The 100,945-nt window shown below is 47.1% G+C and overlaps 4 protein-coding genes and 1 long non-coding RNA gene across 41 annotated transcripts; 3 read left to right on the plus strand and 2 right to left on the minus strand.

Moving 5' to 3' along the window:
• Window positions 1-327: 327 nt before the first annotated feature.
• Window positions 328-3,493, plus strand: LOC1281600 (myosin light chain alkali). Of its 2 annotated transcripts, XM_321541.6 has the most exons (6): window positions 839-986; window positions 1,447-1,477; window positions 1,575-1,883; window positions 1,977-2,063; window positions 2,399-2,536; window positions 3,039-3,105. In XM_321541.6, exons 1-5 carry the CDS (start codon window positions 984-986, stop codon window positions 2,449-2,451), a joined length of 483 nt encoding a protein of 160 aa, XP_321541.5. In that variant the 5' UTR covers window positions 839-983; the 3' UTR covers window positions 2,452-2,536; window positions 3,039-3,105. The 2 variants fall into 2 exon arrangements, with proteins under 2 accessions (XP_003435881.2, XP_321541.5); XM_003435833.2 differs by lacking the exon at window positions 2,399-2,536 and having other exon boundaries at window positions 328-986; window positions 3,039-3,493.
• Window positions 3,494-10,296: 6,803 nt separating this feature from the next.
• On the plus strand, window positions 10,297-27,542 carry LOC1281599 (basic proline-rich protein). 6 transcript variants are annotated; one of them, XR_009765340.1, is made up of 10 exons: window positions 10,301-10,385; window positions 14,721-14,950; window positions 15,147-16,728; window positions 16,885-16,928; window positions 18,487-18,661; window positions 18,790-18,995; window positions 19,053-19,238; window positions 19,319-19,474; window positions 20,113-20,367; window positions 21,361-22,969. XR_009765340.1 is itself a non-coding variant. In XM_061648582.1 (9 exons), exons 2-9 carry the CDS (start codon window positions 14,825-14,827, stop codon window positions 23,987-23,989), a joined length of 2,748 nt encoding a protein of 915 aa, XP_061504566.1. In that variant the 5' UTR covers window positions 10,297-10,385; window positions 14,721-14,824; the 3' UTR covers window positions 23,990-27,542. The 6 variants fall into 6 exon arrangements, 5 of the variants coding, with proteins under 5 accessions (XP_061504566.1, XP_061504570.1, XP_061504568.1 ...); XM_061648582.1 differs by lacking the exons at window positions 20,113-20,367; window positions 21,361-22,969 and adding an exon at window positions 23,717-27,542 and having other exon boundaries at window positions 10,297-10,385; XM_061648586.1 differs by lacking the exon at window positions 20,113-20,367.
• On the minus strand, window positions 21,183-23,841 carry LOC133391901 (uncharacterized). The gene is made up of 2 exons (XR_009765341.1): window positions 23,704-23,841; window positions 21,183-23,545 (listed from the first exon to the last, which is right to left on the minus strand). It is a non-coding gene; the product is annotated as an uncharacterized LOC133391901 (long non-coding RNA).
• On the minus strand, window positions 27,295-29,559 carry LOC1281597 (ras-related C3 botulinum toxin substrate 1). Of its 2 annotated transcripts, XM_551238.5 has the most exons (5): window positions 29,484-29,559; window positions 29,051-29,404; window positions 28,545-28,660; window positions 28,144-28,376; window positions 27,295-28,059 (listed from the first exon to the last, which is right to left on the minus strand). In XM_551238.5, exons 3-5 carry the CDS (start codon window positions 28,658-28,660, stop codon window positions 27,821-27,823), a joined length of 588 nt encoding a protein of 195 aa, XP_551238.2. In that variant the 5' UTR covers window positions 29,051-29,404; window positions 29,484-29,559; the 3' UTR covers window positions 27,295-27,820. The 2 variants fall into 2 exon arrangements, with proteins under 2 accessions (XP_551238.2, XP_061504572.1); XM_061648588.1 differs by lacking the exon at window positions 29,484-29,559 and having other exon boundaries at window positions 27,295-28,376; window positions 29,051-29,317.
• A 6,000-nt stretch (window positions 29,560-35,559) lies between these two features.
• Window positions 35,560-100,488, plus strand: LOC1281595 (forkhead box protein O). Of its 30 annotated transcripts, none has more exons than XM_061641089.1 (11): window positions 35,560-35,818; window positions 41,914-42,643; window positions 51,762-51,988; window positions 80,211-80,433; window positions 80,543-80,627; window positions 81,265-81,522; window positions 82,083-82,260; window positions 83,426-83,609; window positions 83,709-83,815; window positions 83,914-84,252; window positions 98,800-100,488. In XM_061641089.1, the coding sequence occupies exons 2-10, from the start codon at window positions 42,373-42,375 to the stop codon at window positions 84,133-84,135; spliced, it is 1,755 nt and encodes a 584-aa protein (XP_061497073.1). In that variant the 5' UTR covers window positions 35,560-35,818; window positions 41,914-42,372; the 3' UTR covers window positions 84,136-84,252; window positions 98,800-100,488. The 30 variants fall into 30 exon arrangements, with proteins under 30 accessions (XP_061497073.1, XP_061497072.1, XP_061497074.1 ...); XM_061641088.1 differs by having other exon boundaries at window positions 35,560-35,814; window positions 41,902-42,643; XM_061641090.1 differs by having other exon boundaries at window positions 35,560-35,814.
• The last annotated feature ends 457 nt before the right edge of the window (window positions 100,489-100,945 follow it).

The following is a 100,945-nucleotide window of genomic DNA, read 5'->3' on the forward strand; positions in this document are numbered from 1 at the left end:
TGTCCCCTTGCTCTCCTCCCTCGTCCCATTGCAACGCTGTGTTGTGTTTTTGGTCATAGACTCTCGTAAAAATAGTCGCTGGTCGGCGATCGGCTTAGATCCAGAACACTCCGTCAATGGGGAGAGGGGGCAAAGCGGGAGTGGGAGCGGCGGGTCTGTTCTTCCCTGCCGATAAATACTAGCCCCGTGTGTGTGGGTTTGCCATGGTGCGGCCAGTGCGGCACAGTTTGCCTTCGGGATTAAAAATAGACCAGCGAGCGCGCGGTGGCACCAAACGCCCAAGCCGGCAAACGAGATGCTTAGAGAGGAGATGCAAACGCGATCGACGAATCCGTTTCTGGGCAAATGCGGGGCCTTTCGCCGGCCGTCTGCGGGAATGAGGAAGTGAGACAGACAACTGCAAAGAGCAGTTGGGAGCATGGGAGCAGGAAAAGATAGGAACGATTACGCACACCTTTGGTTCGCTAAATAGCCCGAAACTCTGTTACGAAAGCGAGAGAAAACATCAACTCCCGCCCCAGATCAACACAGCGCACAAGAAAAACAAGTCCCACAAACCTAGACGACGACGGCGGTTCAAAAAGGGGAGGGGGACGACGGAGACTAGCCCGAAAATGTCCGTTGGAAACGCCACCCCATCACATCGTGTCTAATGGCTTGACCAACACACTGTGCGAACAGTGCCAAGGAACCTCCCCCCCCCCATACCTTCCCCTCCCGCGTGGACGGGACAGAGATGGGAGAGAACGGTGTGCGCGCACACCAACGGCGCGCGTGCAGGGCGCATGTCCGACGGTTGGGCGCACCCGACAGGGAAGCGCAGCGGACCGACCGATCGGGTTCGGGGTCGGGCCACCGTCTACCCAACCTGCGAATGCTAAATATATTTCGTGAATGTGATCACTTCAGTGCTCTGTGAACAGTGGTTTGGAAAAGTACGCAGTTGAGTCCGAGTCGGTCCGCGAGCTACACAAGATCACAAAATGGTGAGTTTGGCGCAAAGGCATCCAAAAGGGAGTTGATGTCTTGCTACAGCGCAGCATCCAAAGTATTGGTTGGAGAATACAATCTCAACATCTACGCAACGTCTGATTGTTTGTTCCATTGGAAGACTTACTGTTCGATTTGAATCAGTGCTGACTGACTGATAAGTGTGATACCGAAAGACGCGAAAGTACGAAATACGCTGCTGTGTGGTTTTAGAAGTTTAGAAGCGAAGAAACGGAATGAAGTTCCCGTTTGGTGTGACCTTATATGGCAGTCGCTAGCTGACTCAAGCCCCTCCCGCCCCAGCAATAGGCATGCGCACGCAGAAAATGAAGTTGCTAACGTTGGTTTCTATCTTTCTTTTCCCCCCTGTCTTTGGGGGACACTTTTTTCCATTCCCGGCCGCGGTATCCCGGTATTCTCTAAACATCTGGCTGAATATCCGTTCCCCACTGTCAGGCCAACGATCTGAAGGATGTTGAAATTGAGAGTGAGTAGTGTAGCTAGTAGCTAGAGTGTATACAGTGGTGGTGGTTTTTGGATGGTTTTTGTTTTTACTAACGCGGTGTTAAACGCACCTCTTGCAGAGGCGCAGTTCGTCTTCTCCGTCTACGATTGGGAAGGTTCCGGCCAGATGGATGCCATGGATCTTGGCAACGCTCTTCGCGCCCTGAACCTGAACCCAACCATCGAGCTGATCGGCAAGATGGGCGGCACCCAGAAGCGCGGTGAGAAGAAGATCAAGTTCGAGGAATTCCTGCCAATCTTCTCGCAGGTCAAGAAGGAGAAGGAACAGGGCTGCTACGAGGACTTCCTGGAGTGTCTGAAGCTGTACGACAAGAATGAGGATGGCACCATGCTGCTCGCAGAACTGACCCACAGCTTAACGGCTCTCGGTAAGTGGACGGGGGAGGACTGCTAATGACGTTCGCCCAGGAAGTCAAACGTTAACCGACCCTGTATTTGCATCCCTGTCTCCTCCGCCGCAGGTGAGCGACTGGATGATGTGGAGCTGGACAACGTCATGAAGGACTGCATGGACCCGGAGGATGATGACGGCAACATCCCATACGCACGTAAGTATCGCCACCAAAATCTTCCCATATATATACTTCAGACTGTCAGTCAATCAGCGTTTGTCAATGCCCGTTGAAGACCAGTATTCTTGGGATCTAGGGGGAAAGCCTGGGAATCTGTGCTAATTACGACCATCTATATCTATTTACATGTACATGTATCCGACACACTGGAACAAAACTGTTTGTAACCTTGTCACCACGTATCTCGTATTCCCCCCATCCTGTTGTGTTATACCACGAACCTAAATGTGACACACACACCTTCCATGTTGTATGTAAAACCACGAATGTATGTAACGAATCGGACGGAACTTCGGATCGGCGCCCAACAGCGTTCCTCAAGAAGATGATGGACAACATGGTCGTCATTGACCACGTCAAGTAAATTCGTCGCTAACTCAATTGTGTACTTTTCAAAAGTCTCCACTTAATATGTCATCATACAAGCAAACACACACAAAAGAGTATTCGTAAGTATATGTTTTAAAATACTTTGTTTCGCTTATGCGCTTGCTCCTCGTCGGCTGTATGAGGAATTCATCTCCACCATCTTCAAAAACCGCACACCAAACTCTCCTGTGCTAATTTTGTGATACGCTAAGAAAACTTCCACCCTTCATCTTTCATCCCACTTGTTCTTCCCATTACCGAGCCTGCTCCCCCCTCCCCTTCTCAACCCAATTACTCGCACTGCTCGCCCAGATTGCGTGGGTGCGGAGCAGTAGGCAGCAGCGGTTGCCAAAAATGGGGCGACCAAAACTCGCGCAATCCTGCCTGTCTTACGCAATCGCTTATGCGGCGCGCCCGTGCGCCGTCGCAAAATAACGCATCATGCGCACGGGGCGTTCGTGCTTGCGCGAAGGAAAAACGCTCAGCCTATCGCCCTATTTGCCCTCTCTCTTTCTCTCTCGTTTACACAAATAACACATTTCTTCTTCTTCTTTTCCTCTCTCCCATCTTTGCTATTTTCAGCATTTCTTCAGAGATTGTGTGACCACAAGCCTTAAGCGAGCTATTTATATAATACAAAATATCAAAAGAGAGAACAACACCATCCTCACTATCGGAAACAAGACAGACAGCAACGATGGAAACAACCTGGCGAACTTGACAACACCAGCAACACATCTGCGAACAACACCAGCAAAACACTGAGTTTTTCCAGTTGAAGTCAGCAGCAACAGCAGCAGCAAAGTGAACACACATACAAATGCAAAAACAAACAAACAAAAAAAAAAAGAAAAACAAACCAAGAATAAGAAGCAAACACAAACGCTGAACAACAAACAAAGTGCAGCAGCAATATTTGTGCAAAACAGCAAAGCAAAACGATTTCACCGTGTTTACCAACAAGATCGGGAACATGCGGAAACGGTTATTACTATTTTTCTGTTAAGATTTAAATAAATTTCTACATAAAGAGGTCATCGTGCCGGTTGCGCCGTGCGTTTGTTGGTTTGGGGAAAAGGGGGGAGGGTGCAACATCAACATGTCCGAACACTTGGGGATTAGAATTTTGGGAAGGAATTTCGTGTCAAAAATGGTTCATTTTAGTTCTCTCTATTTCTAAGATGATGCTTAGTCACATAAGTAGTTGAGAAAACTTCGAGTTTAAAGAATATCCATATTTCTACTATTATATTATGGTCGCACGTAGAATATTTGCATTTCAATTACTTCCCTGCAACTATATTGCTCCAAAACGATGGCTTAGACTACCAGGAACAATTGGGATTTATTTTTATGTTCAATTGACTGTGTTTTAAATTGAAAAGGGCAATTTAATAACTTCTGTTCAAAATTGGGCAAAATGAAAAAAGAACAATGAATAAGCTTAGAAGGCAAAAACCCCCCAGAATGAATAAAAAGTAAAAGAAACGGTTAGAAAACAAAGAATTTTGCACGAGAGTGTGCAAAGTTTAAGCAAAAGCAGCATTTTCCCCGAAGCTTCCCACGAAATAGTGCTTTTTTGCGACGCCAGCGCCATCTGTCGCTGGGTGCGCGAGAAGTAACGCCAAAAGGGCGTTACATGTTTTGAAATTGGTTTGAATGTTGCTGCACAAATGCTTCGATTTAGTGAACGTGGTACTTATTCTTTATTAGTAATAATAATTTTATCAAGAATTCCATTGTTGGACACGTCTATTTTTATCATAAATATATTTTGACTCATTTGAACATTTCTCATTTCAATTGTTAATTGAGAACAAGTTCAGTACAAAAAAGCAACGTTATTTTTGATAAAGTATTTCTGATCACGTTACAGAATCCAATAATCAAGCTGATTTTTGTTGTTGTTTTGAGCAATTGTTCACACAAAACGTGCCATCTAAAGCGTACACTTTGTAAACAAATGCATCTCCCAGACACACAAGCAAAAGGCGATAATGAGTTCAATGATTATCGCTTCCTCATTTGTGACTTGTCTATCAACGAATGCGTGAGAAGCGTTACCGCCATAGTGAGCATACAGGCAGAGTGAAACAACACTTCCTTGTTGTTGCTCATCTCATCTCATGCCACCCTGCACCGAGAGGACGAGACCATAGGAGACGGATCCCCCACAACAACGCGCGTGCGCACCTGGTCCGCGGGCATCCGTCCAACACGGTCCCCACGCTCACGCTGCTCTGTCCTCTGTGCTCATCAACGTTTTATCATTCGCTCTTGGCGGTGTTATCGGACAAGCCCTAAACGCTTTCCATAATTCCACGCTCTCTCTCGCTCTCTTAAACCCTTACGCGAACGGTAGTGTGTCCCCAAGCGGTTCGCTTCACACAAAGCATTTCAACTCCAGCAGCCAGACGAGACATCCGACCGCAAGATACAGACGGTTAGCGTACGGCAAGGTAAAACCCGCATAAAAGGTGGAAATTCAAACAGTGTGCAGTACTGCTGTCCGTTGTCCGTTTGAAATTGTGGTCCATCCGCCCCCGAAACACACGTGTGTTCCCCCGAGGGTCGACGGGTCGGGGCGTCAAAAACAACCCAACCGTGCACACAGAAACAACAACGAAGCGCGCGCGCGAGATTGAGTAAGGGGGGGTTGGAGAGACACCTTGCGGATGCTGTGTATCACTTGGCTGCCATTTACGTTTTGCATTTCGAATCTTCACGGCACGGTTTGTCTGTGCTCCCGTGTGTCCTCGGTAGCATCGGTTCGAGTCATCGCGACACTTTGGAGTGAAGTGTTGTTAAAGTGAGGTGAAGTTCAGACAAAAAAGCGACTTGTGTGTGGTTGTGTGTGGGGAGGGTTGAAATATTAACGCGCCATCAACGGAGCAGGGGCTGCGGATGACGATTGCGTCCCATTGCAGAGTGCGCGTATGGTAGGGGGATAAAAAATTAAATAAAAAAATACATACCCACACACACACACACACACTCGCTCATATCGCGCCCTAGTGTGACAGTGCCCTAGTGGTCACAGCGCCAATACGCCAAAGCGGCCAATTTAAAAATAGTTCCCGACGACACAATCGACACCGACATTCAAAGCCAAACAACGGCACAAGTGAGGGTTGGCTGTCGGTAAATGTGAAACGTGCAAAAGCAACGCCACAAAAAGGCACAATACACCAGCAGGCCAGCAAAAAATAAAGTGCCAGGATACAGAGACAAAGTGTCGGTGTGTGTGTGTGACGGTGTGTTTGTGAGGAAAAAGTAGTGTTGACTGGCGGTTCTAGAGTGTTCTATCGTGTCCCCGCGCGCGCTCTTTCTCTCTGTATAAGATAGAAAGCAAAACAACAACAACCAAAAGGAACCGGACGGACCAGCCACCGAGAGACACACACAACACCGTGCGTCTCCATCGTGCGGTAAAACGGGATAGGAGGGAACACATACACAACGTCCGCTTCCGTCCACTGTACAGCATCTCGCAATAGAGAGAGAGAGAGAGAATAAGAGTAAACAAGGAAAGAGAGCCAATAAAAGGAAGTACACACTCGACTGGGAGAAAGGTCTCCAAGCACCATGGCGACGGCAAGTGAGAATAAACCAGCAGCAGCTGCAGCAGCGCCTCTACCGGATGCTGCGAGCTTCCAGCGCCATAATACAGGTAAGGAACTGAGGTTGATGTTATGAAACAGCTTAAAACTCAATTGAGAGTTCATTATTGTAGAAATATTGCGCAAATGATGGATGCATAGGGCTATTTCAGAATCTTCTGGACACAAAGAATGATATACTAAGATACTAAGTGAAGTAGTGCATCTGTCAAAACGTGACAGATGCACTAAATAAACAATCGACAGACAGCCGTTTACGTGAGATGTTACAATACTCGATTCTTAACAATACTCGGGAACATGTACTGATACTCATTTGTATACACACTGTCACCGCTGTCACGTCTCATTTGCATTAGTGACTTCGTAGAACAAAACCCCCCTCGTTAGCTTGCAAAACATCTCCGACCAGTTCTCTCGTGCCGGCCGGCTCGCGCATTACTTGTAGCGATTGATTAAATGTGCTGATTATGCCGGATTTTGACAAGCACCGCACTCACCGTGGAGGGTGCCGAGCACGACCATAAACTGGTATCACTGATGATCATTGCGCCCATGCCGCTTGATAAGCGCAAGCGAATTGAACCGCCCACGATGTGGTCGCTAGTTTTTTGTTTTGCCATACCCGCTACCCGAACAGGGGTTTCCAGCTGTGTTTCTTGCAAACTTTTACGATAGAAAGCAGCGCCGTGTTTTGTTCCAGTTTCTACGGGGCAAACCGTTCCGTCGAACTGGAAATGCTTTGGCACAGCGTAGCACGCGACTTGGTGAATGAACTTCCTTGTTAATGACACTAAACCCGTAGTTTATCGCCGAAAACAACGGTTGCTCCACGGTTGCTAGGCTACGTGGGGGCCCCCGGTTTCCGATCCATGCTATACATGCACTCTAATGACCGCGAGAAGCTCCCCGTTTTATGTCTGCCCCGGGGAAGTTTAGGTGAATCCGAAATTCAAGCCTCCCAACCTTCTCCCCCCTTCTGCTTCTGCTATTGATTTCGCCCAAGCGTTCTCTAGCGATGTATCCAACGTGGGTTTGGAGGGGGGGTGGGGGGGTCTTAAAACAGTGCCCAAGTTTCCCGTCTGCCATGGCTCCACCATTACCACGCCATGCGTTGTGCCTAAGGGATTAACGTAGTGCGTGTAAGGGCAGGTGCAAAAGAGAGAATCCAACCCGTTCCTCGGTTTTCCTCGATGACTATCGGATCGTGGCGTGCCGTGTGTGTGTGTCTATGGGGACTAGGTTTTGCCAGCATTTGCCAAAGCGACAGCAACAACAGGCTAGCGGGTCGGGGGAGCTGGAAACCGGACATGGTTTACGCTCTGCCAGAAAACCTCGGCACGCGTAGATTGTTTCTCGGCACGGTGGACTAGTTGTCCCGTGCTGTCAGTAAGTGTCGTGCGTCGTCCGTGTCCGCCACGAAACGAGCCTGGTTGCAACCAAAAGGGGGTCCTAAAAAAGTGCGACCGTTTTGTGGCCGATTTGTTTTTACTTCGTCAAACGCGTACATTAAGGTATCTTTTCACCAGGGAGAAGACAGCTTTAGAAAAGGGTCACTTTTGCGCACCGTTTGTGCACCAACAAGTGGTTAATTTAATTAGAATACTACAGCCCCGTCCCCGAATGTTGGATAATGTCCGTACTAGCCCCGGGCTAATGTCGTGATGTAATTGCTGTTTAAGTATTTGCCTTTCGAAGGGCTTCGTCGAATCGTCAAAGTACCCAGGCTGCATGCAAGGCATTATGTTATGGCCTTTCCCCCCCCCGCAGTCTGTGCAGTGATTTCGGTTATCGATTTCGGCTCCTTCAACTCCTTTTGCTATCATTTGTTGCCGGTGCTGCTTCTGTGCTTTCTGCTGCTGCTGTGTTCTAAGTGAAAGTGGCAGACATGTTGAGGAATGTACCCTGTTATCGGTGTTGCACGCTGGAGAGGATGGCTTATTACAGAAATAGCCGCGTTCGACATCGATTTATTTCGCGTGCCGCGCGTCAACGTCTTCCGCGTGGTGGCCACTACCACCAACCCCTTCCCATCTAGCCGGCCCCTGTGCAACGGGTACAAGATAAGGCGTGGTCACGATCGTTAGTAGCGATAGAGCTTCACTCATTAGTTTAATCGATTTCGAAAGCACGAGCGCAATATTAGCGGTCGAAGAAGAGCGGTAGGGAAGGGGTTGTGGGAGAAAGCAGCCTATTTTTGTCTTCCGGATTTTCCTCGCAAAGTCTTTAATGGGTTATGAAGGGGCATTGCATTGTGAAAGCTTAAAAAAATGCTGCCAAGCGTTGAGAACAATGAACTAATACGAGCTTCTGTTTTGCTTTTTTTCCTTTCAGGTATGATCCAACATAAATGCTACCGTGAATAATAACAGAGAAAGAGGATGTTCAACAAACTCAAATCGATTGCTTAACATATTCGCATAGTCATTTAACGAATTACAACATTTCAGAGAACTTTGTACATATCCTATATATCTAATATATTCACCAACGTGTAATGTAGCAACTACTTCTCCCTTCGAGCTCGTCAGTCATTACAAAACTAGTTCCAAAAGACGCAGAATTCGGGATGGGCATTCAAATCTTCCATCACCATCAAGCTCCGAACGTGGGTGCTGCAAATTATGGAAGCTTCCACCTCGTTCCGGAACGGGTAAATGTTGGTTGCGTGACACCCAAACCGAGCGGCCCAAAGGCGCAGCAGTCATCGTCCTATCTGTCCCGCATGAAGCCGCACACACCCGGTTCCCATAGGGAGTCAAAACACATAAAAAAGGCTAACCGTGATTCTCTCACGCCAAAAAGCAATGTGCACGTATGCGCCTTCCAATTATGTTGCTAGCAGGATATAATCGATGAGTGGCATAATCACCCAGTCACGACAGGTGGAATTCCGAGGGACGCAACTGTTATACACACCACTCTGTCTGTGATGCCTTTGCGCCACTTTTGACACAGTTTTGCGCGGTACTTTCGGGGGCCTTCGTTTGTGATGATGAGCGTAAAGTTTTCTAATGGACGTGTCGAAGCACAAGCTAGTAATGTCAAAATGGGAGTATATAATAACCGTTTTGATGAATTTGGCGATAGCGATGTATTTTTGAACTACTGCCGGAATTCTAAAAGGATGGGCCTGGAACATTGAGTTGTTTTTGATGATAGATGATAGAAATACAGCGCAAGAGAGGGTGAGGAGGAAGTTAAATCGAAACAGAGAGATAGAAAGGGAGAGAGAGAGAGAGAGAGAGAGAAAGAGAGAGAAAGGAAGTAGAAAATACTCCATCATGCATCCATTGTTGAACTCTTGGGGAATCGGATTTGATCTCACGACGTGCGATCTAGCACGCCCATGCGCTACTGATCACACCATCGAATCTGCCAACGTTACGTTAGCTTAATATCTACTAGGTGTTTAAACGGCCATCATCAGAAAGCGTTAATTGATACCTAATTAAGAAGATCACAATGTGCTATATAATTGGACATAACGTCAAAAAAGATAATTGAACCAAACGTATAGATTTATCGCCCATTAAAGCAACGTCGAGGGGAATGGCAGCCATGAACTTAATGAGGGTTAATTCCTAAATAGCTCAAGAAGTTAAAGTTTGCCGTCGTGTGTTTGGGGAAGATAATTAAGACATCTAATCTAATTATCGTCGAACCTCTTTGACCTACTTTACTTTTCAAACAGAACCATTCCATTCTAATATGCCGAATTGTTATTCGGTTTGGTAAAAAAAGCACATGTTTTCATTGCACAACATATTAACAGTGTAAACTTAATTCATGATCACCCTGTGGCAACATCGCGTACCCCAAAGCTCCATCTCTCCCTGTGGCCCCAGGAAAACCATTCTTAGCCCTACTTTCTTTCGTATGCGAGTCCGCGCCCTTTAGCATACCCGAACACCCAGAACCGCTCGTGTCCGGTACCGAGTTTGTTTTGATTTTTTGATTCTTTAGCCCTCCCCTCTCAAACCAGAACTCGCCACCCAAAGGCTTTGGGCCCTAACCGCGGTGAACGGTGCGTCCTCTGGTGCGCCGACGCCACACGAAGAAGCAACCGTCTCCTTAGCATTTTGACAAAACAAGCCCTTGCGGGTTTTCTTGACGGTAGGTTTACTGCTTCCTATTCTTCCGGCCCCTATTCCACGGCCGGGTCCTAACGGTCGCCTCGGACCGACCGACCCACGGTGAAGGCAGCTCAGTCTTTGAAGTTTGGTGACGCCGGGAGGACCTTTCCCGGGAAAGCACAAATCTCCCGGAGGCACTTTCGCCGTTCTCCTTGGGAGTGCTAGGTAGGCAGGTAGGGCATTGTTTGGCGGGGCACATTGACCCACGAGTACCGAATCAGTGGGTCGATTCGAAGCAAGCAGTTTTTGAGTTTTTGATTTTTGCTACTCCGTAGAAGTAAATTTTTCACCTTTTTGCTGTTTTGTTTTTGAATCTTTTCAATTCGCACGCCCAGCACAATCCCCGCTCAATCGACCGCAAGGGACTGTAGTGGAATGTGTGCGAAGGGTTAGTGTAACATAACACCCGTACCTTTTGGCTCATTTTCACCAACACACACAACGAGATTGTCCCACTTATTACGGCGCTTCGGTAGTTTATACCTGGTAAATGGTAAAAATGTATAAAAACTTGCAATTCCCTGTACAAAAAAATCCCCCTAAAATGGAGCAAAAGTACATTGTAATGTGACCTAAAGATTGAAGCATCAACATAGGTTTATCCTTACTCATAAGTACAAACTATTTAGCGACCGCTAAACGCACCCTGTGTCGGCATTTTTGTGGGCCCGCCATTCCGCGACAAACTTCCTCAAGCAAGGAAAAACCATCGCTGACGTGCGCGAACTTCATCGAAGTGTGTCGATTTAATTAAGTGATAGGTCACCGTCGCATTCCCTTCCCACGCTGGGCGCTTTCTGAGGTAGCGTGGAAGGTGCTAAAACAATTCACAAATACTTTAAAGTAGGTGGTAAAAGTAGTACACGCTATAGTGGTAGTGTTAAATAGGTAGGTGATGAAACGTTGCGCGATTGAAGTGCGAAACAAGACAAAGCTTCCGACAGTGGTGTGTGACCGTCGTGTGAGTGTGTTTGAAAAGCAGTCCGTTGAAGAGCCGGAATAGAGCCAGCGTTGGCTGTGTTTGTGATGGTGAAAACTGATGAAGAGGACTGGCGTGATTTACTCGAGTGACCTTCTTGCGTGCGTGCTTTAATCCATACCTCAATCACCCGCGTACGTACGGGGGACACATTGTGGGACGGAAGCGAAATTGTGCCATATGCCTGTGGAGACCACCTGAGACGCAGCTGAACGTGTCCAGCAAAGTGTAACTAGTATAACAATGCTACCAGTGGTGTTGGGGTGGTAACGAACAGGAAAGAAGGAAGAGAACAAATCAACCCATAACCATAAATGTCGATTCCCCATCATCATTGATTAGAGTGAGGTAAAGAATCCAGGATCGAGCGTTAGTACAGCAGCACCATTTTCGGTATGTTTCCTAATAAGACGCGTTACAGTTTAACGTTACTCTACTAATCGGTAGATCAAAGCGGTTGCGGTACACTAAGAATCCTCCCACAGAAATAAAGAAAAAGCATTTAAAATGTGCGAAAAAGCTTCAGACGACCGTAACACTTTATTCCTCGTTTTGGAGGCCATGTTTGACCACCCAAGGGACCCAAGGGGTGTGATACGCCCGCTCGACACGCTATGCCATTTGTAAACAGGCCAGGCGCTCGCGAAGCTCTAATTATGAGCTGTGAAAAATGCAAAGTTTCACCTTCGAATTGGCGAGCGGGAAATTAAACTTCAGACCTCAGAATTCAGAGCCCCCCCCCCCCCCTCCCCAAAAAGCCCTCACAAGAGAGAAGGATAGTGGCGTGACATTAGCAAAAAAAAAAACAAGAAAAAAAGAAAAGAGCATGATAAAACAAATAAATAAAACCAACCAAACCAAGACAGGAGACCCCACCAGCAGTAAACTTCCCTTCGACACACACACTTTCCCAAAAGCTCCTCCGTTTCATGTTCAATCACATCACCGCTCCTCCGTAAGGATGTGCATGTGAACTGACCCGCTTTCCGCGTGTAACTGTTTGCCCCCCCCTGCCCTCCTCCCTCGCACTCCCACGGGTGCCATATAACATGACGTTCGGGGTCTCACCGTGTTTTGGGCCGAGTTTGGGAATCAGCCGATGGTGTGCCCTCCTCCTATCCAGTGTGTGTGTATGTTGTGTGCGATTACATTTGCGAAACCAACAAAACCACCTTCGTGTGCTTCTTCCTCGTATTTACTTTAGGCTTTTCTGGAGTCACAGGAACAGGCCCTAGTACGGCAAACACACACACACACACATACACACGCACGGGTGGGGGTGGCGTGTCACCGGGTACTATTTGGGTACGAAAAAGTGTCCCGCACACCGGTGAAGGCCGTGTGGTTCGGAGCGAGAAATCGAAAGCCGGCGAGCATTTATTATCTCGCATAGAAATATGACTTCCACTTTGCATAAATTTTATGTATATTCAATTGATCAAACATACACCCGCTGCCTGCTGCTGGTGGTGGTGGTGGTCGTGGGATTGCCAACCGCAAACCTTTGCAGAGCAGAGCTTGGAACGAGCCCGCATCCATGCGCAAGCAGACGTTTGTCTTGCGATGTGTAGCTGTGTCCTTCGAAGAAGGGCTTGGGAGGGCTTATCTCTGCCGCCTTCCCAGGGTCGAAAATCCATCCATATTCTATATCGCGAATTGAGTACAATGATCGAGGAGGGGACGCAACAAAAAAAAGAAACGGACCAACTTTCTGGGGGTACGAGCTGTAGCTTTTGCAAAAGATTGCATGCTACCCCATATAAGCAACAGCAACACAAACAAACCCGTCAACAAAATCGACCCTCCTTCTTGGTTATTTCTATCATCCAATGTTCGAACTAGGCGACCCGATTCAACTCTGCGCTCTCTCTCTGCAGCGGGTGGACATGAGATGATATATATGTTTGCGGGTGTGCAGAGTGCGCGGCGTGCCAGAGAGCCTTGAATTGTTGGAAATGCAAAGGACCCAACGCCCAACCCAGGACCTCCCAAAAAAAAAAAAACGACCGTATCACGTTACGGTCTCCTCTGCCGCATCTATCGGGTGGCGTGACGCGTGACGACCGTCGTAAGAACTAATGATCCAAATGTCAATACGGTGACTGGAGAACCTTGTTGTCTCCTGCGGTACCTCCCGTTTCTGCGGTCTTATCGATACATATTTCAACACCGGGAAGCGCTATCTGCCGTTGGCGGGTCACCGTCACACACACACTGTGGTTGAATATTTTACCCGTGTGTGGTGATTGATATTTCCATTATTTGTCGATTAGGATCGCGAGCGTGCGATACGATGCGCCAAAGAGCGTATTAGGTGGGGCGTCGCAATCTATGTTACTGCAAATAGAGGCATTATTAACGGGGGCCATTGTACAAGGAAGAATTTCTTATGCTCATTCGTGGTAGTAGTTGGCGAAGGCTGGTAAGAGGTTGCCATGATAGAGATGGTAAATTAGTTTTAATTTTGTATAAAGAATTCAATTTAGATAATGAACAATTAGAAATGATGTATATCGTAAGATATACAAATATGATGAGATTAACCTAAAAAGCATCACAAAAGAAGAAATCATCAAACAAGCATATTGTTTTCAGTTCTTAGGCTTCACTTTTAAATTGTAAGTCGGTTATAGAAGTACATCAATAACTGAAATTACAGTTATTCTGACATTGTTGCTACTACGTATGAAATTCAACACAAACTATGTAAAATTACATTTTGATTAGTTTGATCAACTATTTAATCTTTGTATGTTATTATTAGTTTTTATTTATAACACTCGTTTACAGCTTTAGTATATGAGTTACAGCCACTATAATAGGTGTAAATGACATAAAGTATTATAAAAATAATCGTAAGCAGTGCTTAAAACGTAGCTAAACATTTAATTTGTATATAATTGGTACCAAATTAAACAAAACTTCCCAACGGCACTTCAAAAGCAGTATAAACAGTTGGCAATGTATAACACAAAACTGTTATACACTCAACGTAGTAGTAATGTGGGATAGTTCCTTCTGTCGAAGTCGTTTTACAACTGTAAAAAAAAGTCGCTGGACAGCTGGATAGGGACAACGGATTTGGACCTCCTGCCCTTTTTGCCCTCTTGTATCTGCATTGTACATAAGCAGCTAGGAAAATGCTTGCCACCACACCTTACCAATACAAACTGGAATGGATGGATACCACGATGGGCGGCAAACACGTGCAAACGACACGCCAGCAAAGCGACAAACCGACGCTGACCGCCATCCCATCCCATCCCCATTTCCAACCTTTTGCCGGGGCCAATCTGTCCAATGCAGCGGACATCAGGGCTTCCCCCATCAGGATGCATGACGATGGCAAATGCGTGATGCGTATCCTCCGCGTATCTGGTGGCCACTGTACAGAACGAACGATATAGGTGTGTGTACCGTGTGCGTGTAAAAAGCAACTAGGAATAGGAATGTTTCCAAAACAATAGAGAAAACGAACCCACACACACAAAAAAACCACAGCCGGTCCCCAATTTCTGTGTCCTTTCAGTCCGCAAAGCGATCCGATTGGAGTCGCTGAGACTCGTGTGGTCGTGTCGTTGAGCCGTTTGAGTGACTCTCGCGAGTGACGCGCTCTGCTCTGCGTCGGTAAAGATGGACGTGCGTACGGTAAGCTTCGTGTCGGGTGGAGTTGAGCAGGCGATGGAGTTAAGCACGCTGCAGCATCAGCAGCAGCAGCCGTCTAAGCAGGCTGGTGGTGCGGGTGTGCGTGCCGAACGCGTGAGTTACAGTTACAGTACCTACTACCGTGGGAATTCGCAGGGGAATCATGGCTTTTGTTTTGCACAAGTTTTTGTACAATACATTATCTACTTTTTTCAATGCTACTGCGTGACGATGTGTAGTAGCGCAGACTACACGAATGTCAGAAGTAATCGTCTTTCACCCACTATTTGTCTTATGTCTTACGCCTCAGAGTATCTCCGGTACCGAAAGCACAAAGCCAGTACCGACAGTACTCGGTGGACCGAACCTCTTTGCACCTTCCGCCGTTAGCTCACAGCTTCAGCGTCCACAGCCTACGGTGTTAGCGGCATCACCAGCGCCACAGCCACCACTCGCTCCTGTCTTACCTTCTGTTGTTACTGCGCCTCCGGCCCGTCCATCTCAACCTCCGACGACTCGCTTTGCTCCAGAACCACGTGCCGAGGTTAAGTTTGTGCCTTCGGTGCCGCTCAAGACACCGCCGGTACGTCCTTTGCTGCCACAGCAGCAGCAACATCCGCATCAGCGTGACACTGGTCCGGCCCTGTTTCCGGCCCCAATTGCCCATCGGCCACCACCCATCGCTCACCAACAAGCTCCCTTTGCAATGGATCCAGCACGGCCCAATCCTGGCATGCCGCCGGGGCCACAAATGATGCGTCCACCCGGTAACGTTGGACCGCCCAGAACGGGAACACCGACACAGCCACAGCCACCGCGCCCGGGCGGTATGTATCCTCAGCCTCCAGGCGTACCGATGCCTATGCGGCCACAAATGCCACCCGGACCAGTGCCCGGGATGCAGCCTGGAATGCAGCCCCGACCACCGTCCGCACAGGGCATGCAGCGACCGCCCATGATGGGGCAGCCACCGCCCATCCGTCCGCCCAACCCAATGGGTGGACCGAGACCTCAAATTTCGCCCCAAAACTCAAACCTTGGCGGTGGCATGCCGCCGGGAATGGTAGGACCGCCTCGTCCCCCCATGCCAATGCAGGGTGGAGCACCTGGTGGTCCTCCGCAGGGCATGCGACCCAACTTCTACAACCGTCCGATGGGTGACCCTCAGACAAGCAGACCGCCCTCAGGTAACGACAACATGGGCGGAGGTCCTCCACCATCATCCGCCACTCCATCGGTGGATGATGATGAAGATGTGGTCATTGGACGACTCCCAGCAGACAACTCGTCCGCCCTCAACAGTCCCAATCCGGCGAGAGCTCCGCCGCGCAACTTCACCATGCCCGGACCGGGTCCGGGCATAGGCGAGAGGGAAAAATCCAACCCCTCCAGACCACCGTCCGTGGCCGGCAGCTACGGTAAGCCGAACGACCACGAGCTGGACAGTTCCGGTGGGCGACCACCACTGCACGCGCTGAAGGACTTTATCAACAAAGAACCGCCTCGTCCAGGGCAGTCGCCCACCCAATCACCTTCCCCTGGCAGCCAGCAGTCGCTGTCACCGGCAAACACGGACGAAAACTTTAGCTACCGGCCAGGAGCGAAACCAAACTCTGGCCAACAACAACAACAACAGCAGCAGCAGCAACAGCAATACAAACTGCAACCTCCACCTGGAGGTCGACCGAACGCACCGAACCCATCATCGGCCGTTAGCCCCGGTGGAGGACGTGCCGAGGGTGATAAAGTTACCTTCCAGATTCCAAACGGCGGTGGTGGTGGTGGTGGTGGCGGTGGTAGAGAGGGATCACAGGAGTGGAACTCGCGATCCAGACCTCCACAGCAGCACAGCATGCTCCGGACTGGACCGAAATCGCTAGCGCCCGATCACAGTAAGCCAGAACGCAACATTCTTAATCGATTTCCTTTTTGCAGAAACATCCTCTTTCTCTAAAGAACGAAACACAGCTGTCCAAGGTTCGTTTCACTAATCTCACTGTTTTTTTCTGGTTAATCTTTTCATCGTACGGCTCTCACTCGCGCTCCAGAAGGTGACAACGATAGCGGCGTTGACGAGTACACTCAGGAAAAGGTAAGTTTGGCACAAAAATGCAGCGCAATAACAACAACACACCCGACACGCAAATGGGTAAGGTAAAACTAAACAACGCTGTCAAGCAAGCAATGGTTACTTTGTTGGAGCGTGTGTACGTTTCACACACTGGAGTAAAGTTTTCCCAGCAAAGTCCGTTGCCACGGAAAGAATGAAGAAATCAGGCTTGCAATTGCTTGCCTTCTATCGCAGAGGTAATTTCCCGGTCCTGCGGATTGTGATTCTACACCATTTCCGGTGCTATCATGCCGGCGGAAGGGAACATTAACTTTGTTAAAGAATTCTTGTACAAACAATGCGCAACTCGTGCTCGAGTTAGAATAGGGATGGGAATAGGAAGAACTGTCACGTAGACCCAGCTAAGTGCAATTAGTGTGTCAGAACTAGCATACAAGAGATTGTATTGTATTAGTTCCTCTTGATACAGGAACTTCTCTGGACATAGCTCCAATTTATTTCTAATATCACTTCACGATAATACATGTTCCATCCATTTTGAAAACTAACGATCACCCATGATCATGTAGAGTTTGAACAACTTCTTGAATTTCACCATCCATCCGTTCAAGATGAAGAACTTCGCCTTGAACTAATTTCCCCTGCTCCCCACGGGGTAGATCTCCCGTCTGGAGCACCCTGTTTATAGGTCGTCGTCGTCGAGGGCACGACATAGACCTTTCCGTTCGATCATTCTACGATCATTCATGCTCCCCCCAGACCGAACGGGGTGTGCCCCAAAGATTATGATGTTAAATATTACCAAAAAAACACTGCAGAGTTGCAGAAATAACTGAAGATTTCCCCCCTTTACCAAACGGCGTTCTGTGCTCATTTGGTACTGTGTATCGCTAATAACGATCACAACCAACCAATAGTTACGCACCAATAGTCAGTCCGCCGGTCCATCAGAACCGAGTCGGGTGCGTTTTCTTATGTTCACGTCTTTGCACCAAGAGGTAAAAGAAGTCGTCCCGTTCCAGCTCGAACCGATCGTTTGCAGCGTTGGTGCGCCGGTTCTGTTGTTGTTTGTTGAACCGTTTAGGAAGTTTGTGGTGCAAAACTGCCGTGCCGTTTGGGCGAAGAGGTGACGACGATCATACCATACAATACAACGTGCGATATCGGATCTTGCCGTGAAGGGGGGGGGGGGGGAGGGGGTGTGATGCCGCAACAGATCGGGGTAGGTTCCATAAATGGGACACACATACGCCGATACGCACTAGCGCTGGCACATGGGGTACCCTTCCGGTGTGGGGGGATAACTGTTTAATGCTTTTTTATCGTCACCGTCATCATTCGTCGTCGTCGTCGTCGTCTTGGGAACGTTTTATTTCCAAGTGCACGAAATTGAAACACGATCGACAATCGATCAAATCAAGCTTTAAAAGGCAGTGGCCGGGTGGCAGCTGTGTTCGGGAGGGCAGAGGGCTGGGAAAGAGCACTGAGAGCGCGAGGCCGAGCAGAACGGGTGGAACCCCAAACACCCCAAACAAGAGTGCCGAGTGGGTCGACTAATCTTTGCGCCACCATTTGACAGGATCGTCCCAATGCGCTAGCATCGCCAGCGTCACCACTGAAGTCGCCGAGCAAGATACCGGGACTAGCCAGAAGGCCGGAAAACATTTCGTCCGAAAGCCGATCGCGGAGCACCTCGAAGCAGCGCGCCAACGCGAAAACACCGGAAACGCCCTCCGACCAGCCGCTAATCAAAAGTAAGCAATGTTGGCAGAGTGTCCCAGAGTGTGTGCTGTGGCTGTGTGTTTTGTGTGCTTCTTTTTGTTAAGGGGTTTTTCCATCAAAAAATTCTAACAAAAACGATCTCAATCTCATGTTTGTGCAGAAGTACCAATGAACAAAATACAGGTCGGTGGGGCACCATCTCCGAATCTGAAGGTCGTGAAGTCAAAGATCGGCTCGCTGGAAAATGCCAGCCACAAGCCGGGCGGTGGCAATGTGAAGATTGAAACGAAGAAGATCGACATCAAGGCGGCCCCACGAATCGAAGCGAAGAATGATGCGTACATACCGAAGGGTGGCGACAAGAAGGTACGTACAGGTTGCGGATAAACATTCCTGGTTTTAGGCATATTTGTTCTTCCACAGATCATCAGCACAAAGCTGCAGTGGAATGCAAAGCCCAAGATTGGGTCGCTGGATAATGCCAGCCACAAACCGGGCGGCGGGGACAAGCGCATCGAGTCGATCAAGACGGACTTTAAGGAGCGGGCAAAACCGAAAATCGGTTCCAAGGATAACATCACGTACAAACCCGGCGGTGGTGACGTGAAGGTAAGGCTTGAGGCTTTGAGAGTAATAGAGACGAACAAGGGAGGTAATAGTAATCTGCACTACTTCTTCCTTAAACCTAGATCGTACACCAGAAGCTAGACATCAAGGCGGAAAGTAAGATCGGCTCACTGGACAACCTCAAACACAAGCCGGGCGGTGGCGATAAGAAGATCTTCGACGACAAGGAGTATCTGAAGAACATTGAGCATCCGATCACGCCCAGTCCTTCCTCGCAGGTAAAGTCAGGCGCTGGGTCGGCGGAAAACTTGCTAGAGTAAAGCACATGCGTCCCAAGATGGGAGAGTGTCGTCGCCTTCACTCTCTCCATCAGTGTGTGTGTGTCTGTTTGTATGGGTGCAGCTTTCCTGGGTCGCGAATTAAAATCGCGGGAAAGTCGTTTCGGTCGTCCGTGGCCGGAGCCTGTGTTCGCTCTCTTCTCCCGCGCATAAAACTATTGCCCACAATGCCTGGTAGTTTGATTTCAGCTCCGCAAATGCGACATTCTTTGCTAAATATATACATATAAATACTGTTGTGTAATTTGTACTCTTCCGGTTCCTAGTTCCTTATGTTCCTTTGTGTTTGTTTTGTTCTTGTTATGTAGCGTAAAAGCATATTTTTTCGTTTAGTTATGTACTCCTTTGTCTTAGTTAGTCTCCTGATCTTCAGGAATTCTGAAACTCTATAGTTAGCTCTGTAGTTAGGCAAATACGATTGGCACATCTTGCGTCCTTATGCTGCTATTAAGCATTAAGCTCCTTCTCCTCTTTAAATCTGCTCTTAATGTTAATGTGTTTCAACCATTCTTTTCTCCACTTTCTACTCCACGCGATCGCACGCCCGATCACTCCTTCCACCGTCCTCTATCCTGTAGGAGTATCTGTACAAATTCTATTAGTATTAAACCTCCCCTGAAACCGTCTGACCAAACCGCAGCAGCAGCAGCAGCAGCAGCAGCACCTTCATCATCCCAGCCTTCCACCAAACTCTGCATGGCCGTGACGCGCGTACGCTGCCAGCTTTGCTACTCCCAAAACGGGCTCCTCGATCTTCGTTTCTCTTCCGCTAGATCTAGTTCGTGCTCTTCCAGTGTTTGTTGTGTTGTCTAGCAACAGTGTTCTTGCTCGCCGTAAGTTATCTGTTTACAACTCCGTGTTGATCACGCGTGTTTAGTTTGGCGGTTTCTGTGTGCGTGCGTGTGGTTTTCGAGTGAAGTAGTAACGACGTTTGTGATGATCATTCACCTTGAGACCATTGGACATGATGTAGAATAATGGCATTCGGTCCTATCCCTTCGTAGCGTCCTCTCTAACAATCGAACGCCGTACTTACTACCGCTAACCTGTGAGATTGGAGTCGTTAGTCGCAGTACCTCTCCATCCATCGCCATCTGTCAACGATCAAGCGGATCCTATTCCAGGCATTCCTCCGTATCTCTCCCTCTCTAGCTCCGGCCACTCATTCTGTAGTTGTTTTATTTTGCGCATGTTACGAAACTGTCCACTAATGCGCGGTCGTCAAACCGTGAATGTGTTTCTGGATCAATTTCACAGCTCGATGGAACGGAAGAATGCAGCTACAGTAGCAACGCCGCCGATGCCGAGCTGGAGTAGAGAGCTTTGCTAAATCATAATACTGGCTTATATCTACACACAATCACATACTCACACACACACACTGCTCTTGATCTGCTTGCTGTAGCTCGATGTGCACGCCGCCCGCCACTGTCCAACGCCACCGGTAGTGAATTCTACCCCCGCAGAGAAAGAGTGTCGTTTGGGCAGAGCAGTCGATCGCTATTGCTGCACACATAGTACTCTGCACCATCGTACAACATCGATTTGTTCGTTTCATTTCGAATTGTAGGTGGCTCTGCTCAACCGTTGTTCTAGAAGAGGAAAAGAATGTTGTTTGCGCGTTTCTTTATATGTTTGTGTGATGTGATGTTTGTTTGTGTGGTTGTTTGTTTTCGCGTTCTAAAATTAAAATTTACCCCAAATTTGTATATTTTCTCCCTTTATTTTCGATTGGATTTCTTGTTCTATTTCCTTTTGTTGTTTGTACTTTATAGTTTAATTTTGTTTTCTTTGTTTCTTTCTTTACTTCTTTTCTTTTTTTACAGCCAACCACTCCTGTACCTTTCTAAATTGGAATCGCGTTTTGTATGCTTCGTTTCATTGCTATCCAATTATCGTTAATGTCTGTGTTACGCGTGTTTAAAGTGTTACGTTTTACACGGAAGTTAGTGTGCAAAATTGAAAAATGAAAAAAAGAACCTTTTGCAGGATTTTTGTTATCAAATTCTGTTTCCGTTGTTTGTTAGCTAGTTCATTGGCAAGTTGGTAGCGGGGAAAGTAAAAGTGTGTTATTTAAGTTATATTGTTGTAACACAGTGCGTTTTACACATTCGTTTCAATACATTTCTAGCACATTGCGTAGCAGTAACACAGCAAACAAAACAAAAAACCCCAAAAAAAGCATACAAAAGAGTTAAGAAACATTCGTAATGTCTCCAAATGTAAAACGGAGAAATGATAGTAGCCAAGCACAGTAGAACATGAAGGTAAAAACAGACCCGATGTATACCAAAACAGAAGAAACAAACAAACACACCCAGTAGTATTAACAGTAACAGTTGACCATAGAACCAGAAGAAGAATACCATAAACCAGAACAATCAATGTGATCGTTGTTGTTCGAACACCGCAAAATGCGTCTGAAGAAGTGATCGTTCTTCGTTTGCTTATCTTTACAATATTATCCACAATTATTCATCTTATAATATTAGCACAGCGCATATGTAAAGCATATTAGTGTAAAGTTTGTACAATGTAATCCTTTTTTTTAAAAACACTTTAAATTCCTTTCACACAAGTTTGCACACAAACACAAAAATGGCAGCTTTCCATTGCAAAACGCACGGTACGAAACGAAAGGATAGCTAAAAATGGAATGCTTGTAGCTTATTTTGGAACATTACACAAATTAACGGACACGAAACACGAATAGCTACACAAGTCCCAAATATTTTTTGGGGAAAAAAGGTTCCATTTTGCGTCCCTTTTCGATTCGCCAGTTCGTTTGCGTCAGTTTAGTCACACGTTCAAAGGCTGTTTTGCGCTTATACGGGGAAAAAAGAAACGCAAATAATTATTAAATTGTCACGCTTATTATCTTCCAACTGCGGTATAATTCCCTGCAACGATTTGCAACATTATTGTTGATTTCAGTTCAAACATACGTAAGTGCGGAGACCAAAACAAAACAAAAAACGCCAAAACTATCCGGTGCAACTATGGCGTCGTCCTTGCGCTATCTATCCGCGAGATGTAAGAAGATGTTCCGTGTCGTTTAGAAGGCGTTTGATAATGATGGCAAATAACGTGCGTACAAGAAGAAAGAGAAGACACAGAAGATACATTAACTTGACTACTAAAACATTGATTGATGATTGACGTAAAGAAAAAAACGGAATGGAAGTTGTGAACGTTGTGTGAGCAAGCAGAACGAAATACCGTTTTACTAAAAGCGAACCTAAAACTCTATAAAAGTTTACCTGAATGAATATGATACAACAGAAGAAGAAAAAAAAACGATATATTACTATAACACGATACATAGAGGAAAACAAAAAAAAACAAATCCAAAAAAGGAAAAGGAAATGGAATCAAAATGGCTAAATCGATTGGGTATAATAAACGGTATCGATCGGAAACAATTACTAATCAAAACACTCCTTTTTTGATGCCTCGTTCTAACGTCTTTTGGGGGTCTCTTGGTTTTGTTTTGGAGTGCGCGTGTTTTGTTCCCCCTCAAAAGTTCTAAATTTACCGAAATATCAAGCGTCCCTCACACCTTCTTTTCGAGCGTCGTCGTTCCCCATATCCTCAAGTGCACACACCACTAGCAGTAAACAGCAGTAAGCCGTAGCCGTGTAGTAGTGAGTTGCTAGTTGTTCTGATAACTAATTCCGAGTTGACCGTCTCGCACACCTCGCCCCCGCCCGCCTGCGCCCCCTCTCCACTCCAAATCCACTCCAATCGTGGAACCGCGCAGTAAAGGCACCCAGCAGTCGGGGGCAGCAGTCGATGCAAGAGCCTCCGGCGCTTCCACGTAGAGCGCTCCCATCTGTTGTGCATGTGCTGTATTGCGACAAGAATCCGTGCTGATCTTCCCCGCCGTAAGTGTAGCCGTATTGCGTAAGTAGTTCATTCGTATCACGCACCACACACACCACGCCATTTAGTGCCATTACTTGATGCTTGGTTTTGTAATAAGTGCAGCGTAATAAACAGTCGTTTGGTCACCTAAAATGATACGAACAAAAGCACATTTTAATAGTGAGAGGGTACATTTGATCCATTTCATACATTTAGCAACACACAAGAGTGTGTGTTAGCCACTCTCGCAAAACCCCCAGGTATACTTACTAACGGAATCGTGTTTCCTTTCCCCCCCAACTTACCGCACGTGTCCAGTTTAAGCGTTCCTCGTCGATGCGCCGCATGACGGCCAGCGTGTCGGGGGCGGACCTGTGTCGCAGCATCGACTACGAGCCGGTGCGGGTGCCACCGCTCGCTACCGCTTCCCTCACCGCTTCCCTCTCCATCCCCGCGGAGTGTATCGTGCTGTCCGTGGCGGATGAGCCGAGCCCGGAGCGCAAGGTGCAGAAGCTGGAACCGACCGAAGCACCGTGCTACATACGCAAGGATGGCCGCGCTGTACACCCGAAACCGTTCCGAACGTACTAGGAACGGACTCGAGAAACGATGCACAAGGATATGTTTTGCCGGTGCCGGTGCGATGATGCATCGTGGGGATCGTCGTATGGACAACATCGACAACAAAAGCTTCAAAAGATGAGTGTAGAAAACGATTGATACCCGAATCTTCCACGCCTACACGATGCGAACCACATTTGCATTAATAGTCACGGTTGTAGACTATCTTTTTAGAGTGGAGCCTTTTAAGTAAAGGTAGTAAACGATCTAAACCCGTTACGCTAGTGCTTTTATATGTTTGTAGTTTAAAGCATTAATTCAAAAAACAAGCAAGGCTCTAGTAATTAAAGTCGCCACTAAAGTCTTAGACCGTTCCGTAAAGCCAGTGCGACGCCGCGCGAAATGAAACCGATTTCGACCCAACAACTGAACATCTTTTCCCGGTGGTGAGAAAATTTGAAATCAGAAACCGGACCAGAATAAGCAAACGCAAAAGAAAAAAGGGATGCTAAATCGTTAATCGCCCCAAATGGAGGACGGACATTACTGTGCCACTGTTTTCGGTAGCTGAAAATAGGGCGACAAGTAATCGAGACAACGACAACACCGTGATGTGTAGAGTAACGCTGCGTAACGCCTTAACTAAGCTTAAACCGAAGCGCGACACGCGTGTGTCCTTTTAAAACGGAACCGGCTCGCGGATACAAAACAAAACAATGCGGATGATAACCTAACACTAACTCTAACCAACACTCTAATTAGTCCCACCCATTAGTGCAAAAGTGTTTTCCTTTTCCAATGCCTGCCTAGATTGGGAATTCTTTCACACATTTTGCTGCAAACGAACGACGCCACGACGACGTTGCAATGTAAAGAAAACGACTTTTGCAAACGGAAACTAGAACACGAGGATTAGTTTTTGTTTTATTCTGTATAGCAAGATGCAAGATGTTAGTACGTTTTTGTTTGTTCTTGTGTGTGTTTTTTCTTTGTTTGTTTGTGTTGCTCCTCTTACTACGGCGCACGCACGCCGCGATGTGTGTGTGTGTGTGTGTGGTTTGTTCTATGTTTCTTAAGAAGTCCCTCTTAAGCCCTTTTTTCTATATGTCGACGCGTTGGCATTTAATTAGAATTCTTGGTTTCTTTTGTTTTCTTTTCTATCTCTCTCTCTATAATCAAAAAGCAAAATAAATATCAAAATACAAAAAAATAATTGTATAATCGAAATATGCGCCTCTTTCTCTTCTTCTTCTCTAATGCTCTCACACTTTCACTGTCCCCCCCCCCCCCACACACACACCCACACACTTCTGTCGTTTTGTCTCGCATTCTCTCTCTCCTCTTTCGAAAAGCCTGATCTTCAAACAAGCAAACGGAAACAGAAAATGGATCCTAATAAATGCTGCCGGTAGGAATTGCTCCGAAGGAGAGATTAACCAAACCGTAACGCCTAAGCCTATCGGTAATTGTAATACAAATGTAAAATGTCATGATTGTGCATCTTTTGTTTATAGTATATGTATAAAAAACTTATTCAAAGGATAACTCATTATGGCAGCCCTTAACAATCTCCGGCCCCGGCACACGCTGAACGTGGTGTTGGTCGCGTGGCCTGGCGAACTGTCAGCAAACGGACTAGGATATGATGGTGATTTGCTCTCTATCTTCTCTCACGCTGTATGATCTACTACTTCATGCAAATAATTGACGCCTATCGTTTAAACGCAATCGCCCACAAATTCTGGCAGTTTTTTGTAGTTTGTTTTTCCCTACACACAGAGCCTTCTTCTTCCCGCTTCGACTAGAAACTATGAATTGGGTTCATCTAATCGAGACATGTTTATGTGACTGAAGCTACGATCCGTTCCATTATTGGCTCAAAGGTGATCGCTCGATTGATCTCATATTTCAAAAAAACGCAAAAACTCCAGCACAAAGAGATAAAACCACAAATTATCAGACTCCGCATTGCACTTAAACTCTAAACCGATTAAAATAGTAATTAAAAAAAACACTTTGGCTCGCTTCTTCCCCCTCCCTTCAACACATACTTTTGACTGCTTTTTCCGTTTTGTTCCATATTTTACGCGGAAAGGCGGATTTTACGCGACGCGTGCCCGCAACACGGCACGCACGCACGCAGACACACAAAACAAAAGCATTTTGCAACTATTTTTATCAGGCAGCATTAGTAGCTTTTTGTAGTTTGTAAAAAATATGTATATAGATAGATTCATTGCATATCATCGATGCGCGGATGTGGAATGAGATTTACTCATGAGATGCTCATGCCCGCCCTCCTACTCCTCTTCTACCGGCATTCGCTCTTTCTCTTCCGTGGCGCAAAGCTACGAAAGAAATAGGTAAATAAAAAAAAAGAGAACAATCTCTCACTCACCCCACGGTGGGCCAAGACGTGTGCAGCAAAGGGCGGTTTAAGCATTTTTTTAGAGCGAAAGAACACAAACGCATCTTGCATCTTGCCGACACGCCAGTTCCTTCTATCCCCGTGGCATAGAAAAAAAAGCGCTTCCTAGTGCGCAACGAGGAGCCAAACGGCACACGTGTATACGTTTAATATTGCAAATTATCTCCCGATCTCCGGATCCTGGTTGGAATATTTTTTGTGTTCGCGCTGCTTCGAAGGAAGGGACTATCGAAGGAAAAACAAAACGAAGCGTTTCCCTCGATAAACGGGTAAATGTGTAAATGTGTAAAAAAAAAAGAAAACTGCTCAACAACAACGGATCGATCGATGTCGGTCAGGCGATCCTACTACACACCTCACCTACACCTACATGCTGCGCGCCGTCCTGCCTATTCCCTAAATAGCATTTTCAGTGTGTGTGTGTGTTCCAGCAGGGCATTGTTTTGATTTTGTCAATCTCCTCTCCTCTCATTCGGTTCTCTGTTAGGTTTTTCTTTTTTGGAAAATGAAATACTTTACGTGAGGTATTTTCGGCTGGTTGGTTCCCGGAGTTGGGAATGGGGGTTTGAGGCGGGACGTTGCTACTAATACGTCACTTTACGTCTGATGCATTCGGTATAAGCTTCCCCTTTGCGTTGCTTCGCTATCACTCAAACTCCTAATCACTCCCGCCCTGCTCCTGCTCCTGCTTCCTTGCTTCATTGCTTCATTGTGTGCGATTGCTTATCGCGCAGAGAGTTCTGCCGTGTTTTGTTTGTTGCTACGTTTTGTTCTATGTTTTGTCCCACACACACAGGGACATACGCGATCGTTTTTTTTGTTTTAATAACGTGTGTCTTCACTGTTCAGCCCTTCGCCCTTCTTCGTAGGTTTGCTCTTTCGTTGATTTCTTGCTTGATTGCGTTCGTTTCTGTTTTTTTTTTACACGGCGGCTTTATCGCGACACCGCCGTTTATCGCTGAAAATGGCACACGCACACCACGACGGGACGTTTCTGCCCGGACCAGGGCAGTGAGGGGAAGCGAGTCAGCGCTATGTTCACGGTTTTTGCTGCATTTTGGTGTTTGATTCCTTAGCCGTTTTACGATTTTCAACATTCACTCGCCCGCTACCTTCCTTCCAACATGCTTTTGTTGTCCCCGGTCCTGCTGTGTTTACCACACTCCCTCTCTTTCGATGCAGCCCGCTCGAAATTTGCTTCCAATTGCTTTTCCGTTCCCTGTTTCCCGCTCTTTTTCTCGTGTGTTTGCTCTTCCTTCGCTGCCACCACGGCCCTTTCTAAACTTATGTACAATTATGTTTTCGCTAAATGTATGTTTTGTTCGCTTTTCCTGTTTTTTTTTTCTCTTTGTTGAGTGGTGAGATGGAGTGCTCCACTCCTCCACTCACCCCCATCCGGTGCTCCCACGCGGACACATGCACACAAGCACACACTACATCACAACACATTTTCGTTGGCGTCGTTTCAAAGGCTCCGGTCTGAGGACGGCCCGCACCGCTTCGTCAAACACCTGCTTTAGGCCCCGCTGGGTTAGTGCCGAACATTCCATATACTTTACCGCCCGTATCTTGTTCGCTAGCTTTTGGCCCTGTTCGCGCTTCAGCGCGGAAAGGCCCTGGTCCGCCAGCAAGCTTATCGTTTCCCGATCCTCGCGCAGATCGATTTTGGTTCCTGTCCGTGGGGGTACAAGAAGCAGGAGGCAATGCGCCAAGGTGGTTAGGTCATGGTTTTCTCGTACGATTGAAGTCGACTTACCGACTAAAATGATGGGCGCATCCGGGCAGTGGTGCTTGATCTCGGGATACCATTTGGAGGTAACGTTTTCGAACGACGACGGGCTGGCCACACTGTAGCATATGAGGAACACGTCCGTCTGTGGGTAGGACAGGGGCCTTAGCCGATCGTAGTCTTCCTGCCCGGCCGTATCCCACAGCCCGAGCGACACTTGCACACCGTCCACCACCATCGGGGCGGAGTAGTTGTCGAAGCTGGAAGCCGGAATAAAGAAAGTAAATTAGAGCGCATACAAACAGGCACACACGCACACAATGCCTTTTGGCTTATCGCTTCCTCTCTCTCTCTCCCTCTCAATCTCTCTGTGGTGTGCCAGAGGCAACTACGTCACTGTGGCGACGATGACAAATCGCCTCACTTACACCGTGGGTACGTATTCGCCGGGAAAGCTGTCGGTCGTGTAGCTGATCAACATGCACGTCTTCCCCACCGTGCCGTCGCCGACCACCACACATTTGATAGGTCTTCCGGATGACATCTGGGCGCGGTGATGGAAAAGAAAGGCAGAAAAAAGGACAAAATTAACATCCACACACGATCAACTCTCGTACGCCAAAAACTCATGGCCGGGGCAGGGTCACAGGTGTACTACAACCGGAAGGACGGGTTTTCCGGTAGCAACTGTCACGCATGAATGGGTTTTCCCAATTAGCAGCGGACTGTGCGGGTGTGTGTGTGTGTATGCCGGTGGAAAACGACAACATTAAGGTCGAGACCGATGAAAATGCATCTGCCCGAAGGGCAACACACCAATCCGAGGGACAACGCCTGTCCAGCCAACGCCTGTCCAGTGTGCGTGTTTTGGGCCGCTGCCAGCCAGATTTGTCCCGCTGCCCCCATCATCACCCCAATCCCCCGCGTTGCCTACCTTTTAGCGAAACCTAGGAAAAACAAACTGGAAACACGAAGAAAATAAAAACCGAAACACCTCCAACACAAACGCGCACCGCACACGTACGAAACACAGAACCACCACACACACACTCGAACACGAAAAAACAAGGAAAACACCTCACGGCTCGACTTTGTGCGCTTGGAAGTTTCAGTTCAACTTTTCATTTGCTTTTGCGGCCGCAACACAACAGCATATCTTTCTTCTGTTGGGGAGGGAGAGAGTGCAGAAGAAAAAAAATCACCAAAATCTCCGCTGGACATAATACAGGGCTCGCCGCACGCTGCTGCTAGATGTAGCAATGTCATCCGATCAGGAATTGCTTCTAGCCTGTAAAAAAGTGAAAAATGTTGAGAAAATGAAAGCTTTTTGTCGTTTTATTGAGTATTTTTGCGATTTAAAATCATACAAATGCAGAGCAATAAAATAATTAAAATAATTATGGTTCTCCAATCATCCTTCGAACCCTGTAAAAATCACAATTCTACGAAATGTCAAAATTAATGGACGCCCGGCCCGTACAACATGGCGAGGGTTTTTGATGTTCGAATATCGCTGCATCTCGCTCATTTTTTCTATCCGTCCTTTTCTTGGCCAGAGTGCTCGTTTCGAAGTGAAATTAATAAAAACACCGTTAAAAGTTCAATACCGGCTTTCTCCGATTCTCTCAACGTCAAGATATCCCGCAAATGAAGACAGCTAAAAAACAGATAAACTAAACAAAAAACAGACAGCTAAAAAACAGACAGACAATAAAAAGCCACCACCGAATCAGCTGTTGCGCTAGCGGAACATGTACGAGTAAGCGAGACGGCGAAGCGCAGATGCTACTATGGCACACACATGAAATGTAGGATCCCGTGGGATAAATGAGGGAGGTAGTGAAGTGTATTTATTTTTTGGGCCATATAATTTTGCCCACCAACACAATCACACACCAGCTTTTTGGCGGTCATTTTGAACCCTCAAAACCCCTCACAACGACTTACAAAAAGGCTCACCAGCGAGGGAAAATCACACCGATTTGGAGCGTTGGCGACCTCACAAATACTGGTTTTTGGCCTGCGGGCTGTTGAGGTGAGTTGTATGGTGAAGTACGAGTTGTGTGCAACTTTGTGTGCCACTTTGATTTGGTTTTTGAAAAATTCTCAAGAATTACACTAACCGTCTTATGTGGTCTTATTTTAGATAATGTACCACGTGTTAGTCGTTCAAAATCAGATTTGTTTAAAAGAAACCTTTTAAGATTTATCTCTAAATTTTAAAGCATTCCCCGTTCGGCAAGTACAGTCCATTCATGGATTCCTCCTTCCTCCTTCCTCCTAGCTAGAACATCTGCCAGCATGTTAAATCTTAATTTACCCCCTCCGTCAGCAATTTAGCTAACTACTTAAGCTGATTAAACACACCCGAACGTAGTATTTCGCCGTGCGTAGAGCAAATGTACGAAATATTCGCCTAACGCACCATACCATACAACCACAGAAAATGAAAGATTTATTACTTTTCGGATTTTCCAATATTTTATCCCAGCTCTTCCCGCCACGAGTGTGCTGGATAGTTTCCACTTAGTTCGGCCAGGCACTACCGACTGTGTCGGTAAATCAGGAGGTAAAAGGGGAGACACGATGGAAACTTTCGCGTAAATGTCATCAAAAAATCTTCATCACTACTCGCCACGGCAATTGGAGAAGCCAAAAACTTTTCACTGGATGATTTTGCACCAACTCATCAGTAAGTACAAAGTTTTAGAGTCAGAGCGCTAAAGCAGTTAAAGCGAGCATTGTTAAAGAAAGTCGAGCAACAAGAAATAAGGAAGAGGAGAAACTTCCATAGTTGCGAAAGCTCGAAATGAACGAACGCATTCCTTCCATTATTTTTTGGGGAAAGTTCGCAAGAAGAATCCTCTCCGACATGGACATACGTCTACTCCAGTAGCGGCGCTGTAACGGAAGCGAAACCCAACGGGACGGTGGGTAATTTATGGGAAAATAATTTTTGCGAGCTGTCATCGATGTGCAATACTATCGCAAGGCAGCAAGGGGGAATCGATATTGGGTGCCGGGAATCTCGGGTGTCGTTCTTTTGGGCAATCGAAGAAGGGGGGAGGGTGCCGAGTGTCCAGAACCATGTTTTCTTCCCGGTAGCAGCGGGAGATTGCTTACATTCATTCCGATTTATGCTAGACGTTGCAGTATTCTTTGGAAATAATGTTCCACGAACGTAATAAATTGAGATGGTTAGATGATATTTTTTCGATATAAACAAACTTCTGAAGCATGCTCCGAAGATCCATCAATTGAACTACTAATAATAAAGTTGAACAAATGAATGCAATTAAAAACACGTGCGCTGTACGCAAACGATTACGCCTACCAGCTTATGCACAAGCATTGCTTCCGCACTTCTGGGCTTTTGGAGCAAAACCCATACACTGACCCATTTCCCATAAAGTTGCTTTTCTATTTTCCCTAATCAACAAGGGGCTAAGGGGCTTGATATGAGTAGATAAACCCATCCCATCGCGTGCGAAAACCAATTGCGAACATAACCTCACTCTACAAAGCGATGAAACACGTGGTCGCCGTGCGTAACGCTTCCGCTGCGCGCACACCCGGATAATGGTAGAATTAGTTTCCGTTCGATCAGGATAATCCGGCCCCAACCACCCAAAAGCGATACCAAGGTACTCCAACCCCCCCCCCCCCTCTCGGGGTTTGATGGAACTTTCATGTAGCGTGCGCTTATTATTATGCAATTCCCAGCTTCTCGTGTCCTGCAAAACCCAGCAGCATCTCATCTACGCCAACCAGCCATTGGTCCAATGTGTGTGTGTGTGTTGCGCTTGTTGCTGTTTTTGCGCCAACCGTTTCGATGATGAACCTCACGGACTACTTTTCCCTCCATGCGGCTGAGTGCGTTGAGATCCAAGCAGGCGTGCTCATCAGCATAACTTACTAATACGAGACCCATTTGGCACCCCGGAAACAGATGGGGGGCTGGCTGGTAAGAATTTAGCAAGAAATAAAACCGTTCCAAAGCTGCAGTTTTATTGCTTGACGAGCAGCTACTTGCTGTGCTTTGTGTGTGCTTGGGTGTGTGTGTATAATATTTGCAGGAAAAAGACGACCACTGTAGTCTCGGTGGTGGCCTACGAGACTCTTACAGCCGTGATGCCGCCCTGGCGATGGAAGGAGATGGCCCCAAAACTTCTTGCAGGATGCCGGCCCAAACGGCGAATCCCAAAACGATGCGAGCTTTAACCATTCCGTTCGCGGAGATGCCCGTTCGGTTGTGATAAAAGCATATGGAGCAAAAGCCTGCCTACACAGAACGCCAGTACATAGCCGCGCAGTAGACGTGGAAAGCTGGGGACCGACAAGGACGACTAAGGATAGCGCTTTCCGTTAGGTACATATGCGCAGTGGGCCGTGCGCTACAGCCAGTCTGGCTGTAGCATGTGGCCGCAGCCAATCCGGAGGACGGGATATGCTCCAGCGGAAAGCTCAGCCTTTGGTCCTTGTTGCGCGCGTTATCACTTCGGCTCTTTCTACTGAAAGGTGTGAATGGGGGGAGAGTAGAAAGTTTTTATCAGGACCAACGGTTCGGCACAGTTCCGTTCGGACCGTCGGTCGAAGGATACACGTCAGGGTTGGAGCACTCCCGATTCGCGCTCCCGATCCGAGCACATCGCGATTGCCGACATTGATTTCGGGTTTATTCGGGCGGCGGCCACCTGTTGCATTGAGATGGGAATGGAAGTTTTTCAGGAAGGTTTTTGGGCCATTTCCTGGGGTTTTTGTTTTTGGGGATGCAGAAATTCATAGAAAAAATTCATTCAAAAATAGAACCTCATTCTCTATCTAGCCTCACAATTGCTCTTCCTTTTTACTTAGTATCTTCAACAGCGAAGATGTCCACTTGGAACTCCCCGCGAACAGGCGTGATCAGTTACACTAGACACAACACAGTAGTAACACAAAATGTAGTCAGAACCTGTTCGGAACAGTCAGACACTCGGCTTGAACTTTCAGGGCCACTGACGCCGACCGTTCCGTCCTTCCGTGTTTCGTGTTCCGGCGAAGGCGAAGGGCGATCAACCACCGAAAAAAAAGGGGCCGCATCACCCCATCCCCCTTTTCTGGTAAATATGACAGATTGGTTTTCGAACTTTTGAAGGGCAGACGGGACGGGGGACATCAATTGGATGATCGTACCGCGGACCCTCGGCGACCTAGAATAGGAAGTGATAGAGTGAGAGAGAGCATTACTAGAGGAGAAGGAAGTGGTGGACATTTGAATACAATGCCCTCTAATCCACTAATGGGCCGGCCCTTTCTAATGTATGTGTGTGAATGGGATGGGTGGACTTTATTAACTTGATTGATCCATGAATGTGCCATGAAGGCAGAAGGGTGCGGGGACGGCCGATTTTGTTCGTATTTCGTTAACCATCGTGGTTGCCCTTTTTTTCTCTTTTCTGTTGTTGGGCGAAGGGCCCCCCGGTTGTGTGCGCGCGCGCTCGTACACAGTTGATCGGCGGGAGCGAAGGTCGCGCCGTTTCGATGCGGGTAGCGTTAGTGCCGCGTTTCAGGTGACAAAGACACCTCATTTATGGTGGATTTTTGGGGAGTTACCGAAAATACAGCGTACAAAAAATAAGATCAACAAAAGCAACTAGGAACTAGGGCTCAAACTGTCTACACCCCGCAACCAACTTGGTAGGAACAGGAAGGCCTCCCATCAAAACACAAACACACAAAATGCACCATGAGACGCAACGTTTTTGATTTTGGTCCGGATTCGATACTTTTCGGCAGTTTCGCTGATGAAACTGCAACGTGGTTTAGTAGCTTCGCTGATTCGTAAAAGTTGCACCATTGGCATGTGGCACTGTGCTTCTTCTTTTTCTTTTTTTTGTGCAGAAACTGCTGGCGCCACTAGTCGGTCCGGTTCGGCCGTGTCGGTGCAATTTTTGGGGACGACCACCTGATCATTGCGTAGGGGCCCACCCGAGGCAACGGGATCGATGATACACGAGGCGATCTCTGCAAGGTGGCAGTTTTTGGGGGATGATCATAAGTAATCTTTGACATATAAATGACCAATGAATGTGTGGAATTCTGGAATCTAGACGCTTCAAGGGCATTGGCCACTAGGGGTCGGCCTAGAAGCTAGCTGATAGTCAATCAGGATGGTTTTTGGGGATGATCAAAAGAAATTGTTGGCATACAGATGGATCAACGATTGTCTGGAGTTGGTTGCTCCGTGCAAATGTATCTATAGAACAAGGGATGAGGATCTGCAATGGATCTTTAAGGGAAGATCTTTACCTATTATTCCTATTCCAAAACACTTATCACATCAGATCACGCAAATAAACTACCAAGCCTCCAGGCAGATTAGAGCCTCCTAAAATAGAACCTTTCTTCCTGCAAATTCCGCCCTAATGTCGATAGATTTCAAAAGATTCCAGTGTCCAGATGGGATAGGTCTTGGGCAGATTGATCGAACCAATTCTTCCACCCAGAGGGCGTGAGAAAAAAAACGCACAGATAATGTACGGGGCCATGCTTAAGCACTCTGAGCAGATCCTCCACAAGGTCTTCCACGTCTCTGCCAACGTCCAGAGGAAGAAATATATTGCTGGAGTTGATCTTTCTTTTTTTTTGTTTTGCGCCCCTAAAATTTGCTATCGTTCACTTTCTCTCTTTCTCTCTTTCTCGTTCTCTCTCTCTTTGGTACCTGCTCCATTCGTTAGCGTTCCATTTTGCTCACTTTCTGCGCCTACTGCACCCCAACCATGCCTCACTACCGTTTCCATCATCCATCGCCGGTGACACGTGCATCGGTTGGGAGGCTCCAAAAGTTGCGTAGCTGCACCACGCACGGAGAGAAAGAGCGGCGATTTTTTTTTGTCCACCCCATCCATACACACAGCAACAGCTGAACGATAGAGGGGGGGATGAAGAAGGCGCTGCTCCCCGTAATATTTCGCGTTGCACATGGTTACGCTCTAGGGGTTGGAAACTGCGGGCGGTGGGGGGGTTGAAACTGTGAAGGGTGAGTTTTTGGCGAAGGGGATGAGGAAGAGGGGTGGTGGCGCGCGGGTTCGGCTCTAACTGTTCGGGTTTCGTTCGGAGGCTCCCGCATTTGTACGCGTGCGTGTGTATGTGTGTGTGTTGATTTCAATCCGCACACACACACACATCGGTACACAAGCAGCAGCATTGAAGGGATAGAGCAAAATAGCTTCTTGCTCCCTCGTTGTACTAGGGGGTTGCGCGAACGAGCGAACGAGAGAGCGTGATTTGCGTAACCATCCCATTGCGTGTATTTGTACCGTCCATCCGTCCGTCCGTGTGTGTGTGTGAGTGTGTGGGGACCGGTTGGAAAGCCGAAACCCATCACCCCCCCGGGGGTGGGATTGCAGGGTGGCGATGGTGGTGGTGGAGCGAAACTATTCCGCGGCAGCTGCGAGATTCGAGTCGGGCCATGGTTCTTGCCGAGCGCGCGCTAGTTGCCCGTTTCCATACATCCGGCTCGGATGTTTCATCTGCTGTAGGCTCTGCCGCTCCGGTTTGTCCGTGTGCTGAACCGCGCTTTTGCCGCGGTATCTCGTGCGTTCTTGCTCGCTGCTACGTCGTCGTCGTGTTCTCTGCGTGTTTCCGCGTGTCGCGTTGTGGTGTCGTTGTGTAGCAAGCAGGTTTTGTGGCCGAATCACGGCGGAATCGAAATTAGTGGGTGCGCAATTTTTCGTTGGGAATTCCCCTCACCCCCTAGAAGTAGTGTTTGTGTGTTACGTGCAGTGGTGGTGGGCAGAAATGTAATACGGGTACGGTAGTAGTTTCCAAAACAGTCCGGCTCCCGTCGATCGCGCATCGATCGTAGCACAACATGCTGCTGGTGGTAGCGGCAAAAAGAAACCCAACGAGAGATAACAACATTAGTGATTGATTTCGGAACTTCACTACGGACTTCCTTCCTGACCGTGGCCAACAGTTTTCCGCTGTGTTTTCATTATTTACCCTCTAACTGAGCAAAGAAATTGCCTATTATGCGCCTCTCAGGTGTTCCTTTTCTTCTATCAAAAGCAGCCGACTCCTCCGACATGAGCGTTAGTGTTAGCGGCGGAGGGCGTTTGTTGTTGAACTTTGGGAGTTGAATTCTGTTTGCGCTTTTGCGGCGCAATTCCGATCATCCGATCGCGAGTGAGTGTGATTTGTGTGATCTTTCTAATGCCACGAGTGTGTGCGCGCGTATTTCGTATTGGTTATTGGTTCGATAGCACCCGAAATACACCTCTCATCATATCACGCACGCACGCACGCCTTACAAGAGCGGAGGAGCCGTTTTTTGCCTCTCTCCTTCTTTGTCTATCACTACTGCGTCTCGTCGGTTGATTATGGCGCTCGATAAGGGAGCTGTGCTGTGTGGTACGCGCGCGTGTCGAACCCGCTCCAAGCTCCAAGAAAGCGCACACATCACCACGCGCGCTCGCTCTCCCCCGTCGGCCCCTCCTCGCACACATCCACCGGGCGCGGGCCGGTTCGTTGCTGCTGCTGGCCACCGATCGAACCAGCCTACTTTTGCATCGGAATAAATTATTGCAACAACCCCGGGCTCCCCCCAGCCGCCGGGTGATCTGCTTGCGTTTCCATTTTCCCCTCTGGCCATCCCTCTGGCAAAGGGGGTTTAGGCTGCAAAAAAAACGGGGAGAAAGAGATTTAAAGAAACTTGCAAAAAAAGGCACACACATACAGACATAGATAGGCATACTTATCTCGGATCGCGATGATAGTCCGCGGGGTGGACCGTTTTTTTTTTTTTGTTGCAATTTTTGATCGCTTTTCGCCAAACCTCTCGTGCGATCGTGGAGAGTGGGGAGGTCCCAGCCGCCGGGCTGTCACCGTTTCCCTTCGCTAATTGCTAATTTGTTGGCTCCGCCGTTGGCCTTTCTCCATGGACATTTTTGCAGTAAAAAAAAACCGCTCAGCACACACGCTCACCGCCCAAGTGTCCTTTCGCCCGGCCAACGTGTTATCACATCCGGCGCAGGTTTTCGGGTTGGTTGCTCTCGTCTCGCAGCATAATTACCATACCAGCAACCAGGCACCGGCAAACCAGTTACTTCACTCACAACCACTGTTAAAAGCGCAGTCGGTCCGTTTTTTCTCCCCCTTCATCGTGGATATCCACTGAAGCGATCGATCAATCTCGATCGGTGAAGGAAGGTTGATTGAAATGCTTGGCCATAAATGAAATTGCACACAGCGCACACAGAATCGAAGAGGAAATGTGCACACCCAATCGGAAGAAAGGGCGAAAAAAAGGGAGGAATGGAGAAGGGATGAGAAGATAAGAGAACGATCCGAACGCCATATCCTGCAATTGTAGGGCGTTGCTGTGCGTTGGCCCCACTCTTCTCTTTCCCCTCGGCGGACCGGAACGCGATCTTGATGGTTCGCGAACGATTAAAATTATAAGTTACCGGCTGCAGGAGTGGCGGAGTTGCAGCAAGAAGATCTGCACCACACGGTACTGGCAGGCAGCGTGTGTAACACGTTTTCCTCCCTTGCTCCCTACTCCCGTTGCGGGCTTGTGGGCCACTTTTCCCGTCGGGTAATTCCGTTCGTCTGTTGGAGCTGGGTACTTTTCCACTGGAACGTTCGTTTCTACTTCCTCTCGCTCCGCCTCGCTGCAGTTGAAGCCAAAAGGAGGGCTAAAAGAGAAGAGGGGAGAAAAATGCTTGTAACTGCTACTTTGAAACGCTCCCGATCCTTCGCTGGGTGTGTGTATGTGTGTGTGTGATGGGAAAAGATACCAAACCGGCCACCAAGGCCAGCAGCACTTGACGTGCGACGGGCGGAGAGTTGTGTGGGGGCTGTGTGAAAGATGACGGGCAGGACGCTTTTCCAGCTTCTGGTCTGTTCTGGGGCGAATGTATGAACCAGGAAAAAAACATCTCCTGCCTTTGGCCGGGTCGTCTAGAACGATCGCCTCTAATCGGTGGCTCTTCCAATCCAGATACTAGCCAAACAGGTAGGGGGATGTCGTCCTGCACCCATTATCTCATCTCTCTCCCTCTCGCACACACAGCAGTTAGGAATGTGAAAATTGTGCGTGTGTTAAGGGGGGCGATATTTCTGGACATCCGCGGCATCCGGAGACGGCAGGTGGGTCCGTCCCGTTGATTGAAAAGGCTCGTCGCTCGCGCTTCATGTGGATGATGCTCGGGGGAGAGGGGCCGGACCGGGCTCGTCGGGGTGATAATGGGTCCGGTTCCACGTACACAAACGCAACGACTAAAAAAGAAAAAAAAGAAGGAACAACCGATAGAAGTGGAGAAGGTGAGAAGGAGGAGGGGGGAGATTTGCTTTCTGGAAGGTACGGGAAAGGTTTGCGCCCCCACCGGGAGGGATAATAGCAGAGACGGAAGAAGCACACCAAAAACCGACCCAGAAAGAAGACACACAAACACATACACACACACTCGCACGCGGGGGTCCCGGGTCGTGTAAGCGCGAGCGCGCTCGCACGGGGGCCGATGGAAAAAAACTGAATTGATAATTATCTGAGCGATGGCGGCACAGGCAGTGTATGATCGCGAACAGCAGCCGTGAATGCGTGTGCGCGCGCGTGTGTTTGGTGTCGTCCGTATACGATGCGACGTCACACACGCAGCAAGGCGTCTATTATCGGGCCTGTTATCACAGCAGCCAGCTCTCGAGGTCCTGGTTGTGGGGCGTGTTGTTTTGCACTGGTGTGCGTGTCCGCGATCGCGATCCTTTGGCAACGCTGCCAACCAGGAAAACCGTCACTGCGGCTTGATGCGCATTTAGCACTCTGGCGGGGAGAGCTCCAAAGGGATGCGCCCGAGGTGTGCACGAGGTGGAGCGGTATGCATGGATCAATTTTGCCGCGGTCACACAACGACACGCGGAGCAGTCGCGCACGGTCATATGTGTGCGGATATCTCGGGTGAAAAACAGGAGAGCGCGGAGAGAAAAGACAGAAAAAAACGAGATCGCACGTGTGGACTGAAAACGGCTGTGCTGGATGAGGGGTGGAATGAAGGGCACACTCTTGACGGGGGGGAAAGGGAATGCGGGTGCAAGAGAGTTGGTATGTGTGAAGTGATGTGTGATGAAAATATATATTCTCTTCCCAATATACGCGCGAATTGAGGAAGCACACCGAAAACGCAAAAGTGTATCGCGCAACCGCATGCGTAACGACGCGACAGCGGTAAAGGGGAAGAGGTAGAACGGGCGGGTGGGCGAGCGGTCAGCCGGACCACAAGGGCAAGCGCGAAAGGGACAGCACGGCACGCGAACGGGCAAAACGAGAGGGCGAATGAATGGCGAGGTCAGGCGTGATAGTGCTGTTAAGTTGGCTGCGCGCTGATAAGTGCGCCGATCCTCCCTCTAGCGCGATGGGGCCAAACGCGAGCGATGGTGTGTGCCTTCCTTTGTGGACGTTTTTTGGGCAATAGAAAGACTCTGCGCGCGCGCGTGTGTGTATGGTTAGAAGGAGAAAGAGAGGGATAGCAAACACACACACACACACACACACACACACACACACACACACACACACACACACACACACCTGTGATCGAGCGATGAAACGACTCGCTGAGAGCAGCAGACCGTTTAACCGTTGACGGCGGAAAGGGGGAGACGGCTGCGCGCAAGGTGCGAGGTGCCATTAATTGTCAAATTTTTCAAACGACCTTTCCCACTCTCTCACTCTCTCTCTTGCACTCGCTCTATCTCGTTCGTTCGCACGGTCCGGTATCGGGTCGATGAGGTGATGATCGTGGATCCATTTCTCGTACACATTTCACAGCGCGCACACACACACACACACACAAACGCACCTCACACTGTCCACGTCGCCAACATGCGATAGTGTGTGGAGAGGTTTTTTGGGGATAGTCCCCCCCCCCATTTCTTCCCACTGCCATCTATGATCGTGCCCACAAGTGTGAGTGTGTAAGTGGGCTGCAGAATATTTTATGTGTATCTCTCTCTCTCTCTCTTTCTCTCAGTCTGTTTCTGCGGGGAGACAGATTTGCACGTGCGCGCGTACCTGAGGCTGTGTGCGTGCACGGCTCTGCTCCACGGCACATCGCACGATTCGCAGCGGTAGTTGTGTGTGTGTGTGTGGTGTGGTGTACATGTGCACATTGCGATGCTCCAATATAGACAAGCGCGGGTTGATTGTAGCGGCGGCCGTATCTCTCGCTTCGTCTTCTTCTTCCTACCAGCGCGGAGCGCGTGTGTGATGCAGTGGTGGTAGTGTGTGTGCTGCTGCTTCGACCGCGGTGAGCTAATACGCATTTTATCTACGACGAACCGCGCGGCGTAGTGTTCCGTCGCCATCGCTCCCTTGATAAATCGCGTGGGCTTGCAACTGAACTAGTGTGCGTGCATGTGTATGCGTGTGTTTAGTGAATAGCACAGCAAAGGAGAAAAAAAAACCACACAGCTGAGCGCGCATAGAGACTGCGGACTGGCAAGAAATCAAACCCCAACAACGCGGATGATGCGCGGGGAATGGTTGGTGCTGAATGTTAGTTTCATATTAGCAAACCGGCGATGTGTGTGTGTGTGTGTGCGCGTAATCGCGATCTCCCCATCGCGACTCCTTCCCGTCTGGTCTGGTCAGTCTGGTTTCTAGCGCCGCGTCCTGCACAACCGCACGTCCGCGGTCGACTTATCAACTGAGTGGTAAATGTGTATATTTAGAGCGTTTTTTTCTTCTTCCCGCCGTTCTTGCTCTCAATATACCCCCGTCCCGTGCGGTTGTGTGCACGCGCTTGCAGGAGAGAAGAAATGAGCCGGGCTGCTGTGATAGCGCGTGAAGGTTTTACTGTGTGTGTGTGAGTGTTGGCCTTCCATTTTCGGTCACTAGCTGCTAGTGTAGAGTAGTGTATTAGTACGCACTTTTACTGCGTTATCACCCGTCGCATCTTGCCCGATATGACAACACAGCCGCGGTCTGGTGCGCCGTTCCACCCACATTGATAACACGGTGATAATTGTGTGTGTGTGTGTGTGTGTGTGTGTATTTTTTCTTTCTATCTTTCCTCTATCGCCAACACAGAGAGCGTGTGTGCCATTAATTGACCGAATTGATTAAGGAAGCGAGATTGAACATCGATTTTGTTGTTGTTGGTTGTGTCGATGCGAGCGAAATGGGAAATGGTTGAAGTGTGTGTTTTTTTTTCATTCTTTTTGCTGTGCGTTGTCATCTTAGTATGCTGCGCGGCTGCGTCAGCTGGTGGTGGTGGTTGCTTCACAATCCCGTCGGCGTTCAAGTGACGTAGTTCAAATGTCACCGTGACACCGATTACCGCTCCCGGCGATGTGTGCTAGAAAGCGAAGCGTGTGTGTGTCGTGGGTTGGTCAGTGCTGTTCTCCAGAGCGTCCAGAAGACTCCGAGCTGGGGGACGGTGGTAGTGCTGTTGGTCGATGGTCATTTGTGGACTTCTGTTCGGACATCAATCCGCCGCCATGTTTTGGCTGCAAACTCTGCTGGGTTGTGGTTCGCCCCGTGGCCTCCTTCTTCTCTCTCTCTCGAGTGATAGTAGCGGTGTGTGACGTACATCCCGAACAAGGCCACCGGGCGACCAACTATCAACGCGTTCTACCTCCGGGCCCCTCTTATGGCAGGAACTGTAACTGTCTCCATCGGGGAGAGTCTGTAGTGGGTTTTAGTGATTTGTTGTGTTATTGTTTCTCTTTTTCCATGTGTGCGCTCTGATAGTATTAGTGGCGCTTGAAAACGTCTAGAAAGAGCAATAATAATAATAGTAACAGTAATCATTTCAGTAACTCTTCAGTTCCGCTCCGGTAGCTTAGTGATAGAGGGATAGAGACTAACCTTCAAAGTGCGTGCAAGTGTGTGTGTGTGTATGTGTTGTGTGTGTACCTGTACCTGGAAGTGCGGTGAGTGAGTGTGTGCGAGTGTGTGTACAGTGTAACCACAACACAGTGTAGTGGAATGGTAATGTCCCTGCCGTGCGATGACAGCGCGTGAACAACGAGTTTAAAGTGAACGTTTATTGCGAAACAAAAAGCTGCCGAAAATCATCATTTGCCGTTCCGTTGTTGCCCCACGGGCCTCCGTGAACAGAGAAGAGAACCCCCCAAAGCCTACTCAGTGCATAATTGTTCGCTCAGCCTCCACGAGAGCAGCGCTGCTTAACCGTTTCCAGAACATCCAGAAGGGGTAAAAAGCACACCAAACCGCTTCGGGCCGACAGGGCAGGGCGTGTAGAAAGCACGGGCATGGATCCGTACGGCTGGCCGGCTTCACCGTTGCGTGCTGGCGGTGGCGGCGGTGGTGGTGGAGGAGGTGGAGGTCCCAGCGGCATGTACGACAACATTTCCAACGACGGCATACCGATGGACGCGCTGGCCGAGCTGCAGGACACGGGATTCGAGCCGCAGACGCGGGCCCGCTCCAACACCTGGCCCCTGCCGCGGCCGGAGAACTTTGTCGAACCGGAAACGGAACCGGACAGCAACAAGTGCAGCAATCAGCAGCTGGCCAACACCGGTGAGTAGGAAGGGCGAGGGGGAAGGTGTATTTTAAAAAGTGTCCCATTTTGCTTCTATTTCTTTGTAGGGGTTAATGACCCAGCACGGTCAAAGCCAGATTTTTGTCATCTTGCCATGGGACGCGTTAGTCCGGATAAAAAATTGAGGACTAGAGATGAACTGAACTTGGAACTAGAGGCACTCAAGCTGTCCTAATTATAGGAGTCTTGGTCCTAAGGAAAGCTTTAACAGACAAATTAGAGCGAAAAGAGAGTCTCTAAGACTCTTGGCGACCTTGGTCTGATCATTAGAAAGTCACTAGACGACTCGTCGTATTAAAGTTCTTTTGGTAGAAAGGATAATTCCTTGCATGATAGCCTCCAATTGTGCTCGCTCTCTGGTCGAAGTGGCAGATAATCTGCCTGACAACTCGTTCCCCAAAGAACACTCTGGGACACAATGGCGCTGTGGCTCTACTAAATGCACGTTCTATTATTCGATTCAAGAGGGCATAAATACCGCTAGCTCTACGTCGACGATTCAAGTGGGTAGAAGTGTAACAAGCGTAACGGCTTTAACCACAAAGCCCACCAAGTCTGATCTGGAACGACCTCTCCGAGACGGGGTTTGAGTGGCCGTTGAGTGTGGCCAGCGCTATATGATCCATGTAATTGTAACGATCGTCATTTTTTCAGCTATTCCCGTCTGGGTCATACCCTCTCCTTGTCATGACGTCATGCGTGACACGGCTATCGTTAACGCATAATGATAGCACAATTTGCAAACAGTATTAATGCACAGCATAATGCATTTCGTTGTGACGGTTCTGTGTGCAATTGTGCATATTTTTAGTGTTCCACTGGAGCGCGAACGATCATAATGATTATTTGAAGCAGCATAGAACGAACGGAATGGCAGTGGAAATGATAGCAAGGAAAGCTTGATTACAACAAAGGAGACGTTCTAGGAGACGGATTTTTAGTGTTATTGTGGAATGGATTATTGATAGCAGAAATAACAGTTTAGGCTCCTTAAAATGCCCTTTTTTGCTTCTGAAAGTGTCCAAATCAACCGCCTTCGGTACGGGTTTTGGATCAATTGGCACACACATCTAACAACCGATTCGAAAAGCGCCCAGATTCACGCTGCAAACTGCTTCCCGGCATGCTTAGCGGCAAGACAATTCCATCCACGACAAACAAGCACGCAAAAAAGCACGCAAACACACCAACAAAAACAAACCGCGCAACTCTATATTCCGCCGTGCAAGAAAAGACACGCGGACGACGACGGCGACGAGCCTTCTCTTCGCCCTTTTTCGCTAGCAGTGTGGAGGGCTCCTCCACTCTACCTCCCGTCCCTATGTTGTGTTCTGTGTGTATGTATCTGTGTGTGTGTGTCATTGAAAAAGGTGGCCGCGTTTGGCCCGCGAGTTCCTGCTTCAATGTTTACATTTTTAATTGGCCATACGCGAGCGCCGCGCACGCTCACGCTCCCTGTGTGAGTGTGTGGTGGTGCGCGGCCGCCTGTATTGCACGTTGGCTGTGTGGCCCATTCTTATCTGTCCCTTCTACTCCCCCCCGTGTGTGTGTGTTTGTGGCCTCACGCGCGCACTGTCTCCCGGTATGATCGATTGAGGGGACTTGCGATGTGTGTGCGTCTGTGATGTAGGAAAAGGGACTTGTGGGGGGGGGGGGGGGTCCTATGTAACACCATCATCAACACCCCCCCCCTCCCCCTCCTTTCGGGGTAGGAAATAAAACGCGATAGAAACGCGGCGGACACACAGTAGTCAATGTCGGGCGCGCCGGATCGCTGGAAGAGTTGTCCACAAGAGAAGAGGCGCGGAGGGGGCTGTCTATCGACACTGGACAGAGTGTGCAGGCAACTGGTTCTACGGCGCAAGAATCTGACCTTCGCGGACCGCTGATGATGAGATATGCGCACGTGTGTGTGTGTAGATTCTAGACGCGCCGAATTTTGTGAAGTGATCGTTGCTTCGCCCGTTTGCTTTTTTATGTGTGTGGTGGGGTGGCTGGAGAACACACAATTTTAGCACTGACGAGATGGTTCGCCACCTGGCACCAGTCAACCCTCCCCAAAAAAAAAAGAAAAGAAAAATCCAGTTTTTCTTCCTACTCTCCACGCACGCTTCCCGTCTTCGTCGGAGGGTGCGATCATAACCTCAAACCCCCCTTCTTATTTGAGCAGCAGTGGTGGAGATCGCTTTGATTAGCGCACACACACACACTCGCGTGCGCCTATTACACTAGACAGGTTTACCTTCTCTTGGGGTTTTTTTTTTGGGTGAAGTCGCGCATTTTAACCCGGCTAGACGTTGGCTTACTGTGTCTAGTGCCTATTAATGTGGGAGTGGGGAGGAATTGGGGTTTTTTTTTGGAGGTGAGCCTCACCTGTCTGGCGCTGTCTGGCGTGAAGATCATTGGCAACGGGTGCTGCGTAATCGGTGTTGCGTGGCGGCCGAGTTCTGTTCCTTAAGAACGCTGGCTGGCGGACAGCAAGAAGCGAATTGGAGTTGGATCCAATACAGGAAGAAGAAAACTTGGAATCGCCCTTCCCCGTGCCCCCCCCTCGCAGCCAAAATAAAAAAAGAGCACTCGCCGAGGTGTATTTATAATGAGGAAGTGATTTAATTCTTCGAGCCACTTCTACGGGGAGCTGCGTTTTTTTTATTATTTCTGCTGACTGCTTGATTCATAATTTTCCACTAATTTATAGTGTTAGCGTCATTCTTTCCAGCGCGGGTTTGGGTTGGAATATGTAGGTTGTGTGTGTGTGTGTGCGTATCCTCGATCATCATCAATTGGTGGGCTTTTTTATGGATTTTTCGCCATACAGCCATGTATGTGCCAGACTGAGCAAAAGGCTGTCGCAAGCTAATTCCAATCTTTTCGTAGACGTTCTACTTTCTTCCTGCTGATTTGGAATGCTAATGCTATACCAGCATCGGGCACAGTTGCTTCTTTCTTACTTGTTTCTTACTTCGTGTCTGCTGGGCGAGACGTCTCGAGCCTCGAGTTTGATGGCACCTAGACACAGCCACATTAAAATTCGTCTAGGTTAAAGTTAAAAGACTATTTCGGCTAGGCTAACTAATCAACGCCGCATGCTTAGATGGCTTTTTGTCCGGCGTGTGTGTGTGTGTGTTGTAAATATCAAAATGAAACCTCCGCTGTCTAGCCAGCCATACATCCATCCATCCAAAACCAGCCAAAAGCCCGTAGACCATGACCGCGCATCGGGGTGAGCCTCGGGGTGCACGAGCGCGAATCGAACTTTACCAAAGAACCGGAAAACGGAGCACAGGTGCATGGAGGGGGGGGGGGGTAGGCCGAAAGGGGAGGGAGTCGGTGGCCATTTATCTCACCCAGAAGATTGGCTTTTGGCGAACCGGATTTTGCGCCGGGTGCGGATTGAACCGGTTTCGGGGGTTTCCTTTGCGTTGCGTTTTTTTTTTTTATTAGGAGGATTTGCTTCTCCTTCTTCCTCCTCTCAAATGTTCGCCAATGGTCGGCTGGTGTCTGCGCGGCGACCCATGCGCGAGCGGATTAGGCTTAGGCGAGAGACGATCGAGTGCTTCTCGTGATGGAGCGGTCTTTTTTTTTTTGCTTGCTGCCGCCGGTTACCTTGTGTGCCTCACTGACATGCACGCTCGTGTGTGTGTGTGTTTGCTGGGTCGTTAAAAAAAAGGATGGTGAACTTTACATCAGGTTTTTATGTATTCAGCGATTGAATTAAAATTGATGATCTTAAAAAAAAAAGAAGTTGGCCCGAGAGTCGTTCAAGGTGACGGAGGAAGTCTTGCAAAGCGCCGAACGTCTATCAGAATCGAACTGTAATAATGCGGGAGTAGCTAAAAAAAAAACCCAACAAAACTATCAATGCTTTTAACAGTTTTTGCCGTTGAATTTCATTTAAAGTCATTAATTTTTGACACTTGTAGTAAATATGATAATTTTGCAAGGTATTTGAGCAAACTTTGAGAAGACTTGAATACTTTTACATCACATAAACAGTACAGAAACCGTAAACTTTCAAAATTTATCATTTAGTGATATGTTACAATCTATCAATGAAATTATTGACCGCTTAACTTCAATTAATTAATTTTAGAACACGCAGTTTCAAACATTGCAATCAATTTTGTATATAAAGCGATAGACTTACTGTCAAAAATTGGTGCCTTTGAGACAAAAATTGGTGAGAGCTACAGAAAAAAAAAAATTGGCATCGACTGTATTGTCAAGCTTGATAGACATTTTCGTTTCTTCACAGCTTCTTTGGGTTGAGTTGAGATCATGAACCTAGTCACATTGATTCAAACGCTTTATTTCCAGTCTAAATGGTCATCTAATAGTCACACTCTGTGATACCTTGCGGAACATTGCATTAGGTAAAGCGCCACTAGAAGTAATTGCAGTTGCAGCACTGCAGCCAATGCATCACGTAAGGGGGAAACAGCGTGACAAACAGATAACGTGTGTGTGTGTAGTGTGCTATGGTTTTTTTTCTCTCTCCCCAACCCCCTGCAATCTGCGTCATTTACATACCACATTCCGACGTTAGTTTGATTGGTAGAACTCGTTTTACTGCTCCGTCGGCGTCCCAGCGCTCGCTACTAAACCTGCTGCAAAACCTGCCACCTACCAGCCCTCGTTCTTCTCTCCGACTCGACACCTCGTGCTGCTAACTCTGCTTGCCGTGCATGTGCATGCACTTTGTAGTGGTTGTACTACAACAACACGAGCAGGTAGAGAGTGGAGAGCGTATGAAAATCGATCAACTGACACAGCTAGTTAGAGACGAGCCTCCCCTTGTTGTATGACACAGCACACCAAGTGCACATGCACTTGACCATTTTACACGAACGAGCGTGTGTGTGTGGGAGGGTAATATTGATCTCGCGGGGTCAGTGTAGTGCCCAAGCGCTCCCTCACGGTCCAATACGTTGCCCAAATACGCTAATGATTTAACCTTTCCTTCACAACACCGCCTTTTCCACAAGCGCCACCAGGAAGTGAATGGGAAAAATGTTAAAAATGAAAGTGAAAATCTGACAGTAGAACGGTTTTTTTTTTGTGCGATATTGTCACTGGAAGCGTTGTTGTTAAACACTTTAAATGGGGAGATGAAGAAGCACTCCTCCCGCCGCTGCACGAATGAACCAACCAAAACAAAAACAAGACGCAATTACGCCGAACCGATTGGCCCAGTCTGAGAGAGACAGAGAGAGAGAGAGAGAGCGGGAATGATGCGAAAGGAATCCGATAGGGAAAAGGCGCTTGGTGCTTGGCCATTCACAAACAATAACATGATGCACTACAAAGTATGGAAATACGCGCGTCGCAGCACAGCGCAGCACAGCTACGTAGTAAATGATTGTGCCAATCCCTCGCAGCAGCCTCATTTGTTGTCAAAAGCCGGTCGAAAGTGATGCGTGGTGTCAGAACCGAGCCATTACAGAAGCGGGGGTGCAGGGAGGGTTGTAGGTGGGAAAAATAAAAATAGATAAAATGTTGCTCCCACCACTGCTGCTGACTTCGAAGCTGTGGGAAGGTTTGGTTGGTTGAAACCGGTGGAAAATGATAACGAAATCGGAGGGTGTGTCAGGGTCGTCGGTAGAGACAGTGGTGGTTTTCACCCAGAACGGTATGCGTGTAATGGCAGCTACCGCATCTTCGTTAGTTGTTTGGAAAGCAAATCTTTCCAACCAAACTGCGGGTTTTCTCACCAATTCACCCCTTTTCTGTACGATCGTTTTCCACGTCTGATCGTCAAAACTCTCGCAGCCGTGTCGGGACTTGGTGTCGGGCTATCGTGTCATTAATCGTCCGACAATCGTTTGGCTCTCAAGTGCACAGCCAATTAAAATATTGATTGACCCGACGGACGATTGCCGTTCGTTGCCCGTCCACTTGGCACAGTAGTAGAGGTAGGGGTAGGAAGGAAAATCACACGAAGAAGCAGAAGAAGAAGAAGAAGAAGAAGAAGAATATGGTGCTTCATTCCTTTATTGTAGGGTGGGGTAGGTTTGGTGTAGATCGTAGCAGAGGATCTTGATTGACGTTGGGTGTGTGTAAAAAAAAGTTTGAGAGAAAAGTGTCTTGATGTTTTTTTCTTAATTAACTGAAGAAGAGACTTTTTTTATTTAAACCGGATTTTCATTTCTTGTTCTAGTGTAGTTGATGGTGATTGTGATGGGTTGGTGAAGTTGGTAAAAATCCGGAGACGACTCCGATTCGGCTCCGACAATTTCGGAACCGACTCCGGAAGCTGGGTCCGCCTAGCATTATCCGGAGTCGTTCGGTATCGTCTGGAGCTGTTCGGAGCCGTCCGGAATCATCCGGAGTTATCTGGAGTCATCTTTCCTACCGGAGTCGTTCGGAGTCGAAGACGTCCAGAGTCATCCGAAGTCGTCCAGAGTCACCCGAAGTCGTTCGGAGTTGGCCTTGAACAAAGGCCTAGATACGAAGTACACGCGCAAAGAAGAATACGAAGATCGACTCTGGATGACTCCGGAAGACTCTGAACAATTCCGATTCCAAACGACTTCGGGTAACTCAGGACGACTCCGGACGACTTCGGATGACTCTGAACCACTCCAAATGACTCCGGATGATTCCGGACGGCTCCGATTCGGGGTGGAACTATTGGAAGACTCCAGACGACTCTGAACGACTCTGATTCCAAACGACTTCGGGCGACTCTGAACGACTTTGGATGACTCTGGACTACTTCGGGTGGAAGTATTGGTTCCGATTTTGCAGGAGTCGGATGTGCTCCAGAAGGCACATAACTAGATTGTGATGAGATAGTATTGATGAACAGATTTTTTGAGGAAGAATGATCATGAAGAGTTTTGATTTTTCTGCTAAATTTCCGCAATAAAGCTGCCTAAAAGCAACCAAACTGATTCGCACACCTGCTGCTACAGTACGAAATAAACGCTGAGCGTCGCTATTTTGGCACTGCTACATCGCTCCTACCGCACATTCTAACGATCGCACTCCTGTTCCCCTCCGATCATGCACATGGTGAGGGCGTTATATGTTACGCAAGCAATGATAGACTACTACTACTACTACGACCACCACTATTCGTTGCCAACATCCATCCAAAGCAGAGGCAAACTTAGAACATAGACCAGGAATAGCGTGCCGAAAGGGAGGGTGCTTTCGCGTGGAAGGGAAGAAAGAGGATGGTGCGATAAATATAAACAAAAGCGTTTTCTTTTCCGCCGCTTGTATTGCGCGAGGGTGTAGTAGTAGTTCAGTAGTGTGCTTGGTAGGAACATTGCAAACGAAGGCAAACGACTGCTCCAACCTGTTGTGAACCCATTGCGAAGGAGAACAGCGCACACACAGAGCAAGCGAGCACTATTTTCGGACTTTCTGATCATCAAAGACCAAAAGAGAGTGGCCACGTGGACGGTCTGATCGCATTGGGGAGGGTTTTTATTTTTTGTTGCTTTTGGTACGAAACCATGAGAAGCGTTTAAGATTAGAGCGAGATTTCTTGTATTCCGGCATTTTTTTTCTTCTTTTTCCTAGCACGCTAAAATGTATGCAAAAACCCCCCACCCCGGATGAATGCGGATTTGATTGAACTTTTGCCAACCCATTCCGGTCTCTGCCGGTTTTTTGGGTGGGAGGGCGAAAGATGGGGAGTTATCCGTTTTGCTTTTTTTTTGTTTGATTAGCATCCCATTTCGGGTTATGATCGTGTGTGCTCCGACCGTACCTTACTGGCTGTGTGCGAACTCGACCCCCGTTTCAGCTCCCGTTCACCCGTTCTCGACTGCAGTTGCTCTTAAGCAGGCAAACAAAAAAAGTGGAAGCAAAATGTAAACCGAAAAACTCGAAAAAATTTAATGATCCGCGCGCGCTGTCCGTTTCGTCGCTTTGGGTCGTCGCGGTTGGCAACGTCACGAAACGGACAACTTCTTCACAGGCGCGCGCGCTGTCTGTGTCGCTATATTTAGCGCACCGGTCTGTCCATTCGGGGCAGCAAGAGAGCACAAGACCTTGCCGCGTGAGCGGGCGATAGAGCTGTATTGATTTGATTTTTTTTTAAATACAGCGTACCATGCTTTAAGTTCTAAATTCTTTTAGGCTAGCCGCGCGCAGGTTTGGCGCGGAGCAGGTTTGGAGGTCACCAATAACGCAAAGGCAAGGGAGCAAGAGAGAAGTGTTGCCGTTTTTTTTTCAAATGCCACGTTTGCTCGGTCGACTCCCTCCCGGTTCTAGAGATGTCCATCCGATGGCGAACGGCGAAAGGCCTGCCAGATTGCAAAGCGGCGGTCTCTCATGCGAGAGGTGTACGATTAAGCGAAGAGGAAAAAAGTCACAATCTCCCCCAATCCCAACACCGCTCCAAACTTGTTCCGCTCTGGAGGATCGGGTATTTTTGGAAAGTCTGACAACTTTTACCACCCAAGGCCTATGGCGGGCGGGCGTTCGGACCTGCCAGTTGGTATGCGGGTATTTGGTCGCGCCGTTGACAAGATCCCTCTGCGAACGTTGTGTGCGGGTTAATTTGATCCTTTCAATTGGCGCTCCGTTACAGTGGAGACTTGGGAGGCCTTCCTCGCCTGCCCATAGGTTCAAGGTTGATCGGAGATGGGAAAGAAGGGCTATATTTGGCCTACTCTTTTCGGTTAAATGTAACGGGACGGACGAGCTGCCGTTCTTGATGGTAGGGAGGAACAGATTTTAGTCCTCGGCGCCCAAGATAGCGCGCAACATGTGGTTTTTGGAGCGAAGAGTTCGCTTCTAGCCGTAGCATCTGTTTTGATTTTGGGTTTTGATGCACCTGAGAGGTTTCCTGGCCCCAGTGTCCCATATCACATGAGCCAAACATCAGAAGAAAGTTGATAGGAGGAACAGCTGGTCACTGAGAGGGAGTTCTAGAAGGTTTCAAACCGTTGTGCTGGAATCACACGACTCGCTGACTCGCTGTAATCACTGCCAGACAGCAATAGGCTTTTTGATAGCCCCCCCAAAAATACACCTTCTGCTTATCAAAAACCCCACAATCCAGTCTCCACCTTTAGCGTGACACGTAACCTTCTCCAATGTCCGCGTTCTAATCGACGGCTTTTGGCTTTCCATTTCCAGGCTCCAGCAATACGCAGCTGCAGGCGGCCGCATCATCGTCCTCGGCCAAGAAGAACTCCTCGCGACGCAACGCCTGGGGCAATCTATCGTACGCCGACCTCATCACACAAGCCATCAGCTCGGCCAGCGACAGCCGCCTAACGCTCAGCCAGATCTACGAGTGGATGGTGCAGAACGTGCCGTACTTCAAGGATAAGGGCGACTCGAACAGCAGCGCTGGCTGGAAGGTAGGAGGGCATACATTTTTTGTATGTGTGTGTGTGTGCTTGGTCCGTTCGTGTCTTCCGTGATTTCCGTGTTTGAATATTTGAAAAGGGCTAACCTTGCGCTTGACCCAAGATGGGAAGGTACGATTACTCACGGCGCTGGCCGCCGTGCTCATTAATCTCGAATTCGAACCGTGTCCGAAAAAAAGGGTTGAGCAAACGACCTTGGAGATCATTGAACTGACATTTCTGTTCCAATGCTTAAGAACCTTTAACGTTGTAGATTCATTTCGACATTGGATACTAGTTTATACCCAACAAGATATGTTCGCAGTAGGTTTTGTACCTATCAATATGTTCATATGGATATTCAAAATGTGTTTTGTATTATTTTTCCCAAACCATACATTGAACCTAACCAATCGGGGTTGGAATGCCTCAAATCGCTTCCCCGATCAAATAGATTCCAACACCGGAAGAAGATCAATTGCCCTTTGATAAAATCAATTGTGAAAGTCGCCACGCCGTACTTTCGGGCATCGAGATGCGCCGTTTTTCGATGCGGTTCGGTCACAATTGGCTTGGAATATCGCGACCATTGTGCATCCATTGGGCCGGTATGCCATTCCTCACAATGTCAACGCAGACACGCAGACACAGTGTGAAGCTGCGGCGGAAATAAAATAAGGCTCTCCAAAAATTGTCATCCAGCCGTGCGACGATCCTTCAATTGATATCCGATTCAATGGAATCATCGTGTGATGTTGCGTTCGTTTTCGGGGACATTTCCCACAGGGACAATTCCCAGAGCAGGGAGAGCATTGGTGTGCGTTGGTGAGAGAGAGAGAGAGAGAGGGAGAGAAATCCCATTCCAACGGTGGATAATCTTCATTAAGGTTAATGCCATAACACATGTTTGAGGGGATAGTGCCGAAGCAACGATGCACAGATGATTTGGCTCATCGCTCGAACATACAGCACACAACGGTCGTGCTACTGCTCGAAGTGGTGGGACACGTGGCCGCGGTACACACACACACAATGTTGATTGAGCTGTCCCCAATGTTAAGGTGTGAGCGATGATGATAATCCGCTACATTGACCAAACGTGCCATGAACGTGGGCGCTGCTGGAGAAGGAACCCCACAACAATGGGAAATCGAACGTATATACACAGACACACACACATACATTGGAGAGCTATTTCCAATCGAAACCCGTACGCCTGGTCGGACGATGGGAAATGATTTGTGGTGAAAATATCAAATCGAATGCATACATGAATTTATTTGCAAAACTCATCGCACATTCCAGCATGTCATCGTGTGGGTAGTGGAAGGTTCTGGGCGAAAGTGGAAGAGGGGATGTGACACAGGCTCTAGACACGTACCAGGCACGTGCGTACGCACGATGCACCCGGCATTTCATGGGCAACGGTTTGGGCCAGCGTGGAAAACGCTTTCCCACTCACTCCTCCGTTGGGGGAAGAAAATTGAGATGAAATTATTGTATTAAAATTTAAATCACGCCAATAGAATTTTAAACCACCAACCCCAACCATCTGGCCGAGTTGACCATCCTGACCTCTCGTATTGTGGTTTGTGTGGATCAAAACTTTTTTTTTTCGTTGGCAAACTAAACCAAACCAAATTCTAGCCGCTTTACAGATCACAATTACTGCAATATATGAGGCGTGTGATGGCATGATTTTGGACATGCGAGATCCGCATATCATGGCAATGGTTTACATTTGACACGCATTGCTGTTGTGTCGCTTTGAAACATCCGTGGCAAGGGGGTAGATAATTAGTGAACTTTACATTAGTGCATTGGTATCGGGCACGTGACATGATGATAGAGAGCAGCATCTGTGTGTCATTGGGGAATTGATTATAGCGTTGAATTGATGTTCTTTTCTTTTGCTTTAAATTCAATAAATTATGGTTTAAAGTAGAGTTGTTTTATTTATTTTGATTAATGGTTCAATTCAATTCACAAGAACTTTGTCTTGAATATTTTTGGCAAATTTGCAGTATTTTTGCTCCCAAAAGTAGGGCAACTACAAACGACTTCTATAATCAGCCTACTTCTAATGCTATACATGTACATGTACGCTACAACTTAAACTGCAACGCATTACACTTTCAAACACTTTCAAACGCTGTGTCGAAAAACGATTAAGCTCTGCTGTGCGCACACCATTACACCACTAGATTGCTGCACTCATCCCCAGCCCCTCCCGACCTGTGTTCTTCTCCACAGCCACGCAACCGTACTTCCTCTTTTCACACCCGAGACATCCTGGAAGGAAGCTGCCCCAAAGCGGGGAAGCTGCTGCCTTGTCAAATTGCCCCCCAAACGGAAACAGCAAACGAACTTCGCTTTGAACTTTGCTGCACTTGCCTGGACGAGCGCCCCATTTGTGTCTGGCCATAATGATTTCCCCTCGATGGTCATCTTGTGGTTGGGGTTTTTACTATGTCTGTGTCTCTGTGTGTATGTGTTTCTTTCCACCCTCGGTGAAGGTTCCAGTGTGTCACTAGTGGTTTTTGGAACGTTTAAAGCGCGAAGAGGGCGAGCCCTTATCCCTTTTCCCACAGCGTAATATTATAAAATGCATCTTTAAGCGCATTTGGCATTGGAAAGTTCCGCGCGTGCAGGGAGGCTACTCTGTCACTCATACTGCTCTCGCGGTGGTGGTGAATGTGGAAGAAGCTTCTCTTATCAGATCAGATCACCCCCTGGTTGCACAAAACAGCAGCAAAAAAAGGGCAGCGCTTATACACAGAGTTGACGCCAGGCCAGGCGTCATGAACCAGGCGCGGACCTGCCGTCAACAGGCATGGAAGCGTGATACGGGGATTGCAACGTGATGCACTCGAGCCGGACGGCGGCTGGCTGTGTATCTCAACGGTCGTTTTTTTAAATCGTTTAAACAGCAGCAACAGTAACAACAATAGAACGTACTTGAGGATGATGACGATGAAAGCGGCGACTAGCGATGAGTTGGCGTTTTTACTCTTAGTTGTGAAACGTTTTTAATGGAATGGAATTTTATCAATTTTAGGTAAATTTGTAGAATGTTTGAGCAAAATTTTCTTTACTCAAAATGAAACTGCCAAACCAGACCTTATTTGAGGCTTTCCAATATTTGCCGACAGATGGCGCCACTGTATTAGTCCACTAAGAGCACTAATATGCAAAGTATGCAATACCGAGCCATTCGCCGAACAACACAAACAAACCTATTTGAATGCTTCGTTGTCCCAGATGCAGCGAGCGTGTTGCATCGTTCCTCTGTGGCGGGGTAACATTTCCCTCATGTGTGTCATCTCGGACTTTTCTCCATCAAAAAGATACACATCATCATCCGCCCCTTTGCCGAGTACCATTTGCTGGCATGATTGATTCGTCCTCTTATTACAACAATCAAGACTCAGCCGAAGTTTTCCGGGCCGGTTTTGTGGCTTCCGTCGCTTTTTATCTCGTGGTGGTGCCACGGAAGCCACGGATAAATCAATCCAATTTTTCGTGAAACCATCTCTCCGCGTCGCTGCTGCTGCTGCTGATAGCGTTTTGTGGGTGCTGCTGAAGACCCTTTTCACTCTACCTCCCTCCCGCATTCAGATTGATTCTTGATTCCATGGGTTTTTTTTCATCCGCGAGGGTTGTGGCCGCGATCGGGGGGATACCATCTTGCCGCGGGATGTATGTGAAACATGCTTCAATTCAATAATACACATCCATGGGAAACGTTATACGCCTTCAATCAATCTGGGCACGATTGGCGTGGCAGCACCACAGACAATGGCAAATCGCTCGCCCGTCGGAGGCTCGCACTTGGCGCCAACAAAAAAAAAAAACGGGGACACACAGCGGTTTCGTTTATTTTTCATGAGCAACAGTGCCTGCGGCACATTTAATTCAGAAGAAAGCTGCTCCTTAGGATAGGATTGATGTGGTCGTGCGGTGCCGTGCATTGCCCCCCCCCCGTGTTTGCTTATTAGACCGAAAAAAGAGGAAAAGAAATCCGAAGGATCCAGTTACCTTACCAAACCTTACCCTAAAGCCGTTGTGGACGCAATTTTCATGCATCCTGCGTTACGAGCGGGGCGAGGGCGGTAAATAGAGTGATGGAGGGAGAGTCCCATAACGGGTAAATTGAGTTGTCCTCTCTCTCGAGAGAGAGAGACAGTGGGGTGGGAAAAACCCAAAACCACCAGCAAACGAGATCGATGCTGCCGCGCGACGACGGTTAAGGTGTGTCAAGACGTTTGCATACGTTTTGCTCGCGCATCTTCTCCACATATGGTGATTTCATACGGAGTTGGTCGTTTTTTTTTGGCTCGTCGCTGGAGTGATGGAAACCATGGAGAAAGCATGAAGCATCATGGTTATGCTACTCGCTCCCGTTTCCCTCCGCCTCCCCACGGGCTGCAGGTTCTTTGACAACAAACAAACATGCGCCACTCAAAACCACACCTTGAAGTTATGCTTGAGATGTGTGTGTGTGTGTGGCAAAAGTCCCCAGCCAGCAAAGACTCGCCCCGCAAAGACATGGGCGGCGCAGATACTTGAGCGATGACTGATTGCCAAAAAGTAGAAAAAAGAAGTAGAGAAGTGATGGAGTGAAGCGGTATGCGAAACAAAACAATGCCCCCCAAATGGTAATACACCACCTCCTACATCCCTTGGTTTATGGGACATGTTGAAGGGTGGAATCAAATTCCTGTCCGTCAGGATTGAGAGAAGTGGTGAAGGATTTTCTGGCAAGGTGAACGGAAGAGAGGGGGAAGGAGGGGGCTTTTGGTTTCATTTTATTAAGTAATTTTTTTTCAAGCAGGTTCATGACACGTGGAAGATTTTTTCTATTCAAACATGAAGGAGTTGGTGAAAAGAAGCGTAAAATAAGGATTTAGACCGCGATGTAACCGCTTTTGAAAGTGTAGAGATATGGAAAATTGATATCGCACTGATAGAGGATGGGTGTGGATTGATTGGAAGTGCTGGTGTTGTGTTGAAGCACTGGCCTATTTGTGGTATAATGCTCAATTCAGCGTATCGATATATCATTTTACGTTTATTCTTGTGTCACCGGTGGTGCTTCTGTTGATGCGATTAACTCGTGGAAAATGGGTAGAAACCTAAGCAAGGTTTGTGTCAATTGCTTTATCGTTTATCTCGTGTGCTGATGATCGTGCAGGATGTTTGTGTAGTTATCTTATTAGATCTGTATAGGATATCTTATAGGATATTTATTGGATTGCATCGCTTGAGAGTATTATTGTCCAATTCAGAATTGATGTTTATTAATTTATTTTTTCAAATAAAGTATTTAATTTACACTTTGAAAACATTTAATCGTCCGTCAATGTGCTTCCGTTTAAACTGATTTTTTTCTAAGCGATTGAAAAAGATCTGGCGCCTCCATTCTTGCACGTGCGTTTAAATATCAACTTGCACAAAAGGGGCACAACAGACTTGAAGAGTTTTAAGAAGAGGAGAGCTTTTCTCGAATTACAACTCAAAAGAGAACTCCCATCAGTGCAAACTAATTTGTTGGATTGTTGGAAGGCACAAAAGCAAACCAGATTGAAAGCTAACCCATTGTAGCTTTATTAGGTTTCCATCGTTCCATTCCAGCCGCGATGATGTATAAATAGCTTTAAAGCACTTGCAAGAGAGGCAGTGTGTGTGTGTGTGTGTTTTAGTTGCTTATAATTTCCTCCAAATTGCCCCTTGTACAGTCTTACAGCCATTTCCATCAGCTTAGCAATCGTTTGTGGCATTAAAAAAAAAATTAAACACGAAAAACACTTGCTCTTGCACAAATAAATATCTTAAGTGGCTCTTGAAACAGCACACACAAAAAAGATGTGCATCACCGTTGTACGATTGTTCCCTTGGCCGGGGAATGGAAGCTCTGGCAAAAAGGCGATGGGCTATGGATAACACGCGGGGTGTGTGTTCCTCAACCTCTTGCAACAACGCGATCCCCGCCTCGCCGGGGAAGAATATTGTCTTCTGCCGCGTTGTGCGGAGGGAATCATTTTAGCTCATCATCTCAGCGTGCAGCGGCAGCACGATACCTACCACCACCGCTTGTTACAACAAGTTGACTGCAATAACTTTACCATTTCAGCCCCGGGAGCACAATAATTCAGTACATCCAGTGCCACCGCTACTGTGTTGCCTTTTACGATGCCCACAATGAAGCCGGTAACGAGCGAGCATCGGTGGTCGAGAGGGTTGGTCCGATGGCTGAATGGGTTCGTGGCTCGCTTGCTGTCTGCCTGTTGAATGCGGCGATGCTTCCAACCATATGGTGCGAAGGGTTGGATGGTGTATCGACATCATCCTGCTGTGTACCATGCATCCCGAAGGAGCGTCCAACCATAGTTGGGTGCGATGCTGATGGTGTTGTTAACTTCCGATTTGGGAGCACAAAAAATAGGGAGCAACACTATAGTTATGCGATTGTGTGGTGTGGGGAAGTTGTCTTGGGTTGTAGGAAAAGTGATGTCTTTCTTGGGGGAAAGAAAAATCATTAATTAAGAGCCGAATCTATCGTCGAAGATGAACAATTGAATGTATGTATCAACTGAGATATTTGAATTATTTTTGGTAAATTCTTTATGATGTTAATATTATATATTTTTCTTGTTTCCTAATACAAGTACGTCTAGATTGAGTATTAATGATTATTTTATCAAAATAAATAAAATAAAATACTATAATCAATGATGAATTCAAAATTGTAATGACCTCACGCAAGACTTTATCAGCATATCTTCAGACTATTGCTAGGATAATCCTGCATTCAGGTTCTTGTTGGTAGATAAGAAAAAATGGGTCAATATATTTCCCTTTTTAATACATTCCCGATAACAACACAGTCTTATCTGTTAAAATTAGGTATGTCTGTACTTGGACCTGCCATACAATCCTGTCCAATGTATTATTGCTTAGCAAATTTTGCATCAACCCAAAATAAATTCTCACCCAGCGGTTGTGCTGCTTCAAGTCGTCCGAAGTTCACACCAGCCAGTGCTATGATACAACCCGCTATGATGCAAAGCATTAAAAGCAACACCTTCTTACGCTTCGTTTGATCGCAGCGGAAGCGGAACTGCTCCGAGACATTGCCGGTGCGCAAGAACAGAAGCAGTAAAAAACCCGCGTAATACGCAACAGTGCAAAGAAAGTACAAGACGATTTGAACCTTCTCGCTACCGGAATAGCAGCAGTAGCAGCAGCAACAAAAAAGGCGCGAAAGGAATCAGGAACTCCCTAGGGAGGGAAATCTGTTTCACGCTAATCGGATAATGATAATTAGCGAATGGTTTGCCGTATGCTCGGTCGCAATTTTAACCTTTCCTCCCTGTGAGCTGTGCGATCTCTCGCCCCTTTTTTCCGTCAGACGACCCGACCACGTGACATCGTGGTAAGGGGGGGAGAGATCAGAGCAAGAATCCAACTGTCAGCAGCACTTCCCCATAACTTCGATGAGTAACGCTCGTCCTTGCCACAAACACAAACACACACACACACCTTATCCTGCTTGATGTAAGGCGAAAAGTCGTCGGAATTGGTGCCACCGCGAGGTGAAACATAACCAGAGCATCCCGCTAATTGGCGTACTCTCACAGCGCGTGGTGGTGGTTGAAAGATGTATCTTCTTGAGCGCCCCTGTCTTGAGACCGGAACGGAAGCAGAGCAACAACGTGGTGGAACGGTTGGCATTATTTTAATCTGCGAATTTCTTACAGATGTTTTTATTCGCCCTACAGTCGGCACGGCACAGTCGATTGCGAGGGGGAAGCAAGAGCAAGCATCGATGAAAGTAAAAGCAAACAAATGCCCTCGAGGGATGGGGATGGAACTGCTTCGAAACGATACAGCTCACCGACACAGGCATGAATGATTGGGCTACAAATTGAAGCAAATGCAAATGAACATCATAAGTAGCTGCCGACAGCATCATTAAAGTGACACAAAATTGGGCGCGAGGCGAAGAAAAAAACTGGTAGAGCAGAGGGCGACAGCTCTCGGCTAGTGTCCTGGAGACGGTTGCTGCCCCCTTCTCCATCCCTGGGTAACGTTGGTTGTCCTTACGGTTCGTAGCCTCCGGTTGTATCGAAATCCAACCGGTGGAACGAAGGGACCATAAAAATGGGTGTAAAACCGGATGGGGGTGGCAGGAAAAACGACACAACCGGACTCCTCGAGTCTGCTGCTCGGCGGCGGCGTGACCGAGAATTATCTCGTTAGATGGTAAAATATTGTGTGCGTACTTACCTATCAAAATCGGGTCGTTTAGCTCGCCTGGTGGTGCCTTTGCCCCCCCCATTCCTCGTTTTCCGATGCCGCGCACCGTCAGTTTGTCGTCGTTGTGCCGATCAATTAAGGGTTTATATCCGTGTAAATCGTGCCCATTTACGCTTGACTTGGCCGAGTCGTTGCGCGTGTTTGGGTAGAGCGGGAAGGTTCGATTTCCTTCCCCCCCAAGCGCCAGGAGCACGGCGAGCAACAGGAGACTGGCGAGCAAACGACAAACCTCCTTCCATCCCCGGGAGGAGGACTCTCTCTCTCTCTGGGTTGCTAAGGACGCAATGGAACCGTCTTGACGTTTTGCTGCCTGCCGAAGCAGATAGCCAACCGTATCCGGATCCAATTTCACACCAGCCGTAACGTGTATCGATGACTTATTCTACGATGTGTGCTTTGCGCGATGAGTGTGTCTGCTGGACCGGACCACGCGTGTGGACCAAGACGACTTGCGGTGACCAGAATGTTTGGTTCTTCGAGCCGGATCGTGACGCAATTGGATTGCTTTATTTTCACCATTCGTATTGGCGCGTTCGTGGACCGTGCACTCGGAGGTATGTAGCTGTTCGTTTAGTGTTGTCCTCATTCGTTACAACTGCTTCTAACAATGATGCAGGAAGGGATGATTCTTTAAAGGGATGGAGTAGAGATGAACTCTACTACAGCTTAAAGCTGTGAACACGTGTCGGTAGCGTAGATCTTTCTTTCGTTGTAAGAAAATATAATAAGTTAACAAAGTAAAGTAATTTATATTTTTGTTGTATATTTAATTTTAAATTAAACTATTTACAAAAGACTTTGTTGAAATTCGCACTTTAAGCATTTGCACAGCCCAATAGATCAGGCCTAAAACTCAGTCCCCCAAAACATCCTATCGGACACGCTTTAACCTTTTCTAAGCAACGGAAAGATCAGATAAAAAATCAAACAAATCCCATTACACCGCTTGCACCCTTCGCCCCACCTATAGCGGCTTAGTACGATGTAAAACGACACACTTTTTTTGTTCGTTGTGTACGCCGGGTGTTAGTAACGGTGACCTAAGCAAACTGTTTGATTAAGTAAAATCCATCACCGTACCGATCCGTTGTCATTAGTTATATCGCTCGATTACGCCCTCGATTGTCCGTCGTTCGCTGCGGAACGACCAGCAGAAGCGCACTGCCAAAAGGGTGTCCTACCCGTGAGGTGGTGGGGTGTACAGTAAATTCCTTAATTAAATAGTAACACACAGCGAAAGGATGGTGTCGGAGCACGAACGAAATGGCAAAAAAAGAAAGGCTTCCTCGGCTCGGCCGTCGCTGAAAGAGGACATTTTTGGGCATTTTATCTCACCTTGCAATGATGCCGCCGCGTGTGTCTACCGTATGTTAGAAGGAGCAATGTGTTTGGAGCTTAGGATTAGCTCTCTTTTTTTTTGTGTATCCATTTGTCACCTCATCGGGCACGGTGAAGCTGCAAGAAGGGTGTGGAATTGGTGTGTGATGGCGTTCCTTCCTGCTTCCATTTGACCGACGGATGGACTAAATCTAAATCAATCAATATTCAATGACTTATCGTACGACACAGACACACAGGGTGTGCGCGCGGTCTGACTGCCAACGAGCGTTCCCGGCACGGCAAAGGCCCGGCAAAATGGGATTGTGCATCTTCCGTCACTGATCCTATCGCTCGCCGGTGAAGAGAGACAGAGGGACAATTCATCCGAAAACCATTTGTTTCAATAAAAATAAAGCTCTCGCGATAGGGAAGAACGGGCAGTGAGTGTCCAATGTGTGTGATGCTGCTTAGTGTGGACTTGCACACTGGAACGGTATCCGAAGCAGCAGGGCCAGCAAAAGGCCAACATTTCGTTGGACACATTGCCCGTCGTCCCTCAACCGTTTGAAGTCGGAGGAAAAGATCAATGTTAGGCCGTGGTAGGAAGAAGTGGGCAGCGAGGTCTTCTCTTTCGGATAAGCAAACACTAAATCGTATATATTAAAGCAAATAAGTCAAATTCATTCCGGAAGCCGGCGATACACGACACGGTATCTCTCGTCCGTCCCCGGGTCAAACGGGAACACCACACGCCATCGATGTGTGAGGCCATCGAAAATTCGATCCGACTCGAACTTTGTGGGGTGGGTTTTTGGTGCCGTTTTTTTGTGTTGTTTCGGGAGCAGCACCACCGCCAAACATCATGTTGCCTTTCCCGAGGTAACGGTACAACCCGCCCCGTGATGTCCGTTGGTATCACGACAAATTCGATTGCGGTCGTGCTGGAATTTGATTTTCTCGTCCATCTCGTTGGGTGTCTTTTGGGAGATGGATTGATATGAGTTGATTTTTTCCCCTGGTTTCGGGATGCAACTATTTCATTCCAATCGGTTAAATGTGAAGCTACTAGCACACGGGAGACGCTATTTTGGTCAATCAAAGCTCGCTGGTCTTTATGAAGTACGCGCCACGGCCGTGATTGCTCTCTGTGGTGCCACGCAAGAAGCAAGCAGCAAAAATCCAGATCGCTTCAAACGGTGTGCACCACGAGCCCCGGTGCTAGAGTGAACTTCTACTCTTCCGGTCCATCATTCCATGCTCCGTTTACTCGGTGGATGGATTTATTTGTTCTACAACCATTCGGGGTACGGAAGCTCAAACCTCCTCCGTGTGGACATATTGCGTCCGTCGTCCAGCAGCGCAGGACGACCTGGTGTGGACTGTTTGAAGTGTGTGGCCTTTTTTTGCGGTAGCGTACGGAGGCGATATGATGATGACGACGATAACGGCTACAGATGGATAAGGTGCAGGACATTTTCGTCAAACATTTGCGATGTGGCTCAGTGGCGGGAGGGAATGGATGAATAAAGTTCGGATCGTTTGAACTGTGGCGAAGCAGTTCATGGTCAGGTTTTGTTGATTTAGCTTCGGTACACCCCGTAGCAAGCGGTACTGTTAGATGGGCAGGCTCCAGATTCCGGGCTTTTTGAGTAAAATGTTTGTTGCGGTTAGAGTTTGTACGGTTAACAGATTCAGTACCCGGAATGAAGGTCATTTGGATATTCAGATTTTGGCGGGCCTGATGGGTAGCGAATGGGTGAATGTTAGTTCATCTGGATTGTAAAGAGATGTGCTGGTTTTTAGATTCCATGGCTTGAGTAGTGCTAGTTGACTTTGCAAGCTTAGATTTGTTTAGTTTCGTAACTCGGATTCTGAGAGTCTGAAAATTGCTTGGAGTATTTTAGAATTTGTCGTAAGATGTCTGCATTCTATGATAGATCTAGTTTGTTTCTGTATTTAGAGACGTTTTGTCTTAAAAGTTGGGAAGAAAGTACTATCGTTGTTGAATAGGCAAAGACATCGTGCATTCGTTTTGAGTTACTGATGTCTTATCTTTGTACTTATTTGGCCTGGATTTCGATCCAAATTGCAGATGGTTCTACGAAGTGGTGATTTGACTATGCCTCAGTATTCTAGTAATAATTATGTCTGAACCTGTCCAAATTCATTATTCATATATCCCTCACCCACATACTCTGCTTTATCAAAGCGTTTAAACCCCTAATTGTAAACACATGCCGTAATCGATAAGCGAAATCAAGCAATCCGGCCTTTCCCTACATGGTGGTCAGATTTGACCCTTTTTTGTACTTGTGCCCATAAATTTGCACACCCGTGAGATGTACGTATATCCGCGGTTTACCAACTGCGGCACTTCAGGTTGTTTCTTCCGGGTTGGACAAGCAACCTGTTCATCAGGCCTACAAATAAAGCGCTTCCTCGACTGTCCATTTGTATTTTCCTCATTCAAAATCCATGCCCCCCCCCCCCCCCCCCGCGCACTGTTTGCCCCGGGCTTCTCAGGCTGGTTGGGGCGTCCAGTTGGGCGTGTGTCAATTAGCACCTTCCATCCATCAGACCTGAACCAGCAGCAGATCTGATAAGCTCAGCATCACACCATCACCAATCCAACTGTGCCTTTGTTGTTGTGCGCGTGAGATTTGCTCTTATTTTTTTTTTTATTTCGCGCTCTCGATGCCGGTCGCGCTTTTTAGTTATTTGTTTGGGTGTTGCTAGCGGGCGCCCATTGGCGTCGTATCCAACCTGGCATAATCCCTTCCCGGTTTAATGGTCGCTTCTTCGACTTTTAATAGCACAATTTTACGAACTTTGAATGACTTTACACCACATCCAAGAGCAGAGCTGCTCAGCGCCAAGTGGTGTGGTTCCTTTTTTGAATGATTCAAATCACTCAACGCGCTTCATAAAACTCGACCCATAAAGCGACCAATCATTGTGTGTGCGCGCGAGTCCGATCACGGTGCGTCCCAGGGTGGTTGGGAGAGATATTTGCATATTCAATTGTGCGTCCTGTGCCAGGGAGAAGACCGTCGGACCCGGATTCTGCCGGACGGTCAGAAATGAACGTCATAAGAGAGAACGAAAAAAAAAACTCACACACATTTCACTGACAATTTGACGTTTTATTACAATTCACATTTACCCACCAGCGGAGGGGGAGGGGAGCCACTGTGGGGGTGGGACAAAAACAGATGCCCCTCCAGGCGAAAGGGAAACATAATTTATTAACTTCCGACCCCGGTAGTCCTTGAGGAGCTCGTTGAATTTCTTTTCGCTGTTCGCTTTCACGATCCGCTCAACATTTGGGCGCATGGAAATAATGCACCGGAGGAACAGGAGCAGGGAATAAGTAATAATCCCGACGGGGCGACGAGAAAAGCTGTTCGAGATAATTGAAACGGAAGGTCCGGGAAAAGAAATGATACATAAAGTGAGGAGGAATAAAGATGTGTACGCACGGCGTTATTAAGAAGCGATTCGCCACGGCACATCAAACGCTGAGCCGATGCCTAAATCCCTCGGAACAGTTTATCACTCATTAATTTTTGACAGGGATTTACACGCACCGTCCTTCCGACCCCCGGAGGAGTAGTGATGGATTTTTGCTTCATAATGATGATGGCAGGAGGGGGAAAAGTCGATACAATAGGGAACGACAGGCGGCACACGCTAAAGTGTCATCGAGTGCGCTCTTCTGCGATGCAGGCGTCTTATAGGATGATATATCATATATGCCGTTGGGGGATGAAAAGCGATCTCCCGCCTAAAAGAAAGTAGTGGCTGTAACCGATGAAAGTAGGCACACCAACAAAAAGTCTGTGAAAAGAATTGCCCCCTTGCCTTTACTCAGCGCTCGCTCATCCCTCTGGCCGTAGCAGAAGCCTCCAATCTGTCACAACATATCATTATTTCATCTGTCAATAGATGACAACAAAAGAAACTGATAAGTACTACCTCGGTGCCGTTGGGTGGGGAATGCCACGAGTCAACTGGACGCCAGTGTTGTAGGTAACACTAAACCGCTCCTTAAAGGTGCTGGGACTGGGCTTCCTTGTGTCTTGTTGTTCTGCTTCTGCAAGTCAGTTTACACCAACTAAGCAGCAAAACCTCCAGCCAGTTTGTGTGCGCACACTTTAACACGATAATGACAGGCGGCGCTAGTCGATCCACTTTAATGTGTCGTTGATGGTGTGACATTATCGACAGCTTGCTGAAGATTTGACAGATAGCTGCTGACAGCTCCCCGGAAGCATTTCTTCCTCCCCCTCTTTGCGTTCCTCTCCAAGTCGATGAGTGTGGTTTGAGGACTGAAAAAAGCAAACAATTACCACTACCACCAGTAACACACTCCACACAAGCCTGCGAACCGGGGATGAGAAGCGGAAAAAAGGTTTTATTTGCACAGTGCTGCTGCTTCTGCTGCTCTACTTCAGCTTTAGGAGGTAGTTTGGTACATTGAGGGCGAAAAAAGTGATGGCCCAGTCTTTTAATTGAATTTTCCACTTGCCGAGCTATGCTGCTCAGTGAGGAAAAACTGGCTAACCGCTAGGATCCGGTGTCCGGTCAGTTGCTTATTACGAGGTTTTTTTTTATCCCAGCTCATACTAGAGCACGCCCTGGGCCAACAAGAATAACCTATCTCTAGGGAGACGGAAGCTAGGACCGTTTTTTTCCCGCAACTTTGGCGGTGTTGGTCGCTTCTTTACCCGTTGTAATCCCGTGCACGTGAAGGATTGGAAGCGGAAACGATTGAATTATAATGTAATCGACCTCTACTGCACTGCAGGGGAGGCTGGCGTGTTCGTTTAAACCGCGTCGTCGTGTGTTGTTACACCGGTTACACGCTAATCGATCGGCAAAGGATAGAGGGACTATTAGCGCGTCCTGGTTTATATCCCTGCAGATACACCGGATGATGCAATTGAGAAGTTTGATTAGATTTTTTTGACGTTCCTAGTTTCCTTTTTTTAATCTATCAAGCGTGCACCGGAGTGCATGGTCGGTAGTATTTTTTGTATGGTTGGTGCCGTGACCAGGATTAAAATCTGACAAAATGAGATTATATCCAGCGAGAGGAGCGCTAAATGATCACATTACGGTACCTGACGCACCAAACCCCATCGTCTTTGAGGAACGTTGGAGATTTGTGTTGCTAAGAGGTAAAAGGCACCATAACAGTGTTGAATTAATCTGAAAAATCTATTAAATACCTTAGAGTGCTATGTTATTTAGAATGCTTGAATTCCCAGTGATAGTAAAAAACTATTTATGTTTGACTAACAAAAACGGAACCAACAAATATTACGCTGGATAAGATTTCATACTTTGGTTATTAATTCCATCACTTCACCCTCCACTTCATGGTGCCACCATATCTCATCCTCCTAATAGTTGACACCTGCAATTTTAGTGCAACCTTGTGCTCTAGCGGTGCTCTTGCATCGAATATTACACCGAAGGTAAATCTTTACCATTGGCCCCAGAGCTGCCCTTAGTGCAGAACTTTCTTTGCAAACTTTGGTACCGCAAAAGAGAAGGATGATATGCGCATCGACTCTGGTATACCTTGCTGCGCTACTGAACAGGGAGAAATGGTGTGCTACGGTTGCGGGGGAGGTTGTGGGATTAGTTTTTTACGACGCAATGCAAACGTGAACTATATTTCCCCCGGGAGGCGGTAAAGCATGTGGTAGTGGGGTAGTGTGCATGGTATGGTGGCAGACACAGCATAAACTAATTCAATATTGGGCAAGTTTTACCGAGCCCCGTGTGCTTGCGAGTGCATTTGGCCCCGGGACTGATGTTGTTTGATGCTGTTGCTGCTACTGCACTCCCTGAGAGTATAGACGGATCGGTGATAGAGCGGGAGGGAGACATAGAGACAGAGAGAGAGAGAGAGAGATAAAGAGACTCGATGAAGGCTATAGAGGTACTGAGTGAGTGAGTTCTGCTCATGCATATGATAATTTGATATTTCAAATGTAAAATCGGTTCGTACGGTGTTTGTGTGTGTGTATCCGTCTGTGGATATACATACCTGGGATGGTTGAAGTGGAGTCAATTTTTGGTGGCACGACTCTTGTCGCTTGACTCTCGATGGGGCGCTGCTGTGCTGCTTTTGGTGTGTTTATTCTTGCTCAAAGTTTGCAGGAAAAGAAGAAGTAGTTACGGGAGATCCAGAGTAGGATCACACACAGATCTCACATAGTGGGACGCGACGCGGGGGTGGGAACGAGAAAAGTAAATAAAAATGTCCGCGTCTGATGTTGGTAGCAAATAGAGCATCGAGAGCTGAATGGTCAGTGGGCATCAGATTGGGTGGCACATAGAAAAGTGTATCATTTTACCGTAATGTATGTGTAGCTCTCCATGTTTAATGTGGATGATCTTCCTCGTCCAATCGCCGAGCGGGAAGGCTTCTCAGAATATACTCAGCATCAACCATCAACAACCATATCCTCGTACGTGCATCGTCATCAAAGACAGCCCGTGCTCTGCGTTCCATCGCTTTCTCATTTGACCATCGAGAACGGCACAGCGTGTTGCTGTGTGTGTCGATTTGGTCGTCCTCCACTTCGCCGATCGAACTGCTTTGCGAGCAGAAGTTAGAATAAGAAGTTAACACGGGCCCATCCGTTTGGATCAATGCGATTTATAGCACAACAGTGTTTTAAGGGGAACGCCGATGTCCGCCCAAAGTATCGACTTTTCAACAGCCATTAAAGTAAGAAGCTGGTTTTGTGAAATATGTATCGAACGGCCCGCGATAAGAGTGTAAAGTGGAGGGCACTGCATTGGACAGGATAAGGGAGAAAAATGGTTTCACCTTCCCCAACTACCTTCGCTCCGTCATGGGGTGCTACAACACCACCATGCCTTACGAGGTCTTAGTCGTCGTCATTCGGTCAGTGTTGTAGGCGTCCGTGACCACCGTCGGCCAGGCAACCGCATTTATAATAGGCTGTTGTATTTTTTTTAAGGCGCCAAACGAAAGATCTTTTCCGGAAGATTGATTCGTGAATAGTGAGTGGCGAGCTGGGGAGAATATGGCCATTGAAATATTTGAGATACTTTCTACCGGCAGTAACGATTTCTGGCGTTGACGAAAAGCATACTTTCCATACATTTTATGGTGCCGTGACCAGGATACAAGGTGAAATTCAATTTGTTCACAATTTAAAGATTGATTTTGTAGCGTTTTTTTTTGCGCCCAGTTTTTGGTATTATAATTATAATTCTCTTCAGGTTCGTGGAGGACCCTGCTGTGGCTGGCTGCCAAGATGTAGAAACACCGTGTCATGTTAATGGGAACACACTCTGCATATTTCATCGCAAAGTATCGATTTTTGCGCAAATGATTATTCATAATTTGGTTCGAGGAAAAGAAATTGACTTTAGGTGGTTTAACATAATACCACTCAACAACGCAACAAAAAAAGGGAGAACTGAAATGTCATCACCAGGCCCGTGTGTCCAGGCCAGCGTCCGTTTCGTACCGTGAGAGAGGGGGGTGATGGTGGGGATTTTTTCTATCGCTCGCTCCACCCTAAAACTCGCTACTAAGTGAGGCGTATCGCAGCCCATAGAAATATGTCGTTCGGCATCTTGGCTGCTGCCCGTTTGTTAAGTGAACAATCTTTTTAAAATTGAAATAAAATGCTTGAATAGTGGCTGAAAAAAAGAAGAAGTAAATCCCACAGAGTTAGTAGCCATTTCCCCATCCCCCTTTGTGGTCTGCAACGGGCGGATGATGATGGCGATGGCGATGGCGCTGGTGATACGATTCGAGGAAAATTAATCATGCTTCCATAAACCGAAGTTATGGTGGGTTTATGCCGTTTTGCGCGGCACAAACTGGCTCGGTCGGTCCGTCGTTCGCCCTGATAACTTCATTACTGTTTGTGTGTGTGTATGCGAGGTCGACACTTTCCCTTCTTCCCTAGAACGTCGCCACTAACAGCCCGTGCCGCGCTGCTGCTGCTGTGGTGCCCTTTGATCCGATTGTGTAAATCTCAACAATCTCCTCTGCCTCTCTAAGCCCGTGACAATTGTGCGGGGAGAGCTTGTCGGGCAAAGTGTTTATGGGTTCAACAGTGTTATAGATCCCTTTCCCTTCCTTTGATTCCGTTCCAAGCTTGAGAAAGGGTCGTCAATGATTCTTCCGTCAACGATTCGCTGAATGAAGCTGAATGTTTACGGCAAGGGGTAGCTTCTTAGGAAAATGCAGTGTGGTAGAATGCAAAAATCTCTACCACAGAGAATGCTGATAAGCCTCCCTTTTCGCAGTGAATGCCAGGGAAAAGGGCAAAGAATGAACTATTTCAAACTAATTTTCTGCTCATAACCTACAAAAATGTTAAATGTAGTTAAAATTCTCCAACAACATTCCAAATAGCACATTGCCGGAATAGCGTACAAAGAAATCCTCGAATAACTTCGCGTGACACAGTACAACACGTGGTTTTGTGTCACGCTTGGAATGTCCCTCGGAATGCGACAGCGTGTCGGCAAACTCCTCCGCATCGACTTCTGGGATTTCCCCCTTTATGCAGCCCAGCTTGTGTCCTACAATTTCTCTATTTTTCTTCGCCCCCACGGCGAAGGCGGAAGTCTCGCCACCCCCGAGATGTAGTATTCATCCTGCGTCCATTTCCCAGTGCCAGAGTCTGCAACGTCCCTCTATCTGTGTGTGTGTGCGTGTGTATAAAAACGAACACACAGCGGGTGACACTGGCTCTGGCACATGCGAATCATCAGTAGCAGTTTTGAATTTGCCAATATCCGTACTGCTGCTTTTTTTTGTCCTCTACTGCCAGAGATACTAAGCCCCATCCACTGGTACTGTCTCTCACTCCGGAGTCCACGCTCCACGGGTGAAGAGTACCTTTCACTCGCGTTCTTTTTCTGTAGCTCTGGTTTGGCCCATGCCTTCATTCTTTTTCTGTCCCCCCACCGGTCTCTCCCACACATCCACCGCCACAACGGGATTCCTGTGGCCACCCGCCCGGGAGAGATTGAAGATTGGAGGCGCCACCTAGACGTTGAGTTTCAGATTAATGGATCATTTTTCTTCTCCACACCTCCGCCGCCTCGGGAAATTCCCAACCTGCTCCAGCGGCAAGACCAATGGTGGGGAGAGCATCCTTTCTACTTTTTATTCTTTTTTATATATGTGTGATTGTGTGTGTGTGTGTAGTTGTGGGAGGGTGTGGAACATCGAACTTTTTCGCCTTCGATCAACTACTGGCTGGGGCCGCGGGTGGGTTTGAAACTATGTGTCTACCTCCTTCTCGCTCGACTTTTATCCGGGCGCTCTGGGGGACGCCGAAGGCTAGAGGCAGAGAACTTAAAGATTCCTCCCGAACCCGAACCACCCTTGCTCACCACCACCACCTTCACCTACCCGGTGAGAGGTTGATATACGTGAGAAAGTGTCCCTTTTTTGTGCGCGCGAGCTTCCACGGTTGCGTCAGGGGAGCGCAGTGCTGGCTCTTCCGGGTTTGGCTTGAGAGTAGAAAGAAATGAAGGGAAGAATAAAAAAATGCCGCTCCAAGAATAAAAAGCCGAGGCTCAATGGAACGGAAACACGTGGAGGGACGCGGGAGCGTCACGGTTCCGGCGTCAGCATCTCCAGTCAGCCCTAAATGCAAACCAACAACCAACCAGCTCGCCCCCGGTGCCTCGCTTAGACACACGAGTGCAGAAACAACTTCTTCTCCTTTCGGTGTGTGCGACAGGGAAAGTTTTCGATAGTGGCAATTCAATGCCCCCCTTGCCCCACCTCACAGCCCTTGCCCGTGGGCCATTTGTGTCCGTTTCTGCGGCGTGGCGGTTTTGTTTCACGCTGCCGTTTCCTTCCCTTGTCGCCCTTCGGTTTCGGTTCCTGCTTCCGGGTAGGTGCGTACATTTGTGTGTGTGTGTACATGGGGCAGAACTCTGAGCGGGACTGGAGAATAAATTTATAGATATATCGATAAATTGTTCCGTTTTTGCTTACACTAGACGCGGCTGCGTTTGCTGCTGCGTTTTCCTGTCCGTGTGTGTGTTCCGGATGAGGTGGAAAATTGGAGTCGTCGGACCATACTTTGTGTGTATTGAGTGGTCTTATCTCACTCTTTAAGTGGCTGCTTTAATGAATTGATTTATTTAAAAAAGAAAAAAGAAAGGCGGGAAGATGGGAGGGAAAACAGTCGCGCAACATAAATGAATACGGAATGAAATGTTTTAAAAGCGACCATATTTCAGTGCATAATACATTATTAATATTCTTCTTGAATGAAGTTTTACATGTCTGTGCGTTCTTTATCGAATTCTGAAAATAACAAGTAGTGCTTAAGTTAGATTAAATTCCAGTAATAGCTGAATAAGGTTTTAATAAATCATAATAAAAGACCGTAACATGCAATGACAAGATAGAAACATCACAAGTAAAAATGGAAGAAATTCATAAGAACTTTGAAAACAGAAAATTTAACTAAGAAACATGATAAAGTAAAAGAAAAACAAAAAAAAAGAAACAAAATCTCAAATGACCCACGTTATAATAAGACAAGCAATAAGAAGAATAATGACAAGAAGAATAACTAGATAAAAGTAATGATATGATAATGCAATACTCAATTTTGCTCTTTTTACAATTGGACCTTTCCTACAGGAAAAAAGGATTTTTGCCCTACATTTTGTATGTTTTACCATTAATCATTGTTATCATATTTCACTGAAACGCTGGCGAAAATGTATGCTAATTTCTAATCTCCTTTGGTAAAACCTTCTTCTATTTGTTTCCGTTTCCTACTTTTTTATATTCCGCATCCTCTCCATTGTGCTGCCTCCATTGAGGAATGTTCTCCGTATTAACCCAAACTGTGCCGTGCATCACAATTCCGCGTGCGACGACCATAAAACGCAATAAACTATCAGCTATCGTTGCGTTTTTTCAGGGCCCGTCGGCTTCAAACTCCCATTATCCTGCAGGAATGTTGCCACTGCGAGGCGCAAAAGTTATTCCTGCAATGGAGCGGAGAGTGTCGCCGACGTCGGCGGCGGCGGCATCGTCGCGTAGGTGTCGCCAGTGTGTCATGTGGCCCCGGTGTCTAGATGCCTAACGATTTGCGACAAAAACTCGAGCGCGCTGCCTGGCCTGCTTTTACGGCCGAACCCGGGGGGGTTGTGAATGTTGCTGTCTTTTTCTTGTTGGCTGTTCTCGCTTGAAGTTTCCCTCCTCCGTCGCACAAAACGCCTAGACACAGGTTGAAGGGCGCCGTCACCTGTTAAACAAAAAAATCGAACTCGAACGAGTTTTAAACGATCGAAGGTGACCTTTTTTGTTCGCACTCACGGAATGTCCCTAACTCAAGGACGAACCTGGAACACACACAGGCGCACAGTGGTTGAAATAATCAAAGGATTTGATTGTGATTGCGATCTACATGTTGCTTTGGGGAAAAAAAAACAAAAAACAGATGAAACGAGAAAAGGAAACCCTCGCTTTTTCAACCGTCCATCTCCATCTCCACCACCCATCGCCATTCTCTTCCATGCTGCTTATCCGTGGCCATTAAATCGTATCGCTGGTTTGTCATCGCATGGCCAGCCTAGCCTGTGTGTGTGTCTGTGTGACTCCTCAAGTACGGCCGGGCGCCTCGCACGATGGGAATTTCAACAGCTGCCATCTCCCGGCGATGGTGGCGCGCACATTCATAAATAAAAATCGCGATCGCATCGAGATAGTGTGCGCGCGCCCTCGCACGGAATATGACACAAATTATAAGTTCCTCAGGCCACTGGCCACACACTGGTGTTCCTCCAAACCAGCCGCGATGGTGGAGCACATTTATAAGACTATATCCTGTGGCCCCACTGTGTTGTGTGTGTTCTTTGGCTTCTCTTTATCTAATGTGCCTCTCATACCAAAACGTGTGTGGCGCTTCTATCGCGCCGCAATTTCCACGATCTCACTGCCTTGGGCGGCCCCCGGCCACAGTAGTTCCGCTATAGTTTTATAACGCTGTACGGCTGTTGCTTTTCCATTTCATTTGGCCATTACTTCCGGCGGCTACGACGGGGTTTTTGGATGAACGGGAAGGAAGGAGGCGGAAGGCCAGCAATCCTGGAGAAGCGTGGAAGTTTTGATGCCAGATAAAAATGTTATGTAATTTGAAGCATTCGCATACATTTGTGCTATTACGGTACGATGGAAAACTGTTTCCCGCCGCTTGCTGGAGAGGTGAAATAAGATAGAGAGGAGCCTTTTTTGCGGCGGGGGATGAAGAGAGCGAGAAGCCCGAGTTGCTAGGCAGCGATGGCGGCAGCAAGGCCGTGGACCGTGAATGTACAAAGGATATAAACGTAAATTGGATAAATGAAGCATCTCTTGTCAACATTTTCTCCAACTTCCTGCGTCTCTCTCTCTCTCTCTCTCTCTCTCTCTCTCTCTCTCTTGACACGCTCGTTTCGCGCGAAACTAGTTAGACCAAGTGGAATAAAAATGTAACACATCCGATCGATCTGGGTCGCGGCTGAGTTTGCCGATTGAGTTATCAGCCGAGGGTTTCGTTGCCGCGCCGCTCATAATTTGTTACTCGTGTGTCCAACTTTGGCTCGTACGAAAAATCGTACGCCACTTTGCTCTGTACTAAGGCTGAAATGCCAGTGCAGTATCGACTTATTTAATCTATATTTACGTGCGCGTAAGCGTCGGTCTCTCCCCTCCCGAAGAAAAAAGGAAGCAAACGATTATGGGCAAAAGTTGCCAAACAGTATTTACTACTCCACCAAAACGGAAGCAGGAAGATTGTTGCGAGTTTTTCGGAATATTTCCGAACTCGCTGGGCCGTTGTCGTCCGGCTGTTGTGCAGCTTCCCCTCCCCCCCCCCCCTCGTACATCCCCCATAAAGCATTCGCATTTAGCCAGGGCTCCAATCATTTTTCAGAGCGGTGGAGGAGACGCATGGTAAGCGCAACAACAAAAAAAAATGTGCCACACAAAAAAATAATAATAATAAAGAGCGTGCGGGCAGCCATGAAAAAAGCGCTTACGATGACAGTACGTTATCGGAAAGAGATTGACTTTCTTTATGGATGGGTGGTGGTGCCCCCTGTCGTGCTAGTAGAATGCCCGGTGTGTACTAAGTTTCGGGCAGAAAAAGGCCAAAACTTTAACCATTCCTTGAGTTCTTCCTCGCAGAGAAGAGGGAGGGCGATTCGTGTATGTGTGTAAGATCATAAAACCTAATCAGTGTCACTGAAAAAGAAAAAAGTTGACACAAATGTTAATGTTCCTTTCAGCGATTGGCAGCCTTCTTTTTTGCATTTGCATGGAGTTTGGCACATACGGCAAGCATAATTGTGTGAGCATCGTGCAAGGACACTTGGAGGTTCACAACGACGAGGGCCGCTAATGTGTTTCGGCCCTTTGATTAATGCATTCTTTGTGTTGGGTTGGGAATAACCATTCCCGTTGGTGTATCTCACCATTACCACGCTCCAATTGCAGTGAGTAGTTGTCGTAAAAGCGATTTCATTGGAAAATCAGGAAATGGGTGCATAAACTCGGAAAGTTGTAGCTTGATGTTGATTGCTGATACTCAATGAAAGTGCGTCATGACATGCCGAAGCGTCATGCGAATGCTTGAGTTGAACGCAATACTATGCCTGACAAGCTGCATATCTCCCATGATGACTATCGTGATGATCAGCGACATAAAATGTCACTTGGGCTGTCCAAGAGTTGGTTGCAAAAATGTCACCAAGCATGTGATGGTCTCACGAACTGTTTGAGTGTCACCTCTGATCATCACAGTATAGCTTGAGACGCTTACATGATTTTGTCAGAATTTGTCATGACTATGTTAGGGACATTTTGCAGAACTGATCACAACAACAAAAAAAGTCATGACAAAGTGACTGATCTAGCGTTGGTTGCTAAAATGTCACCAAGCATGTATTGGTCACACCAACTGTTTGAGCATAACCTCTGATCATCACAATTAGGCACGTGATGCTGACATGGATTTTGTTGCAGTCTGATTTTTTTTATAACATTGACATGACGGTAAGATTTTACAGCACCGGCCTCTATAACGAAAATGACTAAAAATCACAAATACAAAATACAAACTTATGTCACGATAATGATACCAGACAACCGCTTCATAGTACTTTGAATGAGTTTTTCTCAACAATATTATTTATTGACTACAAATACCATCCAAAAATGCTGCGAGTAGTCGATGGAGCCTTTACTCCATCGTTTCATTTAATAAAAAAGGAGTTTTGCATTGAATGAGATGAATATTTCAAATCTTTGCAATCTCTTCAAACAGTTGGATTACAAAACAGTTGGATTTTTCTCCAAATCGTCTGTTTGATCCTTCACACTCCGCAGTTATTCTGTCCACCACCCGTCGTCGTCCAGTCTGTGCTTGGACGGTGGTAATAAATTTAATTATTTTCCATTCCGAATGGCAACCTACTAATTTCAGCCAATTCAAATTCGCTTCTTGTTGTGTGCTGTGTTAGACGTGATCAAGCTGCCTTTTTTTTTTGTTCTGCCCCACCACTGACAGCCGAATTATTCGAGTCATTAAATGTGTATCAACCTCGCAGATGATTGGGATTCCCCCCTTGCTGTGTGTGTGTGTGTCTGGACAGTTTGTGTCCGCTGTGCCGGCGGTGGCGGTGGCAGTAGTACCACATTATGCTCATTAGTTGTGCTCAATTGCACCGAAAAGGAGGAACATACACAAGCAGGAGAGTGTGAGAGAGAGAAAAAAGTAGTCTGCACGTTAAAAATAGCAAAACCATTGAGCGCAAATGATAAATAGGAGGTTTTGGGTGCGTAGAAAACTCCTACCACACCATTGCGTTGCGCTGTTGAAGTGTGGAAGTCAAGGCGCGCCCGCACTTGCTGCCTGGTCATGCTGAGACGCGGAAACTTCTTTGAGCGAAGCAAATGCCGGCCAAAGAACCGGGAACACTAACTCGATGCCAATTGCGGCTGTACTTTATATTCATTAGGAAGACGCACAGAGTGGATGGGGATATTGTAAGGCGAGTAGTCCGTTGAAGGATATGATTTGTGATGCTTTTGCCCTGCTATATCCGCAGCAAAGTAGGAAAAATCCTTGTTAATGAAATAATTATTACTTGCTACTGGTTACAAACGGATCGTCGTCGTCTTTCTGTTCGAGTTTCCCGGGGTTGGTAGCGGTCGTCGTCGTCGTCGTCGGGGACTAATGGAAATAATTCCTTGCGGACAGACGGAAGCGCTTGCATTTTGTAATAAACTTACTTTGACGGCCAAGTCACATGCTGCCCCCCCGCCGGGCGTGCAGTTTTCCGTGTGGCATCGATCTTCAGAGGCAGAAGTTGTGGCAAGATAAAAGGGGTTTCCCGTTTCGCGCGTCCCATCATCCCATCCCCAGCACGGTGTCCCGATTGAGTTTTGTCGCCGGCGACAACATACTTTCTCTCCCCCTCTTTCTCGTGCTGGTCCTCACCGCCAACAGCTCGTGTTCGATTAAAAAGTTTTATGCAGAATGCGATATCGGTACAGGCCACAGGGCTAAGAGGAGAGAGTGCGTTCGTAAGGAGTAGCGTTCTTTTAAATCAGACGGTGCGCCAAAAAGGCGCCAACCGTACTGCTGCTGCTGCTGCTAACCCGTTCCCTAACGCGCGCGCGGAAATGGTTCGCTGGTTTAGGAGAAGGTAAGAAGCTGCTGCTTGCGACTATTTGGAGCTTCTTTCGCGAACAGTTTCGACGGCTGGCTGGCTAATGGCTGGGTGGTTAGCGCGGAAGGAAGGAGTGAAGCAGAAGGGCAAAATCTCCGATATGCGATAGTGTTCGAGGTTCGCGTAAAGTGCGCCAATCTTGCTTTTGCGCTCAACTTTTTTGTCGGGTCTCATTTTTTGCCGAATTTTTCCCAGCACAATTGGAAAGGAAAGAGAGACGTTTGGACAAAATGTGTCTAAAAGGTTCGACCGAATGATTCACAAAATCAATTTGTATTTAGTTGTTAGTAGTGCGTTGAGAAGTCAAATTCAAACTAGATTCGAAATTCAAACAGCTAAAGTCGATTAAAACGTTCCCTTCAAATGTATTTTTGCTTTTAACATGCTTGGCAAATTCCCACTGTCCTTCGATTAGAAACTCTTTTTCATCTTTTTCCACTTTCATTTGTGAATTCTTTTTTTGTTATATGATCGAGCTCCTCTGATGCTGTACTATATCCACCCCATCGCTTCTTATGCTTACACCGCTTAACTACACACTCGCATCTCACTACCAAAAGGGAAACCAGCACTTTGGCGAGATCCTCTTTTCATCGCAAACCCCGAAAGATTCTTCTGCCACTAGGGTTGGAAAAATGTCTGTTTTCAAATAACTATCCCCTTAACCCCATTATGAAATCTGGTCTCCTCTCGCTCTCTACCGCTGAATTGATCCTTGCCACGGAGGATATATCATAGCGCGAGAGATATTCACCATTCGCGAACGCTTTCGCTATGTCTCAGCTCAAGCTCAGCCCGGTTGCTGCTTAACGGCTTACATAACCTTCTATTTTTTGTGTGTGTTGCCATCCATGCCGTCTTATGAATCCATTTGGAGCGGCGGCAGCGCGATAGAGACAGCATTAAAGTGCGATTTAATGAAGTTATACACTTTTAATATAGTCTGATTAATGCCTCCAGAGGGCTGATAATTGAAAAGAATTGTTCTGAAAGCTTTTGCCGCTGGAAGCAAAAGGCTCGCTCCGCTCCACTTCTCGCCGAGGATCGCTTTCGCTCGTGGAGAGTTTACAAGTTTTTTTTTTTCAATTTTTCTGCGTTCCTATTCTTTGTTACTTGTTATCTGGAAAGTGGAATGGAGTTTTTTTTTTGCTTCTTCTGCTGCTGGAATGTGTAGTGGTGGTCATCGTCGTCCTCGTGTTTGCCGGAGAGTGAAGATGACTTTCATCGCCTGTATTTCCTTTTTTTTTGTTTTTTTTGTTTCCATTTGACTGCAGAGAAGCAATCTTACTGCTTTTTTTGCCTCTGCTAAATATGTTTCCAACCCCCACCGATTGTACAACATTTCTATTAGCCCCCTGTTGGGTACATTTCGATCTGCTACACTCCAGACAACGTCATAAGTTTTATCCTTTCATCAGCGCATCGGTGTTATGTGTCCTTCTTTCTTACTTCATTCCCTTGATCCCTTGGCTCTGCTGCTGGCTCGCTTTTGTTTTTGAGAACATTTTTCACTTCTTTTTTCCTAAGAAAAGCGGGAAGTTTTTTCTTCCACGCTTAAGATATGGAAGCAAAACTTTTCATCGACGTTTCAAAATTAATAACGCTAAAACGGACATCGATTGATATGAAACAAGATATAAAACCCGTTTTCTAGCGCTAGCTGCTGGTACACGTGTTGACGGTTGGCTTTCAGGAAGAAAGTTGATCGGTGTTATTAATGACTTTTCGTGTTTTATGATCCTGGGTGTGTTGGTGGAATTTGTTATTAATTTGAAGCACAACTTGCTTGAGTTATTGCTAAAGCGTTGTTATCTAGTCTTAAGAAGAAGCACTTGAAGGATATCTTTCTCCTAACAGGATAAAAATTTAGTTGATAAGACAAAGAGAAAGTGAATTTATGATAAAACAATGTATTGAATGAAGACATAAGCAAATGTGCATATGAATTTAAAAGAGTCCTTCAAGAAATTAATACACAACTGCCACAAGTAATTTCACTCTTCCGGGGGGTTTTTTTACGGACAATTTAATCTACCACGCACACGACAGCCGGAGACTTTTGTGAAATTTGTACTCGCCCTTCATGGTCGGGTCTCCGTACACGATTTATGTTGCCAATGGGTTGAGTTATGCGACCGTACAATTCACACTGGCAGTCGAATTTAGCGCCCAATTTCTTCTACGATTTGCCGATTGTGTGTGTGTTTGTATGGTTGAGGATGAAGGACGAAAACCCGTGTGCTCGAGCGGAGAGATCCCTCCAAAGCGAAGAACCTTCCCGCGACAGCAGCCTCATCCTTTCGAAGAGAGGACCCTTGCAACAAAACCGAACGGCGGCCGAATTCGTAACCTCTCTGCCCTCTTCTGGTGGCGTTCGAGTGTGTCTGGCCGGCCAATGCTGGTGGTAATTGAGCTGGCACAGAGTCGTCTGCTGCTCGAGTTTTTTTCTCCCCCCGGTCCAGTCCCAACACCACGGGTTTTCCACGACATTGCCGCCGCAGTTGCCGGCCAAGGCGCGCCAGTTGACCATCAATTATTTGACTAAAATTTATTTCCTTCCACGGTGCAATAAATTTTCGTTCGTTCGGTTCGCTTTCTCTCTCTCTCTTGGTTCCGTTTTCGGGTGGATTTCGATTTCGATTCCGTCCTGCTGTGCTTTCTCCCAGGACACACCGCGGCAGAGGCAGAGGCAGTACCTTTGTGCGTGCTTTCTTCGACAGTTCAAATACCCCCCGCGAACCGTTTTGATCCTTTTCCTTTCTGTGTGTGTATGTGATAGTTTGCGTCTAATTTCCGTTGTTTCTGACACCATTTTACTCACCTTTCTTCTCTTGTCTTGCAGAACTCGATCCGGCACAATTTATCGCTGCACAATCGCTTCATGCGGGTACAGAACGAGGGTACGGGCAAGTCGTCCTGGTGGATGCTGAACCCGGACGCAAAGCCGGGCAAGTCGGTGCGCCGGCGAGCCGCCTCGATGGAAACGTCCAAGTACGAGAAGCGCCGGGGCCGGGCGAAAAAGCGCGTCGAAGCGATCCGGCAGCAGGCTGCCCTCGGTCTGGCCAGTAAGTATATTGAGCCGCCCTGCCGCGGCGGCGGCTAGTGAGTGAGTGAGGGTCAAGTGTGGAGCAGACTAAAGCAGGCTTCTTTCTTTTCCGCTTTTTTTCCAAACAGCCAACCCACTGAACGATGCCACCCCTTCACCGAGCAGTAGCGTTAGTGAAGGATTAGATCTGTTCCCGGAGAGTCCACTGCATAGGTACGGCCCTAAGCTGCCCCAGTGCGGCGCTTAACATCGGCATTTATTCGATTTGATGTTTCACAACTGGTTTTTTTTTGGTATATTCTTAGTATTTTTCGGCAACCCATAAGATTTGTTATTAATTTTAAATGCAAGAAATTCTTTCCAACAGTAGTTAAGACGTTGTGTAGAACGTGTTTTTCAAATCTCTTTCTATATTACAATTATTGCTTTGAATGTCTAAAGTAGACGTAGCGGCTAACATGATTGAGAATGTTGAATTGAATTTTTATACTAGTTCTGGTAGTTTTTTTACTCCTTCTTAACGTCCACGTTCAGTTATTCATTTATACATCATAAAAACACTTATTGTATTGTTTGTTTTGCATTTTTATGCAGAAAGTTTTATTCTTTTACCTAATTATCGTTTATTTCTGATCATTTATTGATAGTTTTAAGTTTATCACCATTGATTAAGTTACTTATATGTTCTGTTTTTCATTTTCTTCTTTCTTTTTTTTCTCTTTTGTCTTTTCGTTTACTCTCTCCCCTAATGTGTTTTCTTCCCCATAACTTATACACTGTTCAACACAACCTGCGCCTTTCCTGACAAACATGACGGCAACGCTTGGATCCCCGCTATATCGCCTACCAGCGGTAACTTTCAGCTGTCGCCCGACTTCCGGCAGCGCGCCTCCTCGAACGCGAGCTCGTGCGGTAGGTTAAGCCCGATCCAGTCGATCGTGGGCGTCGAGAACACGTGGAACTATACGGCGGCGGACGTGGCCGACCTGGTCGACAGTGCCGAGCAGGCGCAGGGCGACGTGCTCGAGCTGGACATCGGTACGCTCGATCAGCTGGCCGGCTCGCTGGCGGACGAGCTGACGCTGCAGCAGAACGATTACTTCAAAGGGTCAGTATGGTTTCATCATCATCCACACCATCCACCAGTTGCTCTGTACCGCGTCGAGTGTACCACTGCCCAAGGACGCTCCTCAAAATGTGATCGCCAAAATGGCGTGGCGCCTTCCCCGCCATACAATACACTAGCCCCGTGTTATTGTGCATGCTTCTCTTTTTACCTACTGCTAGTTGAATGTTGTTTTTAGTCGCACCGGTTTCCTTTGGTTGTGTTTTGCGGTCTCGTTGCAAACTCCTTTTAAACCCCGTAGTAGTTTGTATTAGTATAGTTGCGCTGCCCTCCCTCTTATCGCCTATTATTAAACCGATCTTTGTTCGTTACCCTGCGGGCTTGAAGGAAACATACTACGTGCCCACGCACACACACATTCCCCCGTTTAATCCGTATCCCGGAAATGAATCGATCGCTCAAGCGCCTTCAAGCCCCCGTTTCATTGCTCCCCGTCGTCCCCTTTCATCTGTTGCCCAGCCGGCCCATCGGAAGCCACTATTATCAATGGGTATTTCTTTTCCTATTTTCTTTCCAACCTACTGGCCGCACTACTGGAACAGATTTACGCAGTCGACGGCGATGCACAATCAGCCACCGCCGCCACCGTACCAGCCGCCCCAGCCCTACTCGCTGATGGCCTCGGTCGCCCCGTCCTACGGTCTCCCGCAGCAACAGAATCAGTGCCCGATTCATCGCATACAACATTGTACCTGCATGCTACAGAATAATGCTCGTGAGGTAAGTTGTGGTGGAAAAATGGACCGGAGAGAGAGAGTGTGTGTGTGTGTGTGTCCGGAGAAAAGTGTGTCCATTGTGTGGAAATTTGCCGGACGACGATTCCAAACCGGGTGGCAAATCGTCCGACAAACAAGCTTAATCCCCTCTGCCTCTCGTCACGGCAATAGAGAGAAACCTGGTCGTAACACGGACTCACGGAACGTTGAAGGTGTTTGGGGATTGTTTGCAGCTTTGCACCTCGACTGCGATAGCATATTGTGCGTGGTGTTGCTATCGGTAACGCTTTTCTTTGCGGGTGTTATGCATTCGTTCAGCGCACCACGACGACAATACTGCGGTAAACTTTGACACAAATAAATTCAATTTAAAATGCAACGTATAAAAAAACGAGAGCTTGGCGTGGACAGTAAAGCCTCTGTTGGGGAATAAGACGAGCTTTTCAAACTGTTCAAACAGTACTTACAAGTGAATTTGTTACGTACATAGCAGTTGTCATACTTTAAATTTAAAACACAACTCGCAAAGACTGTAAATTCACTGCTCTGAAGAAAAATCTTTAAAATAAAAATGCCTAATACTGGATTTTTCTAGATGCAGTGCAGAGAAAACGCACTTGAACTAACAACAGTAGGAGTTTTTCGTTGCCAACCCATTAGGTGTAACATGTGTTCACTAACCTGGTACAACAAGATGTGCAAACAACAGATTTAATGCTTTACCGAAACAGTTTAAAAATAGTCCTTCGTTCTAAATTCATTTTTAAATTGATGCAAAAAGAAAATCACGCGTTTAATAAGTGATCCGATGAATGGTGCAGCGCGATTCGGCTGCGTTTTTTTCCCTCTTCTCACCATGAGCCGTAAGTTTGTTCAGATGGCTAGTGAAGGTGCTAAGAATTTTCGCCGTTTTTTTAAAAATAGTCACCCCAGACACTGCGAAAGCTTTCCCGTTTGCTTAGCCACCGAATTGTTTGCTCAACTGTGGCAGCTGAATGGCTGAAAAATGAGCAACAGAAAATTAGCAAATACCGATAGTGTGCGACCAGTTTCTAGCTCAGAAATGGCTAATAACGCTATCGGCAGCCCCCCCCCCCCCCCCCCAACCCGAAACACGTCACCTAATCAAACTTGTTTCTGCTCCTCTTCCCTTCCCTCTCACCGCACAGAGCATCTCACCGGCGTCCGGCACCGGCATGTCGCCCTCATATCCGCACAGCGAACCGTCACCTGACTACGCCATGCTAATTGGATCTCGCGTAATACAAAGAACGCCCTCGTCTAGTCCTCCGCTAACGCCAAATACGATCTGCGGATTGATAGCGCCACCGCCGCAGCAGCAGCAGCAGCAAGGTAAGTGTGATTCGCGAGCTCGTAACCCGCCGCGCCTCCAACCGACAACCTCTAATGCCATTCGTTTCGTGTTTCATTCCCGCCCGGCCGGCCCCGCAGATCCAACACCGCAGACGCTAATGGGTCAAGTGATGGAAGCTTTAAACAGCCAAACAAACATCGACGACATCAACATCAACGTGGAAGCGTTTCCGTGTGTGGATGAGGTAGGGGTTCACCCACGGGAGGAGGGGGTTCAAGAGGAGTGGGGTGGTACACTGTCGATACCAACTAACCGATTTTCCGTATGTGCGCGCTTTTGCAGGTGCTAAAGCACGAGCTCAGCTTGGAGGGATCGCTCGATTTCTCCAACCTGCCGCTGTCGATCCACAACAGCTACGCGGCCCCGAACAATTCCAACTCGTCCGACTCGTCGTCCGGGATCAGTGCGATGACCGCACCGTCCCCGAACCAGCAGGCGGCCGCACACAACCACGGCCAGTACGCGGCCCGCACGAGCGTCACGCCACCGTCCTGGGTGCACTAGGGAGTGTGTGATGGAGTGCGCGGTGCATGGAGCCGGTACCGATGGCGCGATGGCGCGCATCGGTCCAGTGAATTGAACGCTTTTCCGAGAGCGGACCCAGTGCCCAAGTGCTGTGAGGTAAGCGATGAATCTTTGAGCTGGAAGGAGTTTGTAGAATTTGTGTTAAAATTGAGATTTTCTTTGGGAGTGGATGTCCTTGGTCCTGTTAAATTTAGTTAAGTTCTGTTTAAGTTTGTCCTGTTAAATTTAGATTCAAAAACTATCATTCCAAATACTTCAAATTATTGTGTTGTACCAAAATTTAGTCGTATACGCTATGGGTCGAATCTTCTTCCCAATAATACAGGGTTTTCCAGGAGTTCTCATAGATGTGGGACACTTTATAAACACTTTCTTACGCGAAATGAACTTAATGTCATGGGAATTGGACTCTCCAGCACTCTTGTTGGACAAATCCAATAGGAATTTCCAAGGAGCTTGTCCAAAAAGGGTGCCATAGAGTCCAAATTTCTCCGTATGAAGTTCACTTCCAATGGGAAAGAGTCTAGGAAGTGTCCCACAACTATGAGAACCCCTGGAAACCCCTTTAAGCCCGGGCGAGGGGCATTCATGCCAAGTCAAGGAAGGTCACAAAGTACGAGACGCCTCCAAAAGTCACCCCGCCCGGTAAAAGTTTTTGCTCGTTGGTGCGTTGTACTTGTTGGCAAATGTGCCTGCATTCTTTTCCTCCAACCAGCAAGACAAGCCGCGTGTACACGTTGCCCTGCGGGGCACTAAAGCTGTCAGAAAGATGTGGCGAACAAGTTTGCCGCTATGAGTGGTTACGTCCTCGTATGGAGGCGACCTTTTCTTTCCCCCTTATCCACGCGAATCCGACCCACGAAAACTCGGGGTGCGGGGAAGGCAAAAGTTAGGGCATAATTTGCTGATTGACTTTCTGGCGTCAGGAGAGCAGTTTGTCCAGAGAACGGGCGGCAAAAGGGTGCGCATTTGGTGGGTGAACATTTCGACAGACAGTCGAGATTTGGTTCGGGGCTGCTGCTGCTGCTCCCGGAGCATGCCTGCTCGGAGGAGGCCGTGGTGGAACGGTTTTGGTGGGTACGGTCCAATCCAATCTCGCCGGCGATGTGACGACGGTCCTGTGGACGGTGTGAAAAGTTGATTGAGCGGTAACTTATGCTGTGCTATGCTGTGCCCCATCGTCTTCAAAGGTGGTTTGGATTTTTTCTCTTTACCATTCTCCCCATACGGTCGTCGGATGTATACGTTACATCATGAGGTGTGTCATGCTTTACACGCTTTAACCTCCGGCACTGTAAATCGCCCAGTCGACTTCCCACTCGACTGCTCCTGTGGCTCTGGACTGATATCCTGAAATTTGAGGTTGTGCCATCAGAGTTTGCCCTCATCTCTCGTGTACGAACGTTGCTTACTGCCTCCTCGCACTTCTGCCTTTAATTATGTGCCGGCAGCTAACAGCAGAAATCACACACCGCCCACTCTACCACCATCCAGCTCCCTAACGTCGATCGAATGTCCTTCGGTAGCGCGCGCGAGAAAACATCAAGCTTGGCGCGTCGTCTTGTGCCAGTCAGTCAAGCGTGGCCACCCAAGATGAACGATTACCGCAAACGCCACCGTGCAGTGTGCAAGAAGCCGTCCGGCGTCAAGTCATCGACGGCCGCGGCATCTCATTACCACCACCCTCCGTCCGTTCCGTGCAAAAACCCCCCGTGGTGTGGTGTGGGCCGAAGCTTTGCTCACCCGCTGCGTTGATTGATCTTTTAAGCGAGCGTGGCGAGCGTACGAAAGGAGCCCCAGCAAGTGAGCTGGAAGGATACGGATTGGCGATTAGTATAAATTATGCAAGAAATTATGTTTCATCAAACTCGGGCGCTCCTAACGCGGGTTGTTCGGGTGAGAGGGATGAATGAGGTTCCACTTTTCTACCCTAGCAGTGGTTGTAATATCGGTGGTGGTGCGCCTAGCAAAAACCATACGGTTCGTTGGAGAATACAAGATTATGGAATGTTTTCTTTTTTTCCCCGCTCTCCTGATTGTGCTCTCCCTTGCTTGCTTGCTCACCCGTGCGCCTGGTGGTGGAATCTTCCATCCCGAATTCGTTTCGCTCCGCCCAACCGAACATGATGTGCATCTATATGCATAAAACAAGACTTGGTGGCGAATGTGTTGATGAATTAAGGTTTCTTTTTGGCTGTTGTCCGTTTACTTTCATCAGCTCGTTTCGAGAGTTAGAAGAAAAAGTATAAACATCTTAAATCCATGTTATACATATTGACTTCCTTTTTTACGTAAATTAAAGAATATAAGGGAAGGAGCGTTTATTTATTTGAAACATTTCCACATTTTGTACGACTCCCGTTGATTTAATTTAAAGTTTCTCCTCAATTTGACCTTTAAAACATATTTGTCTTGCAGCTTAAAAGAAATTAGCTTGAAAATTACAAATAAAATGTTACCATGTACGCATATAAGCCCTTTGGATGTTTCGAGGAACCTTACGTACGCAAAGTTCCTTCTCCCGCAGTAACGCATTTCCCAGAACGGAAGCTTTTCAAAGCAGTATTATTCGGTATGTTGTGCTACCGCCGCGCCTTGGTCTTATGTCAATCACTGGAGATGCAAAAGCACCTGGGCGCTACTTATCGGTCTCTGCTTCTGCCGGTCGTTGCAACCGTACGGTTTGCAAGTACGCAACGAAGCCAATTGAATTTAAAACAAGTACTCTCTTGCCACGCCATCTCTTCAACAATTCACTACTATTGCCGTTGATGGTACTTCCGAGAAAATACCTGTGAACTTGCGAAGAGCGAGAGAGGGAGAGGAGCATCATTTAAACCTCATTCAATTGCACGGCCCCATGGACCCCAGGGGGGTGTGGATAAGGTGCGCTCCAAAAAGCCGGTCGGCGCCTATTTTTCTACCAAGTCTTTGCGCTGTTGTGAATAATCTACTTTCTTCAGGTACGAGGCTTGCCGGCGGCAGCTTCTTGCTTCAATCTGGGCTGGTGGGAGGTGGTACCGTTTACGGCTCAATTTCATTCTTTCTTTTCCGCTCAAGACATCTTAGCAGTGCCACCCCCCCCCCCCCCCCTGTCAGAGATTATTCACCCCCCCCCCCCTCTCCTCACAGTGTGGATTGCTTTGAAAGGTGAGCCTCTGGCTGCTTTGATTTGTGCGCCTAATGTGGTCGTCTAACATTACGCACGAACGCGAGTGCTTTGGTACATATCGTGTAGCGAGAAACACATTAGCGACGTTGCTATTTTTATGTTGCGAAGTAAGAGAGGGAGGGAGGGAGGATGGTTTGGGGGGCCAGATAAAAGCCCAACGTCTTCTGGTACGATGTGCTAAAGAGATTAATTAAAAAAGAGACTCAATTACGCAACGCTCGGGAAGAACATATCGCTTCCAGCAGGTGCTTCTGATCCTCGGGGCACGACGCATCATCAAAAGTACTTTGATATTTTAATTAAACAGTAGTGTGAGAATGGGAAGGTGAAGAGTGAGGGGAAGAGGGGAAGCTGATTGAGGGCATATTTTTCTTATTTTGTTAACAGTGTTCCTCATTCCAATTTTATGGAAAAAAGAGAGCGCGTGATACAAAAATATTCCTACAATAAAGAGGGAATTATTGTTAATTACATTCATAAAATTGGAGAGACACTTTTTCGAATGAATTTGACATCATTGTTTTGCTTCTAAATCAAAAATAAGAAAATTTAATTCATGGCTCAATAGACACACTCACTCAACTAAAACACCGCCCGGCTGTGCCCAACCAAAACTAGTCGCGAAATGAATGCTAATTCCATGAATCTAAATTTAATATCTCAGTGCATCATTGCAATTCTCAACCCACTACAACCACTACTACTACTTCTATTGGCAGCACCCGATCGGAATAAAATGACTTTAAAAATACCACAACAACAACAGCTCAATTTATTCATGACGACGCGCGGAGCTTAGCTAACACGCCTTTTATTTGGCCAAACTCCCCATTTTTGCATACGAAAATTAACCAATTTGTTGCGGCCAGCTCTCTGATGGTGCTGCTGCTACTGCTAGGTTTTGAAATGGAAAATATTTCATTCGTGATTTATATTTTTATATTTTCAACTTCTGATGCGCTATTCTGTGTATAAAATAAATCGCTTGTTTCTTATTTTTTGAATGGAATGGTTTTTACTACTCGTGGCGATGTACTATGCGATGGGCTCCTAACTTGGTGGTTGGTGGTTTCTTGTCGGATGCTACTTGTTGCACGCTCTACCCCCCAACCATCCATCCATCCATCCATCTCCCTTTCAGATTAGATCCTGATAGGGGGAAGGGCGGGCACTACACAAAAAAAAGGAACAGGCGAAAGATACACGACATGGCAACAAAATAAGTGTTTGTTTACAGATTGTTTCCGTCCGATAGCTATCCCGTCCGTATATAGCGCTGCGGTTGCTGCAATCCTTTATTCCGCATCCTGTTGCCATCGTACTGTGTGTAGTGTACTAGTTGCTGTAGGATGGTTTGTTTTATGCCGATTTTTGTGCCATCATGTGGTCAGTTTTTGGTCGGAGTTTATTGTGCAACAAGTGTGGATGTTTGTATATTTGATTAAATATTCAAATCGTTTACTTTATTTTGTATTTTTAAATTGGGCAAAGGGTTCAACTGACGACTGATGAAAACCACAATCACGAGAAAAACATTTAATTTGAATCATTTTTATCCCGGTATGTTCTACAAGCTTTATAAAGCTTGTGCAAAACTAAAGACAAATGTCTTCGTTTTGCCAATAAAAAGAATACTTCCCCCTTTTTCCAACTTCCAAGTTTCCTGGAAGCATGCCATTCATCAGCCTGCCCCCCCTGAACCGTGTTATCTATCTATCTGTCGTTCATCACCCCTTTCGCGCGCCGTCAAGTCAAAAGGGCTGCGCGGCCCTTCGCCCTCGGATGAGTTTCTCTGAAGCCTTTGGTCCTTATTTTATCGAGATATGACAGCAAACAGTTGCCAGGGGTTGCAATGCTAGCAAAAAAAAGAAAAGATTTGTACAAAACAAAGTGTAAGACGAAAGAAACAATCCTTCCTCCTTACACAACACGAAAAGGACGATAGAAAAAAGAGATGTGCATGAGAAGGGGAGCATTCGCACTCAAGCACGGCTCATCATATCGTTTCTTTTGCTGTGTGTATCGCGTGTAGGCAAGCGCTGCGTTGCTATTGCCACTCGCATTGCTTTGAGAAACACTTCTCACGGATTTTCCGGGTTTTTTTGTTTGTTGCTGCACTTGTTTCTATTGTTAAGTTAAGCCGATCTGCTTACGTCGGTGGCAAATGTGTGTCAGAAACGATATGTGTTGCTGGAGTGTTGCTTGCTGAGGCTTTTTGTGTGACAATGGAGCTTCCTGTGGGAGGGACATGAGTTTTTCACCTTATAATACTTTGTTTCTTAGTATCAAACGGCTTAAGCTTTGCGGAAATCAATTGAAATGCGCGTGTGTGTCTTGCTGGGAAAAAATACGTAACACCTTTGCCATTCTTCCGATAAGACTTGAACGTTTGACCCATCTACTACGGTCAGCAACAGTGTGTGAGGTGATCAAAGAGAGAAAAGAACCAGTTGGGAAGGAAACACCATCATCCACCATCACCACCACTGCACCAAGCTGAGCAGAATCTATCTCCTGCCCGGGTTATTTTATTCATTTTAAATTTGCTCAACGATAAAATCATGCTCGTAAACTTTACAACCCGCTGCTCCTGCTTCTCGCCCCCTTTTGCAAGATGAAGCATGAAAATGATCCCCATGGCAGACGGGACACATACCACACACACATAACAACACCAAACAGATCCAACCCCTCCGCTCTGCTAAACCTTCGTACACAAATTGTGTGCGCCAAACGTGTTTGGTTTGGTTTGGTCCGTCCTTGCCCCGGTGGGGAGGGGGGAGGAAGCCAGCAATAAGTCAACCGTTAAGTGGGTACAATAACGAACTTTACCATTACGCAAAAGTAGTAAACCTCGCATCACCACCACCGGCACCAGCACCACCTTCTAGAAGAGACAGCAGCGCTCATAGGAGAAGAGTTTTCTCTCTTTTTTTTGTGGAGGGCAAAAGCATTTCATCGCAGAGCAATAGAGCAGCAAATGATGGGCGATGACAAGCACTTAGCCGTTCTGGCGGGAGGACAATAACTACTATATGCTTATGGTATGGGGTTTCTGGTGAAAGTGATCATATGAGATGTAAATGATGGCGGTGGTGGTTGTGGTTTATTGGTGATATGTTTTACAAGACACACCGGGCATGGTATTAAAATGGCACCACTTTCTTCGATTTTCGTTGGTGTCTGTGTTCGTTCTGTCAGCACTGGAAGTCGGTTTTGTGTACCGTTTATTATTGCCTTTCGCGCTGCTATTCTATTTGGAATGTGGTTAAATTTATGTTGCAAAAAAAGAAAGAAAAGAAATGACCGTTGCGATATGTTTCATTATATTTAAAAGGTAGTCCTGAAGGTGAATGTTCAACAGGAGGTTGAACACACACTTTCCTGTGGTATCGAGTTTCAAAGTCCAACATCCTAATTCTACCTATTTTGATATCTTTTATCTCGTCCAGCTAATTGTTCCTGAAAAGAGAGCGTTTTTTTCTTAAAAAAAGACACAATTCAAAACACAAATTACATCACCACCGAGCTTCGTTGGCAGTGACGGCATTAGCCGCCGGGGTTTGTCCTACGTTGCCGCTAGGACGACAAGGAGGATTGGCCCCCAATTGGCCCGATTTTCCCTGGAACTTGTGCTGCAAAATGCCCGCTTTTCAAACAGGCACATCAAAACCATCAATTTAGCTGCCAAATTGGACGTTAAATTAATTTCCTCCTTCGTCGCTACAGTGGCAAGTGGTGGCACCCACCACCACCATCTCTCACCTCTCTGTTGTGTAAGTGAAGACGTTTTGGGCTGGCAGGCAATGGGAAATAATGGAATAATTTGATTGACATAACGTGAACAATCATCACCGGATTTGTTTGGGGTGTTGTGCAGCATGGCGGTACGAAGGGAAGCAGCAAACACGGCATCGCACCGTTAGCTTCTTATCAGCAGCTCCTTCCTGTGGAGAGCACTACGGGTGCACGGGAGAGGAAGGTCGTGAGAGTTTTATGAAATTCTTGTGCACACACCACCCAGAATGTGGACGCGCGGCAATTGGTATGCAAAACGTCAAGCTTGCACACAGAGCTAATAAACTCAACCTTCGGGGCACTGTTTCAAGTAGAAGCAACAGTGGAGAAAAAAAAAGGAAAAGAAACCTAAGTAAAAGTGGTCGTTTTCCCAACAACTACGGACAAGGACCGTTTGTCACCGTTCTCCGCGCTCTCCCTGATTTGCCTCTGAACACTTGCAAGTCCACAAGGAAAGCGCGTTGGTGTGCTTCTCTTATCGCGGGACCGGTCCGAAAATAATTAAATCACCGCAAGGACAATCTGTCACCGGTGAGCGGGACAGCATTTATCACATTTATCAAATTAGTCTAAAAACTTAATGCTCTTTCGTTACGGACCTCTCGGTGGAGTGGTGAGCTTTGGAAGGATCCAGGAATTGAAGCATTTTTTAAGCAGTAGATTTACTTGCTTTTTTTCATTTTCTGTGTGATCTCTTGATTGAAGTTGGAAAATTTGCCGCATTTTGCATTGACAGTATGCCAAGGGAATCACAATAGAGTGGGGGGACATACATTGCGGAACCTTCCGAGTTCTTGTGGCGAATAAGGAGGCAGCGAGGCGTCACGATAAAGATGACGACCCCGACGATAACGAAGTCAATAAAAAGTTGCGAAAAGAACTCGCGGCCTGTGGCCATTCTCTCTACCCAAAATGGAAAAAAAAGTTTAAATCACTTTTTATTCAATAAAACGGTGCTGCTGACGTACGCAAACCGTTTGTTGGGCAGCAGGATCGCATCTTGGCATCTGCGATGCCCCCTCCCAATGTCCTAGTAAATCGACGCGCAAAACTGAAGCTCAAACTCCAAGCCCATCTAATGTTATGATTTAGATTTTCCCTCTTTTTTTGTTGGAGGGATGTGGAGGAGTTTTTATTTTCAAATCATATACGCCCCATCGGGTTCGTTGTGGCCCCAAACGATAGAGTTAAAATCGGTGGCGCCTGGGAAGCCTCTACCCTTATGAAGGGGGGAGAGTGCTTTTTTGTGGATTAGAGGCAGACACATTCTTTTCCGCTTCACATATTCAGCTCATAAGCATAATATGGAGTCTTTGAGGGGGTGTGGAGTGTGGGGAATAGGGAGTGAAACTACTACTACTACTGCTGCTGCAAGTTACGGGAGCCACGCGAGCACAGGAAGTAGTAAAGTTTTATTGTGAATCGAAGGAAAGGGTAACAACCCTATCGCGTCGTGACTGGATAGAAGTTTTTGATGGGCTTTTTTTGTTGCGACGCAAGAAAAGGACATTCAATTTTTATTGGAGCAACAGTTTTACGGGATGTTATTGTGTGTGTTGGAGCCTGGATGTAAGGAGAATCTTTTAGTGGATCCTGTTGCTTGAAGAAGAACTGCTATGTCAGTGTTTTATTTGCGTCACAGTTGTCAAGTCGCACGATTTAACTCAAAGACGAAGGCGTTCCCTGCGTGACTCATATGGAATGAGGTCTCTATGAACAGGAATAACTATCCTATTAAACCAGTAAACCAACAAGACATACATGACAAAGCCTATTAGTGACTTAGGCATAAGATCGAGCAAGATTACGTTCTTTGTGACAACAAAGACAGAGCTACTGTCACAAAAGACCTTGGAGTATGGATCGACGAGAAACTCTCGTTCCAAGAACACATTGAAATCACCCTTAATAAGGCCAATAAAATGCTCATTATTCGTATGTCCTCTGAAATTACTGATCCTATGTGTTTAAAGTCCCTGTACTGCTGTTGGGTCCGCCCGATACTTGAGAATGCGTCGGTAATTTATGACTAACACTAACACTGATCGATAGGATCGAATGAATTCAGCGAAAATTCACTCGTGTCGCTATCCTTCCGATGCCGTTTGCTCGGGCTGGAGTCATTGAGAACGCGCAACTATCATATCCAGTCACATATCATTGCCTGCCTGCTTTCCAATGACCTGGATGTTCCCGCCCTTCTATCCTCGATTCCTATCTATGCCCCCTCACGTCGCGTTCGTGACAGACCCCCTCTCCTTATTCCTTCCCGCCAAACTCGTCATGGCCAGAATGACCCAGAATGAATGAGTATTTCTTTACAGTTCTTACGATAATTAACATCAAGAAGTTGCAAAATGCTGATCAAGCCACGTGGAGCGAACCCGTGATACTGTTGTCAACTTGAAGGATTCGATTGCATGTCCGCCGTAGGTTCAATTATAGAATGGACCGTCCCCCTGCATAGAAAGAGCTGACTATCCAGCCTGCGTGGTACTGAATAAGTCTCGAAAGCCACAAAGTCCACTTAGGATCTTCCAAAATTATTGGCATTGCTCTACTAAAAAAAGTTCCCAATATATAATATTTAAGAGCGTGGAATTCAATTTATTTCACACTAAAATGCTCCGAAGAAACTCCGCAGAACTCCGATCGATCAATAACCTTTCAATTACACTTAAATATGGGGGCGGTGAGTCCCCTTTTGTAATTGAAAATGTACAACCGATTGTTTGATTGTTGTTGGCACACTCTCCCTCCCTATAATGGGTACTTCCTTGCCCAATGTGGCGTTCCATAAACGACCAAAAAGCATATTATGGGCACTTTATTGGTGTCCTGGTCTGAGGTCTGGTCGCGCACACACCCATACAATAGGCAGAAGGAAACCAACAAACTGTTCACCATTAACTTGTTGCGTTTTGTGTGCGCGTTTTAGCCTTATCAAAAGAAGTGAAATTTTGGCGTTTTCTTCAGCAAGGGAAACAACCAGTAAAAAAAGCGAATCTAAAAGAAATCATTCCCTGTCCAACACTCCAACACCGACTGCTTCTCTTTGCAAGAAGTAACAAAAATTCAAAATGATTCATTGAATTGGTCGCTCGGTGCTGGTGGCGCCCGTTAGATCCTACCCAATTACCCCAACAACGCAACAACTTGCCGTCGACTGCATCCTTTTACTTTCTCCGCCTTCTCCTCCTCCGGCAGTACATCTCTGTACAAAGCGCTGTACATCGATTCGCTTCCCAGGCTTAAGCTGCTGCTCTTTCGCCTGACGCTCTGTGACCGCTAAATGCGACATGAAAAGCGAAACGATTTCGAGTGATTTTCACATCCTTGTGCCGTTTATTTTTTGTGTTCAATTCCCTACTACCAAACGAAGGATGCGTGGTGTGTGTTGTACCACTCACAGAGGAGCCCGCGCGCGGTGATGGTGAAAGTGTGATGATATAAATTATGCTTTTCAACTTCACTTCACTTCATTTCCTAAGGCAGCGTCGTCCTTTGAGCACTACTGCTGCGTCGAAAGCGTTTTTGGCCGAAGATCCTGGTAGCGTTGTTAGCAGTATAATGGTTCGCTGGTTGGCTGACGGCAAGTGGCTGTGAACACTGGTTAAGTATGTCCGCTTCCGCTATTGCTGTGCCAACTGTGGGAACGAAGGAGCAAGCGCGGCGCACCAATGAATAGTTTCATTGCTGTGGTTTCAGACATTAGGGAGGAAAATCGAACAGTGCGGTTTAGCGAGAATCAGCGTTTGTGGTGTTAAGGAATTAATTTCCCCCTTGAATGATTCAGCTTGAAGTGGAATGCAAAGTGATTCAAAAACATGTCACAAAATGACCTTTTTTTATTTAAATAAACTTAAACACACCACACACCAATGAGGCAACTTTTGTGCCAACCGACCAAGTAATCTACCCTCTGCTCCCATTTTCCGGATGACCTACAGAACCGACTCCGAGTCCGGCTCACCAGAGATAAGCCACTCGATGACGCCACGCCACGAGGACGGACAATGAAATCGATGCTCTCTCGCTTTTGCCGCCCTGCTCAATGGCCAATTTGCCTTTCCTACACTTCTTCCGCCGCCCCGGCAGAGAGGGTTTGGAGGGACGTAAAGTGTCGTCCTCTTTTGTGGTTGTCCTTCACAGAAAACAGGAATGTCTTTACACACTAGCAGTAGCAGCAGTAGCACCACCACAAACCAAAAAGGAAACGTTCATGTCCACGACTCTCCCCCAGTGAAAGCAATCGAATCGACAAACGGTTGACGGTAATTTGCTTCATCGAACACAAACGTACAAGATCATCCTTTGCCACGGGGATGGGTATGTACAGAGAGAGCGGAAAGACACACAGAAATGGGATGAATGGACCGAGACAGACGCAATTGGACATCCCGAGCAGACGGTCGTTCTCTCGGTGCCACGTACTTCAAGTACTTGCCTCCGAATCCTAGCCTCTCGTGAGGGGGGGGCCGGACTGGTGGCAGGGAAGCAGGAGAAGGTACAAGAATCAATTGGATCTAATATAAATGTTTGCAGTTAGCAGGATGCCACCCTCCGACCCCCCCCCCCCCACCCCCCCACTGGTTCATTGCAGTCGAGAGCACAAATCGGGCGGAAATCAGATGCCGCTCAATGTTTCTCTGTCCTTCGGAGGCTGTGTGTGTGTGTGCATGTGCGGACCGGAGCGGTGGAAGGATAAATAATTGTATACGTTTCCTATTGTATCAATTTGGAGCGTTGTTGAAGGCTGCTGGCATCCTTATGCTTTCGTTGGCCATGCCGCCACACTGGGCACACAGAAGGAGGCCCCCGCCGGGAGTCGTCGTTTCACTTTCATCGCCAGTTTTCTTTGCTCTTGCCGCTTATATCCTGCCTGTGTCTGTCCTCGTAGTCGTCGTTAGAGTGTGTGTGACGCATGGAAGCAGCTGTGTCGGACCGTCGGCAATCGAAATGATGGTCATTTGTACATTTGTGCACGGCGAGGAGAAAGTGCTTCTCATCATCCGGGCCGCGCATCATACTTCCGACTTCTGACGCGTGCGATTCCCGATTGCCCCGACACTTTATGGATGGGACCGATTAGCGTAATGAAGAGGCCAGACCGACCCACCTTCCCAGTGTGTGTGAAAGGCTGTTCTTTTCGTGTTTCGCGCTGCCTGCTGGCTTAAGGACACCTATAAAATCAAACGGGGGATTCAGCATTGGCATAATGATGGGATGGTGGTGTCGTCCTTTTTTCCATTCGATCTCTTGTTGTAGCCGTTCATGAATGCCGAGATAATGATGTGTGTGTGAAGGGATGAATCAATGTAGGATTAGTTGAGATGTAGGTAGGAGAGAAGGTGTGGAAGTGATTATTTGAGGGTGACGCCTTTGGGATTTCAACTGCGGGGGCTTCCTTTTGGCTCTTTTGTTGAATACATTTTAATTAATTAAGATATGATTTATTGTGCATTAATGTAATACAATTAATTTCCATCTCTATGATCATTACTGTTGTCTTGATGTGAATTAAATCTAGATAAGTAGATATTATTTAAGAATTATGTTAAAATCATAACTTGATATTGCAAGTGTATCTTCTTGATGATCCAATTCAGTGGTTTTTAAAGCTCGGAATTGAGGAGCAAATAGGAACGTTTTAAGAATTCCGTTTAATCAATGCCACACAAATGAAAATCCCAAAAACCCCATGCTCTCTAATCTTATGAACCGATTTCGAACATCTTTCTTCGTCCTCCCGGCTTTCGTCGTCCTCATCTCCTTTTTCATCTATATTTTATAAAAACCCCTTTTGTGTGTTGTGCGCGGTTGTTGTAAGCAGCGCGGCGGCGCTTCAATGCATAAAAGCAATCGCTTCTCATCTCTCACGCCCCCGTCATCTAGCGAAAAGTCTTATCAAATTAAATCTTCATGAACGAATTGAGCGAAACCCAATAAGGTTGTTCCCCACGCCCGCGCAAACGAGAAAGTTCAAATTTGCGCACAAACGATATTATCACGCTTTCATTAACCGCAAAGAAAAACGTCGTTCTTTTATTCTCTCTCTCTCTCTCTCTCTCTCTCTCTCTCTCTCTCTCTCTCTCTCTCTCTCTCTCTCTCTCTCTCTCTCTCTCTCTCTCTCTCGCTTGTGCATTCAATGACCGTGGGTGTTGCCTTAGCGACGATTTGCGTAAAGCAGGCCAAAAAAAGGGCTTCAAAATCAGCCCCGTGTCATGTCAGAGTGAGCACATCACATCACAGCAGGCTGTGTGTGTGGGTTGGTTAAGAAAAATGAGTAGAAATCGTAGGAGGGAAGGGAAAAACTTGTCCTTATACGTACCGCGCTAAACAGGGAAAAAGTTGTGCGAAAGTGAGAGAAAAAGAAAGCAAATCTCGAGTACACAGGACGAACCGATTTGTGATGTGGTGAAAAGGTGAATGAATATTTAATCATTCCATAATCGAAACTTATTCCTGTCACACCTCGATCAAGCCCGCGCGCGATGGCAATCACGATTGTGGACCAAAAAAAAGAAGCGCAACAAAAGTGTGACAAAACACATCAAATTTCGGGAAGACATTTCGGGAAACTTCTTCCTCCACTAACTGGCTCGGTTGTTCATTACGAGGCCAGAGATTGCCACCATATCTCGGAAGCGCGCTTCGAAACCTTTTCGCCGAAGCATTGTCGTAACTGTCAGATATCAACATCATCCTTAAACGTGACGCTGATGGTGATCGACGGATACACGGAGGGGGAGTGTATTATCCCGTTCGAGATATGGGTGATGAATATTTGACGAAACTTCGTCCATCATCATCATCATCATCATCCTCATCGTCGCCAACATCTTCTGCACCTTCGCGTGCTTGATAGATGTAGTGGATCACTTATCGAGAGCAGTGCTCGCTGGTACGGTGTGTGTGTGTGTGTGGATAAATTGGGCGGAAGCCGCTACCCTATTGAGTCGATTCATTCGTATTGAAATCACTTCTTGCCACGGGGGTTAAGGACACACGGATGTGTCACGTAGTGTCATGTCAAGGGAGCTGCGCTAAAGTGTGAAGAAGGTATAATCTTCACCGTGTCAAACACACCACTTCTGTTCACGTTCAATGAAACGGTAAGCTAAAAGGCTACAGATTGCAATCCACTGCTGCACCAGCAGACGACAGACGACAGTGTGAGTGTGGCACATTGTTGCGCTTCTTGCGCCGTGTCAAGTGTCGGGGCGAAGGGATTAGTCATCCGCTTAGTCGTCGATGTCGTCCTCCGTCCACCGGCACACCGGCAGCTTAGTGATTGAAATTCCTATAAAGAGCTCGGCGTGCGGTACAAGCTGCAGCAGCAGTACCGGAGGAGATAGTCTCAATCGATGGTCTCAAACACAAGTGGATGCTGCACAAATGGAGCCTGCATGAGAGCAAATGGAGGATCGTTTTACAATACGAACTTGAGATTTTTGAATTATGGTACTGATGGTGGGGGCATTTTTGAGTACATTTTGAAGAACGTGGAACGTTTGAACATGGAAAGAGTTTGTTGTGAAGCAGAATTTTATTATAAATGTTATTCTATTTCCATTAATCATTAATTCAAATTTTTAACCGTTATGATCTATTTTTTTCCTCTCCAAAATGATCTAATTTTCGTTTCCACTTTCTTCTCTCTCTTCTTTTAGAATGCAACCCCTTGAAAGAGAAGCCCAGCTTGCCGATTGGGGGAGGAGAAAATAAAAACAAAACACCGACGACCGAAACGACTCACGTGGGGAAGCGCTGAACAACACCATCGCACTGGTGATCGTACGTGATCGTACCGGAAACGGGGAGAACGAATGGAGGAAAAAGGCTCTGCAAAATGAGAAATTAAACAGACAAGCCAAGCTTTTTGTTTTTAATGTACATATAGTGTATGCGAGAGCGTAAGTGTGTGTGAGAGAGAGAGAGCGAGAGAATGAATGGAGTCTCTTGTGTGAATGACAGCGAAGGCTAGTAAACAAGATATAGTGACAGGTAGAGTTGATTAGTAGTAGGAGCGATAGTAGGCGCGATAGTACGAGCGATAGTAGTAGAGTAGCGTTAGTTGCAATAGTTTTTACCTTAGTACCTACACGCAGCTATCCTTATGTCGAGCTCTAAGCTGTGTAGCGTAAGGAGCAGCTTAGTACATTGTTTTAAGATGCGCAACAACAACAAAAGTCACACGCACACACATAGTAAGCGAGAGAAGGAGTTGTTTTTTTTGTTTCGTTCGTTCTTTAACTATAGTAGGGGCTAAGATTTACGGATTTATTTGTGTTTTTTCCCTCTCTCTCCCTACTCCTGGTAGTGACATCTCATCAAAGCATTGTTAAATTGTTTGTTGAATTTTTATTTGATTTTTTGTACGAAACGAATTGTTTAACCGTTTAATAACTAACAACATTGCAAAGGTGTGCAACAATAAACTCGCTGCACCGGGAAAAGGGTGACAAACACTGGTTTAGTTAAGTCAGCCTTTCCCCATTCCCTTAAGCCGCCCCTCCCCACTCATAATACTTCCGCGCTGTGTGAAAACTCAACTGAAAGTTGTTTATTGGTCTTCCTTTTACGACCGTTTTTTGTTATGACTAAACACTAAAAACCTGATCTTATCTTGTTATAATAGTACTGTTTAATTATTTTTTTTCGTGCGTTTCGTTTATTATTATTTTTTTTTGGGGCGGGGATAATAGAATCGTTCTTTTGAAGGCGACCGCCCGATAGTGTACAGAATAAGCTTTTGCGAAGTATGAAACCCATAAACATACGTATATAATAATCAAATGTAGCTTATCGAGTTAGCAATTAGGAGAAGAAACTGTACATACGTGACGACAATATAGGTTGTTAAGCTAAGCTATATATATATAATCCGGTTGCTCTGGTTTTGGTACAACGATCTGTTTCGCCGACAAGCCCTTCCCAGCAAGCCGCCCGCCCCCGTATTGGTCGTTTTTCAAGCGATGGCTGCACAAGCTTCTTCTCGCTACTTAACACGCTACTACCACAAACGCTTGGTTGTTTGGTGAGATATCATTTTTGTGGCAAGCGACCGTGTTGGTTGTTTGTCTCTCATTTGATAACTTAAAAAAAGACACCAAATCAGCATAGAAATTTCCATTGCAAAGGAAAACTTCTCCATTTTCATCTCGATCACTAAACGAGTGCAGCCGTAGCCCCAGTTGAAAGCTGACGATACGATGGCGAGCGGGTCGTGTGTATGTGTGTGAGCGTGCAGCGAGTGCAGCGAGAATCATAGCTAAAACGGTACACATTAATCGGTGTAGAACTTCTAATTCAATAAATTGCCAGTTCCATTAGGGAAAACAAAACAGAAAACAACAAAATCTTCTATTTGTACTCGACGGTAGGGGTGTGTGTGCGCACGTCGCACGAGAAAGAAAGCTATTGCACCACACACAAACAAACAAACAGCTGTATGTATATTGTCGACTTAGTACGATCCTTGCTAGCTGTTAAAACAGAAACATCCCCCAAGAGTTCATCCCCTTTACACACACACGCACACACTCATTATCGTGTAGGTTTGTGTACAGGACCATGGTGTTGTTGCGTTTGTCATTTTCTTTCTCGCTAGTTGATTCACGCGCATTGCTACTCTACAAAAAGGTGTTAAGAGCGACGACAAAAAGATCGTAATGTACGATTGCACAGATTAGCTGTAGTAGTTTCCGATAGGGCAAAATATGGTGCACATAGCTGCAAAAAAAAAACTAGACATTACACATACACAGATACATATAAATGGCTGTTTTGCTAGATGAAGGTAGTGTTGTATACCGG

The sequence above is a fragment of the Anopheles gambiae genome, chromosome 2 (assembly GCF_943734735.2).
Source record: "Anopheles gambiae chromosome 2, idAnoGambNW_F1_1, whole genome shotgun sequence".
NCBI classification, from domain to species: domain Eukaryota; kingdom Metazoa; phylum Arthropoda; class Insecta; order Diptera; family Culicidae; genus Anopheles; species Anopheles gambiae.

Bases quoted from the DNA above. Each gene is read 5' to 3' on its own strand.
- LOC1281595 (XM_061641089.1), top strand. From the start codon at position 42,373: ATGGATCCGTACGGCTGGCCGGCTTCACCGTTGCGTGCTGGCGGTGGC. The intron at 81,523-82,082 runs GTCAGTATGGTT...CTACTGGAACAG, and splicing joins CAGAACGATTACTTCAAAGG to ATTTACGCAGTCGACGGCGA. The intron at 82,261-83,425 runs GTAAGTTGTGGT...CTCACCGCACAG, and splicing joins TACAGAATAATGCTCGTGAG to AGCATCTCACCGGCGTCCGG.
- LOC1281600 (XM_321541.6), top strand. The intron at 1,478-1,574 runs GTGAGTAGTGTA...CACCTCTTGCAG, and splicing joins GAAGGATGTTGAAATTGAGA to AGGCGCAGTTCGTCTTCTCC. The intron at 2,064-2,398 runs GTAAGTATCGCC...GGCGCCCAACAG, and splicing joins CGGCAACATCCCATACGCAC to CGTTCCTCAAGAAGATGATG.
- LOC1281597 (XM_061648588.1), bottom strand. From the start codon at position 28,660: ATGTCATCCGGAAGACCTATCAAATGTGTGGTGGTCGGCGACGGCACG. The intron at 28,377-28,544 runs GTAAGTGAGGCG...TCCGGCTTCCAG, and splicing joins GGCGAATACGTACCCACGGT to CTTCGACAACTACTCCGCCC.
- LOC1281599 (XM_061648582.1), top strand. From the start codon at position 14,825: ATGGACGTGCGTACGGTAAGCTTCGTGTCGGGTGGAGTTGAGCAGGCG. The intron at 16,729-16,884 runs GTAAGCCAGAAC...CTCGCGCTCCAG, and splicing joins ATCGCTAGCGCCCGATCACA to AAGGTGACAACGATAGCGGC. The intron at 18,662-18,789 runs GTAAGCAATGTT...ATGTTTGTGCAG, and splicing joins CGACCAGCCGCTAATCAAAA to AAGTACCAATGAACAAAATA.